This window comes from Cebidichthys violaceus, unplaced genomic scaffold (genome assembly GCF_023349555.1).
Source record: "Cebidichthys violaceus isolate CVI_PGR_0920_01 unplaced genomic scaffold, fCebVio1.0.p SCAF_52, whole genome shotgun sequence".
Taxonomy (NCBI): domain Eukaryota; kingdom Metazoa; phylum Chordata; class Actinopteri; order Perciformes; family Stichaeidae; genus Cebidichthys; species Cebidichthys violaceus.
The window spans coordinates 1,768,773-1,878,038 of NW_027176728.1; the positions used below are offsets into that span (position 1 = coordinate 1,768,773).

General features: G+C 44.1%; 6 protein-coding genes across 7 annotated transcripts; 2 read left to right on the plus strand and 4 right to left on the minus strand.

The window, feature by feature from the left end:
* The first annotated feature begins 1,679 nt into the window (after window positions 1-1,679).
* dlx4a (distal-less homeobox 4a) lies at window positions 1,680-13,906 on the plus strand. The gene is made up of 3 exons (XM_068731537.1): window positions 1,680-2,497; window positions 5,788-5,984; window positions 12,010-13,906. Exons 1-3 carry the CDS (start codon window positions 2,176-2,178, stop codon window positions 12,250-12,252), a joined length of 762 nt encoding a protein of 253 aa, XP_068587638.1. The 5' UTR covers window positions 1,680-2,175; the 3' UTR covers window positions 12,253-13,906.
* A 17,389-nt stretch (window positions 13,907-31,295) lies between these two features.
* dlx3b (distal-less homeobox 3b) lies at window positions 31,296-39,961 on the minus strand. The gene is made up of 3 exons (XM_068731520.1): window positions 39,443-39,961; window positions 36,616-36,800; window positions 31,296-33,980 (listed from the first exon to the last, which is right to left on the minus strand). Exons 1-3 carry the CDS (start codon window positions 39,819-39,821, stop codon window positions 33,561-33,563), a joined length of 984 nt encoding a protein of 327 aa, XP_068587621.1. The 5' UTR covers window positions 39,822-39,961; the 3' UTR covers window positions 31,296-33,560.
* Window positions 39,962-42,380: 2,419 nt separating this feature from the next.
* On the minus strand, window positions 42,381-50,368 carry LOC137888207 (26S proteasome non-ATPase regulatory subunit 11A). Its single transcript, XM_068731550.1, has 13 exons — window positions 50,233-50,368; window positions 49,409-49,510; window positions 48,615-48,811; window positions 47,950-48,007; window positions 47,562-47,756; window positions 47,269-47,413; window positions 47,073-47,133; window positions 45,881-45,943; window positions 45,585-45,710; window positions 43,618-43,653; window positions 43,435-43,486; window positions 43,124-43,267; window positions 42,381-42,572 (listed from the first exon to the last, which is right to left on the minus strand). Exons 1-12 carry the CDS (start codon window positions 50,321-50,323, stop codon window positions 43,125-43,127), a joined length of 1,269 nt encoding a protein of 422 aa, XP_068587651.1. The 5' UTR covers window positions 50,324-50,368; the 3' UTR covers window positions 42,381-42,572; window position 43,124.
* Window positions 50,369-50,980: 612 nt separating this feature from the next.
* rpain (RPA interacting protein) lies at window positions 50,981-53,050 on the minus strand. Of its 2 annotated transcripts, none has more exons than XM_068731472.1 (7): window positions 52,790-53,050; window positions 52,474-52,665; window positions 52,159-52,234; window positions 51,917-52,028; window positions 51,600-51,663; window positions 51,318-51,458; window positions 50,981-51,108 (listed from the first exon to the last, which is right to left on the minus strand). In XM_068731472.1, the coding sequence occupies exons 1-7, from the start codon at window positions 52,859-52,861 to the stop codon at window positions 51,079-51,081; spliced, it is 687 nt and encodes a 228-aa protein (XP_068587573.1). In that variant the 5' UTR covers window positions 52,862-53,050; the 3' UTR covers window positions 50,981-51,078. The 2 variants fall into 2 exon arrangements, with proteins under 2 accessions (XP_068587573.1, XP_068587574.1); XM_068731473.1 differs by having other exon boundaries at window positions 52,159-52,231; window positions 52,790-53,045.
* Window positions 53,051-56,200: 3,150 nt separating this feature from the next.
* zgc:158403 (tetratricopeptide repeat protein 39A) lies at window positions 56,201-71,290 on the plus strand. The gene is made up of 18 exons (XM_068731470.1): window positions 56,201-56,426; window positions 56,928-57,032; window positions 57,536-57,667; window positions 57,975-58,033; window positions 59,136-59,203; window positions 59,500-59,564; window positions 60,253-60,352; window positions 60,464-60,529; window positions 60,620-60,728; window positions 60,838-60,905; window positions 64,437-64,496; window positions 65,618-65,779; window positions 65,866-65,957; window positions 66,388-66,508; window positions 66,595-66,706; window positions 66,813-66,927; window positions 69,321-69,437; window positions 70,364-71,290. The coding sequence occupies exons 1-18, from the start codon at window positions 56,392-56,394 to the stop codon at window positions 70,464-70,466; spliced, it is 1,689 nt and encodes a 562-aa protein (XP_068587571.1). The 5' UTR covers window positions 56,201-56,391; the 3' UTR covers window positions 70,467-71,290.
* An 87-nt stretch (window positions 71,291-71,377) lies between these two features.
* Window positions 71,378-73,488, minus strand: gadd45gip1 (growth arrest and DNA-damage-inducible, gamma interacting protein 1). Its single transcript, XM_068731471.1, has 2 exons — window positions 73,086-73,488; window positions 71,378-71,920 (listed from the first exon to the last, which is right to left on the minus strand). Exons 1-2 carry the CDS (start codon window positions 73,484-73,486, stop codon window positions 71,626-71,628), a joined length of 696 nt encoding a protein of 231 aa, XP_068587572.1. The 5' UTR covers window positions 73,487-73,488; the 3' UTR covers window positions 71,378-71,625.
* Between the last annotated feature and the right edge of the window lie 35,778 nt (window positions 73,489-109,266).

Here is a 109,266-nt window from a genome sequence, read left to right on the forward strand (position 1 = left end):
GCATCTCGTGTTAATTGCAGTGTTATAAAAAAAAAAAAAAAAGGTAACGATGCGTTCAAAAAGTCGCTGATTTCCTCACACTGTGGCCGGAAGTAAAGGTTTAGTTTAGATTAATGAAAGAATACATTTAGCCGAGGCCTGACTCGGTTATAAAGGTGTTTTAAATACATCGCGCCACATGGCCCGCATTACACCGCGGACTAATACATCCCATTAATAGCCTCCACGTTAGGTGAACATATTATTATTAGTAATAACATATATATATATATATATATATATATATATATATATATATGTATATATATAGATAGATAGATAGATAGATAGATAGATAGATAGATAGATAGATAGATAGATAGATAGATAGATAGATATAGATCCGGATCTATCAGTTGCACGGAGATGACCTCATGCGCCATCATTCTGTATCTGTGTGGGTAATGCTGAGGTTTAATTTGAGAGCGGGGCCCACGGTCCGGGATTTCCACCGCAGATGAGCGTAATGACCGAGCTGAGTGAAATTACAGTGTCCGCGCCTCCGCTCTGCCAAAATCACAACGTGGAGTTTCTCAAGAAGGCCGATGTTTGTTGTAAATCTCCCTCGCGCGGGACCACAGGCAGTGCCCTCAGTGTGTGTGTGTGTGTGTGTGTGTGTGTGTGTGTGTGTGTGTGTGTGTGTGTGTGTGTGTGTGTGTGTGTGTGTGTGTGTGTGTTGTACTCTATAGTGGCGTAAAATCCCGTTGACCTCGATTAGGTTTTCAGGCACAGTCTCGTCGCTTCAGCTTCTTTATGAGCCCCCCCCGTAAAAAAATAAAACAAATAAAAGAGAGATAAATAGAATCGACACTTTTTTTTAATGTGGAGTCTTGTGGAACAGAATAAGTGTGTGTTTCATTAAAAGAAATAATTGCATAATAAGGTCTGCGGCCTTTCAACAGCAGCTTACGGAGATACTTTGGTCTGATCCGCCTTATTTTGCCTTTGGCAAGCAGCAAGCATTTTATTTTGGAAGGGCGCTGCGTTTCATGAGCCAACCTGCCAAAATGTCCCATTTTTTTATGATTTCATGACGCACGGCATTGATGAATTATTATTTTAAAATGTATCCTATACTGACCGCGTGACAGCACAATGTATTTATTCATTTATTTAAATAGAATGTCACTTCTTTAGACGTGTCTATATTTTGTATAATGATGCAAAGGTAGAATCACGTGAACCACAGGTCATTAACCTCCTCATTAATACAATGATAATTGTGATGCATCATAGTAACAAATAGCAACAACGCTAACTTTTTTGCAGTCATCTGCATTTATTGTATGGTCCTCAGTTGTCTTTTTTATCTACTAAGTTACTTAATTTAAAAAAAAACAGACGGCCTTGAAGGTCACTGAACGTCTCATTGGTCCAGATATTCACACTCGCTACATTATTTTTTTTTAATGGTTAAACTGGCTCTTCACTTCAGACTTATTAATATAAAAAAAATAACACCCGAGAGGAGCCGGGTCCACCGCTCGCGCTAGATTGTCATTAGTTTGACTCGCGTGACGCGGCGAGGCGCTGCAGCCAATGAGCGCGCGGTGTGCGCGCCAAGTGGGAGGCAGAGAATGTTCGATGCAGACGCACAGTGCGCTCCGAGGAAGAGGAGGAACACACTCGGCCGCCACACGCCTCTTCACAACACGGGAGGAAACGAGCATCTAAAGGCGGGTTGTTTTGGAGGGAGAAGAAGGAGGAGGATAACCCGACTGTAAGGATATTAAAAATCAGTTTAACGGCCCTTTCTTTGTCGGAACTTCCTGTTGTTGTTTTCTTATCGAGTGCGGTCTGGTCTGTGCTGCACGTCGGCCCGTCCTGCGTCTTGTCCGCCTCCATGCTAACGAACACAGAGCGTCGCGTTTGAGGACCGTTCAGCGGGGATGTAGCGGAGGGCAAACCCACCTGAAGCCGCTTTATTCGTTCAACGGGAGTGTGTTAACTTTAGTCGAAAGTAAAGGACTTTTTTTTTAAGCTGCTGTTGGTTTTGGGGAACTTGAACACGTCTCTTAAAGTCAACAGACCTTGTTTTTATATATTGATGGTGGGTTGCTTCATGATGACCCCCGCCTGGAGGTCGTAGCTGACCCCCTTTCTCATTCCCCAACACATCTCTTGCACATCTCCCCAATGATGACTATGAGCTCTATATCGGACTCTTTGGTCCCGCCTGATCCCTCCAAATCGGCGTTTTTGGAGTTCGGCGGCCACGGCTACCCCGGACACCAGCAGCCGTCCCCCGGCCTGTCCCACTACCCGGTCCACGGTCTGCACGCGGTCGGCCCCTCGCAACACGACGGACCCTTCTCCTCCGGCGCCGCCTCGTACGGTCGCCCGCTGGGATACCCGGCCTATCACAGCCCCGTGAGCGCGCACCATCCCGGTGCCTACCTGCCCTATCAGCACGGGGGTCACGGCGGCGCGCTTGGACACAGCAGACTGGAAGATGCGGGTAGGTTTGCGAGGACGTTTCATAGAAAATATGAATTTGTCTTTTACATCTGCAGCGTGCTCTTGCCACCAGATTTGTGTATCCTGTAAATATTATGAGTGGAGTCTTTGCACATGGGCCTAACGACCGCGTGGACATCGCTCATTTATTTAACGGCGTTTCGGGTACCGCTGAGTCGGAGCTGACAGATCTCCAAGAAAATAAAGCAAAACAAAGAAGGGGAGAGCTCTCAGCCAATCAGAACCGTTTGTTTCATTAGGACGTGACTTATGTGATATTTTAATGGGCCCTACTTTTTTTTATATTTTAATGTATTTCATTGTGTCGCCTTAAAAAGAAAAAGGCAAAGGCCCAAGTCAAAATGATGTTTCTTTTACTGTCACAGAAGACCTTAAATGCATCAATACGCACAAACTGAATTTAAGAGAAATCCCGGGGGTCGGGATTATTCTTCACAGATGTTATATATATATATATATATATATATATATATATATATATATATATATATATATATATATTTATATAATGGTGGAAATGGTTTCTATGGTGTAAAAAAAACAACATAAAAATGAACCACAGTGGAGTAGAATAATTGGATCCACACACAGCTCGGCCACAGCGCCGTGTTTAGTGTACTTAGGGGTTGGTCGGGAGATGAGTTCAAGGCCCGCGGAGACCGTGCGACTCTCCACAAGCAGCAGCCGACACCGGGCCTGCGGTGTCCCGCAGCGGCCCGGGAGCTGCGGCCCTTCCGAACCCTCAGCCCATCTTCTCCCCGATGCTGCTCCACACACACACGCACACACCAAGAGGCCTGTAGTAATAATAGTAATAATAATAATAATAATCACACCTGACAAGATGACCAGAAATATTTGTAGAATTCGATTTTTTTTTTAAAGTTAATTATACCAGAAATATTTTACTTTAATGTTTGTATTTCTTTCTTAATAAAATACCACACCAATAACATTTGAGACGAAACAGTTTATTTTAATAATCAATTTTAAATATGCATTAAATTACTTTTCGACCTTTCCCCGCTGTGAGAGATAACGATGACTTTAATTCACGGACCACCCATTTAAATATAGACTGTAGAAAGTAGCCTTTATGTCTGATGACGTATGTCTTTAAGAAAGTGACGTTGCGTAAAAAAAAAAAAAAAAAAATGCAACAACAAAAAAATGATTAGGTTCATGTGATCCACTTGTTTTATTAGATCCTTCATTGTTCTGATAATTGGTAGTGAAGAAGAGCGGTCCGTAAGTGTCTGCTTGTCAATTGTCATACATGTTACATTATTGTTCACAGATGTAAAGCCTGATCATATACTACTGCTAATGATAATAATAATAATTATTATTATAACACCAATCCTTGTTTACATATTCAATTAGAGAATATGAATGCTCCATGTGCACGGCCTCCATTTTTCAGCACAAAACTTCTTATTTTGTTCATTTAAAATAGTGTACAGTTACAAGAAAAACGGTGCCTACAAAAAAGTTCAAGGACGTAAAAATATTGTTACACATTTATACATTTAAATACAGCAGAAACATGTGAGAAACTAAAGTACAATCGTCTATTTAATTCAAGTAAAGTGATTTCATCCCAACTCAAATTTGTGCCATTTCTATTGTTTCTATATCTACGACTGTAAATCATTTAATTAAAAGTTAAATTCAAAGTTTCCTTCAAAACATTTTTTTATGATCAATAGTGAGTGAAAGCCCCGCCTCAGCACTTTCAACCTGCGTTCTCAGCTCATCTCTACAAATAAAGTGCCGCTACTAGAAATAATAAAAAAAAAAAAAAAAGACCCCGGCTCAACAAAACACACTTGATATCTCTTTATCACAATTATACTTCCATCTTCTAATCTTGCAAAAAAAAAAAAAAAAAAAAAAAAAAGTTGCTTTACTTTGAACTGACAACATATATTTCGGACGTCGGCAACAGAAAATGCTGCATTGCTTCCGTCGGCTGTGAACCATGGTTAAACACAATAGATCACCATGTTCTTTGGGAGTGGCGTTGACAGTACTTCATATGCAGCGCTGCTCCCAGTTCCCAAATAAATCAAATTCAATTTCTCTTATTGGAGTTTTATAACGGTTCTGAAGTCAGACCTCGCTGCTGTCCAGCTGAAGGACCTTTAGAGGAACAAATAGGGTTATTTCTGTAGTTTCTTGCGAGGGGGGGGGGGGCTCCACTTCAATACCTTTCTACATGTTTGGTCTTAATAAGGTAAGACCCACAGAAGAAGAAGAGAATAAAAAGGGTTTATTTAAGCAGCAGGGTGGTCTGAGGGACCCTAAACAATGAAGCAAAGCCAACAAAACACACGGGTTTAAAACACAGTTGTGCTGGTCGGAAAATGGACTCTCTCACGTTTTCTCTTTTTTTAAAAGTGACCCATCTCGGAGTGCCCTTTGTGCCCCCCCCCCCTCGGTGTCGCGGCGCTGCCGTCCCTCCCTGTAACGCGTCTCTGTTACAGAACCCGAGCGTCTTGTGGGGCCCTCGGCTCGTCCACAGCTGTTCTCTCCTGCCACTGCAGGCGATGAGCTCATGTCATAACAGAGATCAGCGTGGGCGGACGGACACGGTCCTACAGAGAGGAAAAACAACAAAAGCCAAAGAAGTTGTCTCGGCCGTAAAGAGAGGATTCATCTTTTCATTACTCTCGTGACGTCGTATGTCATGACACCTTGTGGCTTTTTTTAAATCCACCAACATGTGTTCTCACAGGATTGTTTTGTTGTCGCAGAATTGTACAAAGCCTTATGTTTCGAAACATTACAAATTCAGATTTTAGATCACTGCTGACACGGCAATTTGATTCCGTTTTGAGTTTGAATCCTAGATGAGTTGAGCCGCTTTGCTGTAATAAAACGGTTGAGCCCGAGTGTTGCTTTATGGTTTATTAGTTGTTGTTTTATTTCCTGTGAAATGAATGAATGTTGCTGTTTACACTCTAACAGAGGAATGGATTTCTGGTTTTCCTTTATATCTACATAGCACTGACATGTTACGTAACTTTTTTTATGAAATAGAAATGTTCATAAGCAATCATTAAAAAAAAAAAAAAAAAAACATACGATGAGGAAAAAAAGGCTCAAAAAGCTAAAAATGTGTCAAAAAACGTGTCGGTAGATAACAAGCGAAGACATTTTAAAAGGGGTTCAGTGTCTTGTTGCAGGACGCGGAGGTGTTTTTTCAGGGGGTTTTCAGTTGTTTGGTGTCCGGTACTCTCAGGGTAACATTGTGCTCCTCTCCTCCAGAACACGAGAAGCCCACGACGGTGATCGAGAACGGGGAGGTGCGGCTGAACGGGAAGGGGAAGAAGATCAGGAAGCCGCGGACCATTTACTCCAGCCTGCAGCTCCAGGCCCTCAACCAGCGCTTCCAGCAGACCCAGTACCTCGCCCTGCCCGAGAGGGCCGACCTGGCGGCCAAACTGGGCCTGACGCAGACCCAGGTACACTTTTAGCTGGGTGCACTCTTATCTTAAAAAAAAAAAAAAAAAAGGCTAAAAATGAGTCACTGTTGGAGAAGATACGTGGGAAATTAAAAGATGATTTCTCTAATGAGCGTAAGCACAAAAGGACAAAAATGAAGCGACATTTTATACTTTATTAAAAAATAAAAACGCAACTCATCTGTGATGACAGGAGCAGGAAACATTTCTAATTTGAACTAAGTGTTGGCTAATTTCTCTGTTTTAGGGCGTGTGTGTATCATCTCACCTTAGGGAAGCATGACTCACTGTGACTCACTGAGTCCCTGCAACGCATGACTGAAACATCAGCATCAACACAGCACACACGCGTCTTTATTTCTATGGGAAATAGGCCTGAGAGTCATTCTAGAATCTCTGCCGTGGTCGACTTGTCTCTGCAGAGTTGAACTGAAGTGTTCCGTGGTTCTCAGTGAAATGGCAATAATGCATAATGCCGGTACAGAAGCCTGTGTGGGTTGTGACTGTGACTCCACATTAACATGCCTGCAGTCGAGGTTAAGGGGAAGACTGGGTTTGCCTCTCAATGCTTTTTTTATCCGTTTATTTTCTCCCACAACGTACACACACACACACACACACACACGTGCTGTCAAAGCCAAATAAAAGCCTCGTGGTGGCCATTTTGTCTGTCACATGAAGTCAATGAAGCCGACACAATGGAGGCTGTCGTGTTGGACGAGTGATGTTTTTCTTGAAATTAGAAATTAGACATTTTGTTACAAATAAATGTCTAATTTGCTAAACGTCCATTGATATCCATTTGATTATAGCTCTGGAAACAATCCCCCAATCAACAGGACAGATATTGGCATTGCAGGTTTATTTTTTTATTTTTTGCATTATTGCAAACATTTCCTTTCCTCTTTTCCGTCTGTGAATCACAATCTCATTAATCTGAGTTAAGACCAGCGTGTCCATGCGGCCTGTAGGGAGACTGTTTCCTCATTTTCTTTAATGCAGAGGGAAACAGTTCCGTTTCATCTTTAAACAGATCTATTTTGGAAGGACTTGTGCCATTATTAACTACAAGCAGAAAATAAAACATATGGACTATGTCTAGATAGTCATTATCTTGCTTTGCCTTGCCGTTTATTCGATTCAGACCTCATGCTCTGCGCTACAGAGGTAAAGAGCAGAAGCAATAAACACAGAAGCCCCAAAGTTGAGAAAAAAAATGATATTGAGTTTCGCTATGAAATATAATACCTTAAGAATGACGATACTGCACTCTTCCTTTGGTTAATCCTCAGGAAGTAAAAGAAGGAAACAGTCTACTAACAGAATGTGTTCTTTGCTAGCATGTTAGCCATAACTTCACAGGATAGAATGAGTATTTACAGCTATCCTATCAATGTTCAGCTTTTATTAAAATCAATATACAACTGTAACAGTTTAATAATTTAAATAATGTAATATAGAGGAACCTTAAACATACCAAAAGATGAGCTAGCAGCTAATGAGAGCTGCTAAGCTAGCTACCTTTAGCAGGTGTTAGCTGTTCTTTCCCTTCTTCATGAATGGATTTAAAGTGTAAGTGTAAGTGAATTGGAAAAATAAAACAAAAAAACTGAATTACCAAGATGTCTGTTCATTCAAATATATATTTTTCAATTTCAAATAATAGTTTCGGGAAAGAGAATGGGTAAATTCAGTGTTAGCTTGGCTAGCCGTTAGCTATTTCAAGTTGCAGCTAGCTTTCATTTGATAGAACTGTTCCGCGTTCAGAGCAAATTCAAAGAGATATTTTCACAGAATAAATGTTTCTATGACAGCATACATTTTTCATAACATGTCGAAAAGACAGATCCAGGTCTCGACTCAAATTGGACCAAATATGGAAGCTAGTTGGGCTACTGTGTTTCTGGCTTTGTAAGGCTGTGTAGTTATCAAATATCACGAGCACACGAGTTCATCCAAAAAATCATACATGACACATACAAGCCCAAACCATGTTCGTCATCGTTACCACACAGCCTAATGAATAGACCTACTCTATGTAGAAATTAGCTCAGTCGTGTAGATGTAAATATAATAATTGTTCTAAAAGTCATATGTTTTGATACTCTTTGGTAATGCTCTGTAGCGTTATCAAAGACGGGCCACATTACACATGTTGAAAAGTGAAGGTTTGAGTAGTGAACATTGGGATAGATGCAGCAGGACTGTTTGAAATACGAGACACGCATGTGCACTGAGCAGCTATTAAAAGCATCTGATGTCATCAGAGGAACCGTCCTGATCCCATATGAATTAACCACCGCGGCGATGTTTACACTGGCAGTGAGAGATGATCCGTTCAGTTGCCTTTTGTAGTGGCGAAGTGGTTTGGAATGCGGTCGGCTGCACGCTTGTCGAAGAAGAAGCTCATTGTCTGTCTGCTTTGAGGTGTTTTCGGATCAGGGAAAGTGGGCTTTGACTGATTGTATTATAGTCTTAACGGTGTGCAATTTAAGGATCTGGCTGTAGTTGGAGGAATGCAGACACTTTTTTGTGGGCTTAGGATAAACAATATGGGTGCTTGCTTTTTTTTTTTTTTTTTTTTTTTAACGGGTCCCTCTTTTCTGTGAATACTTGCCCTTTTTTGTCGAGATGACACTTTTTTAGAATTAGATATGTTATGAAAAGGTGTTTCCCACAGTGTGCCTACTAATTATTGCCTTATTTCCTGGAAACACCTTCTGTAGCAGGAAGTACCACAAAAGTGTTTTCAGAGTACTTTGCCGGATATTAATAAGTCTGTCTGTCGACAGATTTTACATCACAACCATGCAAGACGCACTCACCAAACTGTAGTAGATACAATTTTTTTTAAAAAAGGTAGAGTTCGAAGATGGGTGTGGTCTGAGCATGGGTGCAGGAAGTAGGAAGTGGGGAAGGGGACCCAAGGCAATTTCCAAGTCCGTCACGAGACGTCATGGATCTCCATAGACTTACATTGGCCAGAGAGCGCTTGTTCTGGACGTGAGGCATGTTTGAGTCCTTCATTTTCTCAATGGAAAATAAAATTGGTGATAATCACAGATTTTGCAGAGTCATCCAATGAGCAATCAAAGTCAGTGGTGGAAGCTAGAAACTCTAACCTCTAACCTTGTTGCGCGCCAATGAAGTGCAACGTTACTCAGTTTTTCTCCGGAGCAGTTATAATTTCATATTTTTACTTTATGATGAAACATTGTAAATATGGACATTTGTGAAGGGAGGAAAAAAGCAAGACTACATGTAACGTATCGCACGATGTCGTGTGTTTCAGGCGCGTCCCTCTCTGGTGGCGACGCAGTAAATAGACGGAGACACAGAACAGCTTGTGTTGAAGCACTCGGCCCACTGTGCATATATGTAGCTGTAGGAGCTCGTAGCCTATGGTGCACATACACGCATTGCTCGCATGCATGGAGACAAACACACACACACACACACACACACACACTTGCAGATAGCGATCACGCGCCACATCTCGACCCTGCCTTCATGCCATTAGGCCGGCAGCCAACCGTTTTCCATCTAAATCTCCAATGCTCCCAGACGCTGCTGAGAAATGGCACGTAGCACGGTTCTAGCATTTTTCCTTGAAACACTCTCTATCTCTGTCCATCTCACACACACACACACACACACACACACACACACACACACTGCCCATACAGCTTAAACCGCCAGCCAAATGGACGCCTCCTATTTCTAAAAATCCCAGCAACCGTTTTTCACCCAGTATTCAAGAATACACACACACACACACACACACACACACACACGGCGGCACCTGGCCTGCCTCTCAGCCACCCTCCTCCGCTAATGCCGGTGTCACTGGCCCCTGCCGTCGGCGCTGCCGTCGGCTCCGTGTTGCTGCTGGAATATGAAACCAATAATTACGGCAGAAATCCTGTCACTGAGGCTGCATTTGCTTAACGTGCTGTTGATTGACTCGCGGGGCTCGTAGCGCTCCGCGCGCTCACTCGAGGGTTTCGTTAGCGCTCTGCAGGCGCTGACGCATCACAATGTGTCTGTCGATTGTTGCTTACAATTTCTTTTTCTTTTCTTTTTTTTGGATATGAGTGCAATTGACTAAATATAGAAATTGGAGAGAGAGTTTAAAGCGCAAGTTAATTTCTTAATAAAAAAGCATTATGTGGTGTAATTACAATGGCATTGCTTCTTTATGGAGTGGTGCTTTCATTTTATGCATTTGCCACCATCCATACTAAATTCTAAGCGGCTGACGTCAGCAGATACGCTGGAACAATAGAGATCACATTAAATGTCAAGTTTCGTTTGATGATGGCGGAGTGGGCTCATTTATTTTCCACATATTTAGAGTCTATTAGAGCTGTCTGAAATAAAAACATTTTATATATATAATAAAATATCCTCCATAGACCACTTCAACCGTCTTCATAAATACCTATAAAACTCCCAGGGTAATAATTCCAAGGACTTTCAGCGCGGAGGAGAAAACAGCTTTGGTGCCAAGAGTTTTTTTTTTTCTTCTTCTTCTTCTTCTTCTTCTTCTGCCGCGCAGCACCAATCCCTTTGGGCGTTCGCTTTCTTTTCCCTTTCACGGCCAAGTCAAAAAAAACAGTTTGACGCAATAGTATCACTGGCTGACTGCGTGTAATTATTTATGATTCATTTGTGTTCCCGCTTAACTGACAGGTTGCCCGAGAGGCGCGGTTGTGTAATTTGATGCTCAATTTGCCAGCGTGCAGGAAACTTGAGAACGCGCCAGTTAAGACAACAATGCGAACCGAACGGTCTCTAACCGCAGAGAAATGATAGTGGTGACACGCCGCTCCACGTTCTGTTATGTTGCGATAGCGCCGTGTCCGTCCTGTTCACACACGAACCTCACATTCTCGTGATGGGACCGTCACCCGTTTCATAACGCGGAGCAGCGGTGTTAAAAATCACTGCGTTATTTTACCTCCCTACGTTGTAATCGTAGCGTATTCTAAACATTACGTTACAATACTCTGACATTCCTGCAGAGGCGCTGTCAGTGTTCGTCACAGTGACATTATGGAGGCACACCGAACGCTGCTTTTTGTATCTATTATATAACTTTTTACAATTAGCAGTTCACTTGACCGGCTCTTTAGAAACTAATTGTAGGCTCCTTTACTGTATCTGTAGCAGGTGTGTCTGTGATTGGTGGGGCGCAATATGATCAGTGTATCATCATCTATTGTATTTTTGTCATATTATTTGCTGAGGGTGTTGCCCTTCATTCCGTTTGAACCAATGGCCCGATAACCTGATCGACTGCAGTGGCAAAGCTGTCCGGTCCAGTTAACAGAATGTCTGCCCGTTTCTTAACTGGCACTCTTGTTTATTTAATAATGAACTAGAACATAGCTCGAGTAAACACTAGAGTGGATATAGTCAAATGTATCTCCGTCTTGGCACAGAAAACAGTATTTTACCGTTTCTACCGGTTCTGTTTGTTTTAACGTAACAGATTTAATGTTACGTTTACGTGGTTTCTGTTAACGCAATAAGGCCGTGAACAGAAACCAATATTTGTCTATTTCTGCCCGTTTTAACGTTACTTATTTACACACTGCACTAGAGTTTAAAAGGATTACAGTATTTTAAATGAAATCTAAGAGCAGCAAATACAGAAGAGGCGTATTCTCATATGTGGGCGTGTTAAAGTTAAACTGTTAAGTAGCATAGTTAATGTGATAAAAAAATACATTTTACACGGCAGATGGGGTTTTCTGGTCTGGAAACACTGGTTGTTCTTCAACAGTGTGGATGTCACTACAGTCAGTGCTTCAGTTAATTTGCAAAGATCTGTGTATGTGTCCTCTAGTAGTGCTGTGATGTCGGGTATTCAAGGGACTGTGATGAACGGAGAACGCAGATCACACTGTTGTGAAGTAAACTAAGACGCTTTCACTAAAATTTTATTTGAAAAAATATCACGATGTATCGTACAGGGTCCCCCAATACCCGTAGTAACTCTTTCCCTTTCCTTGTCCTCCAGGTGAAAATATGGTTCCAAAACAAACGGTCCAAATACAAGAAGATCATGAAGAACGGGCCCTGTGGACCTGAGGGAGACCACCTCGCCCCCCCGCCCGCCTCCTCCTCGTCTCCCTGCTCTCTGTGGGACATCAGCATGGCCGCCAAAGGCGCGCCGGTGCACTCTGGAGGATACATGAACAATTTTGCTCACTGGTACCCGGGACACCAGCAGGACTCCATGCCGAGGACTCAGATGATGTGACGGTCTGGAGGACGCGACGCTTCGGGACAAATTATGGATTTATGCCAGCTGACTGGAGCTGTTCGGGACACGGATAGGGTCATGGATCCGAGCCACGCTGGAGGCAAAAATAACATAACTGGCAGAGATCAATTGCATTAAACAGATACTGTGGCTTTCCTTTAAGCTGGTCTACTAAAAAATATAATATCTTAACCATGACTATTTAAGGCTGTTCACACTCCCAACTTGTCAAACACGATAGCTTAGTCAGTTGACGTCACGTACGCAACGTGCTTAACTTGCGTCGCGTAGCATACCTAACCTACAAACACAGGACTTTCACCCAGGAGAGCACTCTTCATGTCCTGTGTGAAAACAACTTATGCGTGAAACTGACTTGTTTTAACACACACACACACACACACACACAATGTACTTTAATCTATGTCGAGTACCGCACTTCACTTGCATACAGAACTTAAGTAACGTAACAAACGTACTTATTTTAACCCGAACCATGATCACAAACTCAACTTCTGTCACGAATGCAGCGTTAGCCCCGTGTCAAAGTCTGTCGGACTACAGACACTACGTTAACAAAAACGACACTAAAGGGTTATTATTATTATTATTATTACTCAGTGGGTTAAAAAGTGACGACAAGGGGAAGTGAGCAGGCGTCCGTATGTGACAAGTTAGGAGTGCGAACGCGTTGCGGTGGCAGCAACCCCAGAGTGCACTGAATAGAGCAAGGGCTTGTTTAATAATAAACTCCTTATTAATAATAATTTGTAAAAAGGGTGAGTGTGTTATTTCTTCTTTCAAAAAAGTGAACAAAGTCTGACTTCACTTCAGCCAGTCAAGTTATTTCTGCCTCCAGAGGACCTCGCCCTGCCAGGACATTTGTGATTATTAAGCTACAACTCAAAGCTAGTGCCGGCCCTGCGTCTCTGGTTCTGGACGTTTCAGGGTTTTTGTTTCTTTTTTCTTTTCTCCGTCTATTCAGTGGCTTACGGTGTGGCGGGTACGCGTGTGAAACGAAGGCTTCTTCAGGGCTTCTTTATAGTTGGTCTTTATGGATCCGAGTCAAAAAGGACCTTCTGGTTTGCTAATGTTGAGAGCCAGATCAGATTAAAGAACCAGAAGGAAAGAAGTTCTTTTGACTGTTGTGTGTATTTTTGTAATTCTGACAGGGTGTAACACTATTAAGGGTCTGTGGAGCATAGAGACCTATTTACGGGACGTTGATTACAGCACCAGCAGACGCTCTGATAAGGTGTATGAACAAGCAGACATTTATTTTATGGTACTTATAATCCCCCATTTTTTTTTTTTAGGACTATATGGGAATAGGCACTGAATCCACACGGTTACTTAATTGTAGCAGTCAAATTTTATAGATATATATATATATATTTTTCATTGTAATAAATGATCCGAGTCCAACAGAAGACTCCAGACATGTATTTGAAAGCTACAGTGGGAACAGAAGTCACACCAGGTCATTTTCAGTGCTCAGAGAGGCTTTGGTGGTTCATAACGCTGCGCAACAGGGATGAATCAAATGCAATTGTAATTGTGAACATTTCATGTTTGTTTGGTTTTTTTTATTCTCTGACAGATTTTAGTTTTGGTTGCGGTCAGTTTAAATGTTCCATCCCAACATTTTCTTTTTCTGCTCACCTCCTGAAGTTATATATATATACATATATATATATATATATATGTATATATATATATATATATATATACACACATATATATATATATATATATATATATATATATATATATGTGCTATGAACTGTTGACCTGAATTTATTCAGCAACCTCTTAAAATACTGAGTTCATATTTTGCCAGTAATCTATTGGCTATGCGTCAGGACATGCTATGTTATTTGAAATAAATCAAACCCAGTGATCATTGCCACCCTATTCCACTTTGTTTGTTTAACTTGCATCCAACGTTTGCTTTTGCACTTTTTGAACTGACGATATCGCACCGAGGCTCCGGGTGACGCGTCGCTGAGGCGACCTGTTCCCTCTCGGTCTATGGGTTCCTGTGTGCTCCAGTGGCCTGGAGCCACTTTTCTCTAAAGTCGTAAATCAGAAGAAGCGGGTCACGTCTTTTTGCCCCCGCAAACATCTGGAAAAGCAGAACGAGTCGTCAAACACCGTCAATGATTTTATAAAATGACCACGTCAATTATAGGCAATTTAGGACACAGCTTGTTAAATAAAGCTTTCACTCCGACGCTGTAATTATCTGTAATTGTCAGTCGAGGGAATATCCTTCTGCCTCTGGGCCTTGAAGGAAAAGGCTGGGAAGTAGTGGATTACATCCAACGGGATTACTGAGGGCTAATCCTTTCACAACAAAATGGATGTGTTGAATGAATATTACAAAAATGCATTTCGTACATCATTGTATTATGCTGCGTTAGGCTAGGTCGTTTTCTGTCTGGGGTTTCATTCTAACACTCCTTTTGGAGATTATGTGACAGAGTGGGGATCTTCACTTCATCATTTTATTTTATTCCAAAAACAAAAAAAAGAAAGTAGAATATATATTCTATTACCGCTTTAAAGCGATCCAGCGGACAAGAGAACACTTCATTTGTGTCTTTGTGTCTTAAAAGATTGTAAAATATTTTATTTATTTTTTTAAATTTCCTGGCAAAGGACTCCACGGGTTGAAAAGTATGTGCTGCTTATAGAGCAAAAGGTTTGTTTAACACACGTTGATGGAACCAGTACAGTTGGGACTATAGGGCTGGTTAAAAGAATGAACTGTGTAGCTGGTCTGTATGCTAGCTAACGTTCAGCCTCATTGAGATCCTGACAAAACTACAAACGCTAGCTTTTTCCATAGTTATTTCTTCCATTCAAGTAGTCGATTAATATACAAGTCGTCTACATATATATATATACACGTATATATATATATATATATATATATATATATATATATATATATATATATATATATGTGTATATACATATATATGTATATATATACATATATATATATATACGTGTATATATATATATATATATATATGTATATACGTGTATATATATGTATATATATATATATACGTGTATGTATATATATATATATATATATATATACGTGTATATATATATATATATATGTATATACATGTATATATATGTATATATATATATATACGTGTATGTATATATATATATATATATATATATATATATATATATAAGGAAACATCTCTTTCAATATATTTCAATAGCTAGGGTTTTACCATCGTGGTATCTTTTATTTTGACATTTTAGATTTGCTTCCTGTGAGATATCATTGACTTTATATTGTGACTTTACTGTTGTAAATATTACTGTTGCTGCTCTAGGAAATCATTTTGTTGCATTTAAAATGTAAATCCATTCTAATCCTGTTCACAATTCATTTTTATTTTTGAAAGAATATTAAACAGCAGTTATTGAGTAATTCAAAAGAACCAATAAGAGTATCGATAAAGAACCAAACCGATGAGGAGAATCAACATGATCCGTCTCTAGACATAAGGCCTGTGTGAAACTGATCATTTGAAGCCACAAACGGTGACGAAATTGTACGACTCCAGTATAACCGCAAAGTATTCACGACATGCGTTTTTCATTTAAAACTAGATGCACACACATCGTGCAGGTGTGTTTGATGATTGCCTCCCGTCTAGACCACAAGCACATCAGACGTGTTCTCCACTCTCACGCTGCCGTCTGCACGCTAAACCGCTCCCCGTGAAGCGCTTCATGTTGACTTTTTAACGCTTCCTCTGAAGCGTGTCGTTCCTGACCGCTGTTTAGAAGCACGCTAAAATCAATTAACAGATAAACAACACACTATGTGTACACATAGGTACAGTATGGACTTTTTTTTAGAGTATCAATGTTTTTTTCACAGTAAAAGAAAACTAAATACTTGATAACAGTGTGAACGTCGGAGAAAGTGACATGGTGATTGGATAAAGTGCAGCCGACTCGTGGCTGAAGATCAGATGGATGAAATAAGACCTGGCGCCATCTTGGATACTGGTTTAAAAGATGCACTTGGCGGGAGGACGCAGGACTCTGGTGCGATGAGAGGAGGCGGAGTCTGTGTTGAAATGAATGGACAGCGTTGCCCTGATGTAACGTGTTTTATGTCAAGATGTCGACCGTATTATCTGCCCAGACAATTGTCTTATTGCTGCCATTTACATTCCTCCTGATGCAAAATTTTAAAAAAAATGCAATACAGGAAATATATTTTTTTTTACTTGTGTAGAAAATGGACTACCAACCTACTGCTGCATAATAACAATACATGATCCTCAGTTTAAGTTATTACATAAAGGTCTTATTGGTATTTAGAGTGAAGATATAAGTACCCATTCTATAACATAGACATTCATTCATTGTTAAAATGAATAACGCTGATATTTGCGTGTCCATCCAACTATTCATCCTCCTGTTTTTAAAAAGGAAAGCACTTGTCTGTCTTAGTCCCCACCCTTTAATGTATTACTTTCCTGAAGTGTACTTTCAGACGTTACTTAATAATAATACATTTATTTTGTACTGCGCTTTAAAAAAAAAGGTAACAATAAATTACAATATGAACAAAAATAGATGACATAGCAATAAGGAACAACACAAAAACATTCATAACTAATGTCACAGGTGAGTTTTAAGTGCAGCTGAGGTGCTGGGGGAGAGATTTCCAGACGGGGGGGGGGGGGGGGGTGCAATGGAGAAGGCCCTGTCCCCCCAGGTCTGAAGCTTGGACAGAGTAGGGGGGTAGGGGGGGTAAGGAGGTTGCGGGTTGGGAGCGTGTCGATGCAGGAGTTCTGAAGGTATGAAGGGGTTTAGGGTTATGAAGGGCTTTGTATGCGATGAGGAGAATCCTGAAGCGGATTATTTGCCAGTGGAGGTTTTGACACAACAAAGTCTGTGTTCTGCATATTTAGAACTCGGACCTGGTCCAAGAAGCAAGTTTACCGAGTTATCCAGATAAAACCTGAAGCCTCTAGAGGTCCCTAAAGAGAGTTCCTACGATACGTGGTGGGTGTTTTTGCTGAGAACGTCTACTGATGGAAGTGTGTTCATCATGTTAGTGCATTCACATATCAATAGTCTTATTCCCAATGGAACATTTTCTGATTATGTAACATTATGCTCATAGTACCCGAATACTATCGGCATGTCCGACAACGCTTTGGGAACATGCATCTTCGTTGGGGCATTTACTGCGGTTTTCTAGCCTGTTCATGTGTTGTACACAGGTTGTACACAGGTTGTACACAAACCGACTAGCCAACAGTTTGCAGAGATGCATGTCCAAAACAAACTGCAACATAGTACAAAAAAAAAAAAAAAAGTTATTCCAACAATTTTCTTTTCAAGACAAAATATTTTTGAGATGGCTGTATGAGCGCTATAACATGACCACAGGTCTGTTGTAGAAAAGTGGGCGACTGTACGTCGGTGTTGGGATAATGTTGGGATAGCAGTTTGGCTGAAGTATTTTTGCCCCAGCAAGACATAACGTGAATCCAGTGTTTTAATCAGTGATCTGGCGTCCTTTCATAGGTGCGGTGTTATTCCTGTCATGTGTAGGGCCTCGTATAGGTTATGCCTCTTCAAGCGATGTCTGACCCTGGCCTTCCCTGGTTCACTGATGCAACTGACCGCCTTGAATCAGAAGACCTTAGTCTCAAACTGTATTCAAACACTTAACTTGCTAGTGTTAGCACCACTGGCAACAACAATGGCTACGTTGGATTTTTTTTTAAACCAAAAAAAGTCAAAATACCAGACACAGCATCTCTTTTGGACACAAATTCCTCTGGTGCGTCTCTGGTTTCTCTTCTTAGTCCTCCATCTCCCTTTTCTGTTCTTGTGTCACAAATTGTTGTGTGCCATGTTTTACCCAGGTGTTTTACCCTGTTAAAGAGTCCGTTTTGGCTTATTAATTGTTGCGTTACAGAGTTCTAACCATGAGTGAGAAGGTTATGCAGATAATAAGGAGCCCTCTCAATGCACTCTGAGTCTTCTTGGCCATTCTCCAGTAAAGCTGCGTGTGAAAATGTATACCTGTAATGCCATCATTAAGTCGGAATATTGACTTTTTCGGACTAAGGGCAAAACTGGAATAGCATGTAGTGCATGTAAATGTAAATGTAGTCATTGAATACTTTCTACCTAACATAATGTCCATGTAGCTGCCATAACAAGCAAACTCAAAACATGTTGTTCATACGGCTGTTACGCATGCTTCACAGAAGCAGATATAGCACAAAACTATTATTTAAAATGTCCTTATGATATATTGCTTATGAATGCTAAACGAAGTGTGAGCACATAATAATATCAACACTGGTGCCAGCAGTCATCTGAACCTGAACATGCACTGGCTTCACGTTGGTAAGAGATTTGGGCATAAAAGTGAATCCCTTTGTAGACCGTTGGCCTCGCATGGGAAACCCTCTTCCTCTTTCTCTTAAATCTAGCGCCGACAGTTGACTGTAGTCTTTTTAAAGGGAAACACATGTTGGGGAACCTGAACATTTTGTCCTGATACCAGAGGACCACAGAAATATGAATGACATCACTCAGGTGTAATTATTTACATAGTGAAAATGTTGTTTAATAAAAGAATGCTGGAGGAAGCCATATTTCTGTTCTCCTGTCCCGTATAGCACTCATAATTCTATTCTACTATTCTCCTTTTCTTTTCTTCCGAGGATCAAAAATCCAGACAGGCCCCTAATTATTGAATCTGCTACTTGGAGCAGCATCCTGTTGCCGCTGGCTAAGTTCACACCATAGTGTTTTATGGAAGACTTTGTTTCACAGACTTCAGACACAACGTATCGTCCTAATGAACTGATGGAAGGCTGGGAGGGAGAGAGAACGTGGCGACACGACACTGTCTGCTAAAAAGAGGAAGACAGCAAAAAAAAAAGAAGGGGAAAACAAAAGGGCTGCACGCACACATGCTGTACATACACACAGAAGTGATGGAGGCTTTTAAAGCCACAGTGAGATTGTGGACTCCGGATTTTGTTCTCACTCTCCTGTTGTACAGGATGAATGAAAACACAGACTTATAACACAAAACTGAAACCTCCTGAAACAAAACAAGACAAATGTTTCAGACTTAGCTTAAAACAAATCAACCTAGACAAATAACTTCCGTGGACTTTAAGTTAAATGTCTGTTACATTAAAATATTGTAAGCTGTTATGTTGAGTATGTTAAGAAGCAGTGTTCCGGTGGATGTGTTTTGTGCTTTTATTGTGGAGGAGGAGACGGAAAGAGTGAGAGAGGAAAGAGGTTTTGGTGAGGGGTGTGAGAAGGAATAAAGTGGCTGTCATCTTGGCGCCAAATACGGAGCCCCGTGTTTGTTATTTTATTATTATTCTAAAGTATAGGCGCAACATAAACCCTCGGCTACATCGGTGGCAGCGGTGGGATCGCTTTCCTACTGAAAAGACCCATCGTCGGATAAGTGTAGAAGGCAGTTCACCGAAGTTTGAGCTAGTTAGCTAACGTTAGCCACTGCTAACACCCGCTTAGCTTAACTCTGTACAGTGTTTAGCTAGCACGAGGCGGAGATTCTGTGCCGCGTCTGCGTGGGGACATCTCAGGTTTCATCGCCGTAGTAAGCACAGAGAGTACAAAAAATAAAATAAAATAAGAAAAGACAGAATGTGGAAATATGAAAGAGGACCCGCTGGGCTACAATGTGCGGCGCGGAGATCGGCCGTTCGCCAGCAATGTCAGGGTTGAACTTCCACCGCCATTTGCCGGGGAGGAAAAACAAAGTTTCCCCTGCTGGGCCAGACAGTATGAAGTAGCTGTGAAGGCGCTGGCAGGAGGCAACGGAGGTGACTGTGATTATGAACTGGCTAGGATCTTGCCAACGCGGCTCACCAAGGCTGCTCTTCTCCTGTGGGATAGCCTGCCAGAGGCCGTGCAGACCGACTATTCTGCAGTACAGGAGAAATTACAGGAGGCTTTTGGACAAAGACATTTTTCTGGATTGTTACGGAATAAACCTCTCTGCCCGTGTCCATGGTCCAGGTGAGAGTTTGGAAGTGTATGCAGCAGATGTAAGCAAGCTAGTTCAAGAAGCATTCCCAGGCTACGGTGATAAAGCTCACAGAGAGGAGGAAATTCTGCAGATTTCTGGCAGGGCTCGATCCGGTTCTGTGAGCTAAATGTCACGAGCAGGGGGCTACTGACGTGGATGAGGCCCTGGTCATCGCCGGCCGATGTGAGATGGCCAGAGAGACTCTAAAGATGGACTATGTCAACACCCATAAACGGTACAGCAACAATGGTACAGTCAGTATCTGATGGAGGTGGCTTGGACAGAACAATGGACAGAATTACTGAAGAAATGAGGATGGAAATGAGGAGAATGCCAGAGGAAAACAATCGACTGAGATCCAGCGGCTGGAAGGACGACTGGAAAACCTCTCATTCAGTGTGTGGAGGTCAGTGTCAGTGTGTGTGCGGGGAGCAGGGCTGCCAGTCACGTCGCCTGCGGGGTGAACAGAGAGGACGTTCCCCCGACCCATGCCTGGCGGGAACGTGGAGCAGAAAGAGGTTCCTGTAGAAAAACAGGATTACCGGGCGCCTTACGATAACCGAGCCGGCTCTCCAACTCGGAGGGGCCCTATATCTACCAGGGGCCCCTTTTGATGAGGAAACTCAGAGGAAGAGAGGAGTGCGTTTTCTCTCTCCCAAGAGAGAGGACCCAGACGATCGGTCGGGAAACGGAATGTAGCTGATGTTGGGGCCCAAACACCAGCTACCACACCTATGGGCTCAGCCAGTAATGCATCGATGCAAGACGCGACAAAGCGACAGAGTACCTCATATGTGAGGAGGAGCATTGATGGGACTGAAATCAACATATTGGTGGACTCAGGAGCTACAGAGTCCTTTATCAGTGCTGATTTTCGCACGTCAGTTCCAGCGCTTTGTGTCACTGGAAGAGTCTCCGGCCAGTCGGCAGCAGAAGGCTGAAGAATTGGTTGCGTTGCTGGCAGAACACCAGGAGATATTCTCTAGGGATCTCTAATTATTTAGGGTTAGGGGCGTACGGTTGGGGATGTGTGTGAATTAGTTATTGTATCTTTGTAAGGACTAGTTTGAGTTTTACACTTTCAAAGTGAAATCACTTCACTTCACAAGTCTTAACCCTCAGCATTGAAATAGGGAGCTGGGCATTAGAAGAGTTTGTACCATTTCGGGGGGCGACTAGCTCACTAGGCTAAGAGGGTTGTCTGGGAACCGGAGGGTCGGCAGCTCAATCCTTGGCTGAGTCAAAGTGTCCTTGAGCAAGACACTGTCCCCCTAGCGGCTCCCTGGGCGCCTGTCATGGGCAGCCCACTGCTCCCTGATACAGGGATGGGTCAAATGCAGAGAAAAATTTCCCCCTCAATGGGATAAATATAGTGTAATAAAAATGTCTTCTTCTTCTTATGCTTGTTGGTGATCTGGCTCTGAAGATCTTTTTCGGTGGCCTGAAGGAGGGAAGACTTCTCCTGCTGCCAAAGGAGACACTCGGTTTCGAAACAGATCTTCTGTCTTTTTCCAGGCTGCTTTGATCCTCTTTGTCTCCGCTCTCTGTTCCTCCAGCTGGGCTTGGGACACCTGGGCTCTTTCAAACATCTGCGTAGCTTCCTCCTCCAGTGTTCAAACAGTAGCTGTGTTCTTCAGCTGGGCATCATCGAGGTCCCTGCAGGTTTCTTCCAGCTGTGCCGTGAGGTATGACTGTTCCTGAAAGCAGAGATGCTCAGTTTCTAACAGATCTTCTGTCTTTTTCAGAGCTACCGAGAGCTTGCTGGTCTCCGCTCTCTGTTCTTCCAGCTGGCCTTGATGGACTGCCTGGAGTCTCTCCAGCATCTGCTTAGCCTCCTTCTCCTGTGTTCCAAAATGAGCTATGATCTTCACCTGGGCCTGATAAAGTTTACAGACTTTTTCCTTCTGGTCTGTGAAGGAAGACTTCTCCTCTTACCACTGTAGATGTCCATTCTTCAGCTCCTGCTCAGCCTTAGCAAGAGCAGCCTTGAGCTTACTGTTGACATCTAACTGTTCATCAATTGTAGCCTGACAGAAGTTCTTAAATACCTCCATCTCCTCCAGGGTGGTCTGCTGAGAGTGGAGGCACTCAGTCTCCAGCAGGTCCTGTGTTTCTGTCAGAGCTCCTGCGATCCTGTTTGTCTCCGCTCTCTGTTCGCTCATCTGGGCTTCATGGAAAGCCCGGGCTCTTTCCAGCGTCCGCTTTGCTGCTTCCTGCTCTTGTGCTTGAAAGGAAGCGATGAGCTGCACCTGAGATTGAAGGTATTCACAGTCTTTTTGCCGGTGTGCTGTGGTGTTAAAACGTTCCTGTTGCCATTGGAGATGAACGGTCTCCAGTTCCTGTTCAATCTTGTCCCGAGCAGCCTTGAGCTTACTGTTGATGTCTAACTGTTCATCAATTCTAGCCTGACACAAGTTCTTAAATATCTCCACCTCCCCCTCGGTGGTAGTTTTAGGATGAACGTGACGCTCAGTCTCCAGCAGGTCCTGCGTTTCTGTCAGAGCTCCTGCGACCCTGTTCGTCTCCGCTTGTGCTCCTGATTTCTGAGAGCTTCTGCCATCCTCTGCCTTTCAGCACAAAGCTCCAACTTCTTAGCCTCTACTTCATTTTGAAGGGCCTCTTTTTGTTCCTTCATCTGCTCCAACTTTACCTGCTGGTCGTTGATGATGGATGTCTTCGGCTTAGGATCGCTCTGAGCTTTTTGCAGCTTTGCGCTGGTCTCTTTCAGCTGGGATTTTTAGAAACTCTGTATCCCTGGATGGAGATCCATGTTTAGCCTGAGCTTCATGCAGCTGGGTTTTCAGGCCCCATATTTCCTTTCTGCACATCTGCTGCGTTATTTTGTTGGAGAACATCTAGGAATTGCTGCAGACAGTCTTCATCAATTTCTAGGAAGACTCTCCCCTCACATGTAGTTTGGGTGAGCCTCGCCTCGCTGTCCAACAGTTCACATCTTACTTGTTCCTCCAGTGAACTTAGGTACAAATTCAGTGGAGGTTCAACCGCCTTGGAATTTAATTCCAGTTTTGGACTGATATCAGAAATATGTTTTGGTGTCAATGCATCTCAAGAAATAAATAATATGAATGATAATTAATAATATACAAGCGTTGGCGCTCTGTGCAGCAGCGTGGGCGGGGCTTCAGGTCTCTTCAGACAGTTGATGACGTCGTCAGCGGGGCTTTACAGTCGTCTGCTCACTTCTGCTGCTGGATATGTATATTTTTACACATTAAAATATTAAACATGACAGTAGTACAACTTAGGATTTTCAACGACAACGACTTACAAGCATGACATCATTTTTATGAATTTATTTTTAAGAAATGATTTAAGTTGACTGGGCAATTTGCTGATAAATTGGGCGCACTTGGCACAGAGTTCACTCGGCAATTTGCCAACTTTGCAGCTCAGAAAACAAAATTTGAACTGCTCAGTGATCCGTTCGCAGTTGATGTGGAAAGAGCACCTGTGCACATCCGAATGGAGCCGATAGACTCACTGATGCACACCTTCACATTCACCTTGAGGGTTTCCGCAGCACAGAACCTAACCCCAGATATTAATGAACTGGCAGCCAAGAGAAGATGCCAAACATCTGGCTCTGGTACATATGAATAGAATAATGTAGCCTATTTCTTTTTGCACTTTGTCCAATATCCATTCTATCCTGTTTATTAAATGTTGACCCTATTTGGCCCTCAACGTAATTTTTTTATTTTGGCCCTCTGTGATTGAGTTTGACACAGACTCTTGGAGACTCGTCTGTTGTTGGGATGTCGATGTTCTAGACGGCACCAAAGTGTGGAGCTGGGCCCGGGGACTCATCAGGCAGGTTGAACACGTCGTGGGCCCAACGAGCCGGCGGCTTGGGAAGGAATGAGCCGTTTGTCCACAACCATGTAGAAACTATCGCATCTGCTCTGGGTTCTGCTAACAGCAAGGACGTCTGCTCATTGGCCTTCTCTTACCCACAGGTGTTCATCCATGCTGCAGCATGACTGAAAAACAGAGCAGTAACATCGCCGCCTTAAATCCATCAGATTCGTACCCATACAGTGGTGTTTACTGTTTCCAGTGTAACAGATCTTCCAGTTTGACCAGTCAACTGCAGCAAGAACATGTGCTTTACTGTGAGTGTGTCACTCCCAAATGAATGGGGAGATACTACTGACCAGCAAGTTTGTAAACTGCTCGCTGCATACGTGGGTCTGTAGGACAACAGAAAAGTTGAGTTGCCACTGTGTTTTTTATTTGTGTGTGTGTGTGTGAGAGAGAGAAACCCTGAGCATTGATTACACCCCACATTTTAAACGGAAACCTGCCGTTATCTGAAATGCTGTCACGTACGGTCAAGTAAAAGTCTCCGTCAGTCCAAAAAGGGTGTCTTCACCAACTGCTGTGTGATTTTAATGAAAAATGTGAAGTTCAGCTGCATCAGGAAGCCCCAAACCTGTTTTCGACTACAGGAAGATGAGCGTGACAAGAGATAAAAGATACCTGAAGCATTTTTAACTGCATGTAATGAAGACTGCAGTAGTGTGATGTTGCATTATGGCCATTACCAACGTTAGAATGTACGAGACAAAACCGTTACTTTCATAAGCAAGTTGAAGACTAAAAACAGCAGCAGCAGCCGTCAATTTACCTACCAATGTTTCTAGCTGCAATGGCAGACAAACTGTTCTCCAAGTTTGACAACACTTTCATTTTAAGCCAAACCACCAATTTGGAAATTGTCTCACAAAGTAACAGTGAGAGGTAGCATGTGTTTTCAGTGCTTCTCCATGTAATGAATGTCAAACTAAACACAACAGGCCTGCAGGACGAAGCACACTGCCCTCTGCTGACTACAGCCGATATAATAATAATGCCAATGTGGACCGTCATAAGAGGGAAAGCGCCACTAGTCAGATAATAACAACACACTCCTACCTAGCAATCCAGAAAACGACACACAGCACAGAAAAAAAGCCATCTTGAAATAATTACCACTTGAAACATTTTGTTTCCGTTTGTTTTTAAGGCAGAAAATGAGCTGTTTAACTTTGCCATGTGTTACCAACTGTATGTCAAGACAAGTGGCCAAAAAGGTTTTTTCACATCCCCCCCCCCCCCCCCCCCCCCCAAAAAAGCTATTACATTAATTCTAATGGGTAAATGTTTGTAACAAAATGGTCTCATGTCATGAAATAAACTATGCTGAGGGTCTTTTACCAGTCGTCATGCGTTGGATGTCCCATATGGTGGTGAAGACCGTGAACTGGGCTGCGAGATTATTAATGTCTCGTGGCACCGTGCACCACCTCTCCCACCGTATGCCGTGTTCACACCAAACACGACACAAATTATTGACGCGAGTAGATTACATACAAAGTCTATGCACAGACGCGATGAGACGCAAATTTGCGTCAATCGCGTGAGTTGACATTTTTCAACAGAAAAAAATCACGATAGCATATCAGCGTCGAAATGCTCCTCCTGTCATCACAGACGTCCTGCCGTTGTTGAATCAGGAAACAAATATTGTAGCCGTCTGTGTTCAGCCAGAGCTCTACGATAAACTCATATTAGTAGAGAAGCTATGTGTATAATTATGTGTGTACGAACCATAGTCTATGGTACAAACAATGAAAAAGACGCTGCTGTATTTACGCCTCGATGACGTTATTTTGAGCGTTGATGGAGCTGCTAGAATAGCAGCCAATAGTTGATGGTGGAAATAAATGGTTAAGTTAATAACGTCTTCCAGAGCGATAAGCCCCGCCCCCTATCCAGCGCATTTAGCGCAAATGGCACGAATGACCACAGATGGTCTCCCGCGGCGGGCGAATGGTGCGAATAATTCACTTTTGGTGTGAACACCTTTACGGGACATTCGCTACTCAAAGCGAAGCTTGAATATCACCGAAGTCTTGCTTCCCTTCTGTCACGGCGGTCAGCCGGTTGCAAATTTGGCTTCAAATTTTGCTCTGGCCTCTTCTCTGAGTTAATATTCAACAGAACATCTAAGTTTCTAACTAAAACGTAATGTTACTGAAACAAATGTAACATACAATTATTTTTTTTGGCATGTAAAAAATACACTTGGTCAAAAAGTGAATTTCAAACAACGCCTAATGGCCACCGGCGATAAAGGAAATATTTAACTGACTTTACACTCTGCCCTTAGCTTACTTCTTCTCCCCTTTGACAACTTTGTGGCCACGGTTAATATGCATTTAATGATGGATAATATTAGCTAACAATTAACGTTAGCTTTGTCCTCTTAGCCTAGCGCCACAAAACCAATTTAACTATCTAAGCTACACACTAAATGTGCTAAAATGTGCCCCTTAATTGATCACCGTTAACTAGCTAGCCTGTTAAGCTAAATTAGCACACACCAGATTCAACGATGCACATGTCGCGTCGGCGTCACACCCCGGTTGAAGTTAACACACCGTTCCATCTAACGTTAACGATATACGGCCCGTATAAGTAAATGTATTTGTTCCTTACCTTCTTCAATAGTATATTGCAGACGCAGAGTTTTCTCCACCGCGAGCTCAAGAAAAAGAGTTTGTCTTGACCCGATGTGTAATTATTCCAGTCAGGAGTGCCGCTCAAATCTCTTGATTAGCTCCGCCCCCAGAGCGACACCCATCAGCTCAAAATATTGTTCAATTCACACTGCTGGTTTTGTTGTGCATGGCTGTGACAGAAAGCAATAAAAATACTCACAAAAATAAATGAAATCAAAGCATGAAAACTTGGGACAGTGGATCATAGAAGCACACAGTTTATAAAATCAGTTTTCTATAAGCTGTCAGGAGTAAGACTGTGGACGAGTGCATGTAATATTGTTTGTGTGGAAAAATAAACACAAAGCGTGTGAAAGATGAATAGGAAACGGAGGAGGAAGACTCTTGCGTGAGGAGGACAAAAAACTTGAAAACTATAAAACTGAAGACTTCACAACTTGCTACTGGGCAGATGACAGCATGTGACCCCCGTAGAGTAGAAAGCAAAGAGAGAGAGAGATTCATAGAATGAGACGTATTGAGAGAGAGAGAGAGAGAGAAAAAAAAACACACATTAATTAAAACAAGTCATAAACAGTAGGGGGTCACTTTATATTTGCTTGTTAAACTTGACCCATGCGGTGCGAAAACACATAGGCGCTTAGTTTCGAAGTGCAACTGAGATACTGCAGAGCTGCGCTTGTGTGTGTGTGTGTGTGTGTGTGTGTGTGTGAGAACACCCATATGTGTGCGAGGGTTGGCATCATGCACCACGCAACAGAGTCAGACCGATATACGGTATTTGGCAGATATTGGTAGTCTCGCTGTCCGCCGCCAATGTTTGCGTGTACGTCAAGTGGACGTGTGAGAATATGTGACGTCGTTGCTTTACTGCTTTATTTTTATTCATGTCTTAGTGTATTTCTATCGCATCAACTGTTTTTTTCCCCCCCGTTTCATCTATTGTACTGTTGTATCTCAGTTGTCGTGCTTTGCTGGGCCTCACTGTTTCTGTTTATTATTGCCTTGCTTTCGCCGTTTTGTCTGTCAAAGCACTTTATAACCTCTGTTTTAAAAAGGTGCTATATAAATAAAGTTATTATTATTGTTAATATATTGCCTGCTTACTTCTGTTAAAGGAACAGTGTGTAAGATCTAGTGACATCTGGTGGTGAGTCGTAGATTGCAACCAACTAAGTTGGAGGAGCTCAGCTCCGACAGAGAGAGCAGAGGAGATGCTGAGTGATAATAAAGCATACTTAAACATTACAAATACTAATAAAAAGTACCAGTAACGTTGGGGCTCATCAATACTCCCCCCTCTCCTCTAATACAGGTTTTCTGCACCCATCCCTTACCTTCAGCTCATGTAAAAACTAGTGCTGGACTACGATTAACATTTTTAATCGTGATTAATCGCATGATTTTCTCCGATTAATCGCATTGTTAATGCGCAAAGTTCAATAATTAATTCAAAAGTAGTGTATTGCGCACTTTTATTTTAAAAGTACTGCTATATGTCACAGATCTCTGCCCCTTCTCTCCTGCCACTCTTTCTCTCACTCACCTAATCAGCTTATTCAGTGCACCTGTTAGTCACGCCCTCCTCATCAGCTCCATCACTCTCACCTGCTCTCTCTGCTGCTCCTACTATTTAGACCTCAGCCTCACACACACACTCACTGCTAGATCGTTCTCCGCTTCCAGCGTTTCCCTTTGGACTGATTCCCCGTTACCGACCCTGCCTGTCTTAGACTACCCCGCCTTGCCTCTGCCCCGGTAATTCACTCAGTCTTCTGTCCCCGACCACGAGAGCCTGCCGCTGTGTTCCTGTGAAGATTCAACCTGTTGTGTGTTCTGAAGAGAATAAAGCTTTTTAACAGCAGTATTCCCTTTACACAGTAGCAGTTATATTTCTTCACTATCTGTGCTCAGTGTGCTGACTTTATTTGAAACGTTCCACTGCTGTGCAACATGAATAAAATGTTCCGCGCACGTTTCAGCAAAATGTCTGTCTTCTGTTTTCATTACAGTCAGAGCGTGTGAATGCAGCTCCCACTGTTCATCAATATAATGCACTGTAACTCCGAGGTGATGATGGTTACCCAGCGATGTCCAGTAGTCTCCAGTGAGAGCAACAGCTGGTGCACGTTGTAACGCCGTCGCTTTTGTAGTCCTCTCCTTTTCCTACAACTCGTGTATTCTTACTTTCAGGTGAATATACACAAATGCAAACATGGTTATGAATATTTTAATCCATTTCCAATAAATCCCCCTAAATGTTGCACACTGTTTCTTTAGTATGGGAGATGTCGGAGACCTGAGTCATTAGTGTCCTTCCTGTCTTGTTTTGTGAGTCGAGTTAACGTCAATCTGGAAACAGTAAGACGCGCCAGATTGTAGCAGCATGTTTTTATGTTTCTTTGGTATCGGCTCTCATAAAAGCACATATCGGTCCGGGTGCACGGTGTGCAGCTCATGGCCGGAGGCAGCGAAAGGAAAGTAACGTCAGCTCTAACTCTTTCACAACGCGGTTATAAACTTTACTTCCACCGCTGAGTTCAGCTCGCAGCGGCTGATGTCATCGCCTTGTCTCGCCCCCCTCTCCAGGCCCGGCTGTGAATGCCAACGAGCTGGAGGTGTAAAGCTGTCACCTCAGCTCACCTTCCGACCGCTCGGTCCAACGATCCGCGGTGATATGCAAAGATCGGGCGCTCGTTTCCTCTATACATGCTTGAGCAGAAGGGGGACGAAACACAGAATACATAACACATGAAAAGCCACAAGTCCACCTGGTTGGTCTTTGGAACCGTATCGCTGTTAGTCACATGAATATAAGGTACTGTTTTTCGTTAAAAACCCAACACAATGGCTTTGGTGAAAACCGTTTCTCTCCCCCCCTGAGGAGAACCAGTCAACATGTCGCTACAAGTACCTGTTTGCCCTCTCCGTCTGTCTCCCTGTGATGTTCAGATACATTCCTTTCTGACACCTGGAAGCTGAGGGCTCAGCACAGGAAGGTAAGGGCCTAAACAAACACGGAAGGTGTCCCGGTGGATCTGCGGTTTAGAGTCCACACCCTGCACACTTGTGGGTACGGTGGAGAAGGTGGACGTCTGTTTTGCTCTTCCCCACACATTTTATCTTCGTTGCATCATTCTACAGTCCTGTTTACGGAGAAAAGAATCACACACACACACACACACACACACACACACACATCTGGGAGATAACGTTGTATCTTTATACAGTAGTTGCTCAAACTGCAGCCCGTATGCATTTTGTTGAAATCATCCACGGTCCATTTCAACACTTCACTCTCAGGTGCGTCAGAGGAAGGTGTAAAACAACGAGAAGAACCCCAACACAATGTCTTGCTTACTGCAGGAAATACTTATTTGATTACAACTTTGCAAATGCTAAACCGTTCCTTTAAATGGCCAAAGTCACAAAGGAAAATATTCGGGAAGTTTTCTAAGGTGGTCGTATCTGCCGGCCAGTCGCCGAGACAAAAACGTTGGCATTGTGCTTTTTTTCTGCAAGTCACGGATGGGCTGAATGTGGGCTTTTGCATTCGGTCAGAGCAAGTGATGTAGCACAACAAGCGACGCGCAGAACAAGTGACGTAGCGACCGTTATAGTAAAATACTTGACATAATAACGCGCATAACCAGCAGGAAAGTGTGTGTGTGTCAAACGCAGTAATTAAACCCAGAAGACCGCTATTTGCGTCACATGTGAAACATAACGTTTTTTTACGTAACGTTGTTTTACGTAACGTTGTTTTACGTAACTTTGTTTAACGTAACGTTGTTCTCGGCAGCGTTGTTTTACGTCACATTGTTTTTACATAACCTTGTTACCCTTGTAACATCAAGATTATATTGTTAACATTGTTCGAAAGTGTCCTCTATACTTTAATTCCTCATCACGCCCTCTTTTTGTTGGCTAACCTGTGGGTTTGGATGGTTGAGAGCCTGTAGAGCAGCTTGTTTGTTGCACACACGCACACACACACACACACACACACACACACACACACACGCGCACGCACACACATGCACATGCACACACACACACACACACACACACACACACACACACACACACACACACACTCGTCTCTCCTCCCCTCTCCAACTGTGTGCCACATGAAAGCAGTGTACACCCGTCTCTCTCTGTGTTATTAGTATCCAGAGACTCCAGAGTGTCTGCTCCACTGTCACCTCCCACAACCTCCTTTACACGCACTCTGTATGTGTGTGTGTGTGTGTGTGTGTGTGTCTATAATATATAGATGGGTGCAACCTGTATCTATTGTCTGACTCACTCTGACGGGCAGACCAGCAAAGCCCCGTCAGCACACTTTCAACACCTTTGTGTGTGTGTGTGTGTGTGTGTGTGTATTGCACACGCAACTACACGGTGAAAATAACACTAGTAGCTGATTCAAACATAGGCATTTTTATTTTTTAACTGAAAAAAAGCACCTAAGGCACAAACTACTGTGCCACCTTTGCTCTACAGTTGACACTATAAATAAAAAAACCTGAGTACAGAACATGTTTTAAAATAGAAACCACTTATTTCTTTTATGTTTTAGCACCAACTCGCTGTCGCTTTTGCTGTTGATCGTTTTTTATAAGAGGTCAAAGCCTTTTTAGCGTTTTACCCATGACCATCAGTTTACTTACCATGAAGAAGAGCACTGCTCAGCCTCTGAAAACAGTTGTACGATGGCCTCTGTGGCTCTGGAGGAGCTTTGTTAAATGACCCTGATGATGTCATAGCGACGTCATCAGGGTTAACTTGGTTGAGGGTTGGAGATTCCAAATTTGAAAACAGAAAGCCTGCGTTTCACAGGACACATGGAGTTCGAAGGAAAAGCGGGAAGCGTTTATCAAGCAAGGGAAGGGGGGGGGGGGGGTCTAATGAAAGACGCTACATTAGGTTGCATTATGGGAGTTGTAGGATGCAGCATTTTCGGAGCTTGACTTGTACTAAGGTGTAAAGGTTGGGATACCTCGGCCGACGGGGCTTCAGTTTTGCCCCACATTTACATCACATTTTGTACCGATACAGTATGTCTCTCTGGTTTAACATGTACCTTTAATTTGTTACTCCATGCCACTTTTTCCTGTATTAGAAGGCATCAGCAAAGGGTTGTTTTGTTTTTTTCGCAGTAGTGGGAACACCTTTGAGCTGCTCTAACATGTGGAATATACTTTTAAAGGCCATTAAAAGAGTACTCGCCCATTTCCGCATTGCACTCCTAAAACATTGCCGGACTCATAATGGACAGTTTAAAAACCTGGTGCCTACATTACCCAAAATGCAACTCGACCGCCGACAGTTCGGTCGCAGATTCGGGTTTTTTTATGCTAGTAGCGGCTAATGTTGCCTCTGGATTCCAGCAGAGATGAGGAGTGGTCTGGTAATCTAACTTCCTTCTAACTCCACACCCACAGATTTGTTGAATTTTCAAACGCGTAGACCCAAACGAGTCTGCCTCGAGTGACATCACTGGAGGCAATTCACCAGACTTCACACAGCTCCCTCTAGAGCCACTAAAGGCGTCACACAACATTCTTGTACATTTTTTGCATTTTCTTTTTTTTTTTTTTACTTTTATCTGCTACAGGTGGATTTTATAAGAAATAAAAACAAAAAAATATATGGACGCATTTTTGTAGGCCAACCAGGAAGTTAGCGTCACACTGGTTCCCTCGACAAAGAGCCAATGGGATTAATGCAGAAAATAAGCTCTGTAGCAAACAAACGTTCACGATACCTCCTCACGAGAGGGTTACCAAACACATATTTTATGTCGTAGAACAACGGGTTAAAAATCTCTTCAGCTTGTGTTAACCACAGAGCTTATTTTAGGCGTCTAACCAAAAATCCATTCAACAAAAACATTGACTTTCAAACGAGGGAACCAAAGCAAAAGTGCTGACTCATGTCTTCTTCTTTTTTTTTGGGGGGGAGTCGTTAATGCGTCACTCATTCGGACCTATGTTGTTGCGTCCGTGATGTTATTCTCACGACTCATTCCTTGTAGAAAATTCTGCTTGGCTCTGATACAAAAACACCCTCTTGTGGATCCTTTCAGTGTCTCTACAGTTTGTCTTCTGCGTTTGGCTGATATCAATGTTATATTTTCAAAGGTTATCAGCCTTTCAGTGTTTTCCACCTTCAACATGATCTGTACATGTAAAGCCCAACATATCTTGAAGCTGGTGGGGCAGGCTTTAATTTGCTGCAAAGTCTGGAAAATGTCAGTAGTATTCCGTTTTAGAGGGAGAACTCTATGTCAGAGGTCCCTTTCCAGAATAAGAAATGAACGAAAGACTTTTTTTGGCATAAATATGGTCATATTTAAAATATTAATATTGTATTATCAGCGATTTCAAATAACAAAATCTGTCTCAGCACTGAAAAAAGGACACAGCAGTCACCCGCTAATCTCCAGAAGTTCATATGAGTTCCTAAACTTCAAAGCTGAGGAAAACAGGGCAACTGAGGCCAACATGTGTGTGACAACACGTGTGTCTGAGTTTTTACAGGCATGACTCGTGTCTGATGATCACTGTCAGGTGTTTCTGTTCCCAAAGAGCGCTCCGAATCACCCCCCCCAAAAAAAACAACAACAACAGGTGTTCGAGCGCAGGACTCCGGTCAAACTGTTGCGCAGAGCCCGTGTTTCAGCGTCAGTAGACGGCTCCCAGACTCTGTGCGGCTGACGGCGCCGTCGGTGGCGTGTGGTGCGTCGGGCCCGACTGTTGCAGACCTAAATTTGCACCCTGCTGCTGGTACCAGTTCTGGTGCGTGTAGTCTCCCATGCAGGCGGGCGAGGGATCCACAGGAGGCTGATAGGGTCCCTGCCCTCTGGCGGTGGGATCCACCAATGCGCTACTCTTGATGCTGCTGCCGCTGCTTGTGTTGTTGTTGTTGCTGCAGCCGTCGTTGTTGTTGCTGTTTTCCCACACAAGTGGGGATGGAGGAGAGTTGCAGGCCATGGAATCGCTGGCATCCGGACTGTGCTCGAGAGGCATTTCCCCGAGCGGAAACTCTCCGTTCTTGTAGAGCTTCTTGAACTTGGAGCGACGGTTCTGGAACCATATTTTGACCTGGAAGAACGAGCATCAAATGTTGAGACAACTTAAAGCAGTTAAAGAACAAACGTGAAGCAATATTAATTGAAATTCCAATATTTACTCGTGTGTTAGCTCCAGTTTGGTCTCCACCAACTCCTTAAGGTGAAATATCTGGTACTTTAGCGGCTTACTGTCCTAATATGAATTTTTTTTCTGCTAAAAACAGCTATATGATATGAGATGGTGAAATGGATGAGTCGAAAATGAACAAAAACAAAAGAGTTTCAAATCATAAAAAAAGTTCTCTGTGAGTTTGTGAATGACCGCTTTGAAAGCCGCATAGTCATTTGATCCATTTTGAATGGAAAAAATCGATTAGTGCAGCTTTAAAGCAACATTATCAACATGTTTAGCTTCTTTTTAAGCATCTTTAATGTATTTTTGGCTAATAGCTTATTGTTTTGGTTTCAGCAGTCAGCTGTTTTTAGTGCTAAAGCTCTGATAAACCCACTGTACTTGTACTAACTGCCCAGCGCCAAACAGCAGACCGGCAAAAGATTTCAACTAGCAGCTGGTGGCAACATAGTGGAGCAATTATCCGCTAAACTCACAGATATTTTTCTCAGGAGGTGGAGGAGACCAAACATGGAGCTAAAAAAGAGAGCGTGAATAATGGCTTTACATTCAGCAGGATGATGTAGATTTGTTTTCTGATAAGTTCTTTAATTTAAACTGCTCCTCAATTGGATCTAGTTAACAGTTGTTGTCACAAAAAAAAAATTCCTTTCAAAATGTTTTTGTTTTTATAACAAATAAGGCAAAAAGTTTGTTCATAATAATAATAATTAATAATTAATGCTTTTCACTAGTAATAAACCAGCTTTGATGCAACACAAGACATTATCTAAGAACCGTCTCTTGCCAGCAGAGTTCATGTCATAGACTAGATTATGACATAATTAAATGAAATATTATGGTACAATGAGAGCTATTGTAATGCTGTCATTCGTATAAATTGTTTATATATGAATGACAGAATTACAATAGCTCTCCACAAGGGCAACAGATCAAATGACAGGACAATCATATGTTTCAAGTTGTGTTGCTCACGTCTTTGTTTTCTTAGAGCTTGTGTCGGCAGCCCGAGCAATAATCCTGAAGAATGATTTACAGCAGCCTTGATAACACAACCCACACCGCAAGTCAAGAGGATAATTCATGAGGTAGTAAATCATTGAGGCAGCAGAGTATGACTGCATAAACAAGACTGACACAACAGAAACAACGCACAGGGCTGCCTAGGGTCACTGTCTGACAAATGTATTTAGATTTTTACATATCATATTCATCTTATCTCAAGTTCAATCTTTGTTTCATTAATTGTTTTCTTAGTAGCCAGCATTTATTGTATATAAAAAGTAACACTTAAACGTGTTTTGTTAAGATAAAAACTAAATGATATGACTGTACTTTGATGGAACACATCCACGCTGGTGTTAATATTGACATTTTCGACAAAATTTATAAAAATCGGCCTCTACTTTCAGCCCTTATTGTGCTCGGCCAATTCTGAGAACGAGCTGACCGTTTGGGACTGATCTACATCATGAAATAAAAGAATGTTAACGTCCTCTAATCACACCACCCCCCCCCCCCCTTACTTTTTTCAGTAACCACAGTGTAGCATTACAATCTCAAACCTGTTCTCTCCTCTCTGTGAGCCGCCTGCTAGAAGCTAATGGTGCCAACTGCGCTAACGGTGCAAACAACGCCAACAGTGCTGACAAAGCTAACAGCGTTAACTTTGATGAGGAACCGGGTAGGGCGGGGAGGTGCTACGCTTCCGCGCTGACACCGTCAGTCGGGGCGGCGCTGTCAGCTGTAACCGCCGTGCGAACGCAGTGCAGACGTTAGCTAGCCAGCGGGGCTCGCTAACGCGCACTAACTAATGTACTGAGAGCCACACACGGCCGGCTTTATAAACAGAGCTATATCCCCCCATAGCAAATTGTTGATGCTTTATTGATGCTCTGAATAGCATAAAGAGAATCTTTAAGTACGTTCCATTATTCTGCTGTCAATTATAGATCTTGAAAATTATATCTTAGCATAACCTACAGCTTGTAAGATACTGCGTTGCTCATACTCTTGGGACCTTTTCCAAACATTCACCAAGAAACTTCATTCAAGTGTTTACAGCCCACACACTTCAACTATGTCCGCCAAATTTCTGCTTTCAACTATTTCTAACTTTCACTTGCTCTCTTTGACTTACTTAACATTTTAGCTATCAACATTTCAAGCGCTATCAATCCTTACATATCAACTGACATCTATTCTCAATGCACGTAAACTACGGCATACGTGGCGTCTCAATTCAAACAGGAATTTGAATTGCTTCACGTTGCTAAGTTCAACTGACAATTACTTTGCTTTCATCTTTCACGCTTCAAGTGACGGTTCGGCTACTTTCATTGCTTACTAGCAATCTGACAACTAAACTTGAAATTAAAACGTTTTGGCTCACACACTTTTGAGGGCTTCAACTTACTCCACAACTCCCATTCAAAATCTCACATGCAAAAAAACCCATTTGAACTTGTTTGCAGTGTTTACACCTGTGAGATATCACGCGTTCTTTAGATCTATTCATTCTTTGGGGCCTCACCTGTGTCTGTGTGAGGCCCAGCTGCGCGGCCAGCTCGGCCCGCTCCGGCAGGGCCAGGTACTGAGCCGTCTGGAATCTCCTCTGCAGCACCGCCAGCTGGTAGCTGGAGTAGATGGTCCGGGGCTTGCGCACCTTCTTGGGCTTCCCGTTGACCATCCGAACCTCCACGTCGGGTTCCTCTTTCACTGTGGAAAGGAAACGGTAAGAAGCCGCGTCAAATTTGCGCGGGGAGTTTTTCGTGCGTTTGTGGAACCTTAAAGATCAAAACGTTGAGACTGTCAACTTCCTCTGTAACAACCTGCAAGAGAGTCCTTTTCTCCAGACAATGAAATGAACTCGCATGGCAGTTTGTGCAAAAGAAGTTGTAGCACAAAAATAGCCACGGCCTCTACAACCCCGAAATTTCAAAGAAATTCCGGCAGCCCTCTGAACTTGTAATTTTGGTCTGAGTGTCTCCCACAGCCGGGGAGGGAGACAGAGATTTATAGGTGCTTTTCATGTAGCCCGGAGGCCTGCTTGTATACATCGCTCCCCGTTTGAGCTGTTATTCTCGTAACCAACTTTTCTTCTTTTTTTTTTTCCTCTTGCAGATATACAGCCAACCTTACTCCAAAAACATTTGTTTGCATTTGATCGACACATTTATTTTTGTATCGACCTCAAATGAGAAACAACACATTTTTTTTAAATCTGTATTCAAAATTGTTATATTCAATCTGTATATTAAATGCAAGGCAGTATTGTAATATTTCCTATATTTATGCATTTACACCTACTTACAAAATATTTTTGATTTTTTTTCTTTTTTTACTTTTTTCCACATACCATACTATGACTTTTTTCCACATACCATACCATACTTTGACATGGTATAGTGTGCCAGTATTTATTACTAATGACCATACATTTATTCATATTCAATAGAGACTTTTCTTTATTGGATACTGAGGTAATGTCTTCAGTATTGTCTGGCTGAATTTTAGCAACCTTAAGGCGATTAAGAAACGTACTTATTGTGGCTTATAAAGGCTGATTCCAGTGTTTTTACACTAAATATCTTTAAATTGGAATACTATTGGACCAAAATAATTCATGAAGGAATTCATATCCAGGAATTAAATTTGAGGGTTTCATTTTAGGAAATGAAATTACGGAAAGTATCGTTACAAGAGTAATGAATGTATCACTTGAGGGGGCTTTGACGTCAGTATTCCTGAAGTTCTGGCTACGCCCCTTTGCTATTTGACGTATCTGTAGTTTATTCTCCCATCTATTTATCTTTATATTCATTTACTTACATTTAACCAATTCACTTGTTTGGAACATGTATTTATCATGTTCCAAACAAGTGATCAATCAGGCATTTCTTTTTTTCTTTTTTGGCGTATTTGTTCGTCATGTGTTTGTTTGTCATGTATTTGCGTGGGCCCGGCCACAGCCAATGGCACGATAAGGAGCCTGCGCTTGTCGGATGATTCAAAGGCCAAGGCTGACTGACATGCCGTGACACCTGAGGTGCGTGGCTGAGGGCCAAAGTCCCCCGAGGCCGTTTCCAGGAGTCAACTCCCAACTGGAATGTCAAAAAAAAAGTGTACACCAGCCCGTCGAGTAGGTTTCCCCCATCTGTGGGTCGAACAGACACGCCTTTCCCCGACTTTGAAGTTCCAACTGTTCCTCTTTAGTGATATTAGATGATTTATGCGACCGTAAACTGTTTAGGTTACCTATTGAGGGCACACAAGCCGAATGTGTTAATTAATTACTTCTTCATTCGGAATGTGCGGGTGAGGTTGAGAAAAGTCCCCTGCTGGAACCAGGCCATGGCTTCCATCCAAAGACCTTTCGGCTGATCTTCCTATCGAAAATCTAAATCTGAAGGAAGTTCAAAGACCAGATGAGCTTACCTTGACTGTGAATGACAATGAGACACAAAACAAGTCGATCTCAGAGCTCTTTTCTTCTTTTTTTTACCTCCATACAAACTACAAACATAAACTCCTCCTGCAGGCTGAGCCTTTATCTCACCAGAAATGATCTCCCGTTTCCTTTTTTTTCACCCACGGTCCACTTTCTCCTCTACTGTCCTCTGAAACTGTGAGCCACACAGGTATATACACATATATATATATATATATACACATATATATATATACACATATATATATATATATATATATATATATATATATATATATATATGTGTGTATATATACATACATTATAACTTTTTTTTTCCTGACAAGCGCAATGGCGAGGTTTAAGGGGGAAACATCCGGGGTAAATAAAACCTGAAGCTGCTCCTCTTAATTTATGAGTTCTTGCTCCAGCCTAATGAAAATAAAGACAATAAATACATGAAAAAAATGCAATATAGCTCAACATTTGTATAAGATATATGTGACAAATATGTATTTTTTTAAAGAAAACACTGTGACGGGTCGCTGGTCTCTCCCACATTCACATAATAACAGAAGCTCACTGTAGTTCTGACTCCACTGATCATCTGACGGAGATCCAGAGGCTCGAGATTAAGAGAGCATCTTCCCAATGCTCCAAGAATATGCATACAAAGCAATGAAGATCGTTTTAAGACGCAGTGGAAACATTTTCTCCGTGCGTAAAGACTCGTGCGTAATTATTGGGTTTAAGCTGGCTAGACGTGAGCTCTTGCCATGCATCAGCCTCAGGGGGAAAGGGGGGGGGGGCGGGGGGGGTTGACGTTTTTTTGGACAAAGATGGAGATGGTGTTCTTTGAAACGACCCAGCGTTAACAGCCAACACAGCGATCATCGGTTTGGTTTGTTGTTGTTGTTTGTCGTTAACTCACCGTCCTGCAGCGCTGCCTGCGCCTCCCTGCTGAACGCGCCGTGCTCTCTGTACGCCGAATGGAGGTACGGGTATTCCGCCTTGCCGACCGGGTAGGCGCCGCCGGCAGCCACCCCGTGTAAGTTGTAGTGGTGGTGGTGGTGGTGGTACGCGTACGGGTTCACGTGTTGCGCCGGGTACGGCTGCTGCTGCTGCTGCTGCTGCGCCGGGTAGAAATCCTGCGCGCCGTGGAGCACGCTCTGGCCGCTGTAGAAGCCCATGTCCGTGGACGAGGACTCCGGCAGGGTCGGGGAATCCTTGGTGGCCGAGATGGAGCTCCCAGCCATGATGGGGAGGGACGGCTTCTTCTCCTCGAAGACAGGCGAGGATTGCCCGTTCATTGTAATGTTTCTGTGTTATTGTATTATTGTATAAATGCGCGTGAGTTCTCGCTTTCTTAACGAGGAGCGTCCAGATGTCCTCTCAGTCCGGAGCTGGCGTTTCCCAAACTCCCCTTGACGCAGCAGCCCGGGCTGTCCACCGTGGCGGCGCCCAACCCAACTAGAGCTCCTAATTACAGGGCGCGCCGAGCCGAGCATAGCCGAGCCGGGCAGGACAGAGAGGGGGGGCGGGTGGATGTCTCCTTCTCATTGGCTCTCACCCGCCCTCTGCCTCGCGGGCCAAAGACGGCGCTGACTGTCGCCTGTCTGGCTACGGATCCTTCTCCCCGCAGAAACCTCCAGCAAAGCGCTCTCTCGCTCTCTCTCTCTCTGTCTCTCTCTGTCTCTCTCTCTGTCTCTGTATCTGTCTCTGTCTCTCTCTCTCCCCCCCCCCCCCTCGGGCCAGTTGTCATGTCCTGCCAACACACAACGTTTCTACCTCGAGGTCTTTTAACAGCGACAGTCAGCAGCAGGGCAGTTCAAAGAGTTAACCAAAAGCGCGCGTAATGGTGTTGCGATAAGGAGTGTTTACGCATCGGCTTTGCGGCGCTGCCTCCCGTTCACATGCAGATACAGAAACAAGTGCTGCTGTCGACCCACGTTGGGAGTTGTTTACAGCTAATCAAGACTTACTTTAAAAAAAACAAAAAAAAAAGTCGTCGCACGTGTTGCTTCGGGCCCCCGGGGAGGACAAACAGTCACCATGAACACAGCCTACAATAAACATCGGTGCATATCAGGACACCGAACGGTGACTACCGTCGAGAACGTCACAGTAGAAATGAGTCATTTTCATGTTTCATCTAAATTTGCACTTCAATGATAAGAGAGACGCATTATTGTTGCACACTAGAAATAACTGCAACAATAAAATACTTTCTTTTTTTTTTTTTTTTGCACACAAAGTGGTTAAATGTCCCTGAAAACTTTGAATCCTTCAGTAAAGTGACATGATCGTATCTCTCCACCAGATGTCGCTGTTGAGGCTTCATTTTTAGGGAACAAAACGAGATTCCAGGTGCGTTGTTAAAGGCGCTGACATGAAAAAGAATAAAAAGTCTTCCACAGCGGTTTTTTTGTTATGATTTCATTCTTGGCCCAAAAACAATTTCAAACCATACACTTGAGGAGCGACAGACGGCTTAAATGAAGACTTTCAATATGTTATTTCCGTGGTCGAGGAAAGTTCAGTCAGACTCTCAAAGCCGGAGTGTGGAACCTGTGATGTCATCGGGTGTGAAGTCTGTGGCTGCTCCAGAGACGATGAATGGGGTTTTTTTTTTTTTTCCTTCAATTCTATTGTAGCGTTCTCAGTGGAGAAACAGAAAACGTTCCCCTGGGTGCTCTCAGCGTCATCTATAATGTTTCCCTCTTCATTGTTTATGGAACACTTTATACTCGATGACATCACAATTTGAGTTTCAGCTCTGTAGCTTTTGGATGAGAGAAAGTTGTTCATGTTTAGTACGTATTTGGACTGTTTTATACTATTGGAATAACAGATAATTGGACGTAGTTCCCCTTTAAATAACTATTTTTCCATCACTTTTAGGGAACTATTGAGACTTGTCTGCTACTCTCACTGGTGTTTCGTATAACTGGATACAAGTTCGAGGAAATACATCTGAAGCTCATTGCTTCAGGGGGAAAAAAACAACAACATTAAAACATTTCCCATTTCCAGGAACATAAAAACTTGCAGGTTTACATTTTTTTATTATTAGCATTTGTCTTTCTCTATGTCATATATGGTAAACCCTCAAGTCCTTGCAAAAATTAAGTTCCCAAAAAATGTACAGCTTGATTTTCTTCAGAGTTCCCTCTCCGGTCGCGTCAAAAGCACTTAGTGTGACGGGCCGAGCTCTCAGTATTCTGTTCTGACGCCTTGGATGAACAGAGGTGCTTGGCAATGTTATATACAAACAGGAAGTGGGGGAGTGCAGGAGGCGGCGGGGGAAAGGGGGGGGGGTGTAGGAGACCCCGCTGTGTTGATGAATGTCCTCCTCTCCTTTGTGGCGTGGTCCCGTGTGGACGGGAGAGAAAATACCCTGTGGGGTCCACGAATCCCAGAATGCCTTGTGAGTAATGATGGTGGGCGGGGCAAAGGTCAGAGTAAGGCCGGGAGGGGGGAGGAGGGGGGGGGTCTGATGGCCACTGGTTTACAAAACCGTTCTCCAGGTGAGCTGTGGGCCGTCAGAGGAGTCCAAACATTCAGCTCCAGGGCTGGTGGGCGGCACCAAGCAACCCGCGTCTAACCCGGCTACTCTCTTCATATATATAATACATGTGTGTACAAGTACTGTATTCTTTATTGTTATTTTACAAGATTCCCTGATGGCCAGCGCAGAGAGGAACAAAAACAAAAAATAAAAGTAAGGGGGGGGGGGTCCAAATTTGTCATACAGTAGCAGCCGGAGGTGGGAGGAGAGCAGAGAGGGGCACAGTGCCTGAATTTGTCCACATCGTGTCGGATCAACCCCGGTCTGACAGGAAGGGAAGAGAGGCGGGGGGGGGGGGGGGGGGGGGGGGGGGGGGGGGGAGCAGAGAGGCGGGGGGGTCGTCTTCGGTTTGGTCGGCTGGTTTCATTTGAAGTGTTCGTACTGTCCTCGTCCTCTCCGTCCCTCGTCCCTCCCGGGCCGACGTGAGCGAGCAACCGGAGGTCCTGATTGGCCCGCGACGCTCCTGACGGGAGGACCGGCGGTTTCGCTCTCTCTGGGGGGGGGGGGGGGGGGGGGGGGGGGCACACAACAAATGTGTTAAAGCATAAGGTCAGCGTGATATTAACCGTATTGTCAAACTGCATCTTTCTTGTCAAGAGTCGGATGAAGAGACTGATTCGTCCTGGGAGGTGGATTTTATTTTCATTACCAAAACAGCAGCACTCAAAGTGTTCTAGATAAATAAAAAGGTTGAAACTGAGACGTTTGGACTTCTCTTTTACTTTTAAAATTACATTTCTATTATTAAAAAAAAAAAAAAAAAAAGAGTAAAGTATTGAATTCCACTTGGATTTCATTTTTATTCCATTGAAGTTTAATTTTTGCTGGTTTTACTAGTAGATTCCTCAGTATTGTTAATAACATAACTTTGGTAGATATACCCACACGCTCTACTGATACAATTAAAGAGAAACTGCAAATAAGTCTCATCTTACTGATCCATCAACAGCGGCTATTTAGAGGTAAAAACACATGAAAGCCGTTACCTCACTATGTAATCCATTACATTGTACATCATCCCCCCCTATCAGTTGTGATACTGACCTTATGTTAGCTTCTTGGCTTTGTTGTAGAGCGAGTCCACCACTTTGCTCATGTTCTGGATGGTCTCCAGGGCCGCCTCGTACGTCTTGTCCACCGCCGGCTCGTCGAACACGATCAGCACACCTTCGCCTTGGTCCAAAATACCTTGTCAGGTGAGGGGGTAAAAAAAACAACAACGAAGCATTGTGAATCCTGGTAACACGCAGTAACTGCAACACAAAGCTGCGGGAAAGAACCGCCAAAACAAAACACGACGAGGAAATATGAGGTAATATTTAGCTACCGAGCGCGAGGCGCACACAGACACATACCGTGAAACTTCTCGTCCAGGATCATCTGTGACAGCTTCCTCTCCACGTCTCCCTGCAAAGAAAACACGCAATCAGACCGTGGGTATGTTTTATTGTTAAAAAAAACTGTTGAACTACAATAACATATATATAATATAATAATAAGTCTAAAAAGGAAACATTGATGAAGAGCGAAAACCGTACATTGGATAGTTTGATGAGGGAGGAAATGTGTGCCATCTGTCGGAGACAAGAAGGACAAGCATAATGAATAAAGACACTTCAATGAATGTACTGAAAGTATATTCATATTATTAGTCTACTAAATATTTACTGAGTATATTTAGTCTGAATGAACCATTGTGGAATATTATGCGAGTTTCACTACCAACACCAAAACCTTGATTATTTCTAGGCCTAATAACTGGATTGATTTATCATACGATGTATGGACATCACGCGATAATCTTTACGTTATTTACTTATCGTACGATATATAGACATGACCACGATAATTTTTACGTTATTTACTTATTGTACGATGTATGGACATGACCTCGATCATTTTTACGTTATTTACTTACCGTACGATATATGGACATGACCTCGATCATTTTTACGTTATTTACTTATCCTACGATGTATGGACATGACCTCGATCATTTTTACGTTATTTACTTATCGTACGATATATGGACATGACCTCGATCATTTTTACGTTATTTACTTATCGTACGATATATGGACATGACCTCGATCATTTTTACATTATTGACTTATCGTACGATATATGGACATGACCTCGATCATTTTTACGTTATTGACTTATCGTACAATATATGGACATGACCGCGACCATTTTTACGTAATTTACTTATCGTACGATATATGGACATGACCTCGATCATTTTTACGTTATTTACTTATCGTACGATATATGGACATGACCTCGATCACTTTTACGTTATTTACTTAACGTACGATATATGGACATGACCTCGATCATTTTTACGTTATTTACTTATCGTACGATATATGGACATGACCTCGATCATTTTTACGTTATTTACTTAACGTACGATATATGGACATGACCTCGATCATTTTTACGTTATTGACTTATCGTACGATATATGGACATGACCTCGATCATTTTTACGTTATTTACTTATCGTACGATATATGGACATGACCTCGATAATTTTTACGTTATTTACTTATCGTACGATATATGGACATGACCTCGATCATTTTTACGTTATTTACTTAACGTACGATATATGGACATGACCTCGATCATTTTTACGTTATTGACTTATCGTACGATATATGGACATGACCTCGATCATTTTTACGTTATTTACTTAACGTACGATATATGGACATGACCTCGATCATTTTTACGTTATTGACTTATCGTACGATATATGGACATGACCTCGATAATTTTTACGTTATTGACTTATCGTACGATATATGGACATGACCTCGATCATTTTTACGTTATTGACTTATCGTACGATATATGGACATGACCTCGATCATTTTTACGTTATTGACTTATCGTACGATATATGGACATGACCTCGATCATTTTTACGTTATTGACTTATCGTACGATATATGGACATGACCTCGATAATTTTTACGTTATTGACTTATCGTACGATATATGGACATGACCTCGATCATTTTTACATTATTGACTTATCGTACGATATATGGACATGATCGCGATAATTTTTACGTTATTTACTTATCGTTTTATTTTGATATATTTATTTAGGATATTTAAATGGTTTTCACATTCCATTTACAATGTCTGAATATCTTTAAGAATTAAAAGTTCAGCTATTTGAAAGGGTGTACTTGCATTGTTATGCTATTATATTATCATTAGTGGCATAAACAATAATATTGTCTCTTGAAATTATTTCTAGAGCAATATATCGTCCATCTAAAGTAGATAATGTGACAGGCCTAATTATTTCTTTCAATCCCTAAGTTTGTCCAGTCATGCCCGTTTTTCAACAAAAGGATTTTCTTTATCAAATCATTTTATTCAGATTGAATTCTCTGGCGCTGAACAAATGCTCCTTACATCCTGGATACGGTTCTGTATCTGTCTGAACTAGCTGCGCTTGAACACAGACAGACGTTGAGAGGCTTACCTGGACCCTGGAGAAAGGTTCGATGACCCTGATGAGGTTCTGCTCCAGCAGGTTGTCGTACAGCGTGGTCAGATGGGTGCTGATGATGGGGTCATCCCTCAGCTCCGCTTTGTACTCCGTTAGTGCCTTGGGGGAAAGTGGGATAAATGGACAATGGAATCACAAAAAAAGGCCAAACATGCAGAAAGGCAGACGGTACAAACAGCAGTCTCATTAATAATGTTGTTATGGAAGACATAAATAGTTCACAGCCGCAAAAAAAGTCCACATACAGCATGAAAACTCTTGACACAAACCTTTTCAAAGTCTGCCAGCGACCGGTTCTTGCTTGCTTGTGCCACACATTTCAGCGAGTCTGTCTGTAGAAACAGAATACAAACAAAAAGGTTATAAGCACAAACATCATAAATATGAAAATACATAAACATAGTATATCCAGCAACAGCCATCCAGCTAATCTAGTTAAATCCAACATCCAAATGATGGATGTTTCGCTAAACCCTGCCCCTCTACAGGTGTAGTTACCGTTGCTACACCTGTAGACCTTTCTGTTCTCTGGTGACTCAGTATGCAGATGATGCAGTTTCAGTCATTTCGGAAACGTACATGGTTTCAGACAGAATCTCATTTCTAGAGGGCAACCATTGAAGTTGCCCGCTGAAACTACAGTTGTGCCTGGCAGATGTCCTCAGTTGGTTTGCTAATTAAGTTGTTTGCCTGCTGGTTCAAAACACCACCATCAAAACACCATCTTGATGACGTGCTCCTGGCCTCTGGTTGGGCTGAAGCTAGGTAGCGCTAACACGCTAATGTTTGCGGCTCACATTAGAGGAGACAAAAATACAGTTATTTATTTTATTTATCCTTTAATTAGCTAGGAAGGTCCCATTGAGATACAAGATCTCTTCTTCCAGGGAGTCAAGACAGCAAGCAAGTTTTACGTAAAAAAATATTTAAAAAAAAAATTAAATTTTGCTACATAAAAGCAGCACAAGGGAAACAGTAAAAGAAGCAATGACACACATTCCGCCTGAGTCGACGGTTATGTAAAACAGCAACACCTCAGTTTCCCTCAGGGCAGTTTGCAAAAGACCTTTAAAAAGGTATTCAAAGAAGGGAGCACCTCTAGGGTTGGGATGTGGAGCAGCTCATTCCAGTCACAGGGTGCACTGAAAGAGAACGCAGCTTTAACAAGCGCCGAACGCACCCTGGGGACATTCAAAAGAATCCCATCCGAAGAGCAATCTAGCGCTATAGTTGCTGGGAAAACAGAACAAAAAGCCGGAGATTGAAGCGGTAAGTTCACCAAACAATGTCTTGGCAAGAACACATTCACGCCCGTGTTTGATTCCGGGTTTTGGAAAGGCTACAAAAGACACCACCCTCCACATATTGGGCAATTGTCTTTCAGGGGAAGTTGTTTTTTTGTTTTTTTATTACAAATGGTCAAAGTTAGAATTGAAGTTCTTAGGAATGTTAAAATGCTACCTGTCTGCCAGCGTGCCGCAGAGCTAGCTTGCCACTGATGAGGGACTGGACATCCTCTGGCCTGAAACAGAAACAACCCATTTTGGGTTATTAACACGCAGAGTCACACGTCTCACACCGAGTCTTTTTTACGAGCCGACATTCTGGCTGCAAACCGTTTGGATGTGACCCCCGATAGTGAGATTGCGCCGCTTACAAGTTGAGCATGATCTTGCAGAGCAGCATGTATTTGAGGGCTGTGATGGCTCGGGGGCTGTCGATGGAGTCGTAGCCCTCGAAGGCCTCGTAGAAGTAGGAGTAGGCCGTCTTCCAGTCCTTCTCCTCGGCTGCGTGAATGATCCCTGGAAACACCCAAACACACACACACACACACACACACACACACACACGTCAGGTTACCTGTGACAGAAATGTTTTCAGAAATCCATCCAGAGCTGCCTGCATCCGAGCAAACAGATCCCTCACAGCGGCGTCTGTCCTGCCTTGTACCTGACTGCATGTCTAAAGCCGCTTGCAGCTTCGGCGGGCAGTAGATGGCGTTGGCGGTCGTCCTGGCGGAGGTGAGGGCGGCGCGGGCCTTGGGCAGGTTGCTCAGCCCGTGGTACGTCTTGCTCTCCAGCAGCTGCACCTCCACCAGCAGGGCCTTGTCGTCCATCTTCTTCAGCTCCTGCAGCAGCTGGGTGCCTGCGGAGGGTGAAGTTCAGAGTCAACGCGATGCTTTTCAGTTCGTTCACTTTATTTTTTCGGTTTCCAGAAGTGACAGATTTTCCCCCCCTACAAATGATGAGAGCTAAAAAAAAAAGCATCTCAAGCAAACACGAGGTTTCTTTTAATTCTCAAGGAGCTGAAAAACAACTGCGGGAGACTCGACACTCACCAAGTTGTAGTGCCTCCTGGTAGCACTTTGTGTCGAAGTACAGTGAGATGAGACGAGCCTGAGGAGAGAGGAGCGGGAAAAAAAACTACTTCAAGGCCCGGTGGACAATTCGTCTGTTTATGGGTCAGCCCATCAATAACAAAACGCATGAACAAAATATGCAGCACAACGCTATACATGTTCCTCACTTTAAAGTTTGGAACATGTTGTTGACCTGAAAACGAAGTGCAGTTAAAAAATACGTTTAGCTAGCTAGCTAAAACCAAAATACTGCATAACTGACCCCTTCGCTAAGCTACCACGGAGCCCACACTGTCACTAACGGCACGCCTTAAAGAAATATCACATTTTGGCTACAGACCACGGCGTTAAAGTGAACCGCCACATCACCTGGGGATCGAGACAGAAGACAATGAAACAACACTATGATTGGCCAGTCTGCGTTCCAGGGGCGGGACTTGGTGAAGGGTCAATTGGCCGGATAAAGGGACGACAATGACCCACAATTTTGGGCATCTTGTCGCAGTTATCTGGTGCTGTATCTTGCGTATGAATGGCCTGTTTTCACTCGCCCAAACTAAACCAGAGCTCCAGAGGCTGAGCAAACTGCTGGGTGTGAACAAGCCCTGCGACACCACCACCACCACCACCACCAGAAGTCTCACCTCCAGCGCCTGTCTGAGGAAGGTCCTCTTCTCCACCTTGGCCCACTCTATGCACTCCAGGCAGAGCTCGACCTCCTGGCCCGTGGCGGCCTCCATGTCCAGGAACAGGTCCAGCAGGGAGCGGACCAGCCGGGCTGCCTTGGCTTTGGAGATGGAGTTGAGGAAGGGGCGCACATATTTCAGCAGACCCCCAAGCTCTGAGCGAGAAAAAGAGAGAGAGAGAGAGAGAGAGAGAGAGAGAGAGAGAGAGAGAGAGAGAGAGAGAGAGAGAAGAATGTATAGAAAATGGTCCATCGGGGATTGTATCTAACCCTGGACTTAACAATGTATTCCTCACATGTGTATTATTCTATTTCTGCACACAGAACGGACAAATACCCGACATTTGCCGAATTTGACAAAGTGTGCATTTGATGAGAATTGCTGACTGCACCTTTAAGTGCCTTGCTGCTCAGCGTCATCAGATCAGAGACAACAAACACAAGTCACAAACCCGCACATTTCTAAGTGACGCTCCCTTAAAAGTCTTTTCTTGACAGCCAATGAATCAAAATGCCAAGATGTGTTAGTAAATCCATCCAATTTGGACCGAACCCTCAACAACTTTTAAGTCAGGAGTCTCACCCATGTGATTGTAAAACTGTAGTGCTCAGCACGACATAACTAAAGCTGTGTGTGTGTGTGTGTGTGTGTGTGTGTGTGTGTGTGTGTGTGTGTGTGTGTGTGTGTGTGTGTGTGTGTGTGAGTGTGAGAGAGTCCACATCAAGCAGATCATGAGCGTCATGTTCCGTTACCTGCGGCCTGTCCCGTCTTGGCCAGCAGGCCGCCGAGCTCCAGGATGCTCTGCTCTTTGACGCGCACCGCCTCCTCATCGCTCTCCTGGATGTCCCGCTTCACTACAACACACACACACACACACACACACACACACACACACACACACACACACACACACACACACACACACACAGATGATGTAATCGGATCCGTATTGACATGAATCACAGTGATGTACGAGTCTCTAGAGAGTAGCTTTGAGTCATCATGGTTGGGTTGAGTGGCAGCCAGCCAAGTGGCTAGCGAAGCTGTGAAATATTAGAGCTGTCATACTGAACAATACACGACAATGACAGCTACATAAGCAGGCTTTAGAAGTCAACGTGTAGCATGACACGGTACGTAAGCGCACACTAAAGGCTGTGACAGAGTAGGCGGTGTTTACAGAGTCAACTCAGCTCCGCATCAATTCCCATGTCGGCCTGACATCTGACAAGGCGAGTAAACGACGCCGGCTGCATGCTAACGTTCGCTAGCCCGCTGTCAAGCGAGTTCCTGTCAAATGAATGAGTCGGGGCAGCTAGCGTTAGCTCGTCAGATAAGCTAGCCGGTGTGTCGCTAGCCGGCTAGCCCGCTGCTGCTGACTCACTGTGCAAGCAACGAGAGAAAGGAGACGGCCACCGCTGGGCTAGCTAACTAGGCGTAGCTTAGCTGCTAGCCGGCTAACAGCAAAAAGCAGGATAACTCAGCTGCTCCACGCGTGATGGACGGGTGCATAGCGTCCGTGTTTTAGCGTGTGGTTATGTCCTTTCTGGTGTCGCGTGGTGCCGATTATATTTACCTATAGAATGTAAGATATCGATAGAGGCATTCCGGTCTGTTCCAAGAAGAGACTGTGCTCTCTGAAACTCAGCCACTGCCGCGGCTGCCATCTTTTCCTCTGCCTGCCTCCTCCGCTCCTTTAGTCCGCTCTTCCTAGTTGTTTTCCGGTCAGGACCGTTCACACGGCCGGGACAATGTCGCCCCCTAGCGGTGATGGAGGAGCTCTGCATGCCAAGAAGTGCAGTCACTTCCAAAAAAAAACAAAAAACTATTGTGACTCCTGAACTGTCTGGTTTACTAATGATGATACATTATATGTCATTTATAGCTTATGATTACGTAGAGTAACTCATGTTTTATTGGACGTTTCTGAATCGATCAGCCAGACATTTCCACGGTATCACACTACGATTTTCATTATGTTAAAACTGAATTTTAAACCTGATTTTAAAAAAGTAGCATGTAACAATAATCATGTTAGCAAACCGTGATACAACCCTAATTTTGTACAGGTGAGCGTTTCTTGTCCTCATCGCTGTGTCTTTATTATGACATGCAGAGCAAAGCCCAAGTAGCCATGAACGTGTGCTGGCAACACCATTTGATCTAAATCTCTATTTTAGTGTGTACGGCAATGAAGGCTTTGTGTTTTGGGGCTGGACGGTTGAGTCACAGTCACATATTACTGTGGCTAGGAGACAAATAGTGGAGTTGCAGGCCAGACTCCAGAAAATGGGCAGCATCCAGTAAGACAGAACATAAACACATAAAAAAAAAAATAGTCTTTATTTCACAAAACATAGAGAACAAAATGATAAAAATCTAATATCACAAGTTAAGTCACTCATAACAGCCGCGTCTGCTTTCACAGGACGATGGAGAGGTAGTCACACACCTGGAAGCAGAGAAAACAGTGAAGTTGTGACGGAAAAGAATCCATCGGACACAAGTAATACTGCTGTTATTCATCAGTCATGTAGCAGAGAACATACGAGGGCAACATGCCAGCACATACGCAACAATAAGAAGGAAACAAAACTCCACAGCAACAGCAACAGCTTTTTTTTGGCGTTAACTTCCTGAAACTTAAGAACCGAGTCCTACCTGGCAGCTGATCATCAGGTTGGAAGAGCAGTCGGTGTCCGGAGCTACAGAGAAGACCGGGTTGTGGAGACAGTCCTCCATGTGCTCCGACACTCTGGACTCCAGGAGACTCCTCAGGACGTCGGGGGTGACGTTCCGTTTCTGAAGGCGTAGTACGTTGCAGCATTAAAAAGAAAATACAAATATCTGCGCGTGGAAGAATATAGAATCACGTTTACAGGACTGCTCGTCTTAGTAATGTTGTTATCTTACTCCTGATAGGACAGAGTGCAACAAACAGACCTTAGTGTTGATGTACAGTCCACAGGGGCAGGAGATGAAATGGCTGTTGATGTTCAAGTTCTTCCTGCGAGACAAAAGTCAAGAGAAAAAGAAAAATCATGAAATATGTGTCGTTATCAACCGACTCATAGCATAAACCAGCAGTGACAGACTCCGACTCTACAACTTAGTGCAGCTGAAAATAGATTAAAAAAAAAGAGAGAATTAAGACGTGATGTCTGCGACCGGTTTTAAAATTTGTGTTTGTGCAACTTGAGATTCGTAGTTGAAAATGAGTGGATGTAAACATGGGAAAACCCCATTTCTAAAAGACTCACGTGTGACATATGGGGCAAATAATACACACGTCCTCCATCCCCTCCACAACAGACGATATGTACTGCTGCTCAAACTGCAGGTTCCTCTCGTGCTCTTCAATAATAGACATTTCTGAGGCACAAAGAAAAGAACACGGCGAGTCAACAGGTTCTCTCTTCTTGCGGCGCGTCAGCAGAACTACCTCAACCCGGCCGCAAAGTGTGCAGTCACTTTGATCTGTATGTCTGTTGGTATGCATTACCATGAGACACCAGCTCCTGTTGGATTTCTTCCAGTACCGCCAATTCATCGTACTCCTTCATGACACTGAACATCTGCTGGTAAAAGATGGGACAGCAGACCTCCGTTTGGTTATAAGACTCAAACAATCCTGATTTCACGTGAAGAGAGACTTATTATGAAATGTTATTTTTATTAACAGGGTGCAGTTCAGTGCACAAAGGGTAGAGGTTAGCTCTGTCTGGGAACAGACAGCTAACAGAGCTAAGAGTAACTCAGAGAGAGAGACCCAGGAGTAAAGTACACCTCGTTAGGGAGAGGAAGAAGACTAACCGACCTCTGCCATGCCCTCTGGCCCCCACAGCGAGGGCAGTCTCCGGTCCTCGGACTGCAGGGCGGTCCACTCCTCCTCCATCACCTCCTGGACGAGGACGGAGGCCCCGAAGCCGCTCCGCTGCGGGCTTTCTCCCGTCTGGCGATATCGCTCCAGCAGCCTCGACCGGCTGTTCTTTAGTCTGTCCACACAGCGCTGCGAAACACGCAAGAGAAAACAGAAAACAGAAGTGTGTTAAACCGACAAGAACCAGCGGCGCACCGACATGCTAGCTGGCTAGCTAGCTGACACGTTAGCATTAGCTCGCTGTATTCCTCACCTTGCGGTACGTTTCCTTCCATGGCGGAGTTGTTCCTTTATAAAGTGAGCGGTGTCTGTGCAAAGCGTCCATCTTCACTGCTGCTAGCGAGTGTAAAGTGACATAAATAGCAAATACGTGTTCCAAATAAACTGGCCAGAACTAGGGGACACTTCTAAACCAAAACATTTCAGCTTTTTAACCCCGTGACCCGGAACTTGACGTGCTGTTCTTCTTCTTCTTCTTCTTCTTCTTCTTCTTCTTCTTCTTCTTCTTCTTCTTCTTCTTCTTCTTCTTCTTCTTCTTCTTCTTCTTCTTCTTCTTCTTCTGTGGTGTTTAACGGCAGCTTGCATCCGTTTTGTTGCATTACTGCCATCTTCCGGTTTCATTCAATCCGTATGTTCACAACTACTAGACTTTCCCCATCAGACCCGTTGCTCGCAAAAAGCTTGTGAAGCACCTTCTTCCCTGATTACTTGATCCCCACTCCAGTATGTCATTCAGCTCGCTTCCTCTCATCCCTAGTCTTTGCATTTCTCCCAGCATGCCCCTCCTTTCTGAGCTGTGTCTACTACAGGAGGTGATGACATGTTGCACAGTTTCTGGTGCCTGGCAGTGCTCACAGAGACCGGTTGGATGTTTCCCTATCATGTGTAGTGTGCTGCGTAGATTGCTGTGTCCTATTCTTAATCTTGATATTGTAACTTCTCCTCTCCTGTTTCCTCCCCTATATCTCACACTGCTCACTTTACTCTGAACTGAATGTAGGTGTCTCCCCCTCGCCTCCTGGTCCCAGTGTTGTTGCCATACTTTGTTGATATTTTTCCTGATGATGCTCTTTCCCTCTGCTTTGGATAACTTGATACAGATGTCCACTTCGTTTTCCTTCAGCGCTTGTTTGGCTAATTTGTCCACTTTTTCATTTCCTCTGATACCTACATGGGCCGGTATCCATATAAATACAACTTCAGTGCCTCGTTCTACTGCTCTAGAGTGAATTGACATTGTTTTTAATAGCAGATCTTGTCGAGTATTGGACATACCTGACTTCAGACTAACGAGTGCAGACATGGAGTCACTGCAAATAAGGACTTTGCCTGGTTTGTGTTGTTCAACCCACTCTAGAGCCAAACAAATGGCATCAACTCAACTGCATACACAGCTAAAAAATTCGAAGTGCGCTTAAATATTTCCACTTTGTGACTAGGAATTGCAACAGCAGATCCTGTACTGTCTGTAGCTGGATCTTTTGATCCATCAGTAAAAACATGCACATGCTCTGAGTATTTGTTATCTGTGTATTCATAGAACTCACTCACTAAATTTGTATTTCTTTGTCTTACCTTAATTTGCATCAACTCCATGTCCACCTCTGGTTCTTTAAGCAGCCACACAGGAGTTACTGGCCACATGACAGCAGGGCAACGCTCTATATCAGAGACTCCTGGGCTTCTTGCTGTTGCATCTCCAACCCAGCCAACACTTGTCTTTGGTACTTTATGTCTTTCCCAACATGCCTGTAATACTTTTTTAGTTGGATGAGTATCTTCATGACCTCTCAGATTTATCCAATAATGAACCAACAGTTGTTTTCTGCGAAGACACAGTGGCATTTCTCCTGTCTCCACTTGGATGGCGCACACAGGTGATGTTCTTACTGCCCCAATACAAACTCTGAGGGCCCTGGTCTGGATAACATCTAGCGGTTTAACTGTGGTTTCTGATGCTGAACCATGTGCTCTACTACTATAATCTAATCTGGATTGAATTAGAGCTTTGTAAATGTGTATCAGGGATGCAACCTCTGCTCCCCAGTCCAACCCTACCAGACATCTCATTACATTTATAACTTTTTTTACATTTATCACTAACGTTTTTTATGTGGTCTTTCCATGTTAATCTGCTGTCAAAGTGGACTCCTCTAGCTTGTTTTCATACAGACTCAGCTGTAGCTTTCCCCTAGTTCTCCGTCTCGTAAAGAACATTACTTTCGTTTTTTCCGATGAGAATTTAAATCCCCATTTCTTCCCCCATATTTCAACTTGTTTTATCCCTTCTTGCAGTTTTTGAACAATATGTTCCAAGTTTCTTCTGCAAATAATGACCTTCCCATATCTGGTGAGACCGTTCCAAAGATGTCATTTATTGCAATTGAGAATAGTAAAGGACTGACCACACTCCCTTGTGGAGTCCCATTTTCTACCTCATATTTCCTTGACCTTTCAGCTCCTACTTTTACCTGGATAGTTCTTTTATTTAAAAAGTCCATTATCCAATTAAACAGTTTTCCCCTGATTCCCATTAAATGCATTTTTATCAAGAGACCTTCCCTCCATAGCATATCATAACTCTTCTTCTTCTTCGTCTTTTAGGTTTTATGGCGGATGGCATCCAGTGAAAGGTGCATTTCCGCCACCTACTGTATTGGAGTGTGGACCAGAGTATCTATCCCCTTACAACAACAAAAAACTAAATTAAACAAATAATAAAAGAAAAGAAAAGAAAAGAAAATAAAACAAAAAAGGAGTTCTATCATTTCGGTGACTTAAATTATTTTACTCAATCCTGTTTCTTTCACGTATTGTTGTACATTTCCTGCCCCCAAGGTTAATGCATCTTTTAGATTGGGTGTTTATTGATTAGTTGCATTGTTTTGTTCAGCCTCGTGTGTCCAATCCTCAGTCTGGTTAGCATATTTTCTTCTGTGGTGCTTCTTCTGGATGTCCTCCCTTTGCCAACTTCTTTCTGAACAACATCAAGATGTCTTCCTGATCTTTCTTTTGATTATTGATTTAGCTTCTGCTTTGCTGAATAAAATGTCTGTCTTGTGCTGACTTTCTAACGCTTGTTATTGACGTAACAGAACTGTCTGCCACTACTGTAATTGCTTGATGATGCACATACGCCTCATGATGATGGTTATGGGAATTGTTTTGTTAAGATGCTCATGTGCTTGTGGGGTGTCAAGTGAACTAGTGTGTGCGTACTGTAATGTTTCACCGGAAATAGTATGCAACTATTGGTTTAATACTAACATTTGGGACATAGTAAAAAAGTCTCCCATACTATTTTAGCGTACTAAATAGCATGTTAGTGCGCATTTTTCGGACGCAGCCAGCTCACTCTTTATACTCGATGACGTCACGAGTTCTCTGCTTTCTAGGCTTTGAGAGAGAGTAGCTCGTGTTCACAGTTACTGACTAAACTTTCCTCGGCCCCGGAAATAACATTGGGATTCTTCACGTAGAGGTTTAACCGGTCGACACCACAACTTGAAACAGGGAGCCGCTCGCTCGCTCGCTCGCTCGCTCGCACCTGACCCTGCTGCTCCGTGCCGTCCTGATGTGTGCGTGGCAGCTTACGTCACACGGGGGGGGGGGGGAGGAGTCAGACGCGCCTCGACTGTGCGCTCACTCGGGATCCTCGCAGACGAGCGCGTGCCATCACCTCGGAGCGCTTGACGGGACTTTAAACCAACGGCAAAAAGGCTCGAAAGCTCGGTCCCGCAGGTGTTCTGAAGCGGTGAATGCATGTTGATAGTCCTGCGAGGGACCCGCTGAGCTGCTAACAGGTGTCGGTGCGCGCGCGACCCGCACGAGGAGATAGAGAGAGAGAGAGAGAACATGTCCAATGGGAAAGAAGAAAATGCTGCAGAAAAGTGAGTACGGGCAACTGACACGGCAAAGAAAAAGTTACTCTTCCTCTAAAAGATTTCATATCTTGAACCTTTTCTTCGCCGCCAGGTTGGAATTCTGTGGGGGAAAAAATAAACCTGCGCAGGAAATAATTGACTGTAATATTAAATTCACCAGGAAACGCTACATTTAGTCGTCGTTTCCGTGTCTTCTTCTGACGTAGTGTTGTCACGAAATAGTCCCAACTCAACACAGAAGCAGGGTCTTGGTCAACAAACAGCTGACTGAAGACACTTCATTTGGGCCAGAATATTTAATATTATATTAATGAGAATATTTAGAACACGCCACAGGTGCTGCAGTGTGATGATGCTCATACTGCATCATGTGTTTTGTGGGGAAAAAAAACGTAACTTAAACTTTTAGTGCGTTTTTGCAACACACACACACACACACACACACACACACACACACACACACACACACACACAGCTACGTTCCCATGTTTGTGTTTTGTGCTGCAGCTCCTCACAGATGACTCTGAAAGAGTGCCTGGATGAGTGCATGGAGGCCCTGGACCTCTTCCTCAACAACCACTTCAATGAGAGCCTGGAGATGCTGCGGCCGAGGTAACAGAATTTACCCACGAGTCACGTTGGGCTCCACCGGAGGGCTTTGAAGCGCGCTGCCTTGAGGTTCCTGTATACTGTTGTTGTTTTTTGGGGGGGGTTTTAGCACATTCACAGTGGCGCGTTTCAGTATGATGTCAGCAGTACTTGGTCTCGGTACTGAGGAAGCTCTCGTAGCGTGCGGTTCCCGTTAGCCGGAGACGCGCGAGGGTGGCCCCCGTTCAGGCCTCTTCGGTTCTCCAGGATATGAGGTGTTTGCTGAAGCTGACGCCCAAAGGTCTAACTGATCCGACAGCCAACAGAACGGCAAAAATAAACAGTGTGCACAAGACGTGACTGGGAACGGCAGCAGAGGGGAGATAGGAAGCATAAAGAGCAGCGCATATATTTCCTCTTATCTTTTTCTCAGCAGGAAAATGCAGAAGGTCGCACGGGAGCTGGCCTCTTGTTTGCTTACAGTGTGATGTGTATTGATTACTGCCACTCCGTCTCCCCCTATGTAGGGTGAACGAGAGCATGTACCACGCTCTGATCTACGCCACGGTGCTGGAAATGCAGGCCATGATGACTTTCCAGCCGGATGACATCAGCAACGCGGGAAATACCATGAAGAGTGCCCAGGAGGTCTGCCAGAGGTCAGGGCGGTCACCTGGATGTGTTTTGAGTATCGTTTGATGCTCTATAAAGTGTTGCTGCCTTTTTTCATCCCCCAGTCCGTGAGCCATAAGAGGCAAATTTAACACCAAAGTTCATTTGCATGGCCCGATTTGACTGCGTTTGCATGAGAGGAGCCATTATAGCCTAGCGGCTGCTAAGATAGCAGAGCTGGACACATGTTGTGATTAGCGGATGAACGCTGTCGGCAGATGTGTGGTTCGTGGGAAATAGCAACACAATTCTTTTTTTTTGAAGAATTGTTTGAAGTATTGTTTGATGTTTCAGGTTTCGAAGGAAGTCCCCGAATTTGTCTAACAAGTCAGTCGGGGATTCGCTCACTGAAGGTAAAAAATCCACCCAAAAAAAACAGGAAATGCAATGAAAAAAAAAATCCTTATTTATGGCGAAAACATGTCCAGTTGTCATGTATCCAGTTTGTTTTTGAACAGGGTTTGATTGCTAATTTGTTTATCTAGAAAAACAGGTCCATGCTAATTAGCTCGGTGTCGTCAACTTCTCTGTCTCAACATCTTTTTTTTTTTGTAGACTTGCAATTTCCTGAAAAAAAAAAGAAAACTGCTCTGTGAAGCTGAACTTAGGCGCAGTGACGCTTTAATGCCAACTGCTAGCATTATCACGCTACAGGGCTGCGACAGTAACGGTTGCCAGGTTGCAATGGCAACACATTTTTGGCCTTTTTTTGGTGCAGCAGTGTCTCGGCATCTTTGAGCTGGACAGCAACATTCTACAGCAAAAACATGTATAACATACACATGACATGTGCACATGTCACACTTTCATTAATTAGCTAACGAATAACTGCACAGTATCTTAATCGCTCGAAATAATCGCTCGACTAAATATGACACCCATATCTCTCAGTTCCAGCAACCTAAAACTGATGCCTGGTTGCCTGGCAGCCACTTTTACAAGTTAGCCTTGTGCTAACATTCTCACAATGACAATGCTAACAGAGGGTTAGCATGCTAACATTCTCACAATGACAATGCTAACAGAGGGTTAGCATGCTAACATTAGCATGCTAACATTCGCAAATTAGCGATTGACTCGAAAAAAGGCCGCTGAGGCTGATGGGAATGTCGCCTGCTTTTGCTAATATTTGGTCACAAGACAAATGAAGATTTTTGACGTGATCATGTCGCTGAAGAGAAGGACAGACGATCACCAAATAATTACAATTCATCCTGCGAGGGGGACATGAACGTCTGCAAAAAAAAAAGTTGTTGTCCAATAGCGGTTGAGATATTTCAGTCTCTGTTTGGTGGACTAACCGCCTAACAGAGCGGCGTTGCTAACCCGAGAGCTATGCAGATAGTAACATCCGGGGCTGGATCTGCTGCTTTATTGTTTTTTGACTACGGTCATTGAATGTAATTTATTACTAAATGTGTGTGTTTGTGTGTGTTTATGGGTGTGTTTTTGCAGTGCAGCTTCATGCTGAAGTGTGTTACGCCGAGTGCCAACTCCAAAGAGCTGCTCTCACCTTCTTACAGGTGCAGTAGGCTAATCCGCCATTTCAAACTCATACATGAACTGTATATCCATATATATATATATATATATATATATATATATATATATATATATATATATATATATATCTGTATATTCTTCAGCACACCAAAAGTTCTCATTTCAAGACTGTGTATAATTCTTAAAGTGTCTAAGAATATGTGGCATAAAAATCCCACGAGTGTCATCTTCTATTTGTAGAGTGAAATCTAATCCAAGCACCTCGTTTAAAATTCCTTCACGCCCTCTTATTCATTCATGTATTTCATTTTTGCAGGACGAGAACATGGTGAGTTTCATCAAAGGAGGGATCAAAGTACGAAACAGTTACCTAATATACAAGTAAGTAACGAGGTATCTTGGTGAATGTCGGTGGTGTGTAATGTTAATGTGCATCAAGACTTGTTCCAAAAGTATTTATTAAGGTTATTATTTAAGGGACACCGACAATTTGCCTTTTATAGTTTTGGAGCAAACCTTTAAAAGAGTAACACTCATTATTTCATAGTTTTGTCATTGGGTTAAAAAAAAAAAGTTTTTGTCTCGCAAATTAGTTTTTTTTCTTCTTATAAATGAACCACTTACATTTTTTTGTCGTAGAGTTTATTTCTCTGAATATTACCTCCATTCTTAGCTACATAATGTTTTAAAAAAAGAAAGAAATAATATATATATATATATATATATATATATATATATATATATATATATATATATATATATATATATATATATATACACACACCTATAATGGCCCTAATAAGACCTAATAATACAGAGCATCGGGCAGGGAGGTTATTAAAAATAAAAGATGCTGTTGAGTTGCATTGTGGGAAATTAAGGAGTTTAATCAGTATCACACAAGAGTCCTAACCTTGTGAAAGTACAGCGATAAATCGACCGAGTCCCCTTTTTACATTTTCTTTTCTCGCTGAGTCACATTTCATATACAGCATTGGATTATAATGCTGCGCTGTGTTTTTAAACTGACATGGATGCCTTTTTTTTTTTTTTTTTTTTTCTCATCCAGAGAACTGCATTCCTTCATAAAATCTCACAGCTTTCTCAAAGGACCCAGCCACGTGCACTTAGAGGGAGGAATATCATTCGGAATAGGGGCGTTTAACCTGGTACGTCACAGGAGCAAAGTGTCCTTTAACCACCATCGGTTCACTGTGTGTGTGTGTGTGTGTGTGTGTGTGTGTGTGTGTGTGTGATCATGTTGTCCTCTTCATTCACAGACACTCTCTCTATTTCCTCCACGGATACTCAAAGTTTTGGAGTTTGCTGGATTCTCCGGAGACAAGGTGCGACGCGTGCATTTCCTCAATTATTTCACTCATTCACTCACGCTCACACTCATGGATTTTTTTTATTTTTTTTTGGTGATGTTTTAGGAGTACGGTCTGTCTCTGCTGCACGACGGTGCGACGGGGATGAATCTGCGCTCCATGCTGTGCGCTCTGCTGCTGCTCTGCTACTACACCTTTCTCACGTTCATCCTAGGTAGCGCCGGACCCCCGTCCCCGTCGCAGATTCAGATCGCTCAGATAACCCGTACGATAACCTGCGCGACGTAACGTAACGTAACATATCTCTGTTTCTGTCCTCTCAGGAACGGGCGAGGGAGAGGTGACTGAAGCCGAGAGTCTGCTGAAGCCTTTCCGTCTCCGCTACCCACGGGTGAGTGTCAATGAGGATTATTATTAACTATCTATCAATCGCTTTCTCTGGAAAAAAATGAGGGACTTTCTGACTGCTAGCGAATGTGTTAATCACTATGTGTGCCATCAAAGTTGCTATATAATAAAGATGACTCATTACAAGCTACAGCAATGCTTTGAGCGACTGTGGCTGAGCGGTAGAGCAGGGTCGTCCTTCAATCAGAGGGTCAGCGGTACGAATCCCCGGCTCTGCTAATCTGTGTCGATGTTTTCCTTTGGCAAGACACTTAACCCCAAATTGCTCCCGCAGGCTGTTCCTGCGGTGTATGAATGAGTAGATAGTCCCGTCTGGCGCCTTGCATGGTAGCCCCCTGCCATCAGTGTATGAAAGGGTGAATGATGACATGTAGTGTTAAAGCGCTTTGAGTGGTCGGAAGACTAGGAAAGCGCTGCACAAGTACAGTCTATTTCAAATCAGGCGGCAACCTTCGGTTCTGCCGAGTGAAGCAGAAGTGTCTTAAAACTTGTATTCTCTCTACTGACCAGCAGGGTTGCTGGTTGCAAAAATATGTCATATTGTATAGAAGTCTATGAGAAACAGACTCTACTTGTCTCTTGATTTATTCCCTCAGTAAACATTGTAAACATGAGTTTATGGTCTCAATCTCTAGTTTCAAGTCTTCTTCAATACAGCATGATGTTCATTTAGTACATTATGGCCCATTTAGAGTCAAACAGACCATAAAGCAGGATATGCTTTAGGGCGGGGCTTACTGTGATTGACAGGTCGCTGCTGTTACCAGAGCTGTAGACAGCGTCTCTACGTCACTCCTCTGCCGTCCAAATATGTTCACTTGGGTTCACTGCTTGCAAAGAAAGCAAGACAGCCAAAATCCAAAATGGCGACGGCCAAAATGCCAAACTCGAGGCTTCAAAACCGCAGTTTACAAACCAATGGGTGACGTTACGACGGCTACATTCATTCTTATAGACATCTATGGTTTGGAAGTGTTGTGAATGTCTAGTGGATAGATGAAAGCAGATTGGGTTATATTTGCATATTGTTTATGTGTATAGTGTGTGTGTATGTATATATATATATATATATATATATATATATATATATATATATTTTTTTTTTTTTTTTGCTAACGTTAGCTAACAGCCATATTTAGCATTACGAAAAAATGTGTTCGCCAACGTTAGCTGTCAGATCTCGCCAAAGTTCTCCTGATTTGTCCATCTGGCAAATGCTATTTTAGTGACAAAATGGTCAACAGATATGTGGCTTGTAAAAAATGGGTCCAATGTTTTCTTTGGTGACTATGGAGCGAAAGAATCGGTCATAATCCATTGGAGTAAATAGACTTGTGAAACCCACGTGACGCGGAAAAAGGAAGCTGACTCTCGTTGGGGTGTCTCCTCTCTGAACCGTCTCTGGTGCTGTTCAGCTTCAAATGTGGCCTCACAGACCGATGTCATGAGAGCAGCTACCCATTATCTCTAACGAATGCATTGTTCAGAGCTAGCCATCAGAAAGTATATTTAGCTTTGAACGTTAGCATTTTGGGTTTGGGTGTTTCTAACAATGGAGAGCCAGAGACGGACAGCTTCCTAGCTGTGTGTCGACAACCACTTTGATTTAACCGTCCTCTGCGTTAGGAGACCGGAGTATCTGGTACATTGATGTATTTTAAATAAACTGTAACAACTTGTTATCTGTTAATACATTTATTAAATGGGAAAATGTATAATCAACAAAATCCCAGATGGGAGTAAACAGAGGAAATGGACTATGCTAGCTTGTTCGCGTCTGGCTATTGCGTTAGCTGTTAGCTCGCAATGCTACTCTAGCTCACCGACTAGCTTCTAGAAGCACTGGGTGACTCTATATTGTATACAGTATCCCCATGTAAACTCAGCCGGTCCTCCCTCACTGAATGAAGTGTTTTGAGGCTGCAGGGGTTGTGCAATAGATTCATGACATGGTGAGAGTTGTGTAATATGCTGCTTGTTCTCATTACTGGTTGCGTAATACGTGGAATTTAGTGGTTACGATGTGCTTCAGTACACATTACGTTCTTTTTCTTTACTAGTACTTGTGAGGAAGCTATATAAGACGACATGTCACGTGTGCAAGACAAATTTCTCTACGGGGACATTAAAGTATATTGTATCGTATCGTAGGGATGGATGATTTGGTAGTTTTTTATATTGAATGATGTCAATAGTTATCAGGATATATATTTGATGATAATTCTAATGCTCAATTTACATCTTTCCGATTATTCTCCTTAGAACCGAGCCTGAAAGAAACCAGATGACGTATTATGGTTTATAATATTCAATTAGTTATTATCCAAACGCGTCAGGTTTTTGAGGGTTGAGTACATATGAACATAAACCACACTTCTTGTTCTGATAGTGAAAACGAGTAATTTTGTGGACAGTTTGCAACTGCAACAAGTCGTCTGCACCGGAGGCTACGACGTATCGGATGTTCGTCTATTTATTTCGTTAAAAAAAAACATATCAAGATGGCCCATAACCAAACATTGTGCCGGTTTGACCAGGCTTTTAAAGGGAACTGCGATGATTCTACACTTAAAGATTAGATTACTAGTCATGAGTAATGGCACCAACGAAAACATTGCGAATGAGTTGCATTATGGGAAATGCAGGATCCAGTGTTTTTGGAGCTTCGCCCATACTAGGGATTAAAAGTCAAGCTATGGCAGCCTCTGCTGCATCTATATAATGATAATGCATTGATTGTACTCGCCTAAGTAATGGCCAAGATTTCGGTACACGGCAGCGTCGCAAAGTCGGACTGGGCAACTTCCTGGTACAGCTTTGACCCACCGTACGTGCCATTTGTATGCTCGCTTACACATTTCTTGTGCAGTGAGGGAAAATGGTTCAGATGATTTGGATAAACGCCATCGTTTTCGTTCCACGTCATACTTTGTTTTTCCTACATCTCAGCAATGAGCTTGAGTGGTTAAAGTGAGTACAGAGTTATCTTAAATGTTAAAAAAAACCTCCTTTTTGCCAGTAGTTTGTAATGTTTGTATTACATTTTTTATGTTGTCTTTTCTCTGGGTGCCACCTCGTTCTTGTAATCGTTCTATTTTCACACCTTACGGATCCCTCCTTCCACTCGCGTGGTTTCTCTTTTCTTTCCACGGTCCAGTCATCGTCCCCACCCTGTTTACTTTTGTCCGACGCTCGCTCCACCTTCCCCTCACGCAGTCCCTTGTGCGCCGTAACACCATATATCCTTCGTTTTACACGCCATCACGCCTGCCATTCCACCTGACTCACATTCTTGTAAAATCACAATCCCTGTTCACACTCCACCTTTTACCTACATGCCTGCCCATCCCAGAGAACAAACTCAGTGCCCTGACACAATGTGTACCAAACCCCAATAGAAATGTCTTGGTTAAACACTGCCAAGAGTAATTACAATACAACAGGTCTGCCTGCATATAGGTGGTTATTTTATTTTATTTATTTTATTTATTTATTTATTTTTCTTCTTCTCCAGGGAGCAATATTCCTCTTCTTTGCAGGCAGGACTGAAGAGATCAAGGGGAACATTGATGAGGTGTGTTTCATAAAATGTTTCAAAATGTTTTTAACGGGAAGCATCATTTTCAAAGACGACAAAACATGTTTCCGTGTAAACAAACATTATGTCAAATACATTGGAAAAATACTATTCAAAAATGTATGAATTAATTGATACAAACATATATGTATATAGTATGTGTATATATACATATGTGTGTGTGTATATATGTTTATGTATATTTATATATATATATTAGTGCTGGGCAACGATTACAATTTTGAATCGCATGATTTTGTTATGATAATATGTATAATAAGCATCATTTAGTTATCGCTACTGAGAATTTAACAAACATAAAAAAGAAGTAGATAGGTTTGCAGTTTTCAAGGTGTATATTTCAAATTGCATCTATTACACGCATGAAAATAAAGTTGTGAACACCGGCTGAATATCTATGATCAGAATCATTATAACTGTATTTTAACTGCTACAGTGTAAATGAATACTGCTGTTTAAAAGAACCTTATTTGTTTAAAGTGTTTGCAAACCAAATGTTATTGCACTTCTGTTCATATAGCAATACTTTTAAAATAAAAGTGCGCAATACACTACTTTTTAATTCATTATTGAACTTTGTGCATTAACAATGCGATTAATCGCAACAAAATTAAATTGTAATCGTTGCCCAGCACTAGTTTATATACACCAATGCAGTCATTGTTGCATATCTTTATTAAAGGTATGCTTCACCCCCAAAATTACCATTTCGTATATCAATTACTCACCGCATGTTACCTTGAATTGAAAAGAGTACTTTTTCTCACATGCTTCCTCGTGAATAAAGAATAAGAATAGTCCTTTTTGTATTTCTCATATCGTACCCCTTCTGGTCCCTGCCACCAGTGATACATAAATACAACTCAAGGGTTTTGGCTCACTGCGTCCCAAACGCATACATCACTGAGACCTTACTATTTAACACACTGTGTGAGCCTGTCCACGCAGAGGTGTTCAGGACTTTTTCTACGTTCCTGTACGTTTTCAAGAATCCAAGGTAACACAGGGTGAGTGATCTGAGATGTAAAGGGTCATTGTAGGGGGGCGAAGTATTCCTTGAATGTGCTGTGTGATGAACGCTGCCGCTGTGCTGCCAGGCGGTGGCGCTCTTTGAGGACGGCTGCAAGGCCCAGCAGGCGTGGAAGCAGTTCCACCACATGTGCTACTGGGAGCTGATGTGGTGCTTCACCTACAAGCGGGCGTGGAAGATGGCGTACTTCTACGCAGACCTGCTGAGCAAGGAGAGCCGCTGGTCCAAGGTACAGAACCCGGGGCGGGAGATGTCGAAAAACATCTCGAGAAACAAAAATGAGTGACTGCTGTCTTTGTGGTTTCTCCCTGCTAGGCCATGTATGTTTACATGAAAGCTGCTTACCTCAGCATGCTGCGTGAAGACGAGGCCAGGCCTTTTGGGGAGGATGAGGTCGAGCTCTTTAGGTTAACGCACACGCACACACACACACACACACACACACACACACACACTGTAAGCTGATGTTGCTCTGTGTCTGCTGGATGTGTAAACTGTCAGCCTACATGTTTGGTGTAAGGTGTTTATATGTCAATTTTGTGTTGACAGCACCCAAGTAGCCCAAATACTTGAAATAAGCTAATTCAGTGTTTCCTAAATGTGGGTACTTTAGAGCAGCGGTCCCCGACCTTTTTTGCTCCATGAACCGGTTTTATGCAAGACAATATTTTCACGGACCGGCCTTCAAGGCGACCGGCATGAAAACGGGGGATGGATTAAAAATAAAATATTTCATAAAGGACACGTCATTGAAAAAAAACTGCGCTAATTCGTGCCACGCCAAACCTCACGCATTCTTCTCAAATCTGTCTTTCTTATTTTCTCCTGTCCTTTTAGACAGGTGTCCACCTTCAAGCAGAAGATAGCCGGGAAGTCCCCCCCGACCGAGAAGTTTGCCATCCGCAAAGCCCGACGCTACAAGGCCCGCTGCCCGATGAGGCTGCCGGTGCCGGTGTTGGTAAAAGCTTTGCCCAATCACTCAAAACGTGCGTTGTGTTGTACTCCTCTGACGCCCGTCCAACAGCATTCACCGTTTCCTTACAGGAGATGATGTACATGTGGAACGGTTTCAGTATGATCAGCAAGCGACCAGAGCTGACCGAAGGCATGATGCAGACTTTGTTGGAGGCGGAGCGCACCCTGCTGGAGTCTCCCGGTAATCCAACTTCTGCTTGCCTAGAAATGTACCTGTAGACAAAGTGAGATCGCCTGACGCGTCTGGGTGTCCGCCGCGCTGATGACGTCCGCTTCCTCCTCTACAGACAACGAGTATTCGGTGGACGACCGCAGTTTGATCCACCTGCTGAAGGGTCTGTGTTTGAAGAACCAGGGCCTCCTCCAGGCTGCTGAGGAATGCTTCGGCAAAGTGTCGTCCAGGTGAGCTCCGGTGGATTCACTTCGAGAACACTCGAGTTGTTCCCCTGCATGCAACGCGAAAAGCAGTTTATCTTCTGTGAACAGACAAAACATCACTTTGTGTCTTAACATTTGGAAAAGGCCTTTAGAGGTCGACTCCATCTGCATCTTCTTTTTCAGTTTTTGTTTTTCAAATGGGAACGCCCACTCTGCTGCTAGCGAAAAGCAGCGATGTAGGTTATCAAAGTAAGCTAACCTAGCTAGTGCTAGCGATCACTGGCTAGTTCAACGTTAGTTGTGCCAAGTTAGGAAATAACTGTTAGTTTGGATTCTTTAATGTCGGTTGCATGTGTATTCCTGTGTTCTGTGAGGTAAGAATTACTATTTTTGTCAATGGAGTCTGGTAGCTGGGAGCCAATATAAAGCCATCGGCTCCATTGACAAAAAAAACAGTAATACCTTGCAGAACCTACCGTAAATTCCGGAATGTAAGCCGCTACTTTTTTTCACACGCTTTGAGACTGCGGCTTTTACAACGATGCGGCTAATTGATGGATTTTCACAGGCTAACTAGCTTCCCGCCGCCAACACATTTAACCTCGTCATATCAGACCAATGAAATTACCGAACAGGTCACAGTGGACCAATGAAACCGTTTCGGTAAACTCACTCACACTTAATTCTTCAGATCACCCATTTTGCGCTTCGTGCACGCACCCTCATCATGGAAAAGACACGGAGAAATGCATACGATGCCGCTTTCAAGTTAAGAGCGATCCGTCTGGCTGTCGAAGAAGGAAATAGAGCTGCTGCACGTGCGCTCAGCATCAATGAATCGATGGTGAGACGCTGGAGACGGCAGCATGAAGAACTGACTCGCTGCAAAAAGACGCCAAAAGCTTTCAGAGGCAAGAAAAGCAGATGGCCCGAACTTGTAAACGTTCTCTTCAGGCTGTTCAATTGCGATACTGAAGAAGACAACTTTAGTACTGTTAAAAGCACTGTTCTGAAAAAAAAAGCATTTGCGGTATGTATGTAGTTGTGGATGTTACCGGCATTTATTTAATTAAAAGTTTAAAAAAAATCTTTCCTGTAACATCTTGCCACGTTAATATCTCATGTTTCAACGGGGACACCTGCGGCTTACAGACAAGTGCGGCTTATTTATGTACAATTTATTTTTTCTTTTAAAAATTAGCAGGTGCGGCCTATATGTAGGTGCGCTCTATAGTCCGGAATTTACGGTAAGCTACATGTTTTTGGACTGTGGGAGGAAGCTGGATAGAAAACACGCCGACTTGGGGAGAGCATGCTAACTCCACACCCGGTAACCGAACCCAGGCCCGTTTTTGATGTGTGGTGACGGTGCTAACTACCACACCAACGTGCAACTTACGTTAACTCAGGGGTCGGCAACCCGCGGCTCCAGAGCCGCATGTGGCTCTTCAGCCCCTCTGTTGATCGTTGAAACGATCGTTTTCAAAATGATCTCTGTCCAGACTAAAACGTCTGAAAACAAATATCACGTGACTATTCACGTACACTGAGCATGCGGGTGGGTGCCGATGTAAACAGGAAGTCCGCTCCGTAGTGCCGGTAACGCTGCTGGACACTGCCAAAATAAAGAAATGTTTTAATAGTTTGTCAACTAAAATGTGCGTCACATCCTATTACGTTGCTGTCAAGCTAATTATGATTTGCAGACCTCCGCCCTCGGTAAACTATTGTAAGCTATTATGTTGAGCACGTTAAGATCTCCCTAGGAAGCAGTGTTCCTGTGGATGTGTTTGGTGCTTTTATTTTGGAGGATGAGACGAAAGGAGAAAAAGGGGTTCTGGTGAAGTGTGGGAGAAGTGAATAAAGTTGCTGCCGTCGTAACGCAGATTACGGATAATTATTTTATCATTATCATAAAGTGTTGGCGCAACATTAAGGCTCACCTGTATGCTTGAAATGTGACGAGAAATTAGCAAACAACAAAGAATGTAATGTAGAAAGACACTTCCAGAACAAGCACACATTTGCTGAAAAGTATCACGCTGGAGATGAATGAAAAAGAGCGATTTCTCAACTGCTGCAGCAAACTGAGCAAGTTTGTTCTCCTCTTCATAAGAGTTTGATATTGTTATAACAGGTGAAATAGCAATAAAATCTCAAGAATTGTCTTTATTATTGTTCTACTTTTTGTATATATAATATAACTAGAAATAAATCTTTAGAAGCTGTAATATCAAATAGCTTTTTGCGGCTCCAGACGAAATGTATTTGGTGAAAAATAGGGCAAAATGCCCCCCCCCCCCCACCAACTCTAAACCTCTCATACGGCATGACAGGATATCGACTTAATTCGTGTAAAATGTAACCGTACGTGACAGTCGCCGTTAATGCACCTTCTTCCTCGTGTGTTTGCTCAGTGAAAAGAAGATCCGGTTCGACCACTACCTGGTGCCTAACTGCCTGGTGGAGCTCGGCCTGCTCTACATAGACCAAGGCAGGAGGGACGAGGCTATTAAGATACTGCACAAGGCCAAGTATGTACCTCTACACAACATCGGAGACACAGGCAAATCCTGCCACGTAGATCCAGTGGGAGGACCTGTCCTCTCGTCATAGTTACTTGAAAACATTAATAACACACTCATGTCTGTGCGGTAAATGTAAGGCAGCAGTCGGTTAGCTTAGCGTAGTTTAGCATAAAGACGGGAAATGGCTAGCGTGGCTCTGTTCAATGGTAACAAAATCCGCCAACCACAGCCATGAAATAGTTTGGCACAATAACCCCCCCCCCCGAAAGACATTGACTTGTTGTCATCACACTTTTGTTCTTGTACCTACCACAAACTGAATACGTGCTAAATAGTGAGCTTTTGAGGTGTTAGGAGGTAGATTTTGTTCGCTTTGGCCACAGCTAAAACTAGCAGTTTTCCCATGTGTCCAGTCTTTATGCTAAGCTAAGCTAACCGGCATGCCGGCTGTAGCTTCATAACACATCAGAGACATGAGGGGGATCGATCTTCTCACCCGACGCATGGCAAAAAAAAAGAGCAAATTTTATTCCCCAAATTGCTGAACTATTGCTATAAAATGTTCTTTATCAAATATAATTATCCCCACATTATTACCTATTATATTTATTCATTGCGATTAGAATCATTTCGCCATCAAAGTTTTTATTTCAGGACTGCTTGGACAGGATAGTAGTACAATGTACAGGATAGTACTACCATGTACAGGCAGTACTGTCTCCTCAGTGTATAGCCAGTACAGGAACACTAGAGGTCACTCTCTGCCTATTAAATCACCATCTGAGAGGCCGTCCACACGATGGGGGTAATAACGCGGGCAATAGTGCGTCAACCTCTCTGCTCCCATTGGATAAGAGGAAACGTATTCAGCAGATTGCTACTACACAAGCACACCTTCTTCTGTAACCTCCTCCACTGTGTTTGACCTGTAGACACAACTACAAAGAATACTCGATGGAGTCCCGCACACAGTTCAGGGTCCACGCCGCTCTGGCCAAACTGAAGGCAGACCCCGGTGAGGACACTCACCTGTAGGAGGACGGCTCTTCACACTCTGGACTCTCCATATCACGGTTAAGGCTGCTCCAGTTATACCCAGTTGTTGCTTTTTTTTTTTTTTTTTTTTTTAAATCTACAGTATATCCATAGTCAACAAGTGCATGCTGGGTATTTTATCACTGCGTTCAGGCTTACCTTCTTAGTTCTACACTAAGATATCACAGGACAAAAAGGTATAACCTGTTTTGTCCCGGAGCACAAAAGTGTTACGAGTTGAGGGAGTGTATATACACACACACACACACACACACACACACACACACACACACACACACACACACACACACACACACACACACACACACACACACACACACACACACTAGTTTATTTTATTTAAAAAAAAACTAAAAAACACTCAATTTAATTCAGTTGATTGAAAGCCACTATAAATATCTAATGTAAGAAATGTTATGATTTAATCAAATGTCTAATAACGGCGGTATTTCACTGTATTAAAAGAGCTCTGTGTGATTACATAATGAAGTAAGTTCAGCTGGCTGTGCTGGTTTGAAGTGACGTCTTTAAAGGTTCATGGTTTCAACTGCAAAACACATTCGATAGAAACTGTTTTTTAAATCCAGCAACTTAGGAAATAGTTAACCGTCTTAATATTTAGGACTCACGGTCAGCAGTCTCTCTGCAACGGAAATGCAAATCACTGTCGACATACTCGCACCGTCTTGGTGTGCATTTATCAAAATCCGGTCTTTAGGCGTGTAGGTAACGGTGCATGCACTTTCCAAAAACTTCACAATGTATACAGAATATTTTTGCATAAATAAATTCATATAAATTTGTCTGTTTTGTCTTAATTGTTGCCGAAAGTACCATCATTCTGTAGTTGTTATTGATCTTCCTTTAAAAATATATATTTTTAGACAACATGCAGTCTGTACAGAAGTTAATTTATTTCAGTGAAGGCTAAATACAGAGAAATGAACATGTGCTTAAAGTTCTTTTTTTTAACAGAAGGAAAATGAGTTTTCTTGAATCCAGGTCATTCCAGACGTCATCAGGTAAAACAAGGAGCACGCTGTTAATCTGACGCTCTGTAACGAACGTCCCTCAGACTGCAGCACGCCTTCCGTCTTCATTAAATAGTTATCTACGTGTGAGACGGCTCAGTCCAAGACTACGAGGAGGAGGCAGCGGGAGGCGTGGCGGGGGCCGCCGCCTGCTCCTCTTTCAGCCTGCGCTTCATTAGCTTCTTCTTCTTCTTGTCCTCCTTTTCTAACTCGGCGACCATCTCCAAGAACTTGGGGCTGCGGGGGTCCACGGCGTAGCCAAAGCGCTCTCTGGCCTCGGCCAGCAGCTTAGCGCGGCGGGCCTTCTCCTCCTTCAGCTTGCTCTTGGTGTCGCGCTTCTCCCGGCGCCAGTCGGCTATCATCTTGGGCATCTTGGCCATGTTGGCTGCGATGAGTTTCTCTCTGATGAGAGATGGGCAAAGATTAGCGCAACAGATGTTAATGTGACACGTGACGTCTCCACAGCTATGGAGGTGGACTGCTGTGAAATCTGGTGTGGTTCATGGTCCTCGCAGGATGAACCGTTATAACTTTGAATGCCTGAATTGCCCTCTTGCTTAGGAGTATATTTGGGTCTCATAGCTCAAAACTAGTCGCCCAGTCCGTATTATAATCACAATTTAAAAAATGGTCATAAATAATACATAGCACACAAACACACATGATCATAAATGCCTGTATACACACTCAGATATTGGGACAATGCACATTAATAAACATTGACAATTACAGTATCAGTCCAAAAATAAATCGCATTTAGATATTGTTTTTAATTGTTGCACCCATAGAGACAACCGTCACAGAGTCAGCACTCAGTCGATCGGCAGAAAAATGATTGTCAACTAGTTTGTGATTCAGACGTTCACTCAAATCTTTTTTTTTTTTCACGCAAATATGATACATTTATGTGTTTGCAGCTCCTCATTTTGGAGGATTTTGTTTCCTTTTCTCTGCTTAATGTGAACATGAACTGAATATCTTCCATAGTGACAGAGTGAAATAATGAATGAATCAAAGGATGCTAAAGATAGCAGCCAGTTGCATTGTGGGAAAGGCAGAATACAGCTTTTTTTAACAGACTTATCAATACCTGAAACAAAGGAGAACTGATGACTCTTGAGAGTTGAGTGAAGTGAGTCCCTCTTCATGTCTCTTTCCCCTTTAAACAACATGTCCTCAACTGTACCTAGCTCTAACTCATGTCTAGTCGTTGTTTAGCAGTAGGTATGTAAAATATAACTAAATTATGTAAATTAAGCTCTGACGTTCTGTGAATGACTTAAGCTAGATGTAGTTAGCTCTCCTCCGTCAGGTGGTGTTAATGAGGTCAATGTTGTGGGCAAATCCTCGACCTCTATTGTGTGCTGGTTTATCTTCCGCCGTATTCTCTTTGTCCCAGTTTGTGCCTCCCATATACTTACCGTTAAAATAACGAGAGGTGACTTTATTACGTACACCCCGGTAATATTCGTGCTAGCACAGAACTGTAGCGAGAGAAAAACGAACCAATTTTGACGGCCTGTCCGATAATTGACACATTAGCTACGGTACCTTTAGCGTTACTTACTTTGCCAACCGCTTTCCGGTTTCCTCTTTCTCCCTGGCCTCGATGTTCCTCAGCATTACCTCCAACGGAGGGTGCCACTCGTTTTCCTCTGCGACAATCTTGTCTAGCTGCTCGTGGCTGGGCCACAGCGAGGCAGGGTCGATACCCGACGCTGAACCGTACCGGCCGAATAGCTTCCTGTCATAGCGGCCCGTCTTCTGCCACTCGGGCGTCTTCTCGCTGTCCTTGTCGGGGATGTACGGCCCGCGGAGGTTCAGCTTTAAAGGTCTGGGGTTGTAGGACGCTGTCTGCAATAGAAGCCCGCTTTGAGAGTCCGCGGAGAGTACCGTTTTTGAACATGAAAGTCCCTTTAAAGTCCTGCATAACATTGCCGTCCTCCTGCACAGCATGGACACCGCCATCTTTGTTCCTCCACAAGAAGGACCCGGCGGTTACACAGAGGCGTCTACCGAGGTGCCTGTTCGTCACGGCAGGTGAGTCCTGTGTTTGTATAGTTTTAAATTATTACATTTTGTCTTATTGGTAAAGTTAAAGAGGTTTACCAGCGAAGAAAGACATTAGGGAAATTTAGAATCGATGTTGAGTATTCTTGCACTTTGTCAACTAGAAGAAGATTTGTTTTATTGCTGTCTGCATAATACTAGAATATGTTTGTGTGGATGTTCAACATTATCCAAGAAGAACATTTCAGGATAAAGACAATTTATCTTTTGAACATAATGAAATGGTAAAATGGCACCGAGATAAGACGGCAATAAAATGTCTTATGTACCGATGAGACATTATTTAGAATTTAAATTTGTATTCTTTTTTTGTTTCTATATATATATATATATATATATATATATATATATATATATATATATATATATATATATTTAAGTACTTTGTATATGCACCCATAAAAGAGATTACTTGATAAAAATCTGCATATGACATTAAAATAAAAAAGGAGGAAAGTTTTGCTGAAACCATCCATCAACTAGCCTAGAAAAGTATTCAACAATAACACAGTGTATATATAAGTGTATCTATATATATATATATATATATATATATATATATATATATATATATATATATATATATATATATAGCTTTTTTAAATGAATATATATAATAATTCTAATTGAATGTTTTAGGACTGTTCAAAGAAACAAGCAATTTCAGAACTTTGGTGTTTGGGGAATTGTGATGGTCAATTTTCATAGTTTTCCGACATATAATAATAATAATAATAATAATAATAATAATAATAATAATAATAGTAACAATCATAATGATGCATTTTGTTTATAGGCGCCTTTCAAAGAGCCCTCAGGGACTCCTCACAGGCTCAATCCATCTTGAACGTGACAGATTAAAGTAAACTACTGTTAGTCGTAGCTCCAGATTAAAGGAATGAGGTGAACACATCAATAAAGGAGACTGCATGCTTCAAGTGCAAGATTATAGTGCTTGTGTCAAAGTAGATGGAGAACTAAAGATTTTGAACTTATAAGGTGGTCAAATATGGGGCAGATCTTACCCTGTATCTTCTGTAGGTTTGTTCCAGATCATAGAGGCAGTATTATACATTTTGTTTCAATTATTTATGTATTTATCGTATTTCATTAGAAATCATTTTTCTTAAGTTTGGTAGCACTGAGGAACTGTGCTAAGAAGTCCATAGCTGGTAAAAGAGGCGCTTTCAGAGGCACTCTCCGTGACTTTCAGGAGCTCAGATCAGTGAAGGGGGGGGGGGGGCGGGGGACGGGGGGGGGGACGTCCCCGTTGACGTGGAGGTAGCTGTGAGCAGGTGGGCTGAAGCCAGAGCACCAGAGCGATAAGGGGAACTAAGTCCCTTTTTAACCACCTTCTTTGAACCTTTAAGGACCACAGGGCAGGGAAGTAAACCGTCTTTGAAAAGAGAGGATCTTTTGTTTTTGACGTCCTCGGCGTCACCTCCTCCCTTCCTCTTTTTCGCAGCCTCAGCCCTCCCTCAACTTTTTACATTTGATTTCTTTTCAAGAAGCGGAGATGGAACAAATGGGGTTGCTCTGGAGTGCAGCACTTACAGAGACAGATGTCATCGCTTTTGTGTCGTGGGAGCGCGCGGAGCTCTCCATCGTCATTAAAGATTTAGGGTTCCCATGGCAGGGGTAGCACTAGACTGAAGGTGGGGGGGGGGGGGGGGGGGGCATGACAGAAGCTTAATTTGGCTTAGGAGCATTCTGGTGCCAAGCCCGGGGCCTTAGGGATCACATCAACGTCAGTCACAGGCAAATAGGCTTGTTAGCAGTTAGACGATAGGGGCATGGTGGCAAGATGACAGGTCTATTTCTGAGTGAGGATGCGAGTAGGAGGGCCGGGTGGTGCATTAATACATGTTTAGGGAAGTTATGTGGAACATGCCCACCTGAATTATGACCTTCTTTAAATCGCATCTGCTTTTACAGATGCGTTTGGTTTGTACAGAGGCGCACGTTTGTGTTGGATGCGATGAGTCGCTGCAGCGGTGCAGAGTGCCCACAGAGAGATCTTTGGTGTTCTCCATGTGGAGCAAGCACAGCGCAACGCTCTGGCCTTCACTGCCGGTGCAAAACCACATCTGGGCACTCCAAGACGGAGCTCTCAGAAGAGGTTAGTCAGGGTTGTGCGGCTTAAGTACAAGCGCACATGTTGGCGAACAGCAAATCCAGCGGTCCAGGTGCTTACCCTTGGAGGATAGAGTCTCCTTACAAGAACAACTCAGCGCGGTGGTATCTCTAAGACCACCATCGTAGGGTTGCTCATCAGACTGGAGCCAGTGTTGCCAAATTGGGCTTGCTGAGGTTTAATACCAACATTGGTGTTTCTTTAGGGTCTGTGATCCCAGAAATCGTAATAAGTTACCGTTAACGTTAAAATAATTAAGGGGTATTGTACGGCAAGCCGGTCATTATTGAGAAGTGAACCCTGACAGGGTGAGCTGGACCTGAGTTTATGGTCTCAATCTCTAGTTTCAAGTCTTCTTCAATACAGCATGATGTTCATTTAGTACATTATGGTCCATTTAGAGTCAAATAGACCCTAAAGCAGGGGATGCTTTAGGGCGGGGCTACCTTTTGATTGACAGGTCTCTACCACGGCGTTGTCCGGTCTGGGAGTTGTCCGTGTTTTCGTCTTACAACTTTAACCCTTTGACTGCGTTCTCAGTTCATGAGAGTTAATTGTAAAATTTTGGTCGCCTAAAAATGTCTTATTCCAAACAGCGAGATGGCCAAATTGTCATGCTTGAGGCTTGAAAACAGCAGTCGATATACCAATGAGTGACGTCACCGTGACTACGCCCACTTCTTATGTAGAGCCTGTTATTATTCGCAGCAGCAGTCTGCTCTAAAGAAATAACAGACAGTAACAATGTCGTAGTCGACCAACCAGAATCGAGTATTTAACAAAGTCCGCTGGGAGCCGACACCGACGCCACGCTGCTGGAGACCCAGGCGGTATTGCTGGGCCCGCTTGAGGGAAGCGAGGGACGGGAGAAACCAGAACCAGGACTGAGCGGGGCCGACCCTGGCGTGGTAAAATGAGAGGTTTTCCGAAGTGTTTCTGGTTAAACGCACCGCCAAAATCAACACAAAATGAAAGTATACCTCGTTGTAGCTTTAACCTACAACCATCCAGGGAATTAATTTGTAATAATAGACTAATAAAAGAACATAATAATATTGATAATAATAATAATTACAATTTCTCTCACTCGCTCTCAAACGCACACATTGCAGGCGGAGAGAGCCAAGGTTTGGCGTCGTCTTTCCTAAGAAGCAATTTGCCAAGCCAGCGTTACCATTTGTTGACACAAAGAAGAAATCATAATAAATTGAGTGTAAATGAACCGCTCTTTTGTTGGCCTTAAACAATGACAGGGGGGGGGGGGGTTTGCTCAGAATTTTGGCACCGACAATTCAATTCGTCAGCATTTCCCCAGAACATGGGATGAGGACAAAATCCAAAATAAAAATCCCTCCATTTCCCGGTAATGACAGAGCTCTGTGGCTTCTTCGCTGCAACACAACCTACGAGCAGAGAGGACAAAGCAAAGCCCCCTCGGTGAGACGGGTCCCCGCGGGCGTCGGTGATAAATCACAGCTCTCCACAGGAACATCGCACACAAATTAATAATCCAAAAGGTAACTAATGTTGTCCTTGGCGACGTGGCGATACATTTCCCTCATAGATGGCTCTAACATGTAAACCCTGAACGTTCTGCAACGGCATTCCTGATTTCTCAATTAGCGGTTACAAAAAAAAAACCTTCTTTTACTAGAGCGTAAGTCATGGCCGTGACTCTTGCAGCTCTCTGCAGGCTGCTTTTTAAACACCCCAACCCCCCCCCCCAATGTTAAACTTGGACTTGGCCCAATTCAGAACTGCCAGCGTAAGCAGTCTTATGAAGGGGGGTGGTGGAGGTGGAGGGGCTGGTGTGTGTGTGTGTGTGTGTGTGTGTGTGTGTGTGTGTGTGTGTGTGTGTGTGTGTGTGTGTGTGTGTGCGGGCAGAGGAGGATGGTGAGCTTTCAGCGGGGAGCAGCAGAGTATTTTACAGTAATGGATGTACCACATGGAGATCCAGTTAGTGATGCGTTTGGAGCGCGACGGGGCTCTGAGTTGGGACAGGGAGCTGGGTGTCTCAAGGCTGCAGTCGCCACTGATTTGCAGGGGGAACAAAACGCAAGGGAGGGGTGTCCCGTGTTGCTTTCTGAAAGATTCATCCACCTGGGCGTGAGGGGTGACGGAGAGAGACCGGAGCGGCGGGGGCCACCGGGGAGCTCTTATTTCTGCTCACTTTGAAGGGAAGAGCGCCGTAAAGACATCAATCTGGGATTCCCCCGCCGCAACATCATGGCCGTAAAAATGTTCTCTAAATTACCTCGCATCACAAATCTTTATACCTCACGTTCATGTAAACACCTGAAGAGAAGCACATTCCTATAAACACACACACACACACACACACACATAGTGGGTTTACATAAGAATTTGGCATTTGTTCCAGGTCTGTAATGGCACTGGATTCCCACGGTAGTAAACAACTGTGCCACTCTCTGCCCCTGATACATTAACAATTTTTTTTTTTTCCTACAAATGATCAAACGGCCTTGGGATTTGAACAGATTGCGGTTTATTAAAAAAAAAAAAAAGATGACAGATTTGTAAACAACGACGGCACAATGTTTCGTTATGATGGAGCTCATAGTTTCCCCCTTTTCTCTTTGGGGGTCCTCAGGCCCGCACAGCCCAGCCCAGGGTCCTAATGAGATGATGAATGGGAGCATACGGAGTGATGGAGGCTCTCAATCCACCAGCGACTGCTAATTTAAGGGGGAGATTCATCAAAAGCGGGCCTGCACTCCGATGCACCTTCATAGAGCGGCGGCGGCGGCGGCGGGGTCCGGTGAAGATGAATGGCGGTAATTATCAGCCCTGCCTGCTCACGGCCCCGTCCTCTTCTCCGCCGCTTCCCGGGGTTCCAGGGCTCGTAATCTGCGTCCACGGAGAGCCGTCGCTTAAATCAAATCCCTCTGTTTTTGCTGATGGATCTCAATCACGTCTGATTTGGGAGATTATTCCACAATATACTAATGCGCAAGCGCTGTTGCTCTCACTTGACACAAAATGCCAGAGTGCCGCGCTGAATGTCTCATTCTGCACACAAGCGATCTAATCACGAGGCCTTGTCCACCGCTCAGCCTGTGAGTGCTACCTCGATCACTTGGTCAACAGAGCTGTTACTGTTTTCTCTTCCAGTTGGCATTGTTGTCAAATGTCATTGGTTTCTCTGAAATCTCCTGCCAGAAGCACTGAGTATCTTTTCTTGCCAAAGTACTAGAGTAGTGACCGCTGGTAGAGCAGTTGGGGGTGATATGACGGAAGCCTTCGCAGTGCTGGAGTCGCATTTCCTTCTTGGCGCAATCTTAAACAGCCTTTTAAAGTTCTTCACCTCACTGTTACCATTAGCATATTTGAAGCGCATTTTTTTAAGTATCGTATTAAAAAAGCTGTACTAAAACGGCAAAACTCAATAAAACTTCCTCAATTGCGAATAAAAAGGTTTTTGAAAATTGTGCGCTAAATTCCGTCGCAATATTCCGTCGCTCGTTTGTTCACATTAGTCGGGATATGAAAAATGTACCTGCCGGTATCCTGACTAGCTTCTATTGTACACATTACAGAACCCCCCCCCCAACCTTAAAGTCCCAAGCTGTGCCTATGCTAGCATTAGCTTAATTAGGTAGCTAGCTACAGCTGGCAAAACCCGACGGCAAGAGATGAAATGGCTAAGAATTACGAAACCTACGAAAACTAATGCGCCGTAATTCGTGACATCCCACGAAATTGTTTCGTAGGTTATCCACGTAATCACGACGATGGGTCCAACCACCGGGGATCTTTCAGCCAGGAGTCCCCAGTGACTTATTCGCCACGTAACTTGCGTAATGTAGTTACAGCACTTCCGAGATTACCTAACTAAGTACGGATTGTTGCCTAAACCTAACTGAGTAGCTTCCTGTGAAGACCGCATGCATGTCACGAGCGGGAAATTGTTTTGCTGTCTTTTTCAGGGAAACAAAACGCACGAAAAATGAGGAGTAACTTTTGATAAGATATCATACGAGCTGTTGTGCGAGGACACGGTGCATAAACTGAGAACTGAAGTCTGTACCGGCGTAGCGTGGCAACGGTAACTAAGGGGTAGGGCTCGGTGTCAAGTTTACCTCGTGACCTCATGAGCTCTCCGTGACCTCCACATGTCGAAACGTGGACTTCCTGAAGGGAACAAGCTGCCACCTGATTATAACCTGGCGGCACCACGATCCGGACACGGCGTGCCGTCCCTGGAGCCCTGAGTCACTGCATGTTCACGTTCAGATAGATATCCACACACCGCCACAGACACGCATGCACACAAGATTTATTTGGGGGGTGGGGGGGTGGGGGGGTGTAGGGGGAGGGAGGGGATGGGGGGGGGGGGGGGGGGTGCATGTGGCACCAGCCTGGCGCAGACATCGTTCCCGTTGCTCCCTTAGCTACGCCGGCGCCATCTGTCATCTGCGTGAACATCTGCAAACCCAAGGTGCCCTTGTCACCCAATGTTGGAGCAGTATGTTTGGCTTTTCCATTAAGGAAACCTGGAGTGATTCACCAGAACAGAGCCTATTAGGCTGTGATGGTGCGGTGGCGAATCAGCTGGGCGGCAGAGGCAACATTAAATGGCAGGATTCCTCCTCGGGCAACGCCCGCCCGCCCGACCAGCATGTCTGGCTAGCATGACATCTCGTCTGCTAACCGACAATTTGGCCCGAGCCGCTTGTTTCTTTATGAGCCTCGGCTCCACTGGGAAAAAACCAAGCATATTAAAAAATCAGTTGATTAAAAAGTTTAAAATGATAATGTTTTTCTCCTTATAGTCCACCGATATTCGTTGCAGAAAAGTGGTTTTCTTCTGTTAATTATCAATATGTATTTTCGCAATACTTCCTGCAAAGTGATGCAACTCGCAGCAGATTGGGGGCTTTTCTGTTGCTCGGGAACACATGGAGTTGTTTTTGACTTCCAACGTTCCTAAAAATTGGCGTAAAAATGTTAATATCTATCAGCTATAAATCATCCCGGCCATTTAAAATGAACACAAAGACCCTGAACGCCACGCAGCGTTTGGCATTTTGTCATTGTGTACACTGACCCTCAGCACCCACAACTCTGACTGACTTCCAGCGTCCCCGCTCGGCTCCTCCACGTTTCCTCCTCTACCGCAAAACAGATGGCCTCACCCCCATCCCCATTTTTAATCTATCTCCTCTCTGCGCACCCGAGGTTATGACCAAAATTGAAGTCATATTCAAATATTAAAAGACTCCGAGGAGACTTGAATGGCTGTACCATGTTGCGGCCCCTTTTTTTTGTTGGTTTTTTTTCAGCTAAATGTGTAGTTTCATTTGTTTGGCCTTGAATGAACTCTTACTATGCTGCCTCTGCTGTCGATTCTAGTGGAGATATTTTCCGGTGGCAGATGGATCGTTGCGCTAAGACTGGACAGTGTATTATTCACCACCGCAGCTCTCTAGAGAGCGTCGCTGTCTATTGCATACGGTGCTGAGCTGGATTACGGCAACAAGATCACAACAATATGCTCATTGTCCATAATCTCAAGGATTACTCTCTAGATGAAACTGGCCGTAGCCTCTCTGGGTGATTCAGAGTGATAGGGGAGATTTTCTACGAGCCTTGGCCCGGGAGCGTCCTCTTTATGAGATTCTCTGATCTTTCAGACTCCAGAGTTTTCTTTCAATTGTCCCCCGGTCTTTGTCGCCATGCACATGACGCTGCTGGACGCGGCAGCGGGCAAAGCTTTTGCCTCCCACAGCTGGCTCTCCAAAAGAAATGGGCAAACACACACACACACACACACACACACACACACACGCGCACGCGAATAGCTCGAGCTTCGCCGCCATCTGCTCCAGTGAACGAGCGGAGGATGCTGCCTGGTTGTGAATTGGAATCAGCAGCTGAGAGGACACGCTGTGCCCTGACCACACAGAGTGGCACCGCTGCTGCCCGGCTGCCTGGCACAACGGGCTCCATCTGACGCACTGATGATTTCACACACAATCGCACACACAATGAAATATTGTGGGGCCACGGCCACAGACGGGATTTATTTTGAGTGGGAATGTGATCTTAACTCACCGGGGTTGTAGTCGTCGGGGGGAAGGGGGGGGGGGGGATAGATGGCATTGTGCGTTGGAATATGTTGAATGCCGACTTTTCTTGACCCAAAATGTGTTTCAATGACTGCGTTTCATATCAGCCTTGTAGCACACTTGCAGAAACGCACAATGCCATGTGGTTTATGTTATCGTGAAACGATTGGTTAGGTTTAGGAAACGACAACAAAATCATGGTTTGTGTTAAAATAGTAATGCAACAATGTAACAATATAAAAAAACAACAACCGCAGACTTCTTACGTACCCTCACATAACAACCGTAACAACTTTACGTAACAACGTAACGGGCGTTAAGAAAGCACCGTTAGCAAGACTTTCCGACATGTTGTTACTTAACAAGTGTAACCAACCTTACGTAACAACTGCAACACAACCACCATGAATACCAGAACAGCCCTTATCAGACTTACTACATGAAGTTACGTAACAAGCGTAGCAACATAACTAGCATAAATACATAACTGCCCTTCGCAGACTTTCCATGGTTTGCAGAAACGTACAAAGCCAACATTTCTTTCCCCTTGGCGACTCGGCTGGTTGTAGAGGAAAATATTGTCCGGGGAATGAGCCATGAAATCAGTAACGTGTACAGTTACAGCAATGAACTGTACATTCTGGACGGCTGCAGGACTATATGTGGCTTGGGAACTTGTAGCGAAGTCTCCTGTTGCTTCTTTTCTCTTTTCTCTCGTCGCGAATGGGGGAAAAAGTGACCCGCAGTCTTTTGTGAGCGGGTTATATGTTTTGGAAAGCCTTGCAAGCGTTCACTTAAATAACAGAAGAAAAGAGGAATAGGTATCAAGCGGGCATAGACACTGCGCATACAAAAAAGAACCCAAACAAACACCCCGGGAGCCCAACATTCAACGGCGGCCAAGAAGTGCCTGGCGGAGAGGGCCGGCTTTGAAAAGAGCACCTGCGTGCTATAAGAGTCTCAAAAACAAAAACTCATAGCCTCAACAACTCTTTACAACGCTGACGGTCACTGGTTTCCTTGTGAGCAACTTTGTATTCGTGGACAGGACCTCCATCTAGGCCACTTGCTTCTTTGCAGTTTGTCACCTGGCTTGTTTACTTTTCTTTCCGCTCATTTAGAACTCACCTTTTGTCCTAACGGGCTCATTAGCAGCGGCCTCGTTCCAGGGAGAAACCACCAGGTTAGAGCCCCACATTTCTGAACCCGGGCGACACGGCTCAGGCGCCGCACTTTAAATGAGGCTTGGCCCCGTTTCTCACGGGGAAGCTGCAGAGCGAGGAGCCAACAATGTGTTTTCACTTTTATGTATTTTCATAAGTCATCTAGTTGGCCATTAAAGTTGATATTTTTTTTTTTTTTTAACAAGGGATTGCATCTTTTCCAAAAAAAGAAACATGCTTGCGCTAAAGTCAAATTCCCTTGCTCTGGGAATACTGTTAGGAGTTTAACCAACGTGCTTCCAACACATTTCATGCAGGAGCAGGTTTGTACAGAACGTTATTTTGAAACCCAGGCGTTTCCGCACCTGGCAACTGCTGTCTCTGCTGTATCTTGGATTCCTAATATACAGACTTCTAATACGGTGAGGGGACGGGGAACAGTCCATGATAGACCATGAGACAGTTGGCCTCACAAAAGCGTAAAAGCCCTCTCCCACAATGCATCGTATTTTTTTTAAATTAATTTTCCAAATCATATCAATAATACAAAACAATTGTTTACTTGTATTTTTACAAATTTACAAACAGTTTAACTGTAATTTTATGTTGTTTTCAATTTCTCCATTAGCAAATTCAGAGGAAAGACCTAATATAGACAACAATAACCCTTACAATAAAAATAAAAATAGAAAATAGATACAAATTTTAGAAATTATTTTTGAAAACGTTTTTATTTATTTTAATTGTTTTTAAGAGAAAGATCAAATTGATCAAGTAAATGGATGAGCAATAAACACATTCATGCCAGTATTGTGAAACAGTAGCAGGTTTTCACCAGGTAGTCGTGGAAAAGCCCCCAAACACCCAAAACACTTTTTTTTTCACAATTTAAAAGGTGCATTTTAAATACAAAAAATGTATAATTTAATATGAGTATATTAATTTGTGGCTCGGACCATGCCCCGCATGAGTCCTTGTGATGGCTTTACAGCTCTTTGTCTCAGAGTACCCAACGATTCCCAGGAACAGATCTGGTTGACCGTCAAAGTCCTTTAAGCCAATAATCACATGTGAATAAGGAGCACATCATGGTGACACTGGTGGATGGATTTAGCTCAGTTTAGTTTAGAATAGAGGAGCCTGTGAGTACTTCACTTCAAAAACGTAAACGTAGGGCAGCGGTTCTCCACCTTTTTGAGTCCCGACCCCTCAGTCTAGTTTAGTTAGCAGCCGATGCCTTGCCCAATGTGCTCCGGAAACTGTGGATTTGTGAGGCGTTCCGTGACTGTTTCTCTCCCCTTACCAGCTGGAAATCCCCCGTTTAGAAACTCATGTGAGTTGATTCTCACAAAACACACTTAATAAAATCTATTCAGAAGTTAATTCAATCACTGGAACACGCTATGTCATACACAAATACATTCCCCAGAATAAAATATGTTTTTTCTTTCTTCCTTTTGTTCTCCACAACCGTCTGGCGATCCCCTGGAAATGATCTCATGACCCCTTTGTGGTCCCGACCCCCATGTTGAAAACCACCGCTATCGATAAAAAACCTTGTTGGAGACCAAGATTCATGAGAGATGTGGCGCAGGGTTTATGTTTCTTAAAGCGGAGCCTGTTGTCAAACATTGAATTTGCTTCTCAATATTTCTGTGTTTCTGCATTATGTTGGAAAAGGGATTATATGTTTCTGCAATCTACAGGATGCGTTCTATGTGACGCCGTGCAGAAGAACGTCTCCTAGCGGCCTCACACTGCCACACGGTTAACGCTGTGAAACGATTGGTGCAGTTTAAGCAACTAAACTACTCGATGGAGGTAAGAAAAGAGATCAGGTTTTATGTTCAACTAATAATGTAATGACATAACAATTTAACAAGTGTAATGATGTCAATAAATAACAAAAAAACAACAACTTTCTCACGTTAACGTTAAGTAACGAGCGTCACTCTGTTTACTTTTGGTTTCCTGGACACGGACAGCGGGCTCCTGGGTGAAAGTCCTGTGTTTGTTTGACCCATCGTCCACCACTCCCACTCGCCCTGAGTGGACTTCACCGTCTGTTGTACTCATTATTATACCAGTACAGTCCGTTTACTCACTTGTATCTGTGGTTTGCAGAAACCTCGGGTGCTACAATGCTAACATATTTTCATGGCGACTGGGCAAATATTATGTGCATGTTTTTTGTCTTTTTATGACAAATATCACAAGGGAAGGGTGAAATATATAATGAAGCAGGGAATGAGAAAATGTTCAAATAAAAAAAAACAACTTCTCTGCTTTTCCAAAAATGTTTGACTACCCTCCCTTCAACTAAAAAACAGAGAACCCTCTCCTTCTTCTAAACCCCCCCCCAGTCCCTAATCCATCCATCTGTGTATATGCATATTCTTGCACATTTAAAACCCAATATTTTCCCAAAAATGTCATACCTGAAGTTAATGAATCTCCCTCTGATTTGATTTCCTTCCACTCTTAAAATTCTTCCAGGTACCTAAAGGGTGTGTGCCAGCACATGATTGGGAGGGTGTCAGACTGATCTGATTGGTGGGAAAGGGAGGAGGACGAGGAGAGAGAGAGAGAGAGAGAGAGAGAGAGAGAGAGAGAGAGAGAGAGAGAGAGAGAGAGAGAGAGAGAGAGAGGGAGGTAGAAGTGAAAGCAGATGGCAGAGCTGGCACCTGTCTTACACTAAAATCTGTTTGGAGCCGTTTTCCACATGTCTTTAAAAAAAAAGAAAAAAAAAAAAAGAATCCAATTCGGCATATTATGCCAAAAAAACCCCGACTCTCAGGTTTTAACCCCTTTGTGACCGTGCCCTCCCTTAAGCTTTTCACTCATAATAGGATGACCCCCCCCTCTGAACAGGAGGAGATACAAACACCCCCCCCCTCTCAAATCCTTCCACTCTGTCTCACCCGGGCCTTGTAAGCAAACAGAGGGGGCATTCAGAACAGGAGAGAGTCTCATTTAAAGCGTTAATCTGTGGGCCACATGCTGCACAACGGCGGAGGACCAAACCAGCACCACAGTAACAGACCTGACACACACACACACACACACACACTCGGAGCTGCCAGGCCTGCCCAGGCTAAACATGGCATGTATTTGGCAAGTGAGGAAGTGTGTTCCAGGTGGCTGCGTATATAAGTTGTGATCACTTTGAACCCCTCATAGCTCCCACACTGGTACACTGACATGTTGTGAGCCCTTTTACTCTTACATTGGTGCCATCAACTCACCATAGATTGGGAGATTCTGATGTTTTCTTCTCTTCCAGACAGAAAAGCAAGTTGCAAAGACTTCAAACTTTTAAAAGTCTGCAATCGCAATTTTAAGGTCTGCGAGTTAATGAGTGAAAACCAGTGGATTTCATAATCTTAAAGGGGAAAAAAAAACTCAACCCAGAATGCACCAGTGTCTGGACAAATGTGGTAAAATAACTCATTTTATAACTCAATAACTCATAACTCATCACGCATGAATTAATGCATCATCATCCTCACCATTACAATAGGACCAGCTCACCATGAGTTCATGGGATTAGTTAACACTTAATAGATCACCAGTACCGGCTCACATTGGACTATTCAATTTCATTTTATTGAACTGGTTGTCAGATGAACACAACACCCAACAGATGGGTAAATGGTGGCATGTGCAACAGAACATAGAGTCACCGCAACAACTGACACAGCCGGACATTGCCGACAGAAAACAAGCAACAACTAAGCCGGGTTTTAGGGGGAGTTATGAGGACACGGTTGGTGTTGGTGATGGTGATGGTGTTGGTGATGGTGATGGTGACGGCAAGCGGCTGGGCCCCTGAAAAGCATCAAGACCACCTTAACTGAAACCAAGTAAAGACCAAGACCAGACTGTATCGAGACAAGACCAAGACTTTGAGAGGTTGAGACCGAGTCAAGGCCAAGACCAGAGTCCATAGAGACCAAGGCAAGGCCAAGACCAGAGTCCATAGAGACCAAGGCAAGACCAAGACCAGAGTCCATAGAGACCAAGGCAAGGCCAAGACCAGAGTCCATAGAGACCAAGGCAAGGCCAAGACCAGAGTCCATAGAGACCAAGGCAAGGCCAAGACCAGAGTCCATAGAGACCAAGGCAAGGCCAAGACCAGAGACCATAGAGACCAAGTCAAGGCCAAGACCAGAGTCCATAGAGACCAAGGCAAGGCCAAGACCAGAGTCCATAGAGACCAAGGCAAGGCCAAGACCAGAGTCCATAGAGACCAAGGCAAGGCCAAGACCAGAGTCCATAGAGACCAAGGCAAGGCCAAGACCAGAGTCCATAGAGACCAAGGCAAGGCCAAGACCAGAGTCCATAGAGACCAAGGCAAAGCCAAGACCAGAGTGTTTGACAAAGTCAAGTCCACAGTTGCTCTGTTTTCACTGAACAGATAGAAACACACTTCATACAACACTCTGTTTCCCTGTCATGCTTTCTCTTGCAGATAATCTAGTTGTGGTTTAGGTAGCTGATTTTGTGACTAGACAGACGCTACAAGCGTGAACTGATCACATACATTCACAGTGATGTGGGATTGTTTCTTGATGGTGAGCAAACAGGAACTCGGGGACACGTGCTGCATTCACTCCAGCGTCGAATCATCACGAGGCACCGAGTCACGCGTCGGTTATGCATCAGCGAAGCATGTGTTTCTAAAAAAAAGTGTTACCGCAAACGCTTTTAACCCCTCTTCCCCCAGAACTGCTGCGTTCAGCTGCGGCCTTCTCCGAACGCGCCAGCAGAGGGCGCCAGAGGACCCACGTCCCACTTCACTTCACTCGGCTGCTCTTTGACTCCACATACCCCCCCCACACACACACACACACACACACACACACACACACACACACAAAGGTCGTGAGCCGAGGGCCCGCGCGCACCTGTCAAAGCTTCTTGTTGTCACCCACGCTTTTACGCTCCCACCGAAACTTTCATAAACCGAAAATAGCTCTTTTCCTTCCCTCCTTCCCTCCTTCTCCCTTCTTTTTTTTTTTTTTTTCCCCAAGGGAACCGCAAATTGTGTCCAGATTTTCACACATAGTAACTTAATGTTTTGGGCTATTTGGAACTGAAACAATTAGAAGCGAACCTGTGTTGTACCCTCTCCCCCGCTAATGGACCTGACTAGAAAAGACAAGGAAATGAAACGATCCTGTTTTCCACCCTCGGGTTATTTCAGATTGCAGGCTCGTTTTCTAATTATGGAGGCCGTTCCTTTAAGCGTGCGTGTTTCTCACTCGTTCTTTTTTCTTTCTTTTTTTTAGCTTTTAATGAAAATCCGGCCCTGCTTTTGTATTTGGAGACGATAAATCACAATTTTGGAATCTCTCGCTTTTCTTTGCGGCGTGCTGACTTGTCCAGCTTGGTGGGAAATGACGTGATAATAAATAGATAAAGACAATCGAAAAAAAAACGGTGAAAAAGTTCACGCTCATGTCGGATTGTAGACTGGCACTGCCCCCCCCCCTGCAATATTCGGGCTCCTTTGCTGTAGCGCCGGTGGTGCCCAGAGGTTGTTGCCATGCAACTCAATGTGGCACAAACACACACACACACACACACACATGCACACACACAAGCACCAACAATGGTCTGCTTTATGAGGTGCCCAGCGATGCCATGGTAACCTCCTCGTTCTGGGCAAGACGGGCAGAGCGGCGGGCCAAAAAAATGCCATGGTTCCTTTTTTTTTTTTTTTTCTTTTCTCTCAAACCACGTTGCCCAGAAACCTTTTGAAACTTAATAAGTGAAAGCAGTGGGCAGACAAATTACGACAGGAGTGTGTGAGGGGGGGGGGGGGGGGGGGGGGGGCAACTTTGGGAGTTTTAGCATATCCTGTCTCTCAAGCGTAAATTTGAACCCTGAGTGTAAAAATTATGCTGGATGATGATGATGAAATGGGCAGCATAACTTCAATGGAACAGAACACCACATCCTTTTTTTTGGGGGGGGGGATCCTCCGTTCACCGTGGACTCGTGCGAGAAAAGCAACGTTTTCTCCTAGAATTGAAAGTAACACGGTGCGATTAACTGATAGACGCACGTGATCATTTAAAGGGTGAAGCATTCGCTTTTAATGCAGACGCACTCTGGAGCTTTTCAGCCGGGGGGGGGGGGGGGGGGTCCGTGCGGTGCATGTTTGAGCAGACAAACTTCTCTGAGTGGGTGCACTTCATTAGAAATGATCAGTGGCTATCCAGCGGGAGCTCTTGACCTGCGGCGCATTTACATAACAGCAGCCGTTCTGCAGAGCTGGTGGGGGGGGGGGGGCTAGAGTGTCGCTAGAGTGAAGCAGCTCTGATGGAGAACGAAGTCGACCGGCTCTGTATACATACGTGCGCTACAGTAAGCAGCTTGGTGTGTGTGTGTGTGTGTGTGTGTGTGTGTGTGTGTGTGTGTGTGTGTCCGCGAGGGACTGTAAGTGAGGCTGCTCCAGCCATTTCCATATCACCCGGGGTCATCTAGGCACTGCGCCCAGTCCCTGTGCTTTTTAGGCCCCGCTGAGGCCTGGTGAGATTGGGGAAAAAACGGGGTTGAATCCTAACTGGAAGGTAGAGCTGGCTGGATGGATGGAGGAGAAGGAGGAGGAGGAGGAGGAGGAGGAGGAGGGTCACGCACAACAGAGCCCCGTCTAGTGCTTTTTAGATTCCCTTGAAATGGGGATCCGTGCCAAGCAGGGCCCCGGCGAGCCGGCTATCGCGCCATAACCGGCCCCCGTAATTGCCACTCGTCCCGCACCACCTCCTCCTCCTCCTCCTCCTCCTTCACTACGGTCACCCACCACGCATGTAAAACACAGAGACGCAGCGCGGGATCGCCACCTGGGAATACATGGGACGTTAATGGCACTCTCCTTCACAAGCTGTCAATGCCCGTTAATGAACCCATACATAAACATACAGGCCTGTCTGTGCGCCCGGACAGACAGAGAGAGAGACAGGCTGGCGGGGGGGGGGGGGGAGAGACAGAGCGGACAGACACAGAGGTGGAGAGACAGACAGCCCCCCCCCCCCCCAACCAGAGACAAAGTGGACACGGACACGGAAAGGAAAAGCGGAGAGACAGATAAATAAAGACGGCGACGTGCGTTTGGCGAGCGGACGGGCGAAGGCGGCCGGACTGATCAAATGGACGCGACGCATCAGATAAAGTCTCCCGTTCCATTGGATTGAGCACCGAGCTCAAAACAAAAGGGCAAACCCAGTTTCACTCTCAGACGTTTCTTTTTATTTTCTATAATGGGCATGACTAAATATAATCCACGATAATGCTGTCCTCATGTGAAATGACTAACTGTTTATACCACAGAAGAAAACGACCTTCGTTTGTTTTTATTATGTTCATCAGCAACAGATTTCCCCGCTGGTTTGCATGCGCGCAGCGAGGAGAAGAGAAACATTGTGCTCGGTGACGTGAACGCTCGTGAAAACTATTTGGCGGAGGGTTTTCTCTCTTTCTTCGGTTGTTTTCGGTGTAAACAGTTCATTTTAGTGCAGGTGGCCATGGTAAGAGATGGCTTGCAGTCTTTCGTTTTTGTTGATCTACACGACAAACCACAAAATTGGTGTGACACGGATTCAATGCGTTGTGGAGCAGAAGAGCATGGGAACAATATAGAACCTTGGATGCATACCTGAAACTATTATGACAAAATCTTTGTAGAAACATTTCAACATTTTCCGGGAGTTTTTTTTGTGGGTTTTTCCGTAAATCTTGGTATTATCACAGCAACTTTCTCCCAAGTTGGTGAAAAATGTCTTAATTCACAGGAACCGTTCATCCTCATCTGTTATCTCTGTCAGGTACTGGATATGTTTACTGTGATCCAGCCCTCAGTTGTGCTCAGCTACATTATTTACACAGACAATTTAACATTTGATGCATAAAGCATTATCTATATTTTATTTTCCAGAAAAAAAAAATCACTAAACCGATAATGGTTTTACATCAACACAGTCAGCAGAAAAAAAATGTCGGCATTGTGAGTTTCTGCCAAACCACGGGATACGTTGAATGTTGACGTTTTGGAACAAAAAATATGTTTCATAAATTCTTTTCATGTCAGCCTCTTGCAGAAAGTTAATGTTGTGAAACTATTGGTTAGATTCAGGCAACAAAAATACTTGATTAAGTTTAGAAAAAACATCATGCTTAATGTTCAAATTGTAACGTAGCAACACAACGTAACAACATAACGCAACGTAACGACGTAGCGTAACGACGTAGCGTAACGACGTAGCGTAACGACGTAGCGTAACGACGCAGCGGAACGACGCAGCGGAACGACGCAACGGAACGACGCAACGTAACGACGCAGCGGAACGACGCAGCGGAACGACGCAGCGGAACGACGTAGCGTAACAACGCAGCATAATGACGCAGCGTAACAACGCAGCGTAACAATGCAGCGTAATGACGCAGCGTAACGATGCAACAACGTAACATAACGTAACATAACAACATAGCATAATAACGCAACAACGTAATAGCGTAACGCAACGACGCAAAGCAACAACGCAACGCAACAACGTAACTCAACTAGCGTAAATTAAAAAACACCTTCCTGAGTGAACTTTCTGACATATTACGCAACTAGCATAACGATGTTACGTAACAACTCTTAACTTCAACGTTAACTTGTGCTTTCAAACATGACATGAACAGCGGTGTTTATTACACATTCAATGTATGCAAGGTTTGCAGAAACATACAATGCTAACATTTTCTCCTGGCAACTAGGCTGTTTACTTACTTTCCACACATTGACTACAATTATGTAATCTGCTATTACAGACCTACTGTCTTAGTAGCGAACTAACATTAATCTAGTTATGGATATATTGATGTGATTTAATTAGCTTAGCTTTCTTAGCTCACAAGCAAGTAGCATATTCCAGAGAGGTACTCTCACTATAATATTGGCGAGTTCAAATTTGATGTCAGTTTGGTTCGTATTGCACCGTTCAATAACAAGGCCATTCAAAGAGCTTTGCAGATAATATAAAAACATTTATTGACAGGAGATTTGAAATATGTTATGATAAAAAGACAGATCCAAATCGCAACTTTTAGGCTAAAAGTAAAAAAAACAAAAAAAAAGTACTAAAAGTTTTAGTACATGTTACGGCTGCCTTTCTGGAATACTAAATAGTATGGTAGTATAAGTATTGGAACGCACAATTAATTTGCGTGCCAAATTTCTACCTCCTTGAGCGAAAATTGTCACCAAAAGGAGAGGTTATGAAGAAATGAAGGCGTCATCCCAAATATCAATTGTAAAGTCAAAAAAAACCTTACTGTCATATAATTACTAAGTAGAACCTTTTGACTTTTGACCTATAAAACTTCTTCTAAAAGGAACTTTTACAACATTAATACCGAAGCCTCTACACGACCTACATATGTAAACGGGACCATCGGCGAGTTACAGTTATTTTTAACGCTTGTCATTGGGGTCCGATTCCCCTCTAGTTGGAAATCACATTTGAAATCACGCAACCAATCATGTGACCAATAACCACAAAGTACTAAACATCGAGTATTCTATTTTACTTTTTGCACAACGCAATGTTTATTCTCTGTACGTTGTGGATTTGCCTATGGCTGACTCTGGGTCAGTCAATGACATTGTCCCTGTGAGGTAAACAAACACAATAAAAAGAAACAGGATGAGATACAGCATAGTGTTTAACGATCACAGCCAGAAGTGGGTAGTTTGTGTGAAATGGCAAAGGCGCCGTTAAAAAGTGGACAAAAAGGACAAAGCAACACTTCAAATTTTCAGTCATTCTTGTGTAGAATTCTACTAACCGACGTAACGGAGCATTATCGATGAGACAAATGTGATTTAAAAAAGTATGCATGACAAGCTTTGTTTTCAGTTCGCCATGTTGAGTGTGCAACGGCAGCCCCTTCAGTAACCTGGCTCAGACATCTGAGCTTGGCCCGGGGCCTCCTGGAAAAATCCACATCGGCACGGAGCGCAGCCGATAGACCTCGCTGCTTTCGACCGAACGAACGACGCGAGTCGCGAAAGTCGCCGGGGCGCTGCTGAGTCCGCCACCGAGCACCTGCACCTGAGAACGCTCCAGCGCTGCACGCTTTTTTTTTTTTTTTTTTTTTTTTGGTGCAGAGTCGGCGTAGCTCGGTTAAGCCCTGCAACATGGCAGCAGCCGGAGCAAGTTGGACCGGCGAGGCGAGAGGCACAGCTGCTTGGAGAGGGCTCCGTGGCATTTCTGTGTCTGTGTCCTCCTCTCTCCCCTCCAAACACACACACACACACACACACACACACACACACACACACACACACACACACACACACACACACACACACACACCAGGGCATACATACAGTATATACCAACACATACACACACCCTCTCTATCACTCACACCAGCAGCAGCACCCTGGTAACAGATAGCTCCTGATTGGTGACTCCATCCGTGTTTTGTTTTTTTAAATCTATATTTAAATATTTATCAGCAGTCCCAGGAAGAGGATTCTGGCGGCGTGGCGGCGTGCGGAATGGCGTGGGAGAGGCAGAGTGACCCCGGGCTCAGGTGGCAGCTGTGTTATGACTTCTCTGCCAGGTCATGGTGGATGGTAGGATGGATGCACACCCTCCCCCTACACACACACACACACACACACACACACACACACCATCTCCTCCCTCCATTCTGTATCGATCCATCCGTCTATCTCCGCTCTGTTTTTGTCACATTCTTCCGCTCTCATTTTGTTTGTTTCTTGGACACAGAACTTGACATAATGTTGACGTGTTGTGCATGCGCCGCATGGTTTTTCCACGCTGTGTGTCCGTTTCGGTCGCTCGCTGAGCGTGCGTTCAAGGTGTTTCGGCGCCTAAGGCCGAGGAGAAGCCAACTGTGGAGCGAGTCCACCTTTTAGCGGCGGAGGCGAGCGGAGCCTTCCTCGTCCAGACTTCGTGATGCCCTCATTTGAAATGTGCGACTGCAGCGGCGGTGGCGCCGTTCATCACAATGTGTCGGCATTCGGCGAAAGTCTTCGAGCGACACTTGGATACTTCCCTTGAAATGCACTTTTCTTCTTAAATTCTAATCACGAGATCATTTTTGGGTGATTGACTCCATCAAAGGTATCTGGGGCTTCTCCCAAAGGAAAAGGGTTTTTAATTAAAACCCTGTTTTAGCCACTAGAGGAAATGATTCAGAATGTATTAAGGCCACGATGCACTTCTGGGGCAACATGTGCTTTTTTTTTTTCCTGACTTGATTTACATTTAATTTTTTGTAATGAATCCTTACCTCGTAGCAGTGCATTCACTTCACATGCAGACATTTTCCATGAGCGATGTATTCCGTTTGCTTTGTGACTTGAATTTGCATCAACTTGCTGCTGTCTTCTTCGCTTTTTGACCTTCAGCTTTTTTGGTGTGTGTGTGTGTGTGACACAAACATCCAGAGTCTGGATCAGATCAGAGAGCTAATTTATTCCAGATTTCACATATTGACAACATCAATCACTCCCGATCTCTCGGTAGCAGTTGCTTCATTATTTCCCCTCATGTGGCGCTCGGTGTTGATCACAGAGGCGTCTCGAGGCCTGACACAGTTTGTAAACCCGAGGGCTCCTCTCAGCGCCAGCCTGCTGCGCTCGCCGCTATGTAGGGCAGAGCTGGACCCTCTGCCGTGGGGTGGGAACGAGGAGGGAGGAGAGAGAGAGAGAGAGAGAGGGATGGGGGGAGGAAGGGAGGGATGGCAGCCAGCATTGGGGCCCCATGCAGGGATGCGGGAGATGGGGAGGGGCGCAGGGGTTACGGGGTTGCTACAGGGGGCAGAGAGAGGGGCACAGGCTGGGCATGGCTGGCAAAGGAGCATTCCCTCCCGTCTGTGGGCAGTGTCTCAGCTCAGTCATACACAAAGCCGGGGGGGGGGGGGGGTGTCAAAGGAAAGGCTACAGTGGGAGGTAAACGCTGTTTATCCGACAGCCACATTTTAAGGTTGCCTTTTAATAACAAATTTAAAGGGGCACGCCAGCAATTAGGCATTACACTTTAATTAAATTAAGGGACTTACAAGAGACATATTTAAAAAAAGAATGGTTAAAATCGAGGCAGCAGAAGCCCAGATATCCAGACTTAAAGTCTATAGTGAATCAAAAACACTAGATCCTACAATTCCCAGGATGCAACTGGGCAGTGTGTCTTTCGTTCAACCCTCGCCGCTTCCTAAGTGCTTGCTTCTTTCAAACCCCACACCTCTGGTTTGTGATGTCGACTTTCCGTTTAAAAAAAACCAGAGCCCAAGCCGAGATAAGCGTGATGACCTCACTATGACATCATCGGGGTCATTTTCCCAGACTTTTGGAAAGCTCGCTCCACAGCCACAGAAGACGTGAGGCGACTGCTTTCACAGGCTGAGTAGCACTCCTCCGTGAGATGTAAAGTGATCTTTGTGTGTATAGTTGAAGTGTCCTTTCAAGTTACTGTTCCTGATGGAAATGATTGAATCAATGCTTTTCTCGGTTGTATTGCTGGATGTCTTCCTAAAAATGGTCTCAGATTGTTTCAGTTAAAGGATTTCGACTGGCCTGATTAGACGACAGCATGTAGCTTTTCAGAAGACGATGAAGAGGGAGTTGAGGCATTTTGTGATTACGTACATTCCACATATTTTATCTTTTAAAGCTGATTCTATTCGGGTTTTTTATAAATATCCAGACATTTGTATTGTGTTTGGTTGGTCGGTGGTCAGAAGTTTCTTCGGTGGGTGGAATCCTGTTTGAATCCTGTGGACTCGTGACCTCCTGTGTTTTTCCATTCCTGGTTACGGGGCTGCTTGCGACCCCCCCCCCCCCTCCAGATTTATCTTGGGCCCACTTGAGGAGAATTGCTTTCGAGAAAAAGCATTGAAGTCAGGTGCGACATCGCTGCGTCCTCTCGTCTCTTTGCAGGTTTTTGTCTTTCATGTTCAGATGCCCCCTTCTGCCTCCCTCCCTCCCACGCTCTCTGTCTCACTCTCTCCCATCTTTTTTCAATCTGTCTCCCTCTCCGTCCCCAGACAGACCCTCCCATCAGTGCCCATTTCCCTCCGTCTGGCTCGTCCCCTTTCCTTTTCACCCAGATGACCCCGCCGCCGCCCCGGTCCTTCTGTCTGTCTGGCTCTCCTATGCCCAGATGCCCCCCAACCACTGCCCGCCCCACACCATCCTCACTCTTATCTTGCATCATCACATCTATCCGTCTCGCCGTCTCTTTATCTCTGTCCTCTTTATCTGTTCCTAACGGCGTCTCTTGCTCGCCTTCTCCCTCTGTCTCTCTTTTCCTCGTGTGCTCCCACTGCACAGATGCCTGGCTTGGTTTGCAACAGCTGTCTCGCCATGTGCCACTACCAAGTGTTGCCTTCGACGGCAGGGCCGAGTTGGGATTGGGGGGGGGGTGCGCAGAGTGTATTAGTCATGAATATTCATGGTCCCATGTACTACCAAACAGAAAATGGCACCAGAGAGGAGACTCCACCCATCAAAAAAAAGAAGAGGGGGGTTGGGGTGGGCATTGGGTGAGGACGACGGGAGGAAAGGAAGGAGGAAGCAGGGAGGAGGAAGGATAGGGAAAGTCATGGAAACGTGATGGAAGAGTATGGGAAATGCGCAGACGGAGGGAGAGGAGGAGGACCAGACTGAATGGCAGGGATCCATAAAATGATACCCCCACCCTCAGAGGTGTGAAAGAGGGGGCACAATGAGAGGCGGGCACAGGAGGAAGTGGTAAAGGAAAAAGGGGTGCGGGGAAATTTAGGGAACAGGATGGGAACATTTTGTACTTTGAGGGCTTCGCTTCAAATCTGCAGTGAAATATCTATGAAAACGTTAGAAAGAGGCTGGTGAACGATGACGTAGCTCCTCTGTGAGGACTATCTCAGCTTTTAGCACGCTAGCATTTGGGAATGTCATTCATTTTGCAGGTATTTGGTATTTGACCTGATGGTGGCGCTTGAGGGAAAGTCAGGAGGATCATCAATGTGATTGTAATTCACCATGGGAGGATGTGTGTGTTGCAAATTTCATGGCAATCCATCCAAAATCGGTTGAGATATTTCATTTAAAAAGTGTCAACCTCATTGCGGTGCTAGAGGAAAAAGTCAGGGATCACCAAAGTTGGCGTGGGTTCGGTCAGCACCGCAATCCTGGAGAAAACACGTTTCCCTCGAAACGTATTTTAGAATGCAGTTTAGTTGTAAAGGAGCGATATTTTATAGGAGACAAGGTTGAGTCAGTAGGATTCATCCACTGGGGACCACGAATGTCACTGGTTTTATGGCAATCCATCCAGTAGTTGAGATCTGTCAGTTTGGAAGAAAGTGGTGGACGGACCGACACCCCGACCGAGTGACCACGACCAACTGTGACCAATCGACTGCAATCAACCAAACGACTGACCGTTACCGATCAACAGCAATCGACCAACTGACCGACTGTGACCGACCACGATAAACCAACAGACTGCAACCAACCGACCACAATCAACCAACAGACTCCAACCTACCGACCACGATCAACCAACAGACTCCAACCTACCGACCACGATCAACCAACAGACTGCAACCAACCGACCACGATCAACCAACAGACTGCAACCAACCGACCACGATCAACCAACAGACTGCAACCAACCGACCACGATCAACCAACAGACTCCAACCTACCGACCACGACCAACCAACAGACTGCAACCAACCGACCACGATCAACCAACAGACTGCAACCAACCGACCACGATCAACCAACAGACTGCAACCAACCGACCACGATCAACCAACAGACTGCAACCAACCGACCACGATCAACCAACAGACTGCAACCAACCGACCACGATCAACCAACAGACTGCAACCAACCGACCACGATCAACCAACAGACTCCAACCTACCGACCACGACCAACCAACAGACTGCAACCAACCGACCACGATCAACCAACAGACTGCAACCAACAGACTGCAACCAACCGACCACGATCAACCAACAGACTGCAACCAACCGACCACGATCAACCAACAGACTGCAACCAACCGACCACGATCAACCAATGAACCAACTGTGACCGATCGACACCAACCAACCGACAGACCGTGACCGACCGCAACCAACTGACCACTACCGATCGACCAGCCGCGACCATCCTACCAACTGACCGACCCACTGACAATGCCGTCACTTAGCAGCTAGCGTGGCTAAAAATGACAGGAGCACAGAAGAGAAGTTCAGGCCCATGCTGTAGATCTGAAAGCGAGGTGTGACAAATGATACACGATGAGCAAAGCAAATGCATGAATGACGAAGTGCGACTACGAGGAGATCCTGGATGAGCAAGCGAAGGATGAGGAGCAGGAGCGAGAGACGGGGAGAAAACGAGGGGAGCGAGGAGATAGGAGATAGGAGATAGGCAGCGTGGGTGAGGGGCAGTAGATCTAAGCGGACCGAGGCTCTGGTGGCTCTTCCTCTCTTTCATGGAGAGCCAGGAAAAGAGATTATAGCAGCCCCGTTTTCTCCTATGGGGTGGGAGAGAGGGGGGGGGCGGGGGGGGACCATACTCTTCCTTTTACCGACTCCCACTCACCACCCCTGCAGACGATGACACTCTCTGGTTGCACCGGCTGGGTCCAAACCAGGACAAATCATATGACAGAGGTCCACTCTGCTTGAGGAGTGTAAGCTCCAGTCATCATGATGACAAATGCTGCAATTTCATTTTACAAAGGAGGGAGTTGTTGTTTTTTGGAGTTTTGTAATGCATCACAAGCTTTTGAAGGGTCGCTGCCTCGCTCGCTACAGACCCTTTCTTCCACTTCCTGGTTGCCCTGGTTGAGGGGAACGAGAGCGCTAATTCTATTAGCCTAGTGCTACTTTTACTTAAGCAAAAGACCTCAACACTTCTTCTCCAACCACTGCTTATTTGACTTTATCTCAATACTTCTACTTCTTCATCCTCGGTATTATCGGTATAACAGTCTTACAATAGCAATAAAGTGTAAGAAAGACAGAGACTTCCTGGTTGCCTCTGAAGGGCTTAGATTTGGTTGAGGGAACAACAGCGCTAATGCTAGTAGCCTAATGCTACTTTTACTTAGAAAAAAAAGACCTCAACACTTCCTCTACCACTGCTTATTTGACTTTTATCTAAATTATTCTAACCTTGTCATCATCTTAATTACCAGTATAATAGTCTCACAATAGCAATAATTCACTTCCTGGTTGCCTCTGCCGGGCTACGATTGGTTGAGGGAACCAGCGTGTGTTCGTCCTTTCGCCGTGTGCGTCACAGACTCCTCTCTCACAGCCGCATCCACACAATACACACAACACACAGTCATATACACCCTGGCTCTCCTCTTTCATTTCTCATACACACAAACGGCGAGTTAATCAGAAACCTATAAACCCTCCTTGCCGGTAGGAGATAAGCGCCGCGCTGGTAGCCCTGCCCTCCTGAGAGCAGCACTCCTCTAGCGGTGCAGTGGAGCGGCCTGATAAGGACAGGGGAGTGTGGGATACCCTAAGAGATCCAGGCACACACACACACACACACACACACACACACACACACGCGCCGCTCAGCATCAGTTAGCCAGGTCTTCTGCAGAGCCAATCGGCGGTTCGCAGGGCCCCGAGGCTCCACCAATCACGCTCCTCCATCGGAGGTTGTTAATCTCAGCGCTCAGCCCGCAGGTGGATGTGTTTGCTGTGTGTGTGTGTGTGTGTGTGTGTGTGTGTGTGTGTGTGTGTGTGTGTTGTTTGTGTTTCACAGACACACTATCTTATATGCTAATGCAATCGAGTGCAAGTGAGAAAATTGTGCTCTGATAATAAGAAATAGGCTGGAGCACAAGATCTATTTTGTTTTGTGCCGGACAGTAAAACCAAATCTGGTTTTCCTTCAGAAAGTGATTCTTCTACCTATAAGATTTATTATTACAAAAAAAAAAAGAGTAAACACTTCTATATTTGGAGGAAGGGGACTAGTGTTTTCCTACCTTGATGTACAAAGGGCCAGCACACTTTCTCAAGGGTGTTTTGGTAATTAAGTACCTCTTCTAATTAAGCCTCAACCTGTATTTCAAAGGCCCTGTGGGATCCAGCTACTTCCTCAGATGAATCGGTCTATACGCCGGGAGATATGGAAATACCGCGTTTCAACATCACAAGTCACTTGAGGAGTCGCGTCGGTAACGAGTGATCCATTTTCATTTCAAAGGCCCGGCCTGCTCTCCAGAGCTCCGTGAAAAAAAAAGATTTAGAAAGAGTGAGATGAATATAGGATCAACTTTACCGTAACATGTTCATAATAAACTTATTAACATTTCTGTCTGTTGGCATGTGGCAGTCGTGCAGCTCCTATTCTACTTTCTGCCTTTATTCTTTTTTTCTTGTGTGTGTGTGTGTGTGTGTGTGTGTGTGTGTGTGTGTGTGCGTGCAGCGATAAAGTGATGGAGCCGCCCATCAGCCCTGAATGTGTGATTCTCTATGTGCTCCTTATCTTTCTGTACTTTATTAAAGTATAGAGTATAGAATTAATGGGAACTTACTTTGACCTCCTTTTCACAGGTGGAACTTGCTCAAGTACTTGAGTAAAATTTTTGAGGTACTTGTACTTCATTGGAAGCTGCTTTATACTGTTACTTCACTGCATTTTAAAGGGACTTATAGTACATTTCTTAAATAAAAATATGTATTGTTATAGGTTCAACTCCCCTATTTAGTTGAAACGTTCTCCACATCGACCAGATAGAACATCAAAATGCACTTTCCCCCGTGGGCAGTGTTGGGGCTGTGAAGCTTGACTTTAAACATTTTTTAATCATTTATTTAATCATGTTAAATAAAAAAAAGAATGTTTTATTTAACATGATTAAATAAAATAAAATGAGGACAGAGATTGGGCTGGTCGGTCGGAGAGTTTAAACTGGAAACAAAAAAGAGAAAAAAAGAAAACAACAATAGAAAAATAAAAATAAAATATACATATATATATATATATATATATATATATATATACATATGTGTCTTTTTTTTTTTTTAATCCACCTTTGTAATCGGGCAGGCCGCCTCCTCTGGGTCTGGTCTGGGGGGTGATCCTGGATGGGGAGTTGAGTCAATTTACAAATCCTCTATTTTCATCATCATTCCTTATTATTCTCCCTATCCCTTGTTCTTTGTCTTTATACAGACACCCCACCTATTCTTACACGTCATGTCACAAACACAACTCCACTCGGCTCACAATACTGTCGTACTGACCCGTGTTAACGCCGTCCAACTGTCCAATTTCTTCTGTTCATGTCTTATTGCACAAATACATAAAAAGCCCTTTAATGCATTATTACTGATATTAAGTATAGGGGCCATTCTGTGGCCTTATGAGGACTTTTACTTTAGATGAAGTAAATTTCCTGTGTTTAGACACAAATCATGAATCGGGATTTTTTTTTTGTATTATTTATAATGGAGCGTTTTTATTGTGTGGCAACCTCATGCTACTTTTACTTAAACAAACACACTTCATCTTCTGCCACTGCTTATTTGACTTCATCTCAATATCACTAATCCTCTTCATTATCCTCTTTATTATCGGTATAACAATAACAGGTGCGTGCTTTAGCTGTCGTTACGGTCATCTTAAACGCATTTCTTGTGTGCTGCTTGTCACTATTCTAACATTACTGTAGCTTTGTAGTTTTTTCTCCTTTTACACATTTCTCTCTAACCTCCCGTGTTGTCCTATTAACGCTGCTGTGAGGGGTTCTTACTTCATCTCAGTCGAACCACGCGTGGAAAACCTCTTGGAAGTTGTTGGCGCAGGTCAAACCCCCCGCCCCCCCCCCCCAAAAAAAACCCAAAAACGTTTCGTGCCAGGATCAGCATTCCGCGACGGGGCCGTTGCCCGGTGGAACTTTTTGTTTCACAGTGTGTGTGTGTGTGTGTGTGTGTGTGTGTGTGTGTGTGAGAACCTCCGGCGAGAGCCGGTATACATACGGGGGACACAGGCGTTGCGGAGTGCCAAAGAAAAGGGACTCTGCAAGCTGCCGTTCGAGGGCCGAGTGGAGACTACGTGGTGCCTTCACGGTGTACGGAAAGGTGCGGACTCTCGTGATGTCAGTGACTTTTTCAACGTGTCCCCGTGTCTCTCGGCGACGCACGCGGTGTTTAAAGTTTTTTGGTTTTTTTTGGGGATGCTACGAGACGTAATGGGTCACGGATCTTCATACAGTCCGTCATAAGTTAAATTCACGTTTACAAAATATGTTTTACGCCCACTTAAATAAACTAATAAAACAAAATGTATTGAAGCATTTAAACGTCTCTAAGCAGAGAAACACCACGCAGTGCATTCAGGTCCGTTAAAAGGCCGTTGCGTTCAAGGAAGACCAGAGAGTAAAAAACAGACAATGAAGCAGTAGCAGTGATGAGGTCAGACATCAGGTCAAGTCTCTCACTGACACCAAACACACCTGTTAACGAGCGTGCATGTTGCGTCACACACAGCATGCACCAGCCGTCCTGTTGAAACGGAAGTCAGAGGGCTGTGTTTAAAGATGGCGCCGGTTGATTAGCCGAACACAATAGTATTATTAATAGAATAATGATAAGAGTTGGGGGTGCACATTCATAAAAAAAATGAAAAATTATAAATCCGACGCACTTCAACACGTGACTGTGCGCGTGCAGGCCCAACGCCAGTTGAAGACTCTGCTCTACACGCTGCAGGCCGCGCGCTCACCTGAAGAGGCCACACACACACACACACACACGCACTTATCACACACGTTCACATTCATCATTTATCACACGTGTTTTAAAACTCTGTGACTGAAATCTGACGGAATTTTATGCCATAAAAGTGTTGCCTGATAACAAAATTTTATTAAATTAAATTAAATAAAATGAACACATCCTGATGATTTTTTAAAAATTTAATTTTTTTTTGCAAATATCAATTTCGGACATTTATCGTCCCACAAAATATAACATAAATACTTATATCCCCACTGTCACCCTGCCCAGTGTAGCCCCCTTTTAAATACAAATAAAACACGTGAGGCCTAAACTGATTATTTGCTATGTATTGTATTATATTTTGCGCTATATGCACCGTTTAAAAACTATGGAAAATCGCAAATTTTGTGTTTCATTTTTGGATATTTAATGTTGTAAATATAAAAAGGGAGGTTGGTGTACTAATTTAAAAGACATGCAACTTTCTTCTATTTAACTATAGGCGTTAGTTAACACCCGTTTCACTTCAAGTACGAGTCATAGTAGCGGCTGCTTGAACATTTTAGACGCATATTATAATCTAGAAATGCCAAACTTTAAAAAAAAAAAAAGGACCCGTGTGTCTTTCTTTTGACAAAATCATAAGGCCACTAAAACTTCAACATCATTCAAAATAAGTGTATTTATTATTATTCATTTATAAAATGTATTTGTATTCTAAAGTAAATGTAAAGAGCATAACTTACATTTTCTGTTATTGCTGAGGACAGCTGAATTAAAAGATCCAAGCAGCTTCTCCCTTTATGAAACATTGACCGTGTGTGTGTGTGTGTATGTGTGTGTGTGTGTGTGTGTGTGTGTGTGTGTGTGTGTGTGTGTGTGTGTGTGTGTGTCTCTCTCTTTAAGTGGCAACTCATAGTCCAGAAGCTTTTCATTTGTCTGCTTGTAAAGTGATCAAGTTGAACCAACACAGACCGGAATCGGTGGCAGGTGGAGCGCTCATCGTTTTTTTTTTAAATTCATTTTTTTATTGCAGTGACGTCCGCAGCCGCGCCCACCTCCGCGAGGCCGCTTCGTTTTCCCCATAAAAGGTCGAGAGAAAAAAACCCCACCTGCTTTGGTTATTTATCCGCGACTCGGCCACCTCGATCTGAATCGATCTGAATACAAAGTTTGGTGTGTGTGGAGGATACATATCGAGTCCAGCTCGTTACCAAATAATAGACAGAGGTTCATGATGAGAATAGAACAGAGCAGAGACGGTTTGTAACAGCTTCACTGATCCGCTGCAAACATAAAGGTGTTGCTTAAAATACGGCTGGTCACGTGACAGACCATTCCCGTGACATAGCACTGTCCAGTAATTATGACATCAGTTGCTGCTAGAAGACATTTTAAATAAAAAAACATTCATTCAGTTTTTGTTTAGTTTTTTGGACGTCACATTTTACAAACTGACCCCACGGGTCCGCGTGCACGCCGCCCTTATGTTTATGAAAGTCAGCAAAACGTCGTTCCTTCCCTGTAGATATTACACACACACACACACACACACACACACACACACACACACACACACACACACACACACACACACACACTCCGAAACTATTTGGGTTTATCAGAACCTATACCACCGTCTCCTTCTCTCTCCCGCCCTCCCGGCCCCGGAGCTGCCCCCTATACACTTTTATTTATTTATTTATTTATTTGCCGGTGAGAGCTACTAATCCCCCCGCGTCCACGGTTTACCCTGAGCCCGTATTTAATTCCTCTAAACCCCCAGCTGCCGCCCTGGTTACTCGCTGAACACGACAGACTGCGAACCGCTCCGGTTATTAATAATTCACCAGGCCCCCCTCGTCGCTCCGCTTCCTCCGGCCGCGGCCGCAGGAACAGCCCCCCCCCCCTTCCCCCCACAACCACCCGCACGCCCTCGCTGGAGCGCGCGTGCCGTGTTATCTTTTTTTCTTCTCTTCGTTTGTTTTTCTTTATTTTTTTTACCCCCGCTGGGTGACTCTCACAAACACACGGAGGGGGAGGGAGGGGGGGGGGGGGGGCACGTGCGTTTCACCTCCTTGTCGTCGCGGCTTTTTTTTTTCTGCCTACAGGCGGTAGCTCTTTCGGCACTGTCCGCACCGATGTCCCGCTAACAGCCTCGTCAGCTCGCGCTGCCTCGCGGTGCTCGTATAGTCGCGAGACGCCGCTTCGCTCCGCAACTTTCTCTGCCCTCGGAACGCTGAAGGAACAGGTGGGGGAGGCGGAGGAACCCCCGCGCGCCCCGAAGGGAGGGACGTTTTTTTTTCGCGTACCAGCCGGAGTCCGGAGCATGCACGAAGCGGTGGCGGTGAAGGTGGTGTGGAGGGGATAAACAGCGCGCGGCGGCGATCGTCCCCCCTCTGCACGAGCAACAGCTGATTTGGGTGAGCGCTTAGAAGCGGAGAGAGCGCGAGCTTACTTACTGTCGGTGCACAGCCAAGACTCCCCCTGCTCTGTAGCTTCGGGGGGGAGGAGGAGGAGGGGGAGGGGGAGGGGGGGGGGGGGGAGGGGGGGTCGGACGGTGACTGTGTCGGTGGCGCAGCAGTAGTAGTGCGGGCGACTCGGGTGGACGTTACGGTACCGGGACGGAGACGGTTTTTCATGGGAATATCACGAGGCGGAACCGAACGTAAACACCTTGCGTGAAGAAAGTCGGTTGGAGCGGACGACTTGGATTATTACGCCGCTCTGTCCTCCTTCGGCCGGACTGAGAGGAGTTGACTACAAAGTACCACAAAACCCAAAAAAACCGGGCACCAGGCCGTGTTTTAGGGCTGCTTTTGCTTCCGGTAGCAGGCCCAGCTGGACAAGAAACCGAGCAGCTCTCTCTCTCTCTCTCTCTCTCTCTCTCGCTCTCCCACACACTTTTTTTTTTTTTTTTTTTTTTTTTTTGGAAGCCGAACTTTTCGAGAGTGGAAAAAATGGGTCTTTGAGAGGTGCTTGGCACGTTTCCCTCCACACCACAATGGTACGTGCTGTGTAAACCAAATCATTTCGCTCATTTGTGCAGTCAGCTTTTCAGATTCATTTAGCTCTTCGTAGACTTAATGATACGCAGACTCTTTTTTAAAAAGTTTAGTGGGCTGAGTTACCCACTTCTAATTCTAGTGTGTGTGTGTGTGTGTGTGTGTGTGTGTGTGTGTGTGTGTGTGTGTGTGTGTGTGTGTGTACTTGTGTAGCTAATGCGTAACAGTCACCAAAAGAGTGTGCCAAGTCCTTCCACCTACCTGGATATGTTTCCTGTCACAGTTATTGTGATTCTTTTTTTTTAATTTGTCTTGCTGCACGTATGTTTTTAGTTTTTAATGATGTTGCTGCTAGGAAAACATAATGCAACTTGCATTTTTTTTATGTAGTTGTTCAACACTTTGCCAAAAAAAACCCGGTGTGTTTCTGGCCAAATCGGTGTGCAGCCCTCTCAGTCCGCCGCCCGATGCCCACCCACCCACCTCCTTCTGCCGCTTTATCCGCGTGGAGGACGTGGGTCCCCCCTCCCTGCGGTGGTCCGTGATGCGGGGCCTGTCTTGTGGACTATTTATAGCCGCATATATGATACGCGTTATCGCATGTCACGCTGTTTTAGCACCTAATCAAGAGGCGCCATACGGTTTGTTGTTAAATAAAAAAGGTTATACGTGGTGACATGCACGCGGAGAGCCCCCTCGAGCTCAAATCCGAACCTAAAAGGCAAAGTTTAACAGAGTTTGGAAACTTGGCCATTGAGAGGATGGAACTTATTTTCGGCGCCAACATCCGATAATGCGCCCGTTTGATTTGTGCGTAATTACGCACGGCGGTTTAAACCAATTCCTTCATTAGGCAGGGGATTCATTTGTGCAAATCCTGAGACATCACAAAGCAGAAGTCTGCGACCATTGATCTGCTCCCGGCCAGCTTTCTTTCGTCCATCAGCATTTCAGATTTTGTTTGTGGTTTCCTTATAATTAGAATTAAACATTTTTTTCATAAGAAAAAAAACCCCGTATTATTATTTCTTCTCTTATCCCCATTTGCCCCGAAGAGCGCATGTGTTTAAATTGGCAAACGCATTCCCTGTGAAGTTGTGAAAACCGCGCATTTGAATGCAGCTCTCGTAGGTTTCCAAAATGTAGCAAAAAGAAGTCTGTTTTATGCAGAATTATGAGATGTAGCTCGCACATCCTTGACCCTTGGAATAGAACTATTTTTTGAATTTTTTTTTTGGCAAGATATGAGTCAAGTCAGGCAATAGTTAGGGGAACCTCCCACATACAACCTTGAAGCTGCTGAGATACCAGGAATTGGGGAGGGGGGGGGGGGGTATTTGCACATGAATATGGAAGATTATTAGTATGAATAATTATTTGTTTACGAGCATCCTCGCTGACATGGCGGCTGCCCAAGAAGCTCATCAGTAAAAAAAAAAAAAAAAAAAAGATACAGAATTCAGGACAGGCCTCACATGGGATTATCTCGACTTGTTATTCTCCCACTTATAGCACCGGCTCACCTCGTTTTTTTTTTTTTTTTTTTTTTATCTTTAAAGGGTAAGGCTATATTGTGAAATTGTGCCAAATATCTCAGATGCATGCTGGTTTAGTCAGAATGCACTGGAGGCATCCGTCAATCAGCGTCAGGGTCCTCTGATGAAGTCACTCCTCTGCAGGGACGAGCTGCGGAACAGCGGGTTATCGGTTCTTAAGGAAAGGAGGAGTGACCCCCCCCCCACACACACACACACACACACACACACACACACACACACGCCGTCACGAAAACTAAACACGACGCCCCAATCGTAGTTTACGTGTTCATCAGACCTTCATGAGGAGGAATATCACTCATGTTTTTAATGGTCACGCTCAGCACATGTGTGATGCACAGTGTGTATAGGAGCAGCAGAAACAGACACAGTAATCATGGAGGGCTGTGTAAATAGCTGGGGTAATTGTACCCCTCACTGTGTGTGTGTGTGTGTGTGTGTGTGTGTGTGTGTGTGTGTGATGATGATCCAGTCTTGCGTGATCTCCCTCTTGGCCGTCGCTGCCGGCGTGATGTCACCCCTCGCCGTACACGGAGTGTTCCACTCTCTACGCCGGCCCTGGCCTCGACAGTTCCCTGGAGAGAAAGAAAAAAAACAAACAAAGGCGTCATCGGGCCGCGATCGCTCATGTGGCCTGTAAGCTATTTTTTGCCGTATAGTTTAAAGATGTGAAAACTCTGATGTACGCTCAAACGGCGTAACCATTAGGGCGGTGAGCTCAGACCATGGGGTTTGTCGTGAGGCGTTCTTGTATGCGACGTTCGTGTTGCACTGAATGAATCAAAAGAAAGAGAAAGAGAGGAAGCAGCAGACTTAAAGGGGCACTCCGGGGGTTTAGTGTTGAGCTTGCGTAAAGTCGAAAGACTTACGAGAGACGGATTCAAACGGAAACGGTCCAAATCGAAGCAGCGGAGGTCGAGATATCCCGACTTCACAAACGCTGCGTCCTACACTTCCCACAATGCAACTCGGCAGCATAAGTCATTAAATCTCCCCTTCTCGTTGAGTGCCCTCGTCTTTCAAACTCCACGGCCCGAGTTTTGTCAACGCAGGCTCTCTGGAAAATATTTCGTCCCAGGTCTCAATTCGAGACGACGTCACCGTGACGTCATCAGGGTCGTTCTACGGCGCTGCAGGGATGACGTCGTTGTCCAGTAATCGAGCTACACCACCGTCACACATGTCGTGTCACATGACGTCACCAACGCGACGCTACAACATTTTGTAGTGTCATTTAAGACACTTGTTGGCAACCGCCTTTTTTTTTTTTGTAAGACACGTAAAAGTTAAAAAAATCACCAGAGAGGTCTTCAGCTGACGTATTTTGTATGGTTGAACAAAAACATTTGTGAGAGCCGATGTTTGTCCGTTCTGGGCTACTGTAGAAAAAAAAATGCCGCTGTAAAATGGCGGCATCTGTGAAGAGCACCCGCTCCCTATATGAAGCTCACGCAAACTTGTTATTTTCAGGTGATCATACACTCATTAAAACATACTTATGTTTTTACTGTATTCCATTTCTGCCCACACACACACACACACACACACACACACACACACAATGCTACACACGGCTCCTTTAATGCATTACGAGGTTACAGGCTAACAAAAACATAAAAGTTTAGAGGAAGCTTCACATTGAAAATGTAGAAAAGTGAGAAAAGAAATGCACTATGAGCGAGTCTGTGTGACTTCAGACCCCAGATCAGATTAGTTTGCTTTGAGAATCGACGCCAAATTGTTGTTTTTCTTTTTTGTTGGTTGCAGCGTCTCATCAAGCTGACGGCGATCACATTACAGCCCCTAACTCTTCCATGTCACTTCTAACCCGGCCCTCAATTACTTTATCAAGACTTAACCCTCACATTAATTGGTTTCACAAGACACCCCAGACTGCACACCAGCTGTGTAACCGAGTAATTTGAATCTACTTAATTTGGGAAGGTGTT

Excerpts from the sequence above, each read along its gene's own strand:
- dlx4a (XM_068731537.1), top strand. The coding sequence starts at position 2,176 with ATGATGACTATGAGCTCTATATCGGACTCTTTGGTCCCGCCTGATCCC. Across the intron at positions 2,498-5,787 it reads CAGCAGACTGGAAGATGCGG|AACACGAGAAGCCCACGACG; the intron begins GTAGGTTTGCGA and ends CCTCTCCTCCAG. Across the intron at positions 5,985-12,009 it reads TGGGCCTGACGCAGACCCAG|GTGAAAATATGGTTCCAAAA; the intron begins GTACACTTTTAG and ends CTTGTCCTCCAG.
- dlx3b (XM_068731520.1), bottom strand. The coding sequence starts at position 39,821 with ATGAACGGGCAATCCTCGCCTGTCTTCGAGGAGAAGAAGCCGTCCCTC. Across the intron at positions 36,801-39,442 it reads GCAGGCAGCGCTGCAGGACG|TGAAAGAGGAACCCGACGTG; the intron begins GTGAGTTAACGA and ends TCCTTTCCACAG. Across the intron at positions 33,981-36,615 it reads TGGGCCTCACACAGACACAG|GTCAAAATATGGTTCCAGAA; the intron begins GTGAGGCCCCAA and ends TCGTTCTTCCAG.
- LOC137888207 (XM_068731550.1), bottom strand. The coding sequence starts at position 50,323 with ATGGCAGCCGCGGCAGTGGCTGAGTTTCAGAGAGCACAGTCTCTTCTT. Across the intron at positions 45,944-47,072 it reads TGCGGCACGCTGGCAGACAG|ACAGACTCGCTGAAATGTGT; the intron begins GTAGCATTTTAA and ends CTGTTTCTACAG. Across the intron at positions 43,654-45,584 it reads AACCTTTCTCCAGGGTCCAG|ATGGCACACATTTCCTCCCT; the intron begins GTAAGCCTCTCA and ends TGTCTCCGACAG.
- rpain (XM_068731472.1), bottom strand. The coding sequence starts at position 52,861 with ATGGACGCTTTGCACAGACACCGCTCACTTTATAAAGGAACAACTCCG. Across the intron at positions 52,666-52,789 it reads GGAAGGAAACGTACCGCAAG|CGCTGTGTGGACAGACTAAA; the intron begins GTGAGGAATACA and ends CGTGTTTCGCAG. Across the intron at positions 52,235-52,473 it reads GGCCAGAGGGCATGGCAGAG|CAGATGTTCAGTGTCATGAA; the intron begins GTCGGTTAGTCT and ends ATCTTTTACCAG.
- zgc:158403 (XM_068731470.1), top strand. The coding sequence starts at position 56,392 with ATGTCCAATGGGAAAGAAGAAAATGCTGCAGAAAA. Across the intron at positions 60,530-60,619 it reads CTGGATTCTCCGGAGACAAG|GAGTACGGTCTGTCTCTGCT; the intron begins GTGCGACGCGTG and ends GTGATGTTTTAG. Across the intron at positions 65,780-65,865 it reads AGGAGAGCCGCTGGTCCAAG|GCCATGTATGTTTACATGAA; the intron begins GTACAGAACCCG and ends TCTCCCTGCTAG.
- gadd45gip1 (XM_068731471.1), bottom strand. The coding sequence starts at position 73,486 with ATGGCGGTGTCCATGCTGTGCAGGAGGACGGCAATGTTATGCAGGACT. Across the intron at positions 71,921-73,085 it reads ACCGGAAAGCGGTTGGCAAA|AGAGAAACTCATCGCAGCCA; the intron begins GTAAGTAACGCT and ends ATCTCTCATCAG.